Source organism: Leucoraja erinacea, chromosome 25 (genome assembly GCF_028641065.1).
Source record: "Leucoraja erinacea ecotype New England chromosome 25, Leri_hhj_1, whole genome shotgun sequence".
Classification (NCBI taxonomy): Eukaryota; Metazoa; Chordata; class Chondrichthyes; order Rajiformes; family Rajidae; genus Leucoraja; species Leucoraja erinaceus.
The window spans coordinates 22,791,371-22,935,549 of NC_073401.1; the positions used below are offsets into that span (position 1 = coordinate 22,791,371).

Here is a 144,179-nt window from a genome sequence, read left to right on the forward strand (position 1 = left end):
TATCCTGAGAAAGATGATCTTCCACCATGTTTACTTCTTTCCTGTGGGTTATTCTAGGACTTTGAAACTTTGGCAGTGTGGGAACAGTGATATTTGTACAAATTAATGTTACATAGATTGGAGTTGTGTACTCAGTAGTCACAACTTTATATTTCCTTTCTAAGGTACTCTGAAATTTTGAGAAATGAACAGGAAGAGTCCAGTATCTGGGATGTTACAATGTAGTGCAAATTACAGATTTGTACCTGGATATTCATTTGGTTAATTGTAATTTCCACCCCATTTTATTATTTTGAAATGGAATGTGCACTGCATTGAATGTGCTCTTCCATTCAAGTTAAATCCCATTTTGGTAACTTCAGATATTTATTCTGCATTTCTGAATTTTAGATTCCAGCATTAGCAGAATTTTGCATTTAAATCCATTTAGGTGGATACCCTGAGAAAGCATTGGTTTCCTTTATAGATTAAATTTGATGCACAAGAGCCCTATTGACTAAATTGATCCAAGATTGCACTGAATTTTCTGTTTTTTAACAAGTTTGCTGGGGCAGGTTTACATCGCGCACACAGTATCTGGGATGTTACAATGTACTGCAAATTACAGATTTGTACCTGGATATTCATTTGGTTAATTGTAATTTCCACCCCATTTTATTATTTTGAAATGGAATGTGCACTGCATTGAATGTGTTCTTCCATTCAAGTTAAATCCTATTTTGGTAACTTCAGATATTTATTCTGCATTTCTGAATTTTAGATTCCAGCATTAGCAGTATTTTGCGTTTAACGCAGCCCACACACATTGATCCAGGACGTTTTTTTAACAAATTTGCTGGGGCAGGTTTACATCACGCACACCACACACACTCGCGCGCGCGCGCACACACACACACACGCATGTGTGTGTGTATATATTTATTGGGCCAGCAGGTTTCAGAGTAATCTTTCTGCCAATTTTTTTAAAACTGTGTAGAGTGTTGTCTAATCTTCAGTAATCACCATGCCAATGTGAGCATTGATGTCTGCATTTGAGGTGTTGCACAATGGAGATAATCATTACATTTGGAATAAAATACAAAGGTAAAAAATCTCAACCAGTTAGAGTTTAGCCAAATGGGACTGGCGTATTCTGTTCATCCAAAACCAACCTAGTGTAGATTGGGGCATTTATCTGCGTTGGTCCTTGTGGCTGCCCAAACCAATGGCTACGGTGGTTGTGAAGGTACAAAAAAAATGATCATAACCCTTTTAATTTAAAAGAAAATAACACAAATTTGAGTGATGAGAATACATCAGCGAGACCGCGGTTCTTTCAAAACCAGTCTATCAATATAATTCAAATGGACAAAATCAGTAGCCTGAAAAAATTTTAGGCTGATGTCCAAGAAGTTTAAGTAACAAAAATTGAGTCACCAGGGTTTTTTTCTTACATACCAGACTATGGGTGTGCAGTGGCTGTAAATGAACATTAATTTGGAGGCTTGCAACTGACAAGGGGTTAAGTTACTAGACTAATGTCCAGAGGCCTAGACACTGATCCTTTATTTGAATCTTATCGTGGCAGCTGGGCAATTTAAATTGAAGTGATAAAGTAAATCTAGAATTAAAATCTGTCATCTGTATTAGTAACCATTACAATACCAGATGAATATTTAAAACACCATCTCATTCACCAGTATCTTCTCGATAAGGAAAACTGTCTGGTAGGTGCCCCCAGACCCACTAATGTGGTTAACTATTATCATTGTAGTTTAAGGGCTTTTAAGAGTGGACACTGCAAGCTAGTATTACCAGTAATATCCGCATTGTGTGAAGGAACAACTTGAAACAAAAACTTAATTTACCACGTATCATAATTGTAGGCTTCTAATAGTTCCTTGGATTTCACGGTTTCTCTGTCCAGTCAATCAAAAGGATCGTTTACAGCAGCAAAACATTGAACCTGAAGGAACAAGCGATGTTGAGGAAATGGAATATGCTTGCTTTAGGTTTGACTTTTATTTTCCAGTAACTTTACACCACAGCGCTTGCTCTTTTGGGGACTAGCTGAGTGCAGACGCTCATCTCGTGCTAAGGTGTAATTGTGTCAGTCATTCTGCCTACCTTTTTATTTCATCATTCTGTGCCTCTTCAATCTATCATCATATTTGTAGAAAATTAATCTAATCTCCTAGCGAGCCTGATAAACCCTTCCGCTTTGTTCTGGCCCATTGCAATGTGCAAAGCAAAGCTTTCTCTGAGCATTCACAATATTTCACTCCTCGCTTGTTACATAGACTTGCCTGCTGAGGATAGAATTAAATATTCTCAGCCAGTGGTCTGGAATTTGATTTCTTTGTGATTGTTCAGCAGCTCTGCAGAAATGGGCGGGTGTGGGGGAGGGAATGAGAGAAAGTGGCGCAAGTGATTAGTGGTGCTTGCCACTGTATGGCACAGTACTGTCAGGGTGTGAATGCTCAAGGAAACTGGAGAATGACCAGTACAGGGTACATCCTCCACCAAATCCAGTTACATATGCATCGTATGTGGAGAATAGTGATTCTGTCCATCTAAAAAACATTGAACAGTACTATGTGTGGGTCTGCCATTCACTCAAGGTTTGGTTTTATCAATGTAGAGTAATCTATGATCATATCGCCATGCATGTTAAGAGAATGTTAATAAGTAACCCCTGGTGCAAATCTGCTGGGGGTCCCAGCTTCACTGAATCCATTAGGGCTTTACAAATTTAATTGGCAATTGCTTGGGATTTGACATTTTTTTAATTGTGCCATAACTGTTTAGAATTGTCAATTTAGTTTCTTAATATATGAAATCTTTCACTTTGAGCTCCCGAAAAAATGATCATTCATTAAATGATCTCGCCATCAAAGAAATGCCATTAGGCACAAGAAATGTTTTATATGCAGTGCCACATGAACTGCTTGAGAGATGCCTGAATTCAGACTGAAAACAATGTTTATAGCCTATAAACCTCTGCAATATAAATGCTCTGGGTTTGCGACCAGAACTGGCATTGATCTTCAAACTTTTGATGGCGACTCAAGTTGCTTATCAAAATCCATTTGGTGCTGTAAATTTAATGTGCACAACAAGTTTATGCCTTTTAAATCAAAGTATGAAATAGGATCCAAAGTGCTGTTCTTTTGGTATAGAAAAGCTCTTTGAAACAGCACACTTCCATATCTTCCATCCCTCTCTTCCCCAGGTTCAAGCCTAGCATTGTCATTTAATGTGGCATTTTAAAGCTAATAGTTATAGTTATATTATAATGAGTATTCAACTCAAGTGGAATGTCAATTATAATCTGTAGAAGTCAGGAGATGCTTTTGTGTTCTCTCCAGGAGCCTTAAATTGAGGGTCTATTTTAAATAAATCAGGTGTTTATGATTTAGCTGTGTAAAGCACTTTTCTGCCTCCAATATTAATCCAATAAACAACTCCTTGGTTAATAATATATAGTATGTTTGTTTACAACACTTCCTCGGATCTTGTTGTTTCTTTAAATGAGTGCTGTGGGATAATGTTGTGCAGTTTGGTCATTACTCCCTTTGTGCAGGCGTTTGCAGTGTGCTGTGCAGTAAATTCATATCATAATTGAACAATTATTTTCTCCTCAGTTGCGTCGAATGCAAGAGATGATTGTTCAGATGCAAGCACAGATGAGAATGAAGCCTGCAGATAATGGAGATGGACATTGAGTAGTGAACCATTTCTGCTTTTATTTACCGGTAAGAGCCATTAATGATCTTAATTTGCTCCTAAATTTTGCTATTTGTGAGCTATTGGAAACTGGATGTCAAACAAATCCCATCGAAGCAGCTATCCCTCACCTGACCCTCAACCCTTGAACAGAGAATCAGAATTATTATCGTCTAAAAGGAAGCCATCCAGCTCATTGAGTCAATGTCGGCGCTCTGTCCCAAACATTATGGAGGGCACTGTATAAGCATTCTTGCAAAAGTCTGTTGCTGTTAGGATTTGGAGTTTCTTGACATAAATGCAGACCGTTTCAAATTCTGAAATGTTCGCTGTGGTCCCTCAAATTTGGACAGAAGGTAGCAGACTCCGAAAGCATTCCCATAAGAAAATGTGTAAATAGGCATATTTAAATATGGACAGGATTTCTCTAAGGAGGAAGCCAAGATTGAAAGCCAGAACTGTCGTGTGATGGTTCTTGCAGGGAAGAGCCGACTTAATTTCATGACTACATTGTGAAAGTGGCTTAACAACAAAGGGTTAAAATGTGGGAGCTTTCTTGACTCGTTCAGAAAGCCCAGCTAGGTATTTACTGTGGAACGTTCTGTCCTGTTGCAAAACAAAATCAAAGCAACAGCTGGAAGATGGCTGCAATTTATTTTTTCATAAATGTTTAGGATTGTACTGTTCTACCGCAGAGTTTCTAATTTGGGAGAGGAATGTATGTGAAAATATGAAGCTTAGGCGAAAATAGGGAATCTGTCGGCTATATTTTAAACAATGCCGCAAAGAATCCTCCCACTGCTTCTGTTTAATTGCTTCCATCTCGGCATGTTTCACAAGCTGTCCAATCAAGCCGTTGTGCAGTTCTGTGGAATTCGAACTGTAAGGCTGGCCAGAGGTCAAATGGACCCCAAGATACGCCTCTTTTTTTCAAATATTTCTTCATTTTTCTATGCAAGGTGGGGTGGGGTGGGGGTGTTTATGTTTCAGAAAGCTTCAAATTACAAGCTCTTGAGAGTTGTATCTCTGAACAACTTCCTGTTTGTGTGGGTGGTTTGCGTTATTTTGTCTGCAGAAGATAATTGTAAATTTGACTGACAGGGCTAGCTGGCAGTGGGAAAGCAGAATGTTCACAGTGCTAATTCTGCTGCTGTTTTCCTTCAGATTAAAGCTGCAACATCGTTTTCCATATTATCAGTCACTGAGTTGAAATTCCCGTAATGTTAGTCTTTCTTAGAAGTAGCAGGGGCACCACAATGTTGTTCGCTAATATGACACAAGGCCATTCAGTCATTTTAACAATGCTTGCTCATTGAAACCATGGTGCTAATTTGTTTCTCTTCTTTGCTCTTACCCCATAGCTCAACAAATAGTTAATTTTCAAAATCTGGTTAGGTGCATTTAAAATTATGATTCTATCTAGTTTCATCACTTTTTCGGACATTGCATTCTGCAATACTATAATTCCCCGCATAAAATAATTTCTTATCTCATCTCTAGTTGGAGCATATAGAAAATTTAAATCCATTCTATTTGCATTTTAAACCAACATTCCTGGAATATGAATCGCACCTAAAAATCTCCCTGACTGGTGGGATCTCCTATTAGCAGAAAGCAGTGTTTCATTCCTTAGTTTCCGCTTTGTCTTCTTTCGTATGGAATGTACAGCCTAAAGTTGTAGGTCAACTTGTTCAATTTGATCTATTTGTTTGAGCACGTCGGGTTGATTGCATTAGTCGAAATAGGGTGGACCACGTGAAGGTTGCAATCTCCCACCCCTTAGATTACGTTGAGTTAGCAGATCACACTTGCGGTTGGGGAGTGGTTTACACAAACAAAATAAGACATTTTACTCTCTTAGGCCTGTTTGCTGAGATCCTGTGAGTAACTCTAAGTAGGCCATGCTCCCATATTTTATAAAATCGTTAATTTTGTAATTAAAATTAACAATTGACCTAAAATCAATAGGTGTTCCAAACTTTAATCAGCTTTTTAATGTACAATCACAATGAATACATCACGATTGTTACCGACTTCACAAGGAGCTGTGTGGAGGTCTGTGTTGCCATCAAAATCATCCGAGTGTTCCCCAATCAGAAGCCTTGGATGAACCAGGAGCTCCACAATCTTCTGACGATCAAATTTCAGGCATTTACATGGGTTTTCAACGGGTGCTTCAGTTTCCTCGCACATTTCAAAGACGTGCAGCTTTGTAAGTTGATTAGCTTCTGTAAATTGTCCCTAGTGTGTAGGATAGAACTAATGCACGGGTGATCGTGGTCGGCCTGGACTCGGACGGCCCAAACGCCTGTTTTCAATCTGTATCGCTATTAAGAAAATCTCTAAAAATATGATTACGTATCTATATAATGGGTGACATTAAAATATGTTTTATCTGTGGTGTATCCTGAATCTACAGTGGTTTCTTATATCAGTCCCTAGCTGAGCAATAAAAACCTGTTTTTAGGATTATATGATGATAAAGCACAATTAGTTGTCAATTCATAACAACATTCTGTTTTTCTCCAGGAATGGAACGAGCTGGGTCCCGTGGTTGCAAACACCCTTGATCCCTCGGATGCAATACTTGACTGTGAGTTTAAGGCGAAACTGAAGAGGAAACGGTCTCTACACACCTTGCATGGAATTTTGGTATCACTTTACTGTAATCACAGATATATTTTCTATCTTACCTGTTTATACTGATATTACTTGATTACAACGGGAATCTTTATACGGTTTTTATATAGTTTGTAAACCTTCGTGTATTATTGCTGCACACTCTCAAGCTTTCACAGCATCTCATCTTTTCCTCCAAGTGGCAGATTTTGGTGCCTGTCACAGCACTTGTTATCGTCAAAGACATGATCATTAATGAGGTGAAGAGTCAACCAACGGAATCCCCAAAACAATCTCTTGCCATTTCATTGATAACAAAGTTGGTACACCAAACCCTTCTTTATTTTGCCATCTATACAAAAATATGCTGCTGACAGGTCCAAAATGCTAAGTGAATCAAACATTATGATTGTTATTCAATCCTGTGAATCAGCTCAACACTTTGTGTCACATGGCATTAGTGTTGACAAGTTCCCTGATAAGTGAGCTCGGTTTATGGTGATAATTACCTTCCCTGTCATATTTTAAATCTTGATGAAGGGCCAAAGTAAACTAATAGTTACCTGTTTACTTGCAAGTCTGTGGCGGATGCCGCCAAAATGCTGACTTGTTAATCTGCAGCAGACTCCGTTAATTCTTGAGGGTTTTCAACAAAAGCAAGTTGGGTTTCATGCCAGCAAGTGTACACAGTACAAAATTCTTTTGGTTGAAACTTAAAACTCTGAGACTAGCCCTTGTAAATCAGGGTTTTGAAAAAATGATTCTCAGACATGACGGAGATTCTCCAAAACACTGAGCAAAGTAACATCTTGCAGGATAACTGTGATGGCTGATAAGAAGGATTTCATGTGTTTATCATGTATGTATTATTAGTTGTTTATTTCTGCATTTTGGTGTTTTTACATTGTCTGTCCTGAAGTTGTGAAAGGCACTATATAAATACAAGTACTTCATCATTCAATTAAAGGCAATTTTGCACATTAAGCCAGGAGCTTGTGGTTTCAAGTTCAACTTCAGAACTGAGCACACAGTCTATTGCTGACCAATCAGTGCTTGACAGAGAGTACTATGTTCTTTGAGTTAATGTTATTTGGACTGGATTTTGATCTTTGTAGTGCAACTAGACGTTCTCAATCTCTCTTTTCTCTTTCTAAGGACCAAATGTTCCTCACTGTTCCAATCAGATAGATATAGAATGCCATTTATTGTCACTATACATGTACAGTGAAACTGAAAGCTGCTCGTACTCAGTGCATACATACAATTTCAATGGGGGGGGTGGGGGGGGGGGGGGGGGGGGGGGGGGGGGGGGGGGGGGGGGGGGGGGGGGGTGGGGGGGGGGGGGGGGGGGGGGGGGGGGGGGGGGGGGGGGGGGGGGGAGCCAATTCAAGTCAATTAACACTAACAACAAATGATCTCTAAATTGATCTTGCTTACAGTAGCCTATGCAATATTGCAAGGATTTACCTTTTTGTTTGCCTAGCTCCAATATAATAAATTGTATGAGAAATCCTGAGGTATTTGAGAGTCATGTATGTTGTCTTTTTGCTTGCATGCTAAACTGGACCACTGATATTCTTAATTAGAATTGGTACAGATCATTCCAAACAGTCTTCTTGTTTGCAAATCACATGCCTCATATTTGCATAACTCGTCAGCTTCAATACTGACTTTTTCAATCTATAAAACTGTATGAATTGTGAATGAAGGCAGTTTTAAATCATGTAGGAAGCAGTTTAAGTTTGATTTTTGGCCCATATAAAGATCCCTGATTTTCAAAACAATGCATAAATCTCAAATTATCTGCACTTTAAACTGAAATATTCCATTTGTATTTCCTGTCCTTCCACTTTAACCTTAATTATTATTTAACTGTTAAGCAATTGTATTAGTGCTGCACAAGTCTTCCACACTACATTATTATTAGTTCATAGGCATCAGCTATCAATTATGTTCAATGAGTTTGGAAATGGCAACAAAAACAGACGACAATGCAATTCCTAAATTTTATGAAAGCAAGTATTTTATTGCTACATTGCAGCAACAACATGCAGTTTATTTAAAACAACTGACTTTAATTATATGATCTGATCAGAGGCTTGGCTGGAGCCTGTGGATGAGACAGATGCTTTCCTCAAGGAGCGCACATACTAATCATCTGTCTACAGTGCCCTCCATAAAGTTTGGGACAAAGACCCATCATTTATTTATTTGCCTCTGTACTATACAATTTGAGATTTGTAATAGAGAAAAAATATCACATGTGGTTAAAGTGCACATTGTCAGATTTTATGAAAGGGTGTTTTTATACATTTTGGTTTCACCATCTAGAAATTACAGCTATGTTTATACATAGTCCCACCCTTTCTCTCCCCCCCCCCCCCATTTCAGGGCATCATAATGTTTGGGACACATGGCTTCACAGGTGTTTGTAGCTACTCAGGTGTGTTTAAATGCCTCGTTAATGCAGGTATAAGAGAGCTCTCAGCACCAAGTCTTTCCTCCAGTCTTTCCATCACCGTTGGAAGCTTTTATTGCTGTTTATCAACATGAGGACCAAAGTTGTGCCAATGAAAGTCAAAAGAGGCCATTATAAGACTGAGAAACAAGAATAAAACTGTTAGAGACATCATTATTAAGAAGAAGGAGAGCACTGGTGAGCTTACTAATCACAAAGGGACTGGCAGGCCAAGGAAGATTTCCACAGCTGATGACAGAAGAATTCTCCCTATAATAAAGAAAAATCCCCAAACACCTGTCCGACAGATCAGAAACACTGTTCAGGAGTCAGGTGTGGATTTATCAATGACCACTATCTGCAGAAGACTTCATGAACAGAAATACAGAGGCTACACTGCAAGATGCAAAGCACTGGATAACTGAAAAAATAGGATGGCCGGGTTACAGTTTGCCAAGAAGTACTTAAAAGAGCAACCACAGTTCTGGAAAAAGGTTTTGTGGACAGATGAGACGAAGATTAACATATCAGAGTGATGGCAAGAGCAAAGTATGGAGGAGAGAAGGAACTGCCCAAGATCCAAAGCATAACACCTCATCTGAGAAACACGGTGGCGGGGGTGTTATGGCCTTGGGACTAACCTCCAAAACAACTGAAGGGGACTAGCCTCCAAAACAAGCATAAGCTAAAGATAGCTGCAATACAGGCCTGGCAGAGCATCACCAGAGAAGACACCCAGCAACTGGTGATGTACCATGAATCGCAGATTTCAAGCAGTCATTGCATGCAAAGGATATGCAACAAAATACTAAACATGACTAGTTTCATTTACATGACATTAATGTGGCCCAAGCATCATGGTGCCCTGAAATAGGGGAAATATGTATAAACACTGCTGTAATTTCTACATGGTGAATCCAAAATGTATAAAAATGGCCTTTATTAAAATCCGACAATGTACACTTTAACCACATATGATTTTTTTTTTCTCTATTACAAATCTCAAATTGTGGTGTATAGAGGAAAATATATAAGTGATGGGTCTTTGTCCCAAACATTATGGAGGGCACAGTATATCACAATTTTGAGAATTAAGACATTTCAAAAGCACTAAATGATTGATTTGATGTTCAGGAACCAATTGACTAAGTAGGATCGCTGTCACATCTGCTTCCTAGTTTCAGAAAGCTCACCACCTGGGTATGATCAAAATACTTTACAGCACTGATGCTGGGAGTGTAATGTCACTGTTTTTATTATGCATAATATCGCTGTGTTCTTGTGTGTAACTTGTGCATGTTATTGATAAAGCTGAAGATTGCTAATACTTGGCTCAGTGTTTCTCATAAGCAAAGCCAGCCATTGTTATGTCAGCCAAATTGCCTTCAGATTGACTTTCTATTTTATGGGGAGGTGGAGTTGTTTTTTTGTTGTTAAATTCCAACAATCTGCCACTTGGAGCTTTTGTTAGTTATTCCAGACATTATCATAAAATGCTTTTATCTTTGTACACTGCATTTGTTTTTACATCAAGTAGTCAGCAATAAACTGTACAGAAATAAATCAACTGACTGCTCATTTTAATATATTTAATCTGATTTTCTCACAAGGCATTCGTTAACCAAACGAACATGGCATTACCAGTCACAACTATGCAGCAATTGCCAGTTTGGTAGCAGCAAAAATAAAATGAGAACAAATATTCAATAAATCTGATTTACTATACATGTATGTGAAAGTGCAAGTATTGTTAGTATAAATGTGGAAATATGATGTGATGGTGATAACAATTTTGGGTTGAAGAAGGAACAGAACTGGGCATTAAATATTCTTGGAAACATAATTATAAATATATTAAAGAAAATATTGGTACTGGAGAGAGGATTTCATTGAAGGGACAGATAAAATCTATTTAGTTACAGCTGTGAAACAGTAGAAGGAACATCACACTGCTGGGTGTATTTTATAAGTTCACAAGTTATAGCAGCAGAATTAGGCCATTTGGCCCATCAAATCTACTCTGCCATTTAATCATGACTGATCAATCTAACTTTCCCTCTCAACCCCATTCTCCTGCCTTTTCCCCATAACCCCTGACACTGTACTAATGAAGAACCTATCAATCTCTGCCTTAAAAATATCCATTCACTTGGTGTAAAGAAGTTAATTCTGACACACTTGTAACTTTACTTAATGTTTAATGATCACACAGGTTGGACACATTCCAGCACTGACTGCTTACAGTCTATAACCGTGCTGGAACCAAGAGAGGGATAGAGATTTAGAGAGAGTTATTATACTTGATAACTAAGGCGTGGATAGTGGTACTGAGGTAGCTATATTATTGGTTGCATGCTTGAACCATCTACACTTGGCTTCCACAGCCTTCTGTAGATCATCAACAATTAGATGAGATGCGCAAAAGCCACAGTGTTGTTACAAATGTGGGACTAGTTTTCTTTGAAGGGAGGCAGAGAGGAGATCTGAAGTGTGTAAAATATAAAGGGTGAGGACAGAGTGGATTGTGGGAGCCTGCTACATACCGCAAATGGATTGAGGACTAGAGGGCACAATTGTGTAATAAAGGGAAGAGAATTAAGAGTGACATGAGGAAAAACATTTACATCAAGTGTTACTGATATCGCAAATGCACCGTCTGCTGGTGTGGCGACCCTGGTGCCATTGTGGCTCTTAGGAGGGAACATAAGTACATGGTGGAGGACATTTTATAGGACTGGGATGAAAAGTCCAGTGGGTGGAACTAGAGAGTTGCTCTGGTGAAGACCTCGTGTAGATGCGATAAGCTAAGTGGTCTCCTGCTTATCAATCATTTTGTTTCTCCTCCATTTTTCTGTAGCAGGCCACAATGATAGCCACAATGTCTTAATGCATTGAATGTATCGTTGACTTGCTATGGGAAATCATGGCTCAAGGACTTTGGATTTCATAGATAATAAATGAGCAGCTGTGAAGAATGTTTTGTATCCAATTATTCATACATGAAGATTGGTTGCAGAAGTAGTCATTAAGAAGTGTTGATACAAACTTTGTGAGATGTCTGAGTTACAGTGTGACATGGTTTTATATAATGGTTGAAGTTTGGCCCTTTGTCTGTAGACTCTGCCCATGTAGTTACTCAATGATTTATTAAAGGAAGTTGTGTTGATATTTCCTCAATGGCCTTTGTGAGGTTAGCCAAAATGAAGCTGAGGAAATAGCTTTCACTACTAGTCCTGAGAAACAGTAAGTTGGCTGTGCAGTGCGTATATAAACAATCATCTAGTGACAAGAGAGTTTTAAACCATCAAAGAATTTCGCTGTTGGTACTGTGGCATAACAGTTTAAGGAAGATAAATTATTTGTCTGGTTGTTTGGGTGTAATAATTTTATTTCTCTGAGTTTATCTACACAGCTGCTTAGTTCCAGAGGACTTTGCCTCTGATGTTACTGTTCGGCAATAAAAGTCTCATCTCAGATGCTTCACTAAACGACCTAAAATGTTACAGGAAAACGGAAATGCATTTACTGGGTATATGCCCAGTGGGAGGGCAGGTTGCATCTGCTATGCACCCGATGAAGACATTAAAAGAATCCTGGGCGCAAGTGCATGTTTTTCAGGAAGCAACGAAAATGAGAGAGAACTAACATTTTAAATGGTAAGAGTGGAGTGCTATCAGGAAAACAAGAATAGAAATGTTAAGTACTTGTTCAAGTCTGTGTTTATTTTATGTCTAGTGTAAAAATATTCCCTTCAACCTCCAAACAAGTCTAAACAAGCAAAGGTAATCATTTACACAGACAAATAACTGCGCAGACAAAACTTTGCAGCAATCGTGCTTGGAGCCACGTCGACAGTTGTCTTAACTGATTTGTGTACAAACTCATGCTTGTTTAACTACCAATTGGGATTTGTGGTCGTAAAGTGGAATTAGTTAACACGTAGAAGTAAAAATGCATTCTATTTTACATAATATAATATTTTTCTGTATTATGATTTCTAGCATTCTTGTGATATGGTGGCTGGTCCCATTTGTCCTTGAAAAGGTATAGATGTCTTGCGTGGAACTGCTGCAATCCATCAGTACAAAATATTACCAGGGAATTCCATAATTTTAACTAATTACTCAAACAGGAATATCTGAGTAACCCAGTAAAATATCTCTGGATGTGGACACCTATTCTACCAGGTAGTGAAGATCATGGTAGATATTTGTAGATATTTTGTTTTGCTGTCACATACCCTGTTAATAGTACATAGAACGGGCGAAGAAATATTTTATTTCATATTTTCATATTTGGTTGGAGCAAATTTTAATTTGGAAGATGGATTTGCGCAAGATTCAAACAACTGGGACCATCATAGATGTCGAAAATCATTTATCCCACTACTGCTGTACCCTGTAATTGAAGGGGGAGGCTTTGAGGAGTCTGGATTAGTTACTCAATATAGAACACCACATTTATAAGCTGTTCTAATATTTATATCTTTGGTCAGATCAGTGGTGATGTTGAGGATGTGGGATTCAATGATCATACTGCTCTGACAAAATGGTTTGAGTTTGAGAACCACGGCAGGAGATTCTTGACATTCAGATTTGCAATGTGTCGCAGAGCTTCACACAAAGTCCTGTATAATTTATTTATTTTGTAAAAAGTTGTATAAAACTATAGGAATCATTGCAGTGCTTGCTTCACCACAGTAGACCCACAATATGTGCAGTATTTTGTGTTGAATCCTGGAATCATATGAATATTTACGAACAATAATTTAGGTGGGTGGTTGAAGAGAAGTGGGATTTGGAAACACAACGGATAGTGTAAGCAGGCAAATTAAATATCAACAAGTACCAGTGGGGTTGAAAGGCCATCATTACAATTTCCCTTTGGTTGTCATTCGCACAAACAACCTGCATTTTGGTCTCGATAACAGTTTGTTCTTAAATTAATTCTTCTCAAATTTACATTACAATTGTCTTTGAAGTCTCAAAGTTGTTAAACTTTACACTTTAGCTGTAGATTCTGTTTAAATTGTATATTTGTGTCCTTATTAACTACAATCATCACCTTATAAATCATCACAGATATTTCATAATATGTATAAATGAACTAAAGAATTTGGGTTGAATTGCAACACTGGAGATAGGGTACTTTAAAAATGCCAAGTTTTGTATTGAATCCCCAATGACCATATTGTCACATGTACCGAGACATAGTGAAAAACTTTGTTTGCAAGCAATGCACAAGTACAACAGGTAGTCAAAGAAGAAGAAAAAACAAGGAAAACACCAGAGTGCATCATTAAAACATTATTGTTTTATAGTTACAGAGAAAGTGCACTTTTTTTTTTAAGTACAAGGTCCGCAGTGAGGTGGGTTGGAAGATTAGAGTACACCCTAGCTTATGGGAGGACCATTCAGTAGAATTTTAACAGTGGGATAGAAACTCTTCCTGAAACTGGTGATGTGCTTTTAAGCTATTTTTAAATTCTGCCCGAGAGAGGGAGGAAATGACGAGGGTGAAAATGGTCGATCAACGATTTACAATCTGTAATATTTATTTTATTTTCATGTAATTTTTCTTACTTTGAGGAAAATAAACAACAGGACGGATTTAAATTACAAAAGGAAAACAAGCAAAGAAAGCAATTTGTTTTAATTTGCTGTGATAGTGTACTTTGGTTTAGTTGAAAACATCCCATTAAGGGATGTATTAAGTGGGTGGAGGCTCTGGGTGGATCAGATGTAATGGGACATCATGTGAGCTAATGCTTAACACTATCCAGACATGTTTTAATATTATTTCAATTTCTGTGAAACAAAATAAAGCACATTTGTATGCCATTGAACTACAAAAATCCTAATAAAAGAAACAATTTTTAAGGGTCTATTCTTGGTGGTAAGTAATTACTATTTTATACTGCTTTTTAATGAAATGCTTTTAATGCTTATATGAACTGCATCGTCTTAAGAATTAGGATATATCTTGCACAAGAAAGCATTATTAAAATGCATTTTCATGTACTGCCAACTCTTGTATGTTTAGAAGATAGGTAAGGAATTATTTTTTTTTTTAAAAACATTATTATGTCGCATCTGGCATTCCAGTAGCTTACTCACAAATAAAGGCCTCTGGCAAATGTCCTGATTATCTAGAGAAATCCAGTCTCTGACTTTGCATACTTTTGTTACCAAGGGAATTGCCATTGCCTCTCTGAAGTGCCTTTTTGTGAAGGATGGTGTAGTTGAAGCCAATTTTGCTCTAAATCCTTCAAGTGAAATCTGTGCCATAATCTTCTAATTATGTTCATCAGCCAAAGTTCTGTGGGAAGTTTTATTTTTACCTAACTGATGTAAAGAGCTGCTCACATCAATCATTTCATACTCAGAATGTAGTACATACCAGTGCAATAACCCTCCTGGTGGTAACCAAATGGCATTTTCTCCATGAAATGTCATGTAATTGAGACTGCTTAACTCTGACGTCTGTATGTGAAAAATCAACGTAGACAGTGGCGGACTGGGTCTAAAAATATTGGTTGCCAGGAGACAAAGGGGGCCCACTTCATCAGGGGCCCACTTGCCATCAGGCAAGCTGACACCCTGGCCAGTCCGCCAATGAACGTAAATGATTCAAGTTGTGAAATTCAAGAGAAACTGCAAACTTTTTTTGCTTTCCCAATGTTTTTCCTCTACGCCTGGAATGCTTAACTTATTATCTCATCCAACCGGCTGTTCCTCCTGAAATACTAGGTTATGTGAGTTGGCTGATTGTTTCATCATGCAACGCAATAATAATATCAGGGTTGGCCAATTTGATTACCCTCCTTTGTCCCAGATGCATCATGTATGGGTTTCATTTGAAATCAGCTTACTGGGCACAGACCTACACTGGCATTGCCTTTTGTTTGTAGGGCCCAGTTTCACCCTGGGAAGTGTATTTTCTGTCTGAAGGATGCACCGGAAAAAATGCACCAAACCTTTCTGGGATTAGCATGCCTAAAAACAGAATGGACTTACTAAGCATTCACAATGCAATTAAGCAGAGTCGCTTTAGTTAAGTTTAGAGATACAGCGTGGAAACAGGCCCTTTGGCCCACCGGGTCCGCCCCGACAAACGATCCCTGCATATTTACACTATCTTACACCCACTAGGGCCAATTTGTACATTTACCAAGCCAATTAACCTACAAATCTGCACGTCTTTGATATGTGTGCTTTGGTGACGTCAGAGAAATAGCAGACTTTTCCACCAGCCTCTGAGTAATTGACAAATATAACCCGCTCAGAGTGTATTAGCACACTTTCTGGAACAGTACACAATTGGTATCAGAGGGCATGTATGAAATCTCCTCAAAAGGAAGTGGTTGGTGGGGTGGGGTGGGGGGGGGCACAATTCCTTGCTGAAGTAAACAGAATGGAAAAATGTCCAAAAAATCCCACAAAATTCAGGCAGGGCTCCGGTGCTGTCTGAGTGGATTTGTGCATTCTCCCTGTAACCGCCTGGGTTTCCTCTGGGTGCTAAGGTTTACTCCCATTCTCCAAAGACATGTCGACTGGTAAGTTAAATTTACCACTGTAAATTGGTCCTACCATGTAGGCGAGTGGTAGGATCTGAGGGGAGTTGCAGAGAATGTGGAGAGAACTGAAAAAAGTTAATATGGATGATGGTCAGCGCAGATTTGGTGGGCTGAAGGGCCTCTTTCTGTACTATATCTCTCTTTGACCAATGACCAAATGACTGGAAGTAATTGCAATTGGAAATTCCGGCCACACGGCAGATTCGTGAAAGGAAATAGGTTGGAGATAAAATTTGCCTGGTTGGTGCAAACTAACAAGCAGCGATATGTTGTGGGCCTCGGAAATTTCTAACCATGTCCTGGATAAAGGAATAGTACGATAGATTCTAACTTGCAGTTCACAGTACGGATGTCAGTAATTTACAAAGACAGAAGCAGAAAGAGTGGGAAATAGAGGCAGACAAGAATTCAGTCTGCGGAACAGTGAGGTCACCCCCTTCAGATTTAAAAAAACATCCAGAATTTTTCTAATTGCTGAGAAACCTGCCATTGTGGAAGACCGAAGGGATTTGAGTTTCTGTGTAAATAAAATCACTGAAAATCACTGACCTCAAGTCCACCATTGCTTAAGTGATTAAAATTAAAGATCCACAAAACAGAGGTGAGAATTATAACATGTGGATGTTGCTTAGTTGATCATCCAATGTAGTTAATGCACTACTCACAGAATTGCACCCGGTATGAGCAGTGACATGCGGTGAGGTCAATGGCTGGGGAGGCACTGGCTAGTATCAGTGGCCCGGCCCTCCCTGTATTGATCACCGCTTCTCCCCGAAGAGAGAGAGGGGTGGAGCCGTGGCTGGGAGGGAGGGATAGAGAAGAGAAGGGAGGGAGAGAGAGAGAGAAGGGAGAGAGAGAGTGAGGAGAGAGAGAGAATGGGGAGAGAGAGAGAGAATGGGGAAAGAGGAGAGAGAGAGAATGGGGAGAGAGAGAAGGGGGTGAGAGAGAATGGGGAGAGAGGAACGATGACACGTTATAACCCGCAGCCATCCCATTCTGACCACCGCCGAACCCCCCACCACACCATTGCACCCTTCTTCATAGTGGCCATGTGATGTCTCGGCTCTGACAATTGAGCAGCCCTGGGTCGCCACGCTACACGACTCGAATCTGAGCTTGAAAAATCAGGTGGTGGGCCTGATGTGTCCCGCGGGCCATATTTTGTAGACTCGTGCCTTACATGAACTAAACAAAAATGTACAGAAGTACGCCGTATAATCCCCCTAATGTACCGACAAAGTCTACCTCCCCAAGTGGCGCGTCCATGATCTTTGGTCTGTGTCACCGCTGCTGAAGCTAGCTATGGTGGAGGGAGAGTGAGGAAGCGTCAATTACGTGAGCTGAGCCTACGTAATTGACGCTCGCTCTTCCTCCACTGGGCCCAAGACACGCCCCCTTGTGAGGCAGATGTGGCCGCTGCCTCCCCTGGAGCTTTTTCAATGCAGTTTTATGTGAGACCAGCGAGCACAAATTTAATATCTTTATATGTGAAATACGTTACCTGGACTATGGAAGGTAAGGACATGTAATGAAGGGGTTTACACACATTACTTTGGTGACATACATAGAGATAGTAACATGCTTATTGCCCGCACTACATGCAGTTTCTAAGGGGTTGCACAATCAGAGGGGAGGCTCAGCTCACTGCTGCCTCACCTCTCATTTCTTCATGTATTTAGAGAATAGAAAATAGGTGCAGGAGGAGGCCATTCGGCCCTTCGAGCTGCGCAAATTTTGCAACTTTTACTATAAATAATAATTAGATTCATGTAGAAATGACATTTATACCACAGATCTGTGGAGAAATCTATATTTATTTTATTTTATTATTATTTTTCTTTACTTTTCTTAACAGCTATTTCCATTAGGAGTATGACAGGTGGGACTCTGCCTCCCATGACCACACGTCCCTGGGTATGAGGTATCACACAGCAGCAGAACTTTAGATCATATTATACAGGGGGAGGGGAGATGACGGTTGGGGAGGGTTAGAATAAGAAGGTTGGTCAGAAGAGCGTAGGATCAATCAGCAATCGTTAACAAAAGAATGGAGGAGACCTGGCATAAAGAGCTGAGGCAATAATGGAATCAGTTGAAGCTAAACGTTGAACATTAAGATAATCTCAGTAACACCTAACCTTGTGTGCAGTTCTGGTCACCCCATTATAGGAAGGATATAGAGGCTTTCAAGAGGGTGAAGAAAATGGATAGCAGAATGTTCGAGGGTATTAAATGTAAGAAGGTTGGTCAAACTTGGATTTTCTTTTTCCCTGGAATGTTGGAGATTGAGGGGAACTGATAGAGTTTTATAAAATGATGAGAGGCATAGATAGGGAAAACGGACAACCTTTATTCCCCAGGGTGGAATGAGAGCATATTTTAAGGTGAAAGGGGCAAAGATGAAAGGAGATTTGCAGGGCAATTTTTTTACACAGGGAGTGTTTGTGAAGAAGATAAAATAGGAGCATTTAAGAAGTTCTTCGATGGGTACATGGATATGCAGTGAATGGAGGCGTATGGATCATGTGCCAGCAGACGTGTTTATCTTGGCATCATGTTCAGCATGGACATGTGAACTGAAGGGCTAGTTCCTGTGCTGTACTTATCTGTGTAGGAAGGAACTACAGATGCTGGTTTAAATCAAATATAGACAAAATACTGGAGGAAATCAGTGGGACTGGAGAGAAGGCATGCCATTCTTTCTCCAGAGAAGCTGCCTGTCCTGCTGAGTTACTCCAGCATTTTGTGTCGATGTACTTATCTGTGTTACGTGTCGGAACAGTTTTAAACCATGTACAATATCTTTACATCAAGGATATCTGCAAATTAATATCTTTCTATCAAATCAAAGGATATCAGTAGACAATCTTCAAAGGCTTTTCCTACTGCCTCCGGGTTGCCATGCTGTCACTTACTGAGTTTCCAGATTCTTCCAGTAACAGTAAAATTAATTGACTCTTTCTGAACCACAGCTCTTGGAATATAAGCCCATTCGTAACAGCTGATCTACATCGGTGAGACCAAGCGGAGGCTTGGCGATCGTTTCGCCGAACACCTCCGCTCGGTCCGCAATAACCAACCTGACCTCCTGGTGGCTCAGCACTTCAACTCCCCCTCCCATTCCGTATCCGACCTCTCTGTCCTGGGTCTCCTCCATGGCCAGAGCGAGCAACACCGGAAATTGGAGGAACTGCACCTCATATTCCGCTTAAGGAGTCTGCATCCTGGGGGCATGAACATTGAATTCTCCCAATTTTGTTAGCCTTTGCTGTCTCCTCCCCTTCCCATCTCTCCCTCAGCCCTCGGGCTCCTGCTCCTCCTTTTTCCTTTCTTCTCCCCACCCCCCATCAGTCTGAAGAAGGGTTTCAGCCCGAAACGTTGCCTATTTCCTTCGCTCCATAGATGCTGCTGCACCCGCAGAATTTCTCCAGCATTTTTGTGTACCTTCGATTTTCCAGCATCTGCAGTTCTTTCTTAAACACATATAATAGCTACTTGTTTAGTCTCAAACCAAGAGAATGCAATTTGCTACACAGGTATAAAATGGGTGTTCAATGGGTAGAGATTGTCAGAGTTGCATTTCTATTGAGAAAGAACTCGTGGCTGGCACATTGCAAAAGTCTTATAAATTTCATTTAAATTCCAGTACCCCAGCTTTACTGTAAAATGACTAACTTTTCTGAGGTGAAATCAAAAAAGCGAGAGACAATTTACAAAAGGAAAGAATAAAACATGGACACATGTTGTATAGCAGATGGTAGACCGGAACTGGAGTAATATACAGACTGCAGAAAAATGTTAATGTCTCTCCAGAGACAGGGTGGGAAGAAGCAGTTCTCATCCACTCCAGCCAGAATAACCATTTGTTGTCTTCTTGTCTCTTAGTCCCTTCCAAGTCATCTTCCTATATCAATATTGTATCTTAAAATAAAGCAATAAGTCATTGACTAGCCAAGAAAGGCAGAGATTAGCCAATGAAACTGTGAAAGGTAGAGGGTATCCGTTGAAACCTAGCAATTTGCATTTTACACAATTAATTTATATAATTATTATTTACAAGCACTCCACTTTACTTTGATATTCTCCAGACCTGTGCCCTAGAGCCAATGCCAAAAAACCCCCCATTATTTTAAAAGGACATAAGAAACAGAAGTTGGAACAAGCCATTCAGCACTTTCTGCTAAATACATGGACTCCATTACTAAAAAACATTCAAAAAAGGCTGATCTACCTCAGCCCTGTTTTCTTGCACCAGCTCCACATCTCTTGATCCCTGCAGCATGTTAAACATCTGTCAATGCTATCTTGAATATATTCAGTCAATGTGCTTTCTGTCGGGCAAAGAATTCCAAAGATTTACTACCAATTTGGTGAAGAGATTTATCCTCAGCTGATTGGCAAAGCCTTTCTTTTCATGACACCCATACCAGGATAAAAGGTCCCTGCATTTATCCATTCAAGCTCCATTTGTAATTTGAGATCATCTCTCGTTCTTCAACAGTCAGAGAAACAACCCAGTCTGTTAAAGACTCTCCTCTTTGGTCACATCTACCATCCCAGGAATCAATCTGGAGACATTTGCTCTTTGCAAGTATATCTTTCCTTTGGTAGGCAGGCCAAATCTGTATACAATATTCCATACACCATATAATTCTCCCACAATAGCTGCACCTGTACTTGTAGATTATCACACTGTGCTAGTAAAGCTCCAATATACCAGCATCCTTTGGATTTTGGCAATGGTGATCTAGCAGATTTTTCAGACTATTGGATTCTACTGCTATTATTGCCCAAACAATTTTTAAAAATAGATTATGCAGTAGAATTATAAAATTTCCAGTGAACCTCAAGTTTAAATGTAGTGGAAAATATGCAAGTAATCTAAACCCTGCTCCAATTACAAAGCAACACATGTCCCTGCTATACCAGACCCCACCTGAGTGCCAGCCACACTCAGGACCCCTGGAATGGACACTGTACACCTCACTTGCACTCCAGATCTATGGCTCACATGGCAGATCGATGAGTTAGATGCCAAACCATCAGGCATTATGAAGAATGAGATGTTTAAGAAGGAACTGCAGATGCTGGAAAATCTAAGGTACACAAAAATGCTGGAGATACTCGGCGGGTGCAGCAGCATCTATGGAGCGAAGGAAATAGGCAACGTTTCGGCTCGAAACGTTGCCTATTTCCTTCGCTCCATAGATGCTGCTGCACCTGCTGAGTTTCTCCAGCATTTGTGTGTACCTGTGAAGAATGAGATGCCGGGTTAACAGTTTAACTACAATTGGTTGGCAGAACATCTTGAGAGATTTGCTTTCTCTGCAGATTGATTTGGAAATACTTCACCAAGTTCATAGAATACTGTGAGGTTTTGAAAATAAAACAACAGTGTAGCCACACTTCTGAGGCATGTTTTCTGATTTGTAAATAAACTCATCTTGTAAACTGACTTGAGCATTGAAACTTTGTTTCCCATTCAGCTAATGATACTTGTCCCCAGTAAATCATTCTTGCAAATAAACAAGCATTCCACCAATTATGTTTCATTGACTGTATCCCATTACTCCTAATACACCCAACCCCCTGTTACTAACCATCACAAATTCTGTATGTAGAGCAAATAATCTTGTATTTAATATACCCTTGTTATCACCACCAAAAAGATTTTTCTCTGTACTCACAGATCTGAGAACAGCAACATGGATCATTGCAAGGTTCCCACTCCACATTCTATACTTTAAAAATAAGAAATCTTGATATCATCTTGGTTAAGCAGTATACATTTCGTCAGAGTTCCTTGTCATTAGAAGATGAATCAGAAGGGTCTGTCTTCCGTTCCTAGTTAATCACATTTGTGAATAGTTATTCCCTTGCATTGAAGCCAGGAAGCAGACCAGTTGCCAAAGAGCACAGCACTGGACCCAAAGGGTGCAGTAACCCATCACAGAGCAAAGCAGTGGCTCAAGAGGTGGATCAGTTGAATAGGAAGTTCAGCAGGGGGCCTGAGACATTTAAAAAAACCCCCAATATTTCAATAATCAGTGCCTCGTGATTCAACAGGTAGCAGGGATCCCTGAAGCTGAATTGCATTAATGCTGAATAGATTAGAATAGATAAGTGGATGAAATTTGAGAGATTGACATGGGGCACTCATGGGCATTTATTTTGGCTGGAATGGTTGCGTAACAAGTAAGAACGCAAATCCAAGGCAAGTACAATCTCTGCAGAACAAAAACTCATTTAGCGTTAAGTTGAGAGGGGTAAAGTTTAAAGAAAATTGCGGAACAAGTATTTTTGCACTGAGGGTGGTGGGTGCTTGGAACACATTGGCAGAAGTGGTGGTGGAGGCAGATGCAATGGTGGCATTTAAGAGGATTTTTTGATAGGGAGATGGATATGCAGGTAATGGGGGGATATGGATCATGTACAGGCAGATGAGATTAGTTTATCTTGGCGTCTGTTTGCACAGACATTGTGCGCTGAAGGGACTGTTCCTGTGCTGTATTTTTCTATGTTCTATTTAGCAAGACTCTTAGTTTGTGAATTGCACCAAAACCTTCCTAAAACAAGTGATCACAATTGGTTCATAAGGATTAGTCCAAGTTGGTGGCAATTATTTGGAGGTAATATATGAAGTCAACTAATACATGTAGATTCTTAAGAAATGGAGTGCAGGTTTCGCTTATCAACAAATTTGCATATATTGGAGTTTAAATAAAAAACAGAATCAGGCATAAATCTCTATTAAAGATAGACAGAAAGTGCTGGAGTAACTCAGTGTGTCAGACAGCAAGTCTGGTGAACATGGATAGGTGAAGTTTTGGATCAAGACCCTTCTTCTGACAGTTGTAGTATGGGGAGTGGGGTAAAAATAAGGTTTCATTTTCCCCTGCTCCCCCTGCTCTAATCAGTCTGAAGAAGAGTCCCGACCCGAAATGTCACCTGTCCATTTTCTCCCGAAATGCTGCCTGGCCCACTCAGTTACTCCATCACATTGTGTCTATCTTTGGTATAAACCAACAGGTCCTTTTTATTATATTACACATTTCTATTATACTGATTTGTATGTCAGTATAATGGTTGTTTCATCATATTCATGGCGTTGTGATAGGTGTTAAGAGGAATTTTGTAAGAAGTTCATTAACATGTAGATTCTGCCTAAGTATTGGACTATGGCTAAATCAATCGATTTTTGGATCGAAGAGGGTCTCGAGGAAAGGGAGTAATACAGGAAAGTGGAGTTTAGAAGGATGAGGGTGATCTTATAGAAACATATACAATTATAAAAGGACTGGACAAGCTAGATGCAGGAAAAATGGTCCCAATGTTGGGCGAGTCCAGAACCAGGGGCCACAGTCTTAGAATAAAGGGGAGGTCATTTAAGACTGAGGTGAGAAAACACTTTTTCACTCAGAGTTGTGAATTTATGGAATTCCCTGCCACAGAGGGCTGTGAAGGCCAAGTCACTGGATGGATTTTAGAGAGAGTTAGATAGAGCTCTAGGGGCTAGTGGAGTCAAGGGATATGGGGAGAAGGCAGGCATGGGTTATTGATAGGGACGATCAGCCACGATCCCAATGAATGGCGGTGCTGGCTCGAAGGGCCGAATGGCCTCCCCCTGCACCTATTTTCTATGTTTCTATGGAACTGAGGTAGAAGATTGGATGTGATCTTATTGCATAGTGGAGTAAATGTGAGGTTGCAAATGGCTGACTGATGTTTCTGTTTCTTATGAATCTTTTACACTGTGTATCAAGAGAAGTAAGTTTTGAATTTAGTGGGAAGCAGCTGTTCCAGCTCACTGGATGAAGATTGAATTTACTGCTTGCAGAAAGGAAGGTGGAGACTTGCACCATTTAATATGGAGTATGCTGCCCTTATCCCTCTAAATCTGGCAGCATTCTGTATAACAGAACCCATTGTCTACGTTAATCCGGGTTAAACATGTTGTCCACCTCCATCCAGTGTAATGTGGCCAACTTTGCACCATTCTGTGCAACACGGGCATATCTTGCCTTATTTAATGTAACATAGCCACCTAAAATTGCCAATGTCCAAAACAGGTTTGTATAATGTTGTGATAAGAATACTGACCATAAAAAGGACAAAATTACAGTTGATATTAAAATTACTTTTTAATGAGGGTGGGGAAATGATCAATAAGAAATGAACAATAAAATATTCAGGAGGTCATGAAACTCAGTTTCATTCCATGGAAAATGCAATGTGCTTCAGAGACACTGAGGCTGGATTGTGTGAAATGGGTGACTGTTGTGGAGGTAAAATGTCTTTACTAAATAAAAAGCACCACAGGCATGCATTTGATTCCTGTTTTGTGACGAGCTGAACTTAAAAGCTGCTTGAAAACATTAAGGAATGTGAGATTATTGTTTGACTTGGCATGTTGCCTTGGTACTAATATAGCTGGGTTTCAGAACCCAGTCCAGGAAATGTGCTTGCTCCAAATGCAGACATACAAGAAAAAAAATACTTGTTCTCACTTAGACAGAGTTTGAAATTCATTCTTATCCTCCTAGCAAAACGAGCTCAGCCTATCTAGCCACATGACTCTATGTGCAAGAGCTTCACTGCCTTACTACCATCTTTTAAACAGGACATTAAACTAAGCCCATGTTTTGCCCTTCAAATAAACTTGGCCTTACCTGAAGAAGACCAGCAGTATTTTCCTCAGTGTCTTGGCCAATATTTATCCCTTAACCGACACGTACAAATTTATTTGAGCTTCAGACCTTGTAATGTATGAGTTGGCTGCCATATTGCCTACATTTCCACAATGGCTCTATTCAGAAGTATCTCAATGCCCGAAAGTGCCTTGAGAAGTCATTAAATATGCTACAGAAATGCAAATCTGTCCTTTTTTTCCCAGAACCAATTATATTTAGAACATCCTAAGTGTCCTTATACCAATAAATGAAGAGAAGAACTCAGGAGTAATAAGAAAAAACATTAATTTTAAATTAAAGGGGAATTCAGGGTCAGATGGTGGTATTCCAGATTAAAGCATGCAGAATAGATTTCAGAGATTATCCAGTCATGAGGGAATGCATTGGTTTAAACTGGGGCCCCATCTGCTTCCTCATTTGGACAAGAAGATTCACATGGCCCTATTTTGAAGAGGAGTGAGGGTATTCACACCAGTGTCCTAGCCAATATTTGTTCCAAACATTATTAGCAAATTATCACCACATTATCTTATACTGTCTATGAGAACATTTAAATGAGCTGCCCTATATCCAAACTCACAACAATGGGAACATTTAAAAGTGTTTTCATTGTTGGGGGGGGGGGGGGGGTGGAAGGAGGAGGAGGAGGAGGAGGGGGGGAAGGAGGAGGAGGGGGGGGAGGAGGAGGGGGGGGAGAGGGGGGAGGAGGAGGGGGGGAGAGAGGAGGAGGAGGGGGGGGGGGAGGAGGAGGAGGGAGGGGAGGAGGAGGGAGGAGGAGGAGGAGGAGGAGGAGGGGGGGGGGGAGACAGGGACACTCATTCAATATTAAGCAGTAGGGAAATTTTCAACCTCATCTTCATTCCATGGCTGTACGTTTTGTAAAAGGATTTGTCACATGGCAAGTGTTTCTTTTGAATCTAATTTCCATCAAGAGTGACAAATAAGTAGTGTGTTAAGTTAAATGCTTTGAAACAAATAAACAGCATGAGTGAAGAAGGTTAGGTTAAGTTTCCTTCAACAAAAAAAGTATTTTACAAGCTAGCAAACACAAAGCAGAAGATGATTTGAATTAACATAAATGCATTTTGTAACAATGTCTGTGTTGGCCGTCACAGAAAACAAAATGTCATAAAAGATAGGCAGAAAAATATTTATTTTATGTTTGAACTGCTCCGTCATTTAAAATTATGTCTGATCTTCAGCTTGAACTAGTTGTATAATTTGATTCTCATAACATGCAACGTCTTGTATCTTCAGTCTGTCCCATATAATAAAGAATTCCAAAGATTCGCAACACTTTGAAACGAGAGGTGCCACAATACTGTTGATCAGGGGTTCCCAACCTTTTTCGTCCCGTTTAACCCTGGCAACCGACTGGAAGAAGAAAAAGACAGCAACATAACAAACTAAGAGTAATCTAAATCCTCTAAAATAGCAAACTCCCATGAAAACTAATGTGATGTGATGTAATGTGTTGACCAGATTATTTGTGTAGGTCTTGGAAAAGGGATGAATTGTGAAGTTAAGATATGACTTGATATAAACGGCAGTGGATCAGAAGCCTAATCCAAGTTACATTTCATCAACATATGATTACCACCAAGAAATCAAACATGCAATTTATCTAGGCAATTTAGGCTGAGGGAACTGCCTTAGGAAAATATTAATAGATGTAGGAGCTGGATAAACATGTCATGGAGGGGCAAGAAAAAGGTACACTGATAGATGGGAAAAGTCAGGAAGTGATTTTAATATTGCAAAATATCAGCATGCATCTCTGGACAAAGTGGTCCGTCTCTGTACTATATATACCTGTATCTAGCGTGTAATTCTACACAAATGAAAGCTAACAATGGCAGTGTTTTGAATTAAGATCGAAAAGCAAATTAAGACCTAAAGGCAGTGACAACTTCCAGGTTTGTGTTCAGAACATCTGTTGGCTATAATGCTGAAAGTGACCTTAGTGAAGCTAATGAGAAATAGATTTTCTAGCTGTATAGCGTACATGATATTGTGCAGAGGTTAGAATTAAAAAAGCACCAGATGTAGCTGCATATAAAGAAGGGCCCTGACCCAGAACGTCGCCTATCATGTCTTCCAGAGATGCTGCCTGACCCGTTGAGTTACTCAAGCACTTTGTGTTTTTTTAGGCAAAGTAGCAGCTGGGTGGTGAAAGATAAATGATACTGAGTAATGTATTCTGGAATGCAAAACAGCGATTAGTATCTGATCTTTCAACTGGGAAAAGATCCCAACATTTTGAAGAAGAGCAGGATTTTAGCCCGTTCTTGAGAGCACCAAAATCACTCATACTGCTATTTGTGGGAGCTTGCTTTGCACAAAATGCAAATTTACAACACTCACTGCCCTTCCAGAGGTTTTAATTTGCTGCAATGTGCTTAGGTATGTCCAAATGTCACCTTAAATGTACTCAAGTATATTTCTTTTCATACCACCAAGACTACATTTGGAGTTCTTTATTTATTTACAGTTACAATATTAAGAAATTAGAAATTACATTATTAAGAAATTAGATCGAGTGCCACCTACTGCATACTTCAGTTTGTTCATTCCCACTCTGCCTAGATTCCTCCCACATCACCTTGTGTCACACTATTAACCTCCCCTATATTTTCTCAGCTTCATGTGTTTATCCAGTTTCTCTCCAGTTGGATATATGCTTTTTGGAGCAAAATGTGTGGAGTGTATTCCCACCAAATCCATCTGAGTGTTCCCTGACCAGAAGCATAGGATAAACCAGGAGGTCTGCAATTGACTGAGCACCAGATCTCAGGTATTCAGGTCTGGCAATACAGGGTCATATAAAGAAGTGAAGGTGCTACATCGATAAGGCCATTGGGAAAGCGAAGAGACGATTTTAGTCTTAATTGGAGGATCAGTCGGACGTTTGGAAGTTGTGGCAGGTCGTAGCTCAAGAGACAGTGATGCATCCCTCCTGGGAGAGCTCAGAGCGTTCTGTGCTTGTTTCAAAAGAGAGGACACGGATGTGCGTTCCTGGGTCCCCACGATCCCTGACAACACCTGATCTTATTCACCGAGGCCAATGTCAGAAGATCCTTCGCAAAGGTGAAACCTTGGACAATATCTGGCCCTGATAGTACACCTGACCACACTCTTAAAACCTGTTCAGACAAACTGTCTGGAGATTTTGCAGTTATCTTCAACCTTTCACCATTAAGGTCCAGGGTTGTAAAAGTATATTGATAATACTGGTGCCCACGAAGAGCAAGGTGACATGCGTCCATGAATAAGAAATGATAGCACTGCCATCCGTGATGACAAAGTGCTTTGAGAAGTTGGTTGTGACGCATATCAATACCTGCCTTAACAAGAACTTGGACCCACTACAATTCGCCTACCAGCACAACAGATCAGCAGGGGATGCAATTTCACTGGCTCTCCACTTGACACTGGGCCACTTGGATAATAAGAATATATACTTCTCCAACAATAGCTCGGCATTAAACACCTTCATCTCCTCTGAACATCATCAGACTCTGAGAACAGGGTCTCTGTTTGACACCATGCAATCAGATCCTCGATTTCCTCATTGGAGGGCTAATATCAGTACAAATTGGCAACAGCACTTCCACCTCAATAGGTATCAACAGAGGAGCACCACAAGGTTGTGTGCTCAGTCCCCTGCTCCACTATCTCTATATGCATGATTGTGTAGCCAGGCATAGTTCCAACAACATCTTTATATTCTCAGACAGAATAATAGATAATGATGAGTCAGAGTACAGGAAAGAGAATGAAATGTTTTTGGAATGGTACCAGACAATCTTGCTCTCAAAATTAGCAAGACCAAGGTTATAATGTGTAAGGGAAAGCTAGGGAATCTGAGAACCTGTCTTCATCAACGGGAGAGCGGTGGAGAAAGTCAACATCTTCAAGATCCTGGGCCCAGCACATTGACGTTAACACATTGAAAGCGCATCAACGGCTCTACTTTCCTATGTCATTAGGCATGTCAAGTCAAGTCAAGTCAAGTCAAGTTTATTCGTCACATACACATACGAGATGTGCAGTTAAATGAAAAGTGGCAATGCTCGCGGACTTTGTGCAAAAAGACAAACAAACAAACAACCAAACAAACCAAACAGAATCACATATTCTTTTACATATTAAATATTGTGGGTGGAAGGAAAAAGGTTCAGTAAAGTTAGTCCCTGGTGAGATAGGAGTTTACAGTTCGAATGGCCTCTGGGAAGAAACTCCTTCTCAACCTCTCTGTTCTCACAGCATGGCAAGGAGGCGTTTGCCTGACCGTAGCAGCTGGAACAGTCCGCTGCAGGGGTGGAAGGGGTCTCCCATGATTTTATTGGCTCTAGAGTTGCACCTCCTGATGTATAGTTCCTGTAGGGGGGCGAGTGAAGTTCCCACAGTGCGTTCGGCCGAACGCACTACTCTCTGCAGAGCCTTCTTGTCCTGGGCAGAGCAATTCCCAAACCAGATGGTAATATTTCCAACAAGATGCTTTCCACAGCCGCTGAGTAGAAGCACTGGAGGATCCTCGGAGACACTCTGAATTTCCTCAATTGCCTGAGGTGGTAAAGGTGCTGCCTTGCCTTACTCACGAGTGCTGCGGCGTGTGATGTCCATGTCATATCCTCAAGGATGTGGACTCCCAGATATTTAAAACAGCTCACCCTATCCACAGAATCCCCATTTATCCTCAATTGTGTGTATGTCCTCGGATGATGTGCCCTCCTAAAGTCCACGATCAGCTCCTTAGTTTTTTTGATGTTCAAGAGGAGGCTGTTGTCCTGTCACCTGAATGCCAGATCAGCCACCTTCTCATCGTTGTCTGAGATCAGGCACACCACCACAGTGTCATCAGCAAACTTGATTATTGAGTTGGAGCTGAACCAAGCCACACAGTCATGTGCGTACAGGGAGTACAATAGGGGGCTGAGGACGCAACCCTGGGGCGATCCTGTGCTCAGGGTGAGGGACTTTGATGTATTCCCTCACATCTTGACTACTTGGGACCTGGCAGTAAGAAAGTCCAGGGCCCAGGCACATAGGGGGGTGTTGAGCCCTAATTCCAGTAGCTTCTCGGCCAGTCTGGTGGGGACTATCGTGTTGAAGGCTGAACTGAAGTCTATGAACAGCATCCTCACGTAGCCCCCCTTCTGGCTGTCAAGATGAGAGAGAGCGGTGTGCAAAACCTGGGAGACCGCATCGTCCGTGGATCTGTTCGGACGGTATGCGAACTGTAACAGGTCCATGTTGCGAGGTAGGAAAGCGCAGATGTGTTTCTTCACCAGCCTCTCAAAGCATTTCATGACTACCGAGGTAAGGGCCACCGGACCGTAGTCATTCAGACAGGCTGGGGAGGCATTTTTTGGTACCGGTACAATTATGGATTTTTTGAAGCAGGCAGGGACCACGGACTTGTCCAGGGAGAGGTTGAATATTGTAGTGAGCTAGCTGCGTAGCACAGGACTTGAGTACTCGCCCCGAGATGCCATCGGGGCCTGCAGCTTTCCTCGTATTCACCCGTGTCAGAGCCCTCCTCACATCGTGCTCGGACAGCGAGAATGTGTGCACATTCCTCCCTTCCGCTTCGTTAGCCAGCCCGCTGGTGGTATTGTCGATAGTCGGCAGACCTGGGGTGGTGTTGCCCATCTCGAAACTAGCATAAAAGGAACTTCTACAGTTGTACAGAAGAGAGCTTACTGACTGGTTGCATCTCTCTCTTTGCTTCCACCTTTCCACGTGGTTGCAGTTTCCACACACTCATTTCTTGTTATATGTTATGCACTTTCTTGTGCTTTGATTCAGCTAATTTCATATCGCTGACCTTCATGCGATGATGAAAGCGAGACGTGACATCACTGGATAAGGGAAGTGAATCATCTGGAGACTGTTATGGTTTGTTTTAACAAGTGGGGAGAAAACAAAAAGATTAAGAACATAAAATAAGGAAGCCATTAACTTATTTTAAGGGAAAGACCACTTCAGGATTGACAATTTACTCAAGAGATAGAATTCAATTCTATCTACGTTCACACAGGTCACATTTTAAAAAAGGAGAGAGTAAAAATCTAAGGTTATTTCAAATGGCCAATAGTCAAACATAAATTGGGACATAAAAGAAACCAGTTTGAAATAGGTCTGAGACATTGAGCAAACGCCTTCAGTTTTCACTGTGTGATCCTCAGCCGGGTGTATGCAGTACGTTGTGTGGTGTTTTCCTCACTGTGACCAACGACAGCTTCCCTTATTTTGAGTGTTCAAGAAGGAACTGCAGATGCTGGAAAATCGAAGGTACACAAAAATGCTGGAGAAACTCAGCGGGTGCAGCAGCATCTATGGAGCGAAGGAAATAGGCAACGTTTCGGGACGAAACGTTGCCTATTTCCTTCGCTCCATAGATGCTGCTGCACCCGCTGAGTTTCTCCAGCATTTTTGTGTACCTTCCCTTATTGTGAGTGTCTGATTAGACATTTCTGGGGCTCAGCCGGGAGCTTTCTCATTTTTGACGTAAAAGGGTGTAAGCTATTTGAATAGCCACTCAAGCTATTTGAACAGAAGGATAAACATGAAATGCATTGCCGTCCCCTTCCTCCCGCTGCCCAGAGCCGGTCGCGCCATTGCTGTTCGACACTGCGATCAGTGCAGAGGGATATCGGGCGATGTGTGGGACCGGCACCTGGCCCGACCGCCCGCCAGCCCGTCTCCCGCTTTAACTCCCGGCCCATCCGTCTTTCTTCACGGCCTAATTCCTGTCATAGATCCCAAAACGTTGAGTGTTGCGCTGATATTCTCGATATTCTCGCTATCTCTAGATCAGGTTTGTGTTTTTATTGTTGTTAATCCCCCCTTGTTGTGTATCCCTTTTTAATTCCCCAGACTGAACTCTCGCCTGATTGGCTGGCCGTGCCCACTCTCCGTCTCCCATTGGACCACCCATCCCTTGCACCTGATTGGTTCTGCTCCTAGCCATTTGCGGGCCCGCCGATTGGCTGGCAGTTGGGGGCCGGCACCAACGATTGGCTGGCAGTTGGGGGCCGGCACTAACGATTGGCTGAACGAGGGAACGTATCGTGAGCCAGGTATCATGTACCTGCATGCATCGGATTGGCTCCCCGTCTGATTCCCGGACGCAATTGGTCCGGAGCGTCCCCTTGCTTGCGTGCCATTGGCCCACTTGCTTGCGTTGGGTACCAGTTTCACGGTGTCAGTGCAACCCTGGCTCTCTCGGTGAATCAGGCTCCGCGTTCCCCGCTGTCGGAGGGATTTAAATCGGCCACAATGGTCAGCAACGTCAGATTTAAAAGCCGAATGCTGAAATCGGGTAAGTTGCATTGATCTCCGCGAAAAAAAAACCCCCCACATACAACCCGAACCCGATTAGCACTTGCCAGAGGTCTCTTGTGTTACTGAATGAACCTTTCCATTCACTGCCTCTCCTTTCTCTGCCCGCTGCCGATGGGCGTCGCTGGGATACTGAACCTGCCGTATTTCAACGACCGCCGCCGCTTCCCCCGATGCGCTCGCTGCTCCTGCGGCATCCAGAGGAGAAGGAGGTGAGTTCCAGACTGTATCCTGTTTTTCTTTCCTTAATATAATCGAGCCGGCTGAAATCTCCGGCCATTCTCCGTGTAAAGCGACATGCAAATAGGGTGGAACCTCACGGGCAATTTTCACATTGTATTTGCTTTCCCGTTATGGAATTTTAATTTTCACGGCGATCTCGGCATCCCTGTTTCGGGTCTGTTTCTCACTCTCACCCGGCATCGCTCTGTACCACATTCACATCCCATGTGTCTCTTCCCCCCCCTCAAGCCCATATAAACATCGTTGTGTAGAGATTTGCAAAGCAAATGAGGCCAAGCTACTTGCGGCCAGCAGCAGCTGATTGCGGTCAAGAATGAGGCCTGGGGAATGGACGGGATGAGTTCCGTATGCAGGAATCCAGTGGGAAACCATCACAGGGTAAAGCCACCTCTGTCATTCCGCGGGGTCGCTGTCTGGCTGTGAAATCCCCTAATTTGGCCGCAGTTTGAGGTAGTTCGCTCTGAATAACCTTGCATTCCCCAATGAGAGGGATGTTGATGTGCGAATGTGCCTACTATAACAGCATAGAGGGTTAGTGCATACAGGGATTTGGCTTGAAATCACTCATCCAAACACCAGGGAGTATTTGTTCTTCGGGGCCTATGTCGTGCACACTCGCTCTTACTCCGCCCCCAGTGTTCGCCTACAGGCACAATGTATCTCGTTATACCAGTTTCCAACACATTTGAGGTTACCATTTAAATATTTGTGATTGGTAATCCAGATTTGCAACAAGACATAGTAAGGTGTTTATGGTTTACCCACATTTCCCATGGGATTTGTGGTGGTGATGAGAAGGTTGGAGTGGTGATATTTGAACATTTTATATGTTGATTTAGCGTGGTGCCATTTCTGCCATGGAAAACCTGATAAGCAAACATAATCACTAAATGGGAAGGGATGCACTGCATGTTTTTTGGAGGCAGGCACACTCACACCCTTTAAGAAGTATCTAGAATAGCACTTGAGTTGCCACACATGGAAGGCTATGGACCAATTTCTGGTGAAATTGGGATTAGTATACTGGGTTGGGTTGGATATGGTGGGCCAAAGGACATGTTTCTGTGATAAATGACTCTGTGACTATTATTTGGGTATGAATATTAAAGAGAAAGAGGGAATTGTTTGAATAAGACTTCGGGTGACAAGATTAGAAATTATAAAGAGAAAGATGAGAAATTATATAACAAGTATAAATACACAGAAAGGCGTATTGAATGAACTCATACAAGGTACAAATCCTGATCCAGTAAAATTGATAATACATGTTTTAAAAGAATCTCAGAAGGAATCAGGATAGACAATGTAATACATAGTTTAAAAAAATTGTTAGGCAAGGACGTCAGAAGGCAGACATAATCTGGAGTAACTCAGCGGGTCAGGCAGCAGCTCTGGAGAAAAGGAATAGGTGATGTTTCGGGTCGAGAACCCTCTTTAGACTGGGGGACAGGGGAGGGGAACTAAAGGTGTGAAAAGGTAAAAAACAAACCAGAGCCGGCACCAATGGCCAACAAGTCCACAATGGTCTATTGTTGGCTGTGGAGCAGGTAAGAACAAATGGATACGGACAGTGGAATTAGCAGGCCAACTAGGAAGGGGAAGGGATGGAGTGAGAGTGAATGGTTACTTGGAAGGTGGACAGCAGTATGTCTATGTTGAAGAACAATCTGGTGAACCACTGAGCCGTCAGATTAATGTTTTATTTATTTAATCATGGGATATGGATTTTGCTGACCAGGCTAACATTTTATCGCCCATACCAAATTGCCCCTCTACCGAGTAACGTGCCTACTATTTTGGACACAGTTTGCTTGGAATCTGGAAGGGCAAATAGGCCAAACTGGAGAAGGATGGCAGATCTCCCCAACATGAAGGCCTTCTGAGAACCAAATGTGATTTAAGAATGGGAAAGAACTGCAGATGCTGGTTGAAGATAGACACAAAATGATGGAGTAACTCAGTGGGACCAGCAGCATCTCTGGAGAAAATAAATGGGTGACTTTTCGGGTCGAGACTCTTCTTCAGTCTGAAGAAGGGTCGCGGCCCGAAACGTCACCCATTTCTTCTCTCCAGAGATGCTGCCTGTCCTGCAGAGTTACTCCAGTATTTTGTGTCTATCTGTCATTTAGGGATAATCTGATTCATTTAATACTTGAATTTAAATTCCTCAGCAGGTATCATAGGAATTGATCAAGTCTCGAGATCAATGGCTCTGGTCTCTAGATGTTGATGCAAAATACCATGATAGCACACCTCTGTCTTGTGAAAAACAATGAAACATTACCAAAAAATATTTAAAAAATAACTTAAATAGATTTAATCTTTGAATGGAATCCAGAAATTAATGCAATAGATTTAATATACCTGAATTTCCAAACAGCCTATGGAAAAAAATCACATAATAGATCAATAAAAACATGAGGACATTGAAGACGCAGCAGCATGAATAGGTACTTATTCTCAAAACAGAAATTAGAAGATCTGCTTTTTAAATTGACGAAAGGTGAGCTCCTGGAACGAAAATGATTTAAAAAACCCTTCAAATATTCACAATTTTCATTAAAAAATTAAACTGGAATTAAAACTCAATTTGGGGATGATATCAAAACCGGGTGGTTCAGCCATCAACCAGGACAGAAACAAAGAATATGAAGACAACAATATTTAAGAATACAGCATTCCCATTTGTCCTAACTGAATGCACAATTTAACATCCCCCCCCCCCCCCCCCCCATCTGCCATCATCTTGACCCCATCATTAACTAGTCATTATCTGTGATGAGACTGTGCCCTTCTTGAAGCTAACTTTCCCATCCAGTTTCATATCATCAGCATACATTTACATTCTGGTATTTCATTTGAGTCATTTATGAAACTGTGAATAATCGAGGGTCAGTGCTGATTCCTTTGGCCAACCCCAAACTGCTATTGGAAGAAGACCCAGTAATTATTGCAATATGTTTTCTTGCTCTGACCAACCCATTGTCCATGCTGGAATGTCACTCATAAACCAATGGACTCTGGCTTTATATTGCAAATGCATTCTCAAATTACAGGTATACTACACTTTCCCATTATGTTCCCTATACAATCGTACTTCATTTGTCCAATATGACTTTCTTTCATGAATTCTTCCAGGCTTCTGCAATGGTGGCAAATTACAATCGCAACACATTTCAGGCAAGTGAGCTGGATCTCTTTCCTGTGATATTCAATGGCATTACCATTGGTAGGTTCTCAGGATCAGTTTCCTAGAGAGTCAGCATTGAACAGATCTTAAATGGAACAGCACATTGGTGACTGGAGAAGGTCAAAGGCGGGATCTTCTGCAATAAATAGCTTAACCATTGACCCACCGTAGCCTTTCCAGCACTGACATAATATATTGCATGTGCTTGTCTGGTAAATATAATAGATGTTCTTGAGGACACAGTTAGCAAGATGGACTAGTGGAACAGAGACAATAAATGCAGCGTTTATAGATTCAAGAAAAAGGAAACCCCAGTTACTGCGACAAGATTTGTTGGAAGTAGGGAGACAATGTAGGAGCTTTGTGAATTGTGGGTGGAAGTCAGTTGCATAGAAATGTATTTATTCCTTCACAGGATGCTTCAAGTACAGAGTCAGCTTTTAACACCGATCCTTAATTCCATTGTCCTTATAAAACTATTCATGTGCACTTCATAAGCCACTGCAGCCACTATGGCAAAGGCACTGTCACAGTTCAGTTGGATAGGAAATTTCACAATATTGACATTAACAGAATGGTAATACATTCCCAAGCCAGGAAGATGCATGAATTGGGGAGAACTCCAAGTATTTGTGTACCTTTGCATCTGCTGCTAAAGGCTGTAAAGGTTGCAGGTTGGTTTAGATGTCAGAGAAGGTTTGAACATTTATGCACCAGGTGATCCAAGAAGGAAATATTTAGGATGTTGGATCATTCGCATGTTCTGGATGATGACGAATGCATCCATGCAAGATTTTCAAAATAGGTGCAGTGCTCTCAGTAGCATTGGAGAATCAGAAGGCAAGTCACTCGCAAGATAATCCATGATCTTGCAGCCAGCATGCTGAATTGTGTAAGAAGGAACTGTAGATGCTGGTTTAATCTGAAGATAGACACAAAAAGCTGGAGTAACTCAGTGGGACTGGCATCATCTCTGGAGAGAGGGAATGGGTGACATTTCGGGTCGAGACCCTTCTTCAGGCTGGTTAGGGGTAAGGGAAACGAGAGATATGGATGTGAAAAGATAAAGAACAATGAATGAAAGATGCAAAACAGTTATGATGATAAAGGAAACTGGTCAATGCGAGCTGTTTGTAGGGTAAAAATGAGACTAGTGCGACTTGGGAGGGGGAGGGATAGAGAGAGAGAGAGGGAATGCCTTGGCTACCTGAATTGAGTGAAATCAATACTCATACCACTGGGCTGTAAGCTGCCCAAGCGAATTATGAGATGCTGTTCTTCCAATTTACGTTTAGCCTCACTCTGACAATGGAGGAGACCGAGGCCAGGAAGGTCTCCCGCAGGATTGGGAAGGAGAATTAAAGTGTCCATCAAAAGGGAGATCAGGTTGGTTCACCCAGGCTGAGCGAAGGTGTTCCGCGAAACGATCGCCAGTCTGCGTTTGGTATCGCGGTGTATAAGAGTCCACATCTTAAACAACGGATACAGTAGATGTAGTTGGAGGAGGTGCAAGTGAACCTCTGCATAATCGGAAAGGACTATCGGGGTCCCTGGACAGAGTCGAGGGAGGAGGTACAGCAACAGGTGTTGTATCTTCTGCGGTTGCAGGGGAAGGCACCTGGGGAGGGGGTAGTTTGCTTGGGAAGGGATGAGTTAACCATAGAGGTGTGGAGGGAATGGTTTCTGCAGAAGGTGGAAAGGGGTGGAGATGGGAAAATGTGGCTAGTGGTGGGATCCCAGTGGAGGTGGCAGAAATTTCAGAGTATTATGTGTTGTATGCGATGGCTGATGGGGTGGAAGGAAACGACTAGAGGGACTCCGGATTAGGGGGAGGGGGAGCAAGGGCAGAGCTGCAGGGTATCGAGGAGACACGAGTGAGGGCCTCACCTATGATGGGAGAGGGGTTGTAATTTTAATTTTCCCATGGCCTTACTTAGTGAAATGCTACTCTTTTTTGCACGAGTAGATTAAGGCTGTAATGAGGACCAGCACTGAGTGATGCAGGTGAAATAGATTGCAATGTTGGTGACATCTACTGTCACATTGCTCATGATTAGCATTGGATGGACGGGGCAGAATATTGTGGGGCTGAACATGCCTGGGCAATATTTCATATTTCCAGTGTTGTAACTTTGCTAGAGGTACATCTTGCCCTGGAACACAACTGCAACCATTGGGTTGCATAGGCTTGAATCTATCCAGTGTTCCCAGCTGTTCCTTAACATTACATTAAGGTAGTTTGAATCAAACCAATACAACTATTTTCAGTGGTGTGAACCTTAACTGCCTGGGACAGGTCATTAAGTTGATTGGGTGATTAAAACCCACTTGGTTGGCATGGATATGCATCAGAGATTAAGTGGTTAGCTATCTCAAAAATATCAGGTAATTCAGGAAGTGCAAAAAGGGTTTAAGAAGGAACTGCAGATGCTGGAAAATCGAAGGTACACAAAAATGCTGGAGAAACTCAGCGGGTGCAGCAGCATCTATGGAGCGAAGGAGATAGGCAACGTTTCGGCCCGAAACGTTGCCTATCTCCTTCGCTCCGTAGATGCTGCTGCACCCGCTGAGTTTCTCCAGCATTTTTGTGTCCCTTAGTGCAAAAAGGGCTCCCATGGTCATGTATAATGCCATTAAGGATTTGCTAAGGTTTGCTGGAAGAATGAAATCTGATTGGAGGTAGTTAAATGGATGACCCTGGACAGAGGGAATTCATTTTGGTGGATCTAGCATCATTTACATTTTTGAAAGGAACGATTTTTTTTGGTGGAAAGGATGAAGGAGATGCTGAACACTGCTTCAGACTCGATAACTATCAATGCAATTAGTTAACAATGGCATCAAAGTGAAGTTGGATGGACTGCTGTTAGGTAGGAATAAAGTTGAGGGAGCAAAGGATGCGTCTCGTGTGCTGACTGAACTTGGAGGGGTGTGACAAGTATTAAGCCAGCAACAGAGAGAACCAGGAAAATATATCTGATTATAAATCATTTGGAGATCTGGGAGAGGGCGATTGTAACAGAACATGTCAAGTGCATCCCCTGAAAGAAGCAATGCCATTAAACTTTCAAAACAGTTTGAAATAACAGAACAAGCCTTTAAAAAAAAACAACTTCAGGGGCAAAATCAGGGCATGTCAAGGCCATAGATTTTCTATGATCTATGAAATGACTGGAAGACGTCATATTCTAGGGTTCAAAAGTCACCAAATAATGGACATGAACAAGTGGTGGTGGTCAAGGGGGAATCTGCAATGCTAATACCAACAGGCCATATCAAATATATATATATATATATATTTTTTAATAATCTTTTTATTAGAGGCAGGTACATATCATATTAAAAGCATTTCATGTATATCATTCCTACATTACTAATATTATCAATTGATATTAACTCTGCTTCTAGTATTTTTTTTATATAGATAGAAAATAATAAAGAGAAATTAAAAAAAATAAAAAGGTATAATAAAGAAGAATGGAATAATTTACTAAAAATTTACAACAACTTTGGAGATAAGTTTGTAAATTATAAAATATAACTTTTCATCTATTTATCAAATATTTTCTATTAAAAAGTGGGAATGGAAAAAAAATAATTGTGGGTGACCACTGAATCTGAACTTTCCATAAATCAAATGGACAGAAGTACTATAAAAACACAAATATGTTCATTTGATTTATAAAACTGAAAATCAAAGCAAAAATATTTAGGGGAGCTCACCCCCTTACATCAACTTTTGGGTATTAAAGGATTGACCAGTCACAAACTGTGAGCAAAGTGTCATTAATAATGGTAGTCTCAGCAGAATGGACCAAATGAAGCTCCTTAAAGAAATATCACCGTTTCTGGGGAGGGTAGCTCACCAGTGCTGTTTAAAGAGAATGAAAAAAATGAAGCAAACTTAAAGATCTCACATCAAGTCAAAACAGTGACTTCAATCTCAATTCAACCTAAAGTCAGTATCCCATTTTAGCCACAGGCACTATCTCTTCAACTGACAGACAAAATATACTGGGATTGCACTCTGGATCAGGAGGTGGGTAGGAGGCCAAGTGTCTGGAAGGAAAGATGGGAAGCAGAAATCGGTGCTAAACCTTTGAGATGAACAGATGTCTGCATAAATTTTGACCAGCTGTCATTATTAATGTTAACCACACATGGTCATTCATCACTGAGGTATTACCACGCTGTTGGCACTGTGACACACCTGGTCAAGGTGCTACTTTAGACCACCCATGACCTAGATTGATTCCTGACCATTGCTATCATCAGTGTAGCGTTTGCACAATCCCCCTGTGACCATGTGGGTCTCTTGCGGGTGCTTTGGTTTTCTTCCACCTCCCAAAGACATGTGATTTGATCAGTTAGTTGGATGCTATCAATTGCCCCGGGTGAATGATAGAATTTGTGATGATTGGATGGGAATGTAGGGAAAAATTGAATGGGATTAGCAATGAATTGGTGGGCTGAAGGGTCTATTTCTATGCTGTATGACTCCATGATTAGTTCGGCTGCTGCCCATTTGTATACGTACATTGCAGCTCAATTGTCCTATTGTCAGTGGAGTAGCCCAAGCCACACTGGTGTGTTCATGTAGATTGGAGTAGTATGACTTCAACTGCTGAACGTATTTTACTGCCAATCATTATCTGAGCAATGCTTTTTTTGGTGTTATTGTTGTTCAGTCATGTGACAAATATTTGTAGCCACCCATTTCCTCCCAGGTTACCCATTTTGATTTGTGATATTTTTTCTCTCCGAGACGTTAATCAGATATGAGCTATGTTGCTAAAATGAAGGATGCTTAAATTATGTTTGGTTGAAAGGGATTGGGACTGAATTCAATTTACTGTTTAAATGAGATAGAGGATTACTTATCAGAAGAGGGAAATGGAAATTGAGTCATTGCAGGCCTTTCTAAGAAGATGTTGTTTAAAATTTGACAAGATCTGAGACAAAGAAAAACAGTAAATGCCAGCATGCCTTGATATTAGCCGGCTGCTCCAAAAATAGTATGTTGATGTCTATTTGAAATTTACTACTGAGAGTACAAGCTTTTCAATGGCAAATTACATCCTCAGCCAAAATGGATAGCCCACCCATTAATTTTCCATTAACTATCTCTTATGGAATAGTGGAAACTAACTCTTAGAACAATGGGAATAATTCCAAACTTAGAGCTCAGTTTTTACACTCGTGTAATTAAACTTCTGAAGAGCATTCCTTCCAGTTGATTTGCAGGTAAACGTTCAAGACCGGATTTATTGAGTCGGTTTCAGGTCGAGTTTAAAAACTGATAAAGAAAAAAATGGTACATCCGTTAGACATTTGTTTTAACCTTCTGGGTAGTAACTTGGGGGCAATTCAGCAGTGATGGTCTTTTTAGCCAACCAACCCTATCCTTAAGCAATATTATCATAAGTTGGCCGGTTATTTTCAGTGGGAGTCTTGCCATGTTTTTTATTCTTTAATTGAGGAATGTTGTGTTATCACGCTTCCTGCTGCCGCAGCTGAAACCAGCATATATCAGGACGAAAAATGCAATCCTTCAAATTGGTATGATTTGTTATTTGCTGGATAAACTGGGTGGATTTTGCTTACTTTCAAAAGTGATATACCCCCTGGACACGCCAAATTTTGAAACCTCCTGGATATTTTGATCCTGTGGACACCCCCCAGATTCTGCCATTCCAAAGGAAGAACAATTGGTTTATCACAATATATATGATCAAATGTGGTGTCAAAGGGGGGCTATCAGAATGAGAAGGTGGCATAGTGGTGCAGCGGGTAGAGTTGCTGCCTTACAGCACCAGAGACCGGGTTCGATCCCGACTATGGCTGCCATCTGTATGGAGTTTGTACGCTCTCCCCGTGATCGCGTGGGTTTTCTCCGAGATCTTCGATTTCCTCCTACACTACAAAGACGTACAGGTTTGCCGGTTAATTGGCTTGGTATAAAATGTAAATTGCCCCTAGTGTGTGTTGGATAGTGTTAATGTGCAGGAATCGCTGGTCGGTGCTGACTTGGTGGGCCGAAGGGCATGTTTCCATGCTGCATCTCTAAACTAAACTAAACTAAAATTGGAGTTACAAATTAACATTTGGAACAGAAGACCACTCGACCACTCAATTGATCAACCAAATCCAATGTTCTATATAATTTGATTCCCTGTTGTAACACAACTCTGTTGTAATCTGCCTTGAATGCTCTGTAATCCAGCAGAGTCATCCTTTTGGGAAAAGTCTACTATTTCTACTATTGTGTGAAAATATTAGATATGATTTTCCATGTTGTTCCTGACATTGAACATTGGGCAAGTGAGAGCAATAAAATTCTAATAATCCGCACCCTCAGATCATTAGTAGTGCAGCACCAGCAGATTTACCGGGATTTGGGATGCTATTCCTTTCATAGCCAAACAGTCTTTTATTTCACTTTTAAATTTATTACAGCATAGTATAATTTATTACCCAGTAAATCTGGTCAGTTTCAAGGGAGTGGGAAATGTGCAAGCATTTGAGACTGCAATTCCAGCCACAAATTGACCCACATTCCTCATCCCTGGTGTTCTGGTCCCCAGTTTCAACTCCAGATGAACGTCCGACACATAGTCCAGACTCTGGCTGCATTCTGGACACCCACCCACTTGCACTCTCAAGCCTCTGTTCACATTCCAGATTAAGGAGTGAGCCACATCAGGACTTCCGAATGATTGGAACTGGATTATCAAAGTCTCTCTGTAATTATTCTGCTTATTTTGCCTTGTCTCCTGCCAATTTCCTCTTCTGTTAGAAACTGTGGGTCCGGTGGAATTATCTGGCGAGGAGTCCAGTTATGATGAGCATTTTGTGCAGATTAGAAAAAGAAGTGGCAAGATTTTGTGAAAGAACAGAAGTTATTGTGAGGATGGTAGAGTAAAAGGCGATGATTGGAACATAAGAATGACACATGTAATTTGGCCCAGTCATTGAAGATGAACTGCTGATAATCTGCATATCTGATTATAATGGAGAACAGAAGAGCAGAGCGGCAGTCAGTCTGAACCTTTTTACCCAGATGGAAATATCAAATACTAGAGAGCATAGTTTAAAGGTGACGGGTGAAGTTTTAAAGTGTGGTGCAAGTTTTTATGCGGTGGGTGACTGATGCCTGGAATGCATTGCCAGGGAGGGCGGTGGAGCTAAATACAATAATGACATCTAGGAGGCCTTTGGGTGGGCACATGGATATGCAAGGATGGAGGATTGTGGATTCTGTGCAGACTGATAGGAGTTGGTCTTGGCATCATGCTTGGCAGAGACATTGTGGGCTGAATGGCCTGTCCCTGTGAGCTTATAGAGTCACAGAGCATGGAAACAGCCCTTTGGCCCAACGCCTAAACCGACCATCAAAAATAGTCCCACCTGCCTGTGTTTGGCCCATGTCTCTCTAAACCTGTCCTATCTGTGTACCTGTCCAAATGTTTCTTGAATATTGCTATAGTACCTGTTCTCCTCCGGCAGCTTGTTCCATACACCCACCACCGTTTGTTTGAAATTTGTTTTAAATCTTTCCCACCTCAACTTAAACTTATGTCCTCTGGTTCTCAATTCCCCTACTCCGGGCAAGAGACTCTGTACGTTTACCTTTTCTGTTCTGTGTCCCATATCAACAACTCTTGAGGTCAAGTTGCATGGTAGCATTAATGTGATATTGATGTACTGAGCATTGGGACGGCATTTGTTGGAGTTGCTGGGCATCCCTGAATGCAATCTCATTGCTGAGACCCGACTCTGTAGATCTGCCAGGTTGCTTAGCAACACCAACTTCATCAGTATGTTTTGTTATGCCAACATTTCACCTATTTATTGAGATTTGGCAAGCAGTCCAGAAAATAACACCACAGAGACTTCTCTAATAGTTTCAGCATTAAATTTATTTCCCTCCTAATATTCTGTAACCCCCTCATATGATTTATTGGTATTCAGGCCCTCAGATAGTAGCTAATTTTTGGTGTTTTTTTAAGTGCCTGTGTCACACTAAAACAGGAATGGTTCCAGAGGACTGGAAAGTCACTAATGTTTAAGAAGGGAGTGAGGCAAAAGAAAATAAATTATAGGCCTTAATTATAGTCCATTATTAAGGACGAGGTTTCAGCATACTTGGAAGTGCATGATAAAATAGGCCCGTCAGCACGGTTTTGTTAAGGGCAGATCTTGCCTGACAAATCTGTTGGAGTTTTATGACAAGCAGGATGGCCAAAAGAGAATCGGTGGATATTGTTGATTTGGATTTTCAGAAGGCCTTTGATGAAGTGCCACACATGAGGCTTCTAAACAAGATAGGAGAGCCGATGGTAGAGGGAAGGTTCTAGGATGGATAGAAGATTTGCTAATAGGCAGAAGGCAAAGTGTGGGAGTACAAGGGGCTTTTTCTGTTTGGCGGCTAGCGGTGTTCCACAGGAATTGGTGTTCGGTCGGCTTCTTTTCACAATATATGTTAACGATCTGCATGAGGGAATTGACGGCCTTGTGGCCAAGTTTATGGTTGATACGAAGATAGGTGAAGGGGCAGGTCGTGTTGAGAAAGCAGGGAGGCTGCAGAAGGACTTGGATGGGTTGGGAGAGTGGGCAAAGAAGTGGCAAATGGAATCCAGTACAGCAAAGTGTGCAGTCGTCCACTTTGGTAGAAGGAATAAAGGCGTAGACTACTTTTTAAATGGGTGGAGAATTCAGAAATCGGATGTGCAAAGGGACATGGGGGTGCTGACGCAGGATTCCCAAATGGTTAATTTACAGATTGAATCAGTAGTAAGAGAGAAAACTGCAATGTTAGCATTTATTTCAAGAGCACTGGAATTTAAAGCAAGGATGTAATGTTGAGGCTTTATCAAGAGCTGGTGGGGCCATGTTTGGAATATTGTGAGTAGCTTTGGGGCCCATATCTGAAGACAGATGTGCTGGCTTTGGAGAAGGTCCGGAGGAGAAGAGAGGTCTGGGGAGAAGGCGAGAGAATGGGGCTGACAGGGAAATATAGATTTATCACATTCTCAAAGAGTCAGTCATACAAAGGAACAGGCCCTTCGGCCCACCAAGCGCCCACTAATCCTACATAAATCAGATGTTGTTCTACCCTTTTTCTCATCAACACCTCATTCTTCCACTCACCTACACACCACATGCCAATTAACCTACTTGGATGTGAGTGATCCCATCCAGTCATGGAAAGAACATGCAAACTCCACACAGGCAGCACTAGACATCAGGACTGAATCCATGTCTGGAGCTATAAAACAGCAGCTTTATCAGCTGCATAATTGTGCCACCCATTTTAATTTAATGTTCACACATGGTAATGACCATTTAGTGATCAGATTCATATCGCGAGGCTTCTTCGGATGTAGGCATTGAACAGAACCACAGCCACAACTGAAGCCACCAGAGAGGCAGTTGGTATTTGCATCCTATCTCCTTAAATCATACTAAACATGAGTACAATCAAGTCATACATGTACAATTGCCACTGCAAAGAGAAAAATGCCTAAGTGAGGAATACAGCCTTACAGTTACAGAGAAAGTGAAGCTAAAAGAAATGCAAGAGCTGCAATGAAGTAGGTTGGCATATTGGGACTGAATCCTTATGAGAGGACCTTCAGTAGTCTAATAACAGTGGGGAAGTAGCTGTCTCTGAAAAAGCTCATCCTGCAGTTGGATTTGGGGTGGTCTAGATTATATTGTTCTACACTACAGATAATTATAATGTCCATGTTAATATGAATCGGGTTTAATCAAGGCTCATGAGTTATTACACTGCCTATATTTTACCTAGTTTAGGAAACCCTCTGGAACCTTTTGAATATTTCTAAGTTAACTGGGTATAGTAGGCAGCATTTTATTCACTGGCTGTGGTACAGGAGAAAGAATCTGAATCCTGCTCGGGATGAGAGATAATGCATGCATAATCTTAGGGGAAAGCAAAATATTATGGATGCTGGCAATCTGAAAACATCAATTGATTTGGATGAGAACATACAGGGCAAGATTAGCTGATGATACAAAATTTAGTGGCTTTGCAGATAGTGAAGATGGTTGTGAAAGATTGCAGCAGGATCTGGATCGATTGGTCAGGTGGGAGGAGGAATGGTTGATGGAATTTAATACAGAAAAGAGTGAGGTATTGCATTTTGGGACATCGAACAAGGGAAGGACCTACACAGTAAATGGTAGGCCTCTGGGTAGTGTTGTAGAGCAGTGAGATCCAGGAGTACAGGTGCATGGTTCCTTGAAGGTCGAGTCACAGGTAGATAAAGTAGAAAAGGCTTTTGGCATTTCGGCCATCATCAGTCAAAGTATTGAGTATAGAAGTTGGGAGGTGTTGTTGCATTTGTATAAGACGTTGGTGAGACCGCTTTCAGAATATTGTGTTCAGTTCTGGGCACCATGTTGTAGGAAAGATATTGTCAATCTAGAAAGGGTTCAGAAAGGATTTACGAGGGTGTTACCAGGCCGTGAGAACGTGAGCTATAGGGAGAGGTTGAGTAGGCTGGGTCTCTATTCCAGGGAGCGCAGGAGGATGAGGGGAGATCTTATACAAAATCATGAGAGGAATAGATCTGGCCTTTTCCCCAGAGTAGGGGAATCGAGGACCAGAGGACATAGGTTCACGGTGAAGGGGAAAAGATTTCATAGGAATCCGAGGGGTAACCTTTTCACATAAAGGGTGGTGGGTGTATGGAACAAGCTGCCGGAGAAGGTAGTTGAGGCTGGGACTATCCCGTCGTTTAAGAAACAGTTAGAGACAGGTACATGGATAGGACAGGTTTGGAGGGACCAAGCGCAGGCAAGTGGGACTAGTGTAGCTGGGACATTATTGGCTGGTGTGGACGAGTTGGGCTGAAAGGTCTGTTTCCACACTGCATCACTCTATGACTCTATGGAAAACAAGAATTTACTGTAATTGTTCAGCAGGGAAAAATAAAAATATTTTAGGTTGGTTACCTTTCAAGAAAAAAATAAACAGGTTTGAAGGAAGGTGGAAACGGGGAGAGCTGCAAATTCAGGGAGAAATCAAATGATAAAATGACAGTGGCAGAGGGGAAAAGGGCGTGAGGGAGTTGGGGGGGAAGGGCAGTGGGAGCTGCCTGCTTGGTTTTGCCACATCCTGGCTTTGTTTGTTCCTTGTCTTGCTGAATCCCCTCGTAAACATAACGCGGCGCTTTCCCCGTGTGTTCTCTCCGCCAATGTCACAGTTCGATGCCGAACAATTCCCACTGGATTCGGAGATCATTGTTAGACACAACGTGAGCGGTCTTTTTTGGAAGTCCCGCAGCTGCCGAGCTTCAGTCTGTGCAAACAAACATCAGTGGTTTAAATCAGTACATGTCGGGGTTGCATTTGCAGCGCCGTGCTGCCGGGCGGAGTCTGTCAGAACCCGCAGGGAAACCTCCCCGTGGATGCACAGCGGAGGTTTGTTTCACCCCTGACTGCGAAAGCCCAGCCTCTCGCAGATGGAACAAACCGAGTGGCCCGTGTGGTCTGATGTCTTCGACTGACACCACTCTGCAATGTAGGCAGATGAAATTGTGCCAGGAACAAGTGAAATGGTTGCAGCTGGATGCTGCAGGACACAGCGTCCCATTGACAGCTCCTGTAGCCCGGGTCACATTGGACAGGGCGGGGCGGCTTGCACTTACCGAGGCGTATTCTGCACCGCTCTTAGATGGTGCCGACGGGCGCCTCAGTTGCATCATCTCGACTGCAGCAAATTAATTTTATTCGCCATCAAATTTCAACCATCCCTCACCCCCATTTCCCCACTCAGCTGCACTATTGGAGGGGATTTGCAGTCGCCATTTAACATAACAACATAGAAACATAGAAAATAGGTGCAGGAGTAGGCCATTCGGCCCTTCGAGCCTGCACCACCATTCAATATGATCATGGCTGATTATCCAACTCAGTATCCCATCCCTGCCTTCTCTCCATACCCCCTGATCCCTTTAGCCACAAGGGCCACATCTAACTCCATCTTAAATATAACTAACGAACTGGCCTCAACTACATTCTGTGGCAGAGAATTCCAGAGATTCACCACTCTCTGTGTGAAATATGTTTTCCTCATGTCGGTCCTAAAAGATTTCCCCCCTTTCCTTAAACTGTGACCCCTTGTTCTGGACTTCCCCAACATCGGGAACAATCTTCCTGCATCTAGCCTGTCCAACCCCTTAAGAATTTTGTAAGTTTCTATAAGATCCCCCCTCAATCTTCTAAATTCTAGCGAGTACAAGCTGATGGTCCTGACGGGTGCCTCAGTTGCATCATCTCGACTGCAGCAATTTAATTTCAGATTTCAACCATCCCTCACCCCCATTTTCCCACCCAGCTGCACTATTGGAGGGGATTTGCAGTCGCCAATTAACATAACAACCTGAGATAAACACAAAATGCGGATCAGGCAGCATCTCTGGAGAAAAGGAATGGGTGACGTTTTGGGTCGAGGCCCCTCTTTGACCAGAAACGTCACATATTCCTTTTCTCCAGCGATGCTGCATGTCTATCTTTGGTGTAAACCAGCATCTGCAGTACCTTCCTACACATAAGCTTCCAACCAACCAGTGTAGGCTGGGATGTGGAAGGCTCGAAGGGCCGAATGGCCTCCTCCTGCACCTCTTTTCTATTTTCCATGAAACCCGCAGAGCCAAAATGAAAATGTGCATGTCATAAGGATGTATACAAATATAGAAACTTTTGCTGACTACACAATTGCACATCACCCGGAAGCAATACCTTGTTTTAAAGATACTACGTAAAGAAAATGACTCATGTTTTTCTTTCATTCAGCGTGATAAACAGGATTATCTGGAATTTCTACTTTGCATTTTGTGGGAGTTGTTTTCTTACTCTACTTGTTCACACTTCCAGACATACCTGGTTGGTTGCAAATGTGTTGTTTGATGCGTACCTCCCATGTGTAGAGTGGAGAATGTATACACTCCCAATGGATGCCATGTGTCCAGCAGAAGATATACATTCCCAGCCTATACTCTGTATAAAGAACGTACACTCCTAGTGTATGATGTGTGCAGTGGAACATGCATGTTTCTGAAGGATGCTATTCTCCGAGGTGCTGCTTTGACAGTGTCTGTTTGTGTCGTGAGAGCGTAAAGAGATAAGTGTGTTTGTCAAAAATGCTGGAGAAACTCAGCGGGTGCAGCAGCATCTATGGAGCGAAGGAGATGGGCAACGTTTCGGCTCCATAGATGCTGCTGCACCCGCTGAGTTTCTCCAGCATTATTGTGTACCTTCGATTTTCCAGCATCTGCAGTTCCTTCTTAAACAGTGTGTTTGTCCGATGTACGGAAATAGAACAATGAAATCATTGCTTGCAGTAGTATAAAGCTAACAGATCTGTAAACACAGTAATTAATAGATAACATCATAAAACAAACAAAAACAAAGTTCAATAAATAAAAATACACTCCAATAATAGTGCAAACCAAAAAAGCCTCAGGTCCTGAGAGCAACCAAGACAGTTTGCAGTTTGAGGTTTAGTGGGTGTCTGTAGTATTCAGTAGTCCATTGGTTGTTGGGAAGAAACATAGAAACATTGAAAATAGGTGCAGGAGTAAGCCATTCGGCCCTTCGAGCCTGCACCGCCATGCGATATGATCATGGCTGATCATCCAACTCGGTATCCCATCCCTGCCTTCTCTCCATACCCCCTGATCCCTTTAGCCACAAGGGCCACATCTAACTCCCTCTTAAATACAGCCAATGAACTGGCCTCAACTACCTTCTGTGGCAGAGAATTCCACAGATTCACCATTCTCTGTGTAAAAAATGATTTTCTCATCTCTTGTTCCTAAAAGATTTCCCCTTATCCTTAAACTGTGACCCCCTAGTTCTGGACTTCCCCAACATCGAGAATAATCTTCCTGCATCTAGCCTGTCCAACCCCTTAAGAATTTTGTAAGTTTCTATAAGATCACCCCTCAATCTTCTAAATTCAAGCGAGTACAAGCCGAGTCTATCCAGTCTTTCTTCATATGAAAGCCCTGACATCCCAGGAATCAGTCTGGTGAACCTTCCCTATACTCCCTCTATGGCAAGAATGTCTTTCCTAAGATTGCTCCAGAACCTGGATGTCACAGTTTTCAGTCTCCTATACCTTCTTCCCAACGACAGGAGGGAAATGAGAACATGGTCATGGTGGTTTGGGTCTTTAATGATGCTGGTTGACCTTTTGAGGCAGCGCCTTCTGTAGATCCCTTCAATGTTAGGGAGACCAGTAGCCGTGATGGACTGGGCAGCGTCCATCACTTTTTGTAATCTTCTTTGTTCATGGGCATTCAAGTTGCCGAACCAGGCCATGATGCTCCCAGTCAATGTGCTCTCCACTGCACACATGTAAACATTCAAGAGAGAATAGCTGCTAAAGGTGCAATGGAATATTTCACTCCATTAAAGGCAATACCTGAATAGAAATTGTTGGAAGTGTGCACACACTTGTACAAAATGGATACGTTCACCTCCCCTCTACTTTCAGCTTGGAGAAGGGTTCTGGTAAAAACAATGCTTTGGTAATTGTAAATCATCCCTTGTTTGTAGGGTAGTGCTAGTATATGGGGTGTTCACTAGTCGGCACAGACTCAGTAGGTCAAAGGGCCTGCTTCTGTGCTGTATCTCTAAAATCTAAAGTCTACACTCAAATTGTTGGTGATATTAACTCTACTCTTAGTCTGATGAAGGATATCTACCCGAAACATCACCTATTCCTTTTCTCCAGAGATGCTGCCTGACCTGCTGAGTTACTCCAGCATTTTGTGCCTAGAACCACCCAAACTCTCTCTGCTGAGTCATAGGGAGAGAGACGCAACACATATAAAGGCCCTCAAGTTGAACAAGTCCACACTGATCATCATTCACCAATTTACAATACTCCCACATTAATATTATTATTTTTTAAATTATCTACACAATCTTGTCAAATATCCCCAGATTCTATTATTCACATACACTTTAGGGGGTAATTTACTCTGACCTATTGACCAACCAACTCCAGCATCTTTGAAATGGGTGAGGACCCAGGGTACTTGGGGCAATCACATGAGGTCATTGAGAGAAACTTAATCAACTTCATTGATGTTTAGGAATGGCAACTGGCTAGACACAAAAAGCTGGAGTAACTCAGCGGGACGGGCAGCATCTCTGGAGAGAAGGAATGGGTGACGTTTCGGGTTGAGACCCTTCTTCAGACAGAGACCACAGCAGGGTTTCTGATACTGTGAGACAGTGCTTGTACCAGTGTGCCACAATGGTCCCCTCAAACACCACTCTGTTTGTTGTTACATGCACCAGAGTGGATGACACATACTTCTCTGCTGCTTCCTCAAACTTGCAAAAGCTGACTGCTTTGTTGGTTGGGACTTGGGACCGTCCTTTAAACTGTGTCATTGTGCAACATCTTTGAATGCCTTGAGTTTCTGTGAGGCAGCAGTAAATGAAACAGCAACCTATGGTTAGTAATTATGTAATTGGTGAATCAGATGCAAACCAAAGCAAACCAACGACATTTCCAACAGTGAAACAGAATTAAAACGCTTAAACTTTGGTTGGACCACGTTTGGATTGCAGTGTGCTATTCTGGTTGTGATGTTTCTAAACAATGATCTAGAGAGGCACTGGACAGGGTGCAAGAAAGATTTACAATAAATGTGAGTTGTTACTATCAAGAGTAGGTAGGTTTCTTTTCTCTTGAAAAGAAGGAAGAAAAGAGTGATACAATTGAGGTCTTTAAATTGTGAAGGACTTCGATAGAATAGACACAGATTTACAGTCGGAAATTAAATAGGGAAGAAACACAAAAAAATCAGGAAAGAGTGTTAGAGTGGGGATTCAAATGTAGAACTATGGCCTCTTATTTTGCAGATTAGCAGAGAAGAATTTAAAGGGGAATAGACTTCAAACTCAATGTAAGAGGATTGTGTGGTTTTGTGGGTGGAGAGTAGAATAGAGTGGTTGAGCTGGATTGCTGAATCCTTAGCTGTTAATTCTCTTCTTGTAATTTCAATAGATGTTACCAGGCCAAATTTGACTTAGATCTCCACTTTTGATGTTTATGTCAGTGCAAAGGTAAAGAGTTCTATTAATCATGGGGAGAGAATGGGGCTAGGAAAATTTGGGGGAAATGTTTACACAAGCCTCATGTTTACATGAGTTAACATGATATTGTATGTGGGTCAGAAGGTTTAAAGCTGGGTGCCCTTAGCCATTGAGGTGAACCAAAGGCTTGCCCTTATCCTGGTGTTAATCTTGGTGTTTAGGCTAAAAGTCCCTGTGATTGTATGCAGGACAAGACAACGAGGCAGCGCCGTTATATTAACAGAAGGCTAGGGGTAATGTACTATGAAGGGTCTTCTCAGCACTGTCCAAAATGCTTGTGACAACTTCATCTGGATTGCTGTCTGACTCAAGAATTATATACACACAGGTAAAGACAGGCAATTTCCCGGCTACCGAACGGAATGATACACCCAACAGCGAAACGAGGAGGAATCTGGCCTGCAGCAATGCAACATGGGTGAGGCTTGGGACACGTAAAGAGCAAAGTGTGATACAGGCTTTTGCAGAGAAGTCAATGTCTAAAGATAGAATATTTTACACAAACTGCATGGTGAAAACAGCAGGTGACTCGTCAAAGCTGCTGACAAACCTGTTTCAAATGCTAGGCGGGGTGTGGAGAAGGTTGTACGTCAGGGGTACTTGCTTTGGATTCTTTTTACTAACGTAGCTGAAACAATTAATTTAAGCTGCATATATTTTCCCTGTTACAATTTCTACATTTCTCTGGTTTGGTTCTTGGGAGTGGCTTTGGGGCATTTTCACTAACGTCAATGGAATCTATCTGATGTGTTGCTTGGAATAATTAGTTCAAGTTGCATAATGTCTGCTTCATGATTGTCATTTGTGTGTTTACAATGAAGGAATGTGTTGGGCTCAGAGATTTTTCCAGGGTTTGCACTCAGTGCCATCTCCACCCCTGTCCCATCATTTCTTAGTTGTAGCACTTTCACAATATAATCTGTGATCTGCTCTGGGAATCTTCCATTTAACTGTCGTGGGGAGAGAATGGGGCAAGGAATATTTGGGGGGGGAAATATTTACACGTGGCCCCTTTGAGTTAACATGATATTCCATGTGAGCAGGAAGGTTTGAAGCTGGGTGTTCTCAGCTGTGGAAGTGAATCATCGGCTCTGACCTTCCTTCCATCGAGGGGATTTATCGCAGTCGCCGCCTCAAAAAGGCTGGCAGTATCATCAGAGACCACACCATCCTGGCCACACACTCATCTCCCTGCTACCTTCAGGTAGAAGGTACAGGAGCCTGAAGACTGCAACAACCAGGTTGAGGAATATCTACTTCCCCACAGCCATCAGGCTATTAAACCTGGTTAGGACAAAACTCTGATTATTAATAACTCATTATCTGTTACTTGCACTTTATCATTTTATTTATTCATGTGTGTATATATTTATATTATAGTATATGGACACATTGATCTGTTTTGTAGTAAATGCCTACTATGTTCTGTGTGCTGAAGCAAAGCAAGAATTTCATTGTCAGGGACACATGACAATAAACTCACTTGAACTTGAACTTGCCCTTATCCAGGTGGTGGCAACGGATGGAATCACAGTTAATTTGGAGTGGAATAGGAGGTTGAAGTGAGAGGCCAGGTGGTGTGTGTTGGGTGGAGTGCGGGAAATTATTGGATTGAATTTTTAAATATGATAACAAATTGAGTTGATGGATGGGTGAAAATCCACACAGGCAGCAGCAAGGTGGAAATTGAACCCATTGCTCTGGAGCTAGGAGGCAGCAGCTATATTAGCTTTTGTTCCCTAAAATGAGTGGGAAGGTGATTTTGTTCAAACGCCGGCATATACTCAATGTAATAAGTAAATATGAAATATGTAATTTTTTACGGACAACACTATTGTGCAAGTTCTGGGAAACTGAAATAAAATCAGATAATGGGGGAAGTACCCAGTTAATAAGGTAGCATCTGCGGAGGGAGGAAATTAGTTAACATTTTAGGTCAATGACCCTCCATCAGAATGAGGAAAAGTTGGAAATCAAATATGTTTTGTATTGTAGAGAAGGGGGAGGGATGGAGAGAACAAGGGCACTGTCAGTAATAGGGTGGAATATGCAAATGTGAATGATGCAAATGATCGTGGTGGATGATCTTTGGTGGTGACTGAGACTAGTTGGTCACAACTGTAGGAGCTGAAAATAGCGAGAGATGAATGAGAAGAAAGGAAAGAGCTAAAAATGTTAGAAATGTGAGCTAACTATATCAATGCCAACACTGGAAATCTAAAATAGAAAGGTGATTTTTCAAAAATGTTCACCTCACACTGAGCTCTCCCACACCAGTGAATAATATGCCCAGTGAGGGTCAAGATCACCCACCACAGCATTGCCTCCCCCCATTTCAAGACAGCATCGCCTCCAACCCCACTTTCAAGACTGCAAGACCCATGAATACCTCCCCCTTTGCACCAGTGATGGAAAACAGCACTTCCCCACACAGTTTCCTATGCAAATTTCTGCAGGGAGAGATTTTTTTTTTTAAACACAGCATGAGGCTGCACCAGCATTTGGCACCACCCATATACAATGTCATCCTATACCAGTGATGGAAATGACGCCACGTTCCTTTGGGGGAATTTCTTAACTACGCAGGGTGGACGAGCACGGGTTCCCCTACTTTTTCAGTTTCCAGAATTTTTATGTCTATAAATTTCAATCTACTAGATTCTAGGGAGTCAAGAGTCTTATCATATGAAAGTCCTGACATCCCAGGGTCATATACTCAAGAAATGTAATAAGGGACACATGACAATAAACTCACTTGAACTTGAACAATCTGCGTCATTCAAGGTGCTTATTGCTCTGGGTTTGAAATATAATCCAGGAAATTGGACTGTGTTGTACTTTCTTGTTAGGCATAACATATATCCTAGTTGATTTTGGTAGAGTTACTCGTTATACTGAAATTGCATCCGTTGCAAAATTGAACTTGATTCTGTGCGCAGGATTGACGTTGGTGTGCTGGCCTTTCCCCAGTGTCTGACACATAATCAAAGATGCGATTATTCAAGCAACGTTCATTTATGCCGCTGCTAACATAAATTGAAGCACAAAGCTCAACAACATGACTGGCACAGAGCACTCGTTGAACAATAAGCACATTGTGCATTTGCGTTTTTTCTTGCTAGTTAAAGGGACCCTCTGCTTACATTGTGCGACTGACTGGTCTGCCTCTGAACGGACTGTAGGCCGTTCAAACACTCAAAACTGGCAGAATATAGTTCTACCTATCTACAGTGGGTGTTTCCTCTGGCATTCTACCTATCTACAGTGGGTGTTTCCTCTGGCATTTTCCTCTGGCATTTAGCTCCTGAGCTACTCATTCACTGCCGGCCTCAAAGGGGTTGACACATTGGTATGATAAGGAGAACTCCTATTATATTTCACAGCACCACTGGCCCGGGTTAGAACCTGACCACAGGTGATAACTGTGTGGATCTTGTATGCTCTCCCTGTGACCATGTAGGTTTCCCCTAGTTACCTCTTGTGTCCCAAAGATGCGCAGCTTGATTTTGTAAATTGGCCACTATAAATTGCCCCCTACATGGAATTGATATGTATGTGGGAAAAAATGGTTGCAGGGATAAAGAATGGGGGAATGGGATTGCTCTGTGAATCGGCATTGACTCGATGGGCTGAATGGCTTCCTGTATTTTAGCTAAATGGATAGATGGTGTCAATGTTCCCGACACTGGCAACACTCCCTTACTAGGAGCAGGTTATGGCTAAGGTTGGTTGGTGACTTCTACCTCTCACCTGGACACTAGAAATGTAGATAGGTTTAGAGGGACATGGGCTAAGTGTGGGCAGGTGGGACTAGTGTAGATGGGTGATGTTGGTTGGCTTGAGCAAGTTGGGCCAAAGGGCCTGACCAATTAATCTGCCAAGCCACACACCTTAGCGATGTAGTCGAAGATAGGAACATCCAGATGGTTACTGGCAGAACTTGCAAACATACACAAGTAACATCCAGGGTCAGGGCTGAACCTGTGGCTCTGATGTTATGGAGCAAGAGCTCTCTTACCTGCACCACTGGGTAGCCCAAACCTACACGGCCAGAAGCTTGAAGGTAGCTTCAAACTTACCGAATAGTGAAAGGCCTGGATAGTGTGGATGTGGAGTAGATGTTTCCACTAGTGGGAGAGTCTAGGACCAAAGGCCATAGCCTCAGAATAAAAGAACCTACCTTTAGAAAGGAGAGGAGGTGGAATTTCTTTAGTCAGACGATGGTGAATCTGTGGAATTCATTGCAACAGAAGGCTGTAGAGCTCAAATTAATGCATATTTTTAAGGTGGAGATTGATAAATTCTTAATTAGTGTGGGTGTCAGGGGTTATGGGGAGGCAGCAGGAGAAGAGTGTTGAGAGCAGAAGATAGATTCATCGTGATTGAATGACGGAGTCGACTTGATGGACCACATGGCCTAATTTTGCTCTAACTTCATTATTGACATGAAATACTCTCCATCTCCATTTTGGGGAACATGGGCCAGGAACTTCCAAACGACAGTTAGGATATTATACTTTTTTAAAAGAGGCTTTGAGCAAATTCTTCACCCTCGTCTCCTGTTTATCAGGTAACCTCATCCCATAACAGAGCTCGAATATGGTGTCTGTTTGAGGAGTCTGGTGTGGGGCATGTGAGCGACCTGCCTCACAGAGCTGACTGCATGTGATTAGCATCTCAATACTGGGGATGTTGGCCTAGTGATGATTGTCATAGAGTCACAGAGATATGCCCCTGTCCCACTTAGGAAACCTGAACGGAACCTCTGGAGACTTTGCGCCCCACCCAAGGTTTCCGTGCGGTTCCCGGAGGTTGCAGGTGGTTGCCGGAGGTTGCAGGTAGTTGAAGCAGGTAGGGAGACTGACAAAAACCTCCGGGAACCGCACGGAAACCGTGGGTGGGGCGCAAAGTCTCCAGAGGTTTCCGTTCAGGTTTCCTAAGTGGGACAGGGGCATTTACACCCCTGGAAACAGGCCCTTTGGCCCACCTTGCTCAAGCCAACCAACATGACCCATCTACACTAGTCCCTCCTGCCCACACTTAGCCCATGTCCCTCTAAACCTATACAAATGTACCTGTCCAACTGTCTCTTAAATGTTTTACGATAATACTTGCCTCAACTACCTCCTCCGGCAGCTTGTTCCATATACCACCCTTTGGGTAAAAATGTTACCCCTCATGTTCCCATTAAATCATTCCTCCCTCACATTGGCAGAAAGAGCAGAGAGAAGAAAATTTATAAAACATACAGCTCTTTTTTTTAAAAGCAGGAATGTGCCTCCTGAAATGGTGGAGAAAGCAGCTTCACCGATTTTCAAAAAGATATTGGATCCCAGTTAACAAAAAATTAGAAAAATATTGTGAACCTTGTGGATAGCACTTTCAAAGGGATGGCAGGATCACAATGGGCCGAAAGGCCTCCCTGCGCCTGTGGTGTATGATCCCGTACCAACATTCAGACACGTGATAACTGAAGGTTTGGCAGCCTTAAGAAAGAGCCAGTGTCTGCCCCACTCCGGCTGGCTGGAATTGACACACTTCTCTAAATATTATTGCAGCCTGTGGTTATCCCAGTCCAATCAGCGGTGGGGATCAGCTGATCAGCAGTGGGGGAATCTTGGCTGCTGGTAGCCCTGGCAGCTGCCAAGCTCTGATGGTGGTGTCCTCTGGCACCGGAGACCAGCGCCAGTAGTGGCCAGCAGCCTCAGTGGCAGTTGCAAGGGCTTTAGCCCGCACCCAGCACTTAGACTTGCCGCCTGAACAAAAGGGCTCACAGGAACTTTAAATCCAGCTTTCAAAGGGGAAGGGAGCAGAGAGCTCCGTTTGCAGCAGATGAAGTGTTTATTTGTCAGCAGGGGTCAACAAAGGAGAACGATGGGAACTGTGATCACAGATTGGCAGAAACACACTTAAAGACGATGGGTTGAAGTCTTTGAGCTTGGCTGCCTGAAAAGCATTTCCTGGTCCGACAACAGTAATGCAATCCTCAAGAAAGCTCATCAGCGCCTCTACTTCCTGAGAAGATTACGGATTGTCAAGGAGGACTATCTCTAACTTTTACAGGTGCACAGTAGAGAGCATGCTGACCGGTTGCATCGTGGCTTGGTCCGGCAATTTGAGCGCCCTGGAGAGGAAAAGACTACAAAAAATAGTAAACACTGCCCAGTCCATCATCGGCTCTGACCTTCCTTCCATCGAGGGGATTTATCGTAGTCGCTGCCTCAAAAAGGCTGGCAGTATCATCAAAGACCCACACCATCCTGGCCACACACTCATCTCCCTGCTACCTTCAGGTAGAAGGTACAGGAGCCTGAAGACTGCAACAACCAGGTTCAGGAATAACTACTTCCCCACAGCCATCAGGCTATTAAACCTGGCTCGGAACAAAACTCTGATTATTAATAACCCATTATCTGTTATTTGCACTTTATCATTTTATTTATTCATGTGTGTATTTATTTATATTATAGTATTATGGACACATTGATCTGTTTTGTAGTTAATGCCTACTATGTTCTGTGTGCTGAAGCAAAGCAAGAATTTAATTGTCCTATCAGGGACACATGACAATAAACTCACTTGAACTTGAACTTGAACTTGAACTCAAGTGTTAGTCTTGTCAGGTGAAAGCAATGAAGGGGATTCATCCTTTCTCCAACGCTCTGCTCTCACACTGAGATTCCTGGCACATCAGGTGATACGTATGTGTTCTGTCCAGTGTTTCTGCATCTCTTGAACGTGCTTGTGCAAGAGGAGTAAGGGTGAGGTAGTAGATTCAAGGTTGTCTAATGCAGTGTGAATGTGGATGAAGGACTGGGTGTAGTCAGAGATTGGGTGATATGGTATGTGTGATAGAATGACGGAGCACGTTGGCACATAAAGTATGCGATATGATGTCTGTAGGAGAGTAACACATGGCTTAGGTTGATATGGCTTGAGGGTGGTAGAATATAGTTGATACAGACCAGGAGTGGTGTGGATTGATGGAGGGAGATGTGGAGTGTGGTACAGTTTGTGAGAGGAAATGTGCATAGAGTGGGTTGCCAATGCAATGCAAGGTAGTTTGTGCAGGGTACATCAGGAAGGTGATATATCGTGTGCGGGAATTGGGGAGGGTGTTCAGTGTATGTGCGCTGTTTTAATATTGGTGAAGAGGATGGTGCAGTTTCTGTGATGTTGGGTACCATTGTGAGTCAGAGACTTGGTAGGGCAAGTGTGTGCGGCGAGCGCGACCTAACGTGGTCGCTTGAGCCGCACGGCCTCGCGGGGCCGGTCCCACTTCGATTGCCGGAGCCGTATGGAGTTGTGCTGGTCCCAACATTGAGCTGGTCCCGACATCGCGCGGGGCTCCGAAAAACTGGCCGTGTTCAAAAATTCCGCGCGGCAACGGCTTGCCGGCCCGCAGCCGCCTCGACGGGCGTGCGCAGCGTCTCGATGCCGTACGTCACGTGTGAACCTCCCGCGGACTTCGCTCGAGCTTCACGTCACTCACTCGACCTCCGCGCGGCCCCTGCTTCCGGTTTGGTTGCGCTTGCCGCATGCATTCGCATGCCCATGGGACAGGCCCTTAAGGTAGTGTTATATTGCAGGATTCAATGGATATGTAAGGGGTGACATGGTGTTTATGTTTGCTGGGGTTGGGGATTTCTTTATGGGGTGTGTGGGGATGCAAGTGGGGAGGGGGACCTTGTTTGATGCAATGTACAGTGAGAGAGTGAAATGTGTTGGGTTGATGGTCCAATGTATTCTCACCTCAGCTCTGACTTCCTGCTCACAACCATGCGGCAGTGATGAAACTATGAATGCTCAGGTAACTCAGCACAGATAGCCTTGCTCTGCACAGAAGGATCCCATAATCCACATGGAAATAAAAGGGTGTTTGTTGAAAGATGGCTGTCACCCAAGACAAAATAAATGAACTCTGCATTCTAAAGGGCAATAGAACGACTTCAGAAAGTAAATGAAAGAACCTTTTGTGTGTATGTTGTGAAGGATGCCACCGTTTCCATTAATAACAAGATTCAGGCGGGGTGGGTGGAAAGCAACCTTGGTCGGAGCAAGAACATGGAAGGGTATTCAGAGCAGAATTGCGGTGAGACAAGTGAGTTCATAAGTTTGCTCTCATGTTTTGAGAATTGATAGTAAACCCCCAGGAATGCAGCGTGCAAGACATTATTAGGCACCGTCTGAGGGAATATATGTGGTTCTGATTGTGATGAACCTAAAATGACCTTTGAATAAGTACAAAGGGAGTCAAGGAGATGATTCCAGATGTCGGGAAATTAAGTTGTGTGGAAAGATTGAACATGTTTTCCTTGGAAAAGAAATGACTTTGAAGTGACTGATTGCTTTTTCGAAAGGGATTCAGAAAATTTGTCCAGACAAATTGTTCATGTTGAAATGTTGATGTACCAAGGGTGACAGGTTTAAATATAAAAGGGCTGGTCGTCCAATAGTTGCTCTGGTAGGTGTATTTTTACACACATTTAAATTATTTCAAGGAAGACCCATTGAAGAAAAATATATAAAAAGGTTCAAGGACCCCATTTGATCGATGCAGGACAGCAAATGGATAGATGTTGCAGTCTTTACCAGCTTCATCATTATAAGCCCACAGAATGAGTGAGTGATTGCTTCTGCCCCTATTTAGTAATCCCCACTCCCCTCCTCCCCTCCCCCCACACCGCCCCACACTACTAACACCACACATATGTGCATTAGTGCATGTCCGTGTGTATTTTTGCTTTCTTGTTGACTTCAGCTGTGTGTGTTTGGTCTCGACTGGGCGGTTCCCGTCACTACATCTTCTGCTAGAATAATGTGTTGGCAATAAAGATATGAAGTGAGCACTGTTTTTAAGTGTTATGTGTTCTAAAATCTATTTTAACTGCAGTAATTTCTTCTGAATGAAATTGTACCGGTTGTAAAATTGGATTGAAGATTTCCGGTTGTAAGCCATGTTAGTAGGCCTGGCCTATTCACAAAATCAGGCATGTTTAATGATACCATTATTCACGTAATGTAGGTTTCTTCCCATTCCAACCTAATAGGAGGGTCAAAGCTTCACACAATGACCAATGTGGAAAAATCTCCATAAGAAAAAAACCCCACTAAATCACGATCTTGCTTTTCCTGTTTTTTTTTAAATAAATGCCATATGAGTTGATGGAGAAGCCTAGGAACTGGCAGATGGCTGCTCAAACACTTTCCAAATCCACAGGGTGTTGCATGTAATAGGAAGCATTCTTTTTTCTATAATGTAACTGCTAAAGCCTCTGATCAAAGCTTTCCCCTGTACTACAACTGATGGCACCCCATTACTTGAGGTGTCAATTGGGCCAAGTCTGGCTACTTAGGGAATGTCAGAGCTCGGGTCAGAAAGCAAAGATGTGTCCATCAGTGAAGAGCTCATTCCTAGTTATGAGATTGTGCCAAATATCCGAAGACCAGTGAAGGAGCATTTTTCTATGTTTATAATTGCTGACATGTGATATTCTGTGCAAGATCCATCTTGTGGCAATATTTTTTTTTCTCTCTCTCTCTCTCTCTCTCTCTCTCTCTCTCTCTCTCTCTCTTCTCTCTCTCTTCTCTCTCTCTCTCTCTCTCTCTCTCTCTCTCTCTCTCTCTCTCTCTCTCTCTCTCTCTCTCTCTCTCTCTCTCCTCTCTCTCTCTCTCTCTCTCTCTCTCTCTCTCTCTCTCTCTCTCTCTCTCTCTCTCTCTCTCTCTCTCTCTCTCTCTCTCTCTCTCTCTCTCTCCTCTCTCTCTCTCTCTCTCTCTCTCTCTCTCTCTCTCTCTCTCTCTCTCTCTCTCTCTCTCTCTCTCTCTCTCTCTCTCTCTCTCAGGCTCTCATTCTTTTGACCCCTGCCAATGGAACACATTGCTCAAAGCCCAGATGTTTTGCTCAGTGATCAGGAAGAGGACTTTTTCGTACAACTGACTAAATCTGTCTCATCCATTCCCATCACTTTCAGCCCTGCATCAAATAGGATAAGATGGAGCAGGTACTTGATCGCACCATGTGTCTTTGGTCATATTCTTAAGCCTCGTTGTATTTCTCCTTCTGAGGTTGTCAGTACAAGTATAATAAGAGCAGGCTGAGCATGGGAGAGGATTCTCAAGGGAAGAATTAACCTCACATTGGAGTTCAGACAAATCCTTGCTAGAATTGCATCGCAGTTACAGAATCAGTCAAAATATTTCATGCTCACCTGCTTCTTACTATGAAGTAATACATTTTATTTGAAAAGTATCCCTCTCAAGCTAATGACTTTGTATTATTTGACCTGAAATGCATGATACTAAAAATCATACTAGAAATGTCGGCAGCTGCCTTGTCAGTGTGAACTTTTCCTGCACTCTAAGGGATATGAATTTCCAACTTTTGGAAGTTTGTTCTCTGTGTGGATGTTTAAGGGGTTAAAATGGCAATTATGGGGCGTAGGTTAGTATACAAGAAGGTGGTGTGTGTGTGTGTGACAGAGAGAGATAGAGAGGGAGAGAGAGCAAGCGAGAGAGAAGCTCACCCTGATAGTTCCTTTGATGACAAGAAAATGACTTGTGTCTTCCTCGATTGAGCAGGGATCTTCACTCCCGCAGGAGACTATCGGAGTCATTTCCTGCCAGGCTTTCCCTTTGTCAGTCCTTGTGATGTTCTGGCTCTTTGGTATACAGGGCATAGCTCCAGACATGCATCACATTACCCAAGACTTCCATGTCCCTTGAATGAAATGTGGAACATGTTCTCTCTTCCCTGCAGGCCCGTTCTCCTGTCTAGCAGCCATGGTGTGTGCCAAGGTTGTTTGGGTGTCATGGACAACCCTGGTAAGCATCTGTGGTTGCTGCACTTTGTTGGCAGCAGTGTTGAGTTGTATTTGTAGCCACACAAACCCAATGTTAATGTGTTCAAGAAGGAACTGCAGATGCTGGAAAATCGAAGGTACACAAAAATGCTGGAGAAACTCAGCGGGTGCAGCAGCATTTTTGTGTAACCCAATATTAATGATCGTTTCTGGATGTATAACGTCAACATCGTTACAGACATGTTTTGTCCAATTTTGCAATTCCTTTTATGGAGAATTGATTTGCCATTGCCACTCAACACAATGATACTGTCATTTAACAAAAACAGGTGCAATCCCATTTTGAACTAACTTCTCTTGCACATGGTGCTGCAGTTTTAACAATGAACATTTACATAGAAAGCAAAATCCCTTTTGCGCTTGACCTTAGACATTGGTTGAAAATAAAAGGCACTTGGAGTCAAGTCCTGATCAAACTTGTTTAATGCCCACTTGGATGGAATCACTGCTGGAACCTCTAATATCTTCATATCTTGGAACCAATTAGACATAGACTTTCCAATAAATGGTTTCCACAGAAAATCCCTCATCTCTTCCACCAATTGAACAAATTTTAATGACATTTCCATTGCAAAGACAAATTATTTTGCTTGTGGTTTCTGGGAGTATCTGGTATGTTAGATATGTATCGGTCTAACCTGAGGCATCTAAATGTCTAGCTGTATAATTCATTTTCCAGCTTTGACTTGGATGGCACTGCAGTTTTCTCTGAGTTAGACATGTTTTGGGTTCAAGACATATTTTGAGACAAACACAAATTACTGCTCCTTTGCAGTGCTGTGTTGTCAGAGGACGTCTTTTGGATGACTCTTTAACTCAGGTCTTGTCGACCCCTCTTATCAAACCAAAATAATCCATAACACGAATGGAAGAAGAGCAATGGACCCTCCTGGCCTCCTAGCCTTAAGGCCAATATTTGTCCAATATTTGTCCCTAACCAAGGAGCAAAATGGTGGGGAAGAGAGTAGTACTGTTACCTCACAGCTCCTTTGCCAGGTAGGTGTCCTCCAATTTCCTCCCACATCTAAATGACATGTGGGTTGGTAGATGAATGGACCACTGAAAATTGTCCCCAGTGTGCAAGTGAGTGACAGAATCTGGCGCGACTTGCCGGGAAGGTGGGGAGAAGAAAATTGAATTTGTGTGCTTGGTGGTTGCTGTGGGTTTGTTGGTCGATGCCTGATTCCCTGCTGACTCAGCAACAGAAAAAAACAAATGATCTACCCATTACAGCTCGTTGGTTGAACAGATATATGCTTCAGAAGTCTCTCTGGTTGTAAAGTGCTATGGGGTAAGTCATGTAATATACCATCTTTCTTCATTGCTCTTTCCTGTTGCAAGATCAGAAGGGATCTAGTCCTGCGTCATTAATTGGCTGATGTAACCAGGTATATGCAGGCATCAGAAGCAGGTGTCTGAACATCGAACTTGGGGCTGAGATATCACCATTTACCTTCTATTAACCATTCAGTCAATATGATTTTAATCTCTCTCCCCCTACTTTTGTTCAATACCTTTTCCAGGCAAAAGCAGTAAAAAGCCAGACACTTGTGTTCTGTCTGCCTAGGCTGTTATTGTCCCACCATTGGCAGTCATGCTTTTTGATGCCAACTTCCAAGGCACTGGATCCATTTCAAAAGCTCACTAATCTCGGCCCTCCATTTAGACAATTGTTCAAACCTACATTTCTGACTAGGGTTTACACCTGTGTTCTGGCTCCTCTCGTGTCAAATTTATGAATGCTTTAATTTGTGAAACCCTTGGTCGCTTTTATGACATTAACTGGGTTGCACAGTTCGTTTCATCAGATGTTTCCTTGGAGATGAACACTCTGAAGTAATATATTGCAGTAGTTACTGCAGCAGATCGGGGAGATGGGGGTGGTATTTACAAATTAAGTCAGTAAAATTGAATTCAGTAAAACAGGTTACTTACCTGATCAGAAAATGACAGTCTTTTACAGGGTTTATTGGTGAACCTGAATGATAAATGTTGTCAGGCTGCTACTGAAGGTCACAGTGAATGACCTGCAGCAGAGACTAATGTTGATTCAACTCGACTTGTAGAGTAGATCCAGGGTCCCACTGGTCCGCGTTATTGTTTTCATATGTTGCTTCAATTACTCACATGGAGAGAGTCTGGATGAGCCTAGTTTTGGTGGATGAAGACTGAAGTCCCTTTGCTTACTTCCTTTCTGCAACCTCTAACCAGCTTTTCTTCAGCCCTCTGAATTCTCTCCTCATCTTGTTTCTGCGCATATGACTGCACATGGAAGAATGAACAGCATTCTTCCTCTATGTCCCGATCCATAAATATCCTGATGACATTGTCATAGACTTATAAAGTCTTGCAGCACGGAAATAGGCTCTTTGGCCCAATTTGTCCATGCTGACCAAGACCCCCATTTGCTTCCATTCGGCCGATATTTCTCCAAACCTTTCCTATCCATGTATCCGTCCAAATGTCTTTTAAATGCTATTATACTGTAGGTCCTGCCTCAGCTGGCCCCACTGGCAGCTCGTTCCATTTACCCACCAAACATGCCACCTTCTGTCTTCCAACTTGTTAATATATACGGCAGCCACAGGGGACCCAACGCCAATGCCTATGGCACACCACTGGTCATTGGCCAGATATCTGATGAACAGCCCTCCATTAAACCCTTCTGAAAACTTCCACCCTGTCAGTTCTGTACCCCACTGACTAGCTCACCCTGGATTCCATGCTGGCCCATGTCAAAGGCCTTGCTGTGTCCGTGTGGACAGCTTCCATCGTCCTGCCCTCGTCAGCCCACTTGGTCATCTCTTCAAAAATCTTAACCAATTTGACGAGATATGATATCCCTCACAAAAAGCCATGATGACGATCTCTAATCAATCTTACCTTTCCAAATGCAGACAGATCCTGTCTCACAATCCCTTACACTAACATTCCCACCACTGATGTTTGGTTCATTGGCTTGTAGTTCTGAGGTTTGTCCTTGCAGTCCTTCTTAAATATGCTAAGAGCACAATTATTCATTGACTTGTAGGTGGCAAGCAAAATCCATATGCACAAAATTGGGAGGCTATGACCATCTTATACATGATACGATCTGACTGTCTACCATTTCAAAGGCTACTACTGCCAAGAACCCACCATCATTATCCCAGGGGTCACCATTAACCAGGAATTGAACTGAATCAGTGACTAAAATACTGTGGCTATTAGACAAGTTGGGTATCCTGTGGCAAGTGATTCAATTCTTAACATACCTGCACCATTCTATTATCCAGAAGGCATGTCAGTAGTGTGATAGAACACCCTCCGCTTTCTCGATCAATGCATCTTCAACAACTGTGAAGCAACCTGACACCATTTGGTTAGCAGTTGCTCCCTCGATTGATATCCCATTCACCATCATGACCTCCATTGCCTTCATGGCAGTGTGAACCATGAAACAATCAGGAGCACACAAGCCCTTCATAAGCAGTGGAAGGCATGCACCACATCACAAACGACCAATTTTCCTGCCCCTTTAGGTACTTATGCCCCTGTCCCACTTAGGAAACCTGAACAGAAACCTCTGGAGACTTTGCGCCCCACCCAAGATTTCCGTGTGGTTCCCGGAGGTTTCCGGAGTTTTTTGTCAGTCTCCCTACCTGCTTCCACTACCTGCAACCTCTGGCAACCACCTGCAACCTCCGGGAACCGCACGGAAACCTTGGGTGGGGCGCAAAGTTTCCAGAGGTTTCCGTTCAGGTTTCCTAAGTGGGACAGGGGCATTACTGCCAAATCTGTGCAAGAATCAGTGGACATATTGGCCCCATTATCCAACACAGAACCCATATAATGGGAGTGGGAGCATGTTATCCTTGATCTCAAGCCCTGCTAAAGAAAAAAAGCTATTGTATGTCATGGCACAATTGAAGACATGCACTCAAAAGAATCGGTAGTGTTATGGTGCAAATTTGTGTACATTAATACTTAGAAATTGAGGTATTAGTCTGTTGGAGAAGGCAGTTGGAGGTTCTTCAAGAACAAGTGTATCTGGGAGTTGGGAACGTACATCAGAGAGATTCTGATCTACTTTGTCCAAATTGGATAACTCTGAAAGTGACAAGTAAATAACAACACAAGAATATAAAAACACAATCTATGAATAGGAATATGCCACCTGGCCCCTCAACTCTGATGGCTACTCAATACAATCTCAGCCGATCTACCTCAGGTCCTGTTTCCTCTTCCATGTCCGTTTCCCATGGCCCTCATTTGGACAATCTATCAAAAATGTATCTACTTCAATTTTAAAGGTTTCTAATGAGCTAGCCGCCACATAGAACCAGTCTGAACATATAACTAGTATGAACTGATGATCGATGATCACTCGGTCAGCTGAAGAGCTTGTTTCTCTAAACCAAACTAAATGATTGGTCCCTTACCTTGAACTATGTCCCCTTGATCAAAGTTCTCCCAATTGTGAAAATATCGACATCTATCCTGCCATGCTCCCTTTGGATCTTAAATGTTTCAATAAGATTTATCTCCCATTCTTCTAATTTCCGAAGAATACATTCGCAACTTGTCTAGTCTCTCTTGAGGTGAAGAAATGTCCTAGGTATCTGGGAACGAACGATTGTAGTGTATAGGATGCCTAGAGTCAAAGTGGATTGGGACTCTCTGATTGTTAATATGGATAAATGTGAGCTTTTGGTCCTAAGGCTAGAAATACATTATTATTTGAATGGCAATAGATTAAGAAAAGAGAAAGAGTACTGAAACCTGAGTGTCTTTGTGCACAAGTCACTGAAAGCAAATGTTCAGGTGCAGCAAGCAGTTAGGAATGAAAATGGTATATTGGCCTTCATTGTAAGAGGATTTGAAAGCAGGAACAAGGATTACAAGGCCTTGGTGCGAACTTTTATGTGCATTTTTTATCTTTTTTTCGAAGAAAATATGTTTTTGCCAAGGAGGAAGTTTAACAAAGGTTTGCTGCATGGTGTCCTGGGTTTGGCAGGACTGAGGTGTGCGGAGAGGTTGGGTTGGTCAGGCCTGTGTTCACTGGAGTTTAGACGAATGAGAGGGTGCATCATAGAAAGCTCAAAATTTCCAACAAGACCAGAAAGATAGAGACAGGGAGGATGTCCCTGAGGGCTCGGGACCCAGAACTAGGAACCACAGCCTGAGGAAATGCAGTAAGCCATTTCAAACTGAGGTCAGGAGAGATTTCACACAGGGTGGGACAACCCTGTACAATTCTCTACCACAGAATTCCAAGCTATAAAATATATTCGAGAAGGATCGAGATATGTTTCTTAATCCAAAAGCGATACAAGGAGTAGAAGAGAACAAAGCATTGAAGTGAATGCTGCCTAAACTGTGTTGAATGGAAGAGCAGACCCAATGGGGCAAATGGTGCATATAAATGTATTTGTTTCTACATTTGTCTTTTTTCAAGATTTATTTTGCCTCTGGTAGTTATAAAGAATGAATCTGATGAATATATTCTTCGACATCTGCAAATAGGATTTCAGGTATATTTGATGAAAATAGGAGCAGATGCCTTCCAGATGGTTTGACGGAGGACATATATTTAGATTATTATTTTCCAATCAAGATCTCTTCCCATCCAATCCTTTTTAATATGAATAGGAATGAGAAGCTGCATCTCCCTGTGAATCTGGCAGCACTCGACTCAAGCATATAATTACTATGAGTATGTTAAACCTTGTGTTATATCTCATTCCTGCATACAGAATCCAGAAATGTGCTTCCCAGTACCATTCTCAGAAGAACATCACTGGGATAATGGTAAGAAGGAACTGCAGATGCTGGTTTAAACTGAAGATAGACACAAAAAGTTGGAGTAACTTCAGATCTGAAGAAGGGTCTCGACCCGAAATGCCACCCTTTACTTCTCTCCAGAGATGCTGCCTGTCCTGCTGAGTTGCTCCAGCTTTTTGTGTCTATCCTGGGATAATGGTGACAGGCACCACCCTGTGGCCAAAGCCATCTACTGAAGCTGCTAAAATCATTCATGAAGCATCAAAGACAACATAATAATCATGTTGAAATAATGAATTGCTGGGGCAATTTAGTGGGTCCTGCAGCATCTGTGGAGGGAAATGAATAAGCAAAGTCTACTTCCCTCCGCGGATGCTGCCTGGCCCTCTGTGGTCCTCCACAGTCTAGCACCCGCAGTCTCTTGTGTCTCTGTGCTAATCGTGTTACTCTGTCTCAAAAATTCATCTGTTGTGGCACCCAGGAAATTGTTATACTGTGGTCTACAATATGATAAGATATAATTTCTTCTGAATGGATTGAATGATTTCCTTTTTCCTTGGAAAAGTAGTGACTTGCTGCTCCAGCTAAAAATAATTGGTTTATTCAGATACTCATGGCAAATGATCCATGTTGAAGAAGGGTTTCGGCCCGAAACGTTGCCTATTTCCTTCGCCCCATAGATGCTGCTGCACCCGCTGAGTTTCTGCTGAAACACAACCTCTTACTGGGTCCTAAATTTTATCACCCTCGTAAAAGATGCTGGGGTCCTGCAACAATGTTATTCTCTCTTTTTGTCATGAAAGTTGAACCATTATACATACCTTGACTTTGATACTCTTTTGTATTTGCTGTGCCTTATTTAAGTCTCTTTGGGGAGGATGCAGAAGAGGTTGATCAGAATGCTGCCTGCCAGCATTTTGTGAACATTTCCTATAACAGGGTAACAAAATCAATTTGGTGATCATCAGGCAGGCTGGTGCATGGAACATTTTAGTTGAAGAATGAGGAAGATGAATCTAACAAATGGGGTCTCCTTGTGGCAGCCACTAACATGGAAACCTGGTGCTACTCAGGAGATGCAGAACAGCAGGGAAGGAAGTGGATGTTGTGAAGGGGTGTATCAAAGGGTCTATTATCCTGTGGCCTCCTCTTGTGGAAACAACTGGAAAATGCACCCTGATTCAATCCTTGTTCTGGGATGAGTTGGAACATTGTCCCGTTAACCTGATAATGTGTTGTTGTAGACAGACGAGGTTTAAATTGGTTTTTGCTAACAGAAAATTAACTGTTGTTTTGAAGACCCGAAATGCTTATTATTGATAGGAACACTGGATTTGACAAGTTGTTCAGAGAGACTGGGGTCATATCTACCTTGTTATGTATTTAGGTGTTTAAGAAGGAACTACAGATGCTGGAAAATCGAAGGTACACAAAAATGCTGGAGAAACTCAGCGGGTGCAGCAGCATCTATGGAGCGAAGGAAATAGACAATGTTTCGGGCAGAATCCCTTCTTCAAACTTGTTATGTACTGATAAGGCCGAATTGGTTCTAAATCGGCACCAGTTCACGACAGATTGCAACACTGGCTGAATACATTTCCCTTGAAGTGAAAACACAACAGCAACAACTAACGTGCTTCTTCTGGGTCAGGAACACCTTGATTTAAAATTCTCATTATATCCCGCCTTGCTCTCGTGGCTTTGGTCTTACCTCCCTCCCCAAACCCCAAACACCCTTCATTGCTCCAAGAACCCTGTCCTCTTCCATTTTCATAAATCTTCTCAGCTCTATTTCTAGCTCAATGGCATCTTTCCTTTTGCAGGGTGATCAAAACTGAACACAGTGCTCCATGTGCAGCTTCACCACTATCTTCCTCATTTCTACACTCAATCCCCTCAATGTTGAGTCAGACTAGGCCTCCTACCTTGATAGTAATGGTCGGATGGGGAATTAACTGAGACTTGAGGTTGAGTTATGATCGTGTAGATTTTTGCTGCAGCTACTGGTGCACAACACTTCATGGATGTCCAATTTTGAGTTGCCAACTCTTTTCAGTCTCTGACCTGTTTAAAATGATTTTTATCGCCAAGCAACACTGCTTCCACAAGGTATCCTTCAACACAACAGCGGCCTAGCTATTGTATGAAGCCATATCTTTAATGTGGAAATAGTTAATGTGACAATAGTCATACAGTCAAAATACATCACAGAAAGGGGCTTGGAAACGCAAGAGACTGCAAATGTTGGAATCTTGATTAAAAACAAATTGCTGGATGAACTCAGCGAGTCAAGCAGCAACTATGGAGGCATTGGAATAATCAATGTTTCAGATTGGGACCTGAAAGGCCATCTATCCATGTCCCTCACCCAGTGCATAGAGTAGTTAGTTTTTTACTCATGATTACTGGGAGGACTCTCCCGACACCGGAGCAACATCACCCAGCGAGAACGGCCAGGAACATCGGGCCTCCATAGAGGCAACTGTGGAGGCCTCAATAGGCCTGACTATGGGAGAACTGGGGTTGGGGACTGGACTTTGTGCCTTCCCCCGTGGTGGGAGCCATTGTGGGGGGATGTTCTATGTGTTTAAGACTCTCATTGGTGTTATGTCTGTATTCTCTTTTTTTTTGTGTGCTGCAAAATGGCAAAAAGCATTTCACTTCACTACACCTGGGTGTATGTGAATGTGACTAATAAAATACCTTTGATACCTTTGATTCCAGCATCTGCAGTCTCTTGTGTCTCCACGCCTGTTTCTGGGCTGTATGACTCACTACATGATTAATGCTGTGTTTTCCAGTTGACCTTTTCTCTTACGCCTCTCATTGTCTTTATTGTCCTTCTGCTTCTCTACATACCTTTTGCCTTGCTCTTCTTTTGCCTCTTTCTCCTTCTCCTATTTCCCCGTGTGCCTCTTGCTTTCACAGCTCTTGCTCACTCTCATTTTCTTCTCCCCCTCTTCCCCGCTGAACTCACAGCTGGCAATGTTTTCTTTGGCTCCAGCCCCATGAGTTTGGCAGTGGCAAAGTCTCATTCAGAAGTAGTACACAGGGGCCCTACACAAAGAAGCTGAATAATCTGTATTTATAGTAACAGGATGCCCGACAAAGCTCCCAAGTTGCAGTCTGCCTAGGATCAGGGCCCAGCCTAGGAGGTGAACTCTCTCCTGTTCAGATAGGCTGATGGAAGAAAACGTCACCAGCAATGAGAGGCTTGGACTTTCACACCGCAGTGTGAATGAACAATTAATTCCTTTATCATAAAGTCTTCAATTCAATCTTATGTTGGCTGCTTGTCAGTTTGTGAATGCAGTTTTATGCAAAAAAATATTAGCACTAATAATTGAAGAGAACCAGGTGTGTACTGCAAATAAAGGAAATCGAACAACTGCGGATGCTGGAAATCTGAAAGAAAAACTCTGAAGAAATACAGAAGATATTCATTAGGCAAGGCAGCATCTGCAAAAAGGAACACAGTTAATGCTTCAGGCCCAGGACACTGTATTGGCGTGGGAGGCATATATAGGGTTAAGCAGCCAGAACCTTTATCCAAGAGTGAAAATGTCAAAGACTAGGGGACATAGCTTTTAGATAAATGGGGTAAAGTTTAAAGGAGATATGTAGGGCAATTTTATTACACAGAGAGTAGTGGGTGCCTGGAATGGCTGCCGGGGGTGGTGGTAGAAGTAGATGCAAGAGAGGCTTTTAGATAGGCACTTTGATATGCAGGGAATTGAAGAAAATGAATCATGTGCAGGCAGCTGAGATGAATGCATCTTGGCATCACATCCGCCAGTGTAATTGTGGGTCATTGGGCCTGTTCCTGTGCCGTATTGTTCTATTTCTATGTTATCTGTACTACAATTGTCGATTGGCAATACCATTGATTTTCAGAGTGATGCTAAAATTAAATGCTTGAGATAATTTCACTCCCGAATGCCCAATGGGCATGATATGATTTATCTTCAACGCCACTCGTTTGCTCTCCTTACACTGTTTTGGGGATTTAATTTTTCACAACTATTGATTTAAATACACTTTAATGTTTACAATTTGATTGCACTTTACTGTGTTGCCCGTAGCCACCAGCAAAATATGGATATAGCAAGGGCATTCGAAATGAACTGTCCCTTTTGGAAAACTACCACCTCTGCCAATGGGTGCCCCAATCCAAATGACAGACTTATACCAGATTAACAAATGGTAAATCGTTTGAATCGGGCATGGATGAGTAATGCCCCTGTCCCACTTAGGAAATCTGAACGGAAACCTCTGGAGACTTTGCGCCCCATCCAAGGTTTCAGTGCGGTTCCCGGAGGTTGCAGGTGGTTGTCGGAGGTTGCAGGTAGGGAGACTGACAAAAACCTTCGGGAACCTCCGGGAACTGCACGGAAACCTTGGATGGGGCGCAAAGTCTCCAGAGGTTTCCGTTCAGGTTTCCTAAGTGGGACAGGGGCATGAACGATTGCTGAGCCTCTCAAGCGTAGAGCAAAATTGAAAGCGAACTCTGCAGATTATCATGATCTTATGATTTTCATCAAATGGGAGAGAATGCTTGGTCCTTCCAAAAGACGCTATCACTGAAATTCTCTGGACAAGAAACATTTCACCTAACTGGTAAAAATAGATGTTCATAATGGAGTTTCCACTGGTTCTGTGAGTCTCCTGCATCTCTTTGTGTCTCTTAAACTAATGTGCATCCACCAATGAACTTATTGTCCCAGTGGCAGCACTCGTTCCTAATACTGTTGGCACACTGGAAGATCTGTTCGATGGTAATGAATGAGTTTTAAGGATTGTTGACTCTTTGGGGGGCATTAGCTGGTTGAGGTTATGGTACTTGACCTCTGGGAACTATCCCTGTGAAATAGCTTGTGCTGTGGATGAGATATCACAGCTGGTTTGGAAGTGAAGTGTAAACCAGCTTGAAGTCACTTAAATATTTGGAGCCTGTTCAAAGTGGAATAGCCAGTTCGTGTCTTTGTCAGGTGCAAAAGTTGGTTTGTTGTCTAGTTAAGGCGGAACGGCTATTTTCACAACTCATTAAGATGGAACAGCTAATTTGGCATCAAATTAAGGTGGAGCAGCCAGTTTGATGTTTGGTTAAGGTGGAAAGATGAATTTGGCACCTTTCTATGGAGGTGTGGCATACCTGAAGCCTCTAACATTGTGGCTCAGGGATTGGGGTGATTTTAGGTTGGGATTGGACCATGGGATCAGCAGATTCTGCTACACAGGTAAAGATTGTTTTTTAAGAAGGAACTGCAGATGCTGGTAAATCGAAGGTACACAAAAATGCTGGAGAAACTTAGCGGGTGCAGCAGCATCTATGGAGCGAAGGAGATAGGCAACGTTTCGGGCCGAAACCCTTCTTCAGACGAAGCAACGAAGACAAAGGCCGAATCAGCAAATTTAATATCATACTTATATAACATCATTCTAAATATCGAAATACCATCAACCGACGGAATTAGAAGAGACTGGGAACAAGAACTAGCTATAAACATTTCAAAAGAGAGGTGGGATAAACATTTACTATATGTGCATAAATGCTCGATTAATGTAAGACACACTCTAATTCAATTTAAAATCTTACATAGATTATATTACTCAAAAACCAAAATAAGCAAACATTTTCCTAACGTCTCCCCTATTTGTGATAAATGTCTATCTCAAGAAGCTACTATAGCGCACTCATTTGTTTTTTGTATAAAAATCCAAACATTTTGGACTGAACTTTTTGAAATCCTTACAAAATTATTTAAAATAAAATTGGTACACCTTTTCAAAGGAAAATCTGTATTTTAAGGGTTAATTTTATACTGCTCCGTTCAAAAGAAAGTTGAAAATGTGATATAAAAGGGACATTGACATGACCTTGGTATGGGATCACTTGGGAATGGATGAAAAGAGAAACAAAAATGTGTAGGAATCTCCTCCACGTGCAAAATAGGGCAGGATAGAGACTATTCAACAACAACAATGATGCATTGTTCCCTCAACTGTGAAGGCAATTAATTTGTTACCATTGGCTGTGCAGCCTAAAACCATGAGGTAGAGAAGCCGTCGATGTTATGTTTGTTGCTCTCTACCCAGTGACTCTCTGACAGAAAGTCACAAGCCAGGTCGGGTTAAGGTTAGGATGAATGGTGTTGCCCCCTTTAATAAATGTCTGCCACTATTTAACATTGACCTCCACTCTTCAATAGCAAACAGTAAACTCCCCGTGGACTGGTACCCACAGTCAGGGCAAGGTTCCAGGGTAGGAAAAGTTTAGAGAGAACAAACAGGAGCGTGGTGGAAAAAAGTCCATATTAGGGATGGGGATAAAATGCTAGACTTGTCTGGGCCGATCTGATCCTAAAAAATGAACACAAAATGAAGTCCTCAAGTCTAATTCATTGTTTCATGTTGGAGCTACAGCGGTGCTCAGGACAGCTCCAGTTACAGTGGCCTGTCCCCTTTGCCAAGTTCAACTTAGTTGATGGATTTTTGGATTGTGTTTTTATTTTTTCTATTCGCCTCAATTTCTTTCAGAGATATTTTGTTTGCCATGTATCCGGGCTACCTTTCCAACGCAAAGCTTGCCTGAAACAAGGCGGTGGTCTTACTCTGTGAGTGCAGCCTTTCATTAATTTTCAAACAAATGCATTTCGTTTCAGAGAAATATTTTGACACTTAGGGAGTGATTCCAGACACCTGGAGTCTCCTAGCTTCAAAAACAAGTCATCCATCTTTTGTATAATGCCATAAAACTGAATGTGTAGCTATCTGGTCAAACTAACACCAACTTAAACAGCACTGGAGACCACAAGCTCTGTCCCAAAGTGCATCATTAAGCCCCTTTCAGACTGAGGTCTCATTTAGGATTATGGAAATAGTGGTCATAATTTTTTGCATGAGAGCGGGACTGTGTAGAATGAGAATATTGTCTGACATCTCCAGACATACCTTAGCCTTTCTGTTATTCAAACCCCCATTATACCAAGGAATGTTGATTACTTCAGTGATCTCGTGGCCTGCTTCTCATTCTCCCCTTGTAATTTTGCTCACTCACAATTTCCGTGCCATATCCTAACACTTAAGGGCCTGTCCCACGAGCATGCGACTCCATGCGGCAAGCGCGACCTAACGTGGTCACTTGAGCCGTACGGCCTCGCGGGGCCAGTCCCACTTCCATCGCCGGAGCCGTATGGCGTTGTGCGGAGCTGGTCCCGACATCGCGCGGGGCTCCGAAAAACTGACCGTGTTCAAAAATTCCGCGCGGCAACGGCCTGCAGCCGCCTCGATGCCATACGTCACGCACGAACTTCCCGTGGACTTCGCTCGAACTTCATGTCACTCACTCGACCTCCTTGCGGCCCCCGCGTCAGGTTTTGTCTCGCTTGCCGCATGCAGTCGCATGCTCGTGGGACAAGACTTTTACCGATACCTCTTTGCTGTCACCCCTGAATTTGCTGATATGCATACGTTCCAAGATTCTGCAACATGTTGGAAGAGTGAAATAGGTCAGGGCAGGACTGGGGTGTAAGTCAATGATTGGTGGCTGACGCAACATGGCATGTGTCTTAGCTACTTCTCTCCACTAATCTGTGAACATTCAGTTTTCATTTTCTTGTCCAAGAATTTAAATGTCTCAAGACCTCTCCTCTCACAGTCTCCACTTCTCTGAGTGCCAATCCTCCGTGAGGATTTACATTCTGCCAATTCCAGCTTCTTCAACATCACCAAGTTTTCGCACTGCCTCTGGCAGCTATTGATTCGACTACCAACTCTGTTTTACCTCTCCAACCTTTTCAGCTTCTGTTTTCCCTCCTCTAAAACTCTGCTGAAACCCCATCCCCTTGTCCAACCTGTTGAGGATCAATTCCAATGCACAATGCCTTCCTCTCTTGCTGGCGATTATCCTCGATTTCAGTCACTTCTCGCTGACTCACTGTGCTGAGATTCTTGTATACTTGAGTTAAATGGAATACAGATGGTGAGATCTGGTCAGCATTTCCATGGAGCGCGCTACAGAAAATAACGGAGAGGCTTCTGCCTGAGGCAAGTCTATTTAGAGGACTGACCAAGCAGCAGGGACATTGTTCAGCTGATGCACGATTGGTGTGCCAGTTGTGAGATGATACACCAGGATGTGCAGAGGAAAGATGGACCTGACCGGAAATGCAAGCCTCAATAGGCGAATGCAGACTTGCATGAGGCTAAGATTAGTCCAGCACTGACCAATCCCCACCAATCAACTAGATGTCTTAACGTGTAAGGTAAAACCTTCTAATGGGATATAATGGGGTGATTGTTGTAGTATGTAAAACCATGGCTCTTCACACTCCCCAAATAAGGACTAAGGATATTCAAAAGCAAAGTGAGAACAAATGTCTTCACCCCGAACATGGCGAGTCTTTAGAAATCTCTGCCTGTGCGGTGTGGAGGCTCAGTCATTGAATATGTTGCAGACAGAGACTAAAAAATGGTTTGGTATTGGAGAAGTCAAGGGATATGGGACAAGTGAAGGAAAGTGACACTGGGGTAAAGCATCAGTCAGATGGTATTGACAAATGAAGTTGGTATGAGAGGTTGAATGGGCTACTCCTTCTGTGACATTTGTTCTTTGCTTTGATAGTGGGTTCACTCTCATGAAGGCCCATCTCACATCTGCGACAGTGACCATAAGTACACGTGCATCTGAGGTTGTTGGGGCGGCCATGTCATTCCACTGGCCTTCTGTTCAAAACGAGGATGGAATGCATTAAACATGTTGGGGAGTGATGTGTTGTTGTCAACTATACTGCCCAAAATGCCACCGCATATCTTTGAACCGCCACTCCCGATTTGGACAATCTACTTGAGTCCTACTCCTTGATGCAATCATTCCAGTTAAGAAAACACACTTTCAGTGTTCTGTCCTGGCAGTGAATTTTGCATTTATGCTTAATTGCGATTGTAATTAATTTATTAGCCAAGTATGTAAACATACAAGGAACTTGATTAGACAACAGTCATACAAAAAAGCACCAAGATACATAACCACAATAAAAATAAACATAGACTTAAACAGCCAACAGTTCAGTGTGAGAATCCCCAGGGCCACAGCATAAGCGGAGACCCACAGCCATCAGTTCAATGTCCGGGCCACACACATGCTCCTTCACCGTGATGTGACCAGAGTTGCACCGACCGTTGTCACTCTCTCTGCAGTCCCTGTCCACCTGAACAGTCAGAAAGCCGTCCACACTCGCACTAGACTCCGGGATGTCCTCATGGAGCCATGTCCCCGCAAAACACTGAGATCTCTGCACACACGGCACTCCCTCCGGGTCCTCACCAGTGCAGGCAGCAGTCCATCTTGTTTTTATCGCTGACCTCGCATTCCCCACTGTGATGGAAGGCAAATAACTTGTCCCTTCTTTTCTCCTTTCCCCCCGTGGTCGGAACAATCAAACCTTCTGCAGTCGGCGATCAAAGCTCCCGCGATCGGGGCGGTCGAAGCTCCAGCTTTTAGCACTCCCGCATTCGTTCCCTAACGAAGAGACCACCAGCTCCACGATGTTGGCGCCGCAGTGCTGCTGGCGATACGTTGAAAAAGTCGCATCTCCGTTGAGGAAAGAGATAAAAAAAGGCTTCCCCCACCCCACCTCCTGTTGTATAGTTCCTGCAGAGAGTAGTGCGTTCGGCCGAACGCACTATGTGAACTTCACTCGCCCCCCTGCAGGAACTATACAACAGGAGGCGCAACTCCAGAGCAAATAAAATCATGGGAGACCCCTTCCACCCCTACAACGGACTGTTCCAGCTGCTACGGTCAGGCAAACGCCTCCGTTGCCATGCGGTGAGAACGGAGAGGTTGAGAAGGAGTTTCTTCCCAGATGCAATTCGGACTGTAAACGCCTATCTCACCAGGGACTAACTCTACTGAACGTTTTTCCTTCCATTATTTATTATGTAAAAGAATATGTGTGTTATGATTGTGTTTATAATTTGTTTGGTTGGTTTGTTGTTTGTCTTTTGCACAAAAGTCCGCGAGCATTGCCACTTTCATTTCACTGCACATCTCGCATGTGTATGTGACAAATAAACTTGACTTGACTTGACTTGACATAATACAAAAACTAAAGGTACACTAAAAACATATAAGTCCAACACAGACCAAAACAGCAAATGAAGATGAAGATACGACAGGCTGTTGGCGAGGCTGCCATGAATGGCGCCAGCACTGGGGTAGTAAAACTTGATGCAATTACAAAACTGGGCTGAAGGTTCAGGAATCAGGAATCCTTGGCCTGAAAATTAGACAATTTCTCCCTCCTACCCCAAAGGAATGGGCCCTGGGTATTGAGCTTACGATTTCTAGCCACTGCTTCATTGTTAATTATTGCATTGTTGTCAGTGTGTGAGTTGGCTACCATGTTTTCCTAGATTACAACATTGCTGGCACCTCAAACGATGTCTTTCACCTATGCAAAGAATTTTGAGAATAATAGGGTTTTGAATAATAATTCATAAATTTAAATATTTATTCCATGGCCTTCAATGAAGACGTGTACTTTTATGGTCCATTGAAATCTTCCATTGAAAGCTGATGAGAGTTTTAATTTCGACCCTCCTCTCCCATTCTGTGGCAATGTCTAATTGTAAACAGACAGATTTGTGGTGAAAGGGTTAACATTAACACACGTTTCCGCCATGGCGGCTTGGAGATTTTGATAAGCTGCTGCTGATTGAGTTAATCTCACAGTGCAGGGCTGGGATGTTTTGAATGGGTTAATCACCCGGCTGGATCGGACCTTACCGGGATGTACTGCAGATGGGAAAGGTCAGGCTAAAGGGGAGGGGAGAGTTTGTGGAGATTCTCTTGCTCCACAATCAGTCGGATTTCTGTTGAAACATTTCCTGCCACTGAGACTCGATTGTGATTGTTGGTAGTGATTTTTCTCCTGAGTTTTTTTTTTTGATTAATGAGGGAGACTTAAAAATAAGTGCTGGGATACCACATTCCGTCACCGTGCCACATTTCAAAATCTTTGGAGCACAGATTTTGAGGAAGTCTGTTTGGATGAAGTCTGTGGTTGTTACCCCACCCCCGCTCTAGATGAACGCATAAAACAGGAAATTCCAGGTCATTTTTTCCCCTTAGTCCAGCCTTTCCCTAGTACCAGTTCATTTACAATTAGTGCAGGAGTGTTTCGGCGGAGTCTGCAGCTGGTGGGGGTGGGGAGGGGTGGAGTGGGGGGAGGTCACCCTGCGGGCCAGTTGAAATCTGATCTCCGACATGGACACCATCATCATCCAGAAGCGATTGGTGGAGCGACTCCTCTCTCCCCGGAGTGGATCGGAAAGATGTCAGCGAACACGGGTGAAGGTACAGTGACATGGAGGGGGCAGGGCACAGCGGCAGGACAGGAGGAAAGGGAAGGTGCTCACAATGTAGCTGAACTTGGCAGGAGAAAGGTGGGGTGGAGGGAGAGAAGGTGGGGGGGGGGGGGGGGGGGGGTTTGTTGGAAACGGCTTCACTGGTGCTCTCTGCCAAAACAATCCCAGTGACTCATCCAGTGGGAATGAAAACACTATTTATTCTATTTGATTGCAGCTACTCTGACAGTTCATGACATCCGTTTATGATTCAAACTCATGCAGTGACATTGGAAGCTGTTACTATGAATCTCAGGCACCCTTAAATCAGTGACACCCTCTGTTATTGAAAACCACAGGCACCTTTAAGTTGTGCAACTGGAGCATTGTTGGTGAGAATCCCAAGTCCCTTAGTGACACTCGGTGTTGTTACTGAGATTACAGGTCCACTTAAATCAGACACGCTGGGTGTTATTATTGCGATCCAGACTCCCTTAAATCAGTGATACTGGGTATTGTTACTGAGATCCAGACTCCCTTACATCAGTGATACTACGTATTGTTACTGAGATCCCTGCTGCCCACAAATCAGTGCCACTGGGTGTTGTTATTGAGAATCGCATGGTCCCTTAAGCCAGTGACACTGTTCTCACTGACATTTCCTGGATCCCTCCATTCAGCGGCACAATCTTACTGAGAGATTGCTGGGACACCAGCCTGTGACATTGATAATTTTGAGGGTTTGAAACAGATACTGTGAAACTAAAGATTCCTTCACATTAGGACCATCCGGGATACAGTACAATGTTTCAGACACTCTACATACTTCCCCCTCCCAATAATTGTTCTTCCCCTCCCATAAACTGGTCTCTTTGTGTTCAACACGCAGTTTCACTGGTGAGAAACTGCAGATCCCTGCGAAAGGTTTGACATTCCTTTGCAGTTTATCTTTTGCTCTGCTTCTGCAGTTGAACTTATGGGTGGGTGTAGAGTCAATAGTGTTCTGTGGTTAATAAGTGTTATCCTGTCTTCCTCTGGCCTTAGCTCAGAGCTCTGGGATTCTTTCATTACTCTGGCCACAGTTTCCTTAAGACACCCATTCTACAATTAGTTTAGGTGATGTCTCACAGCTCCAGCAACCCATTTCAAACCTGATCTCAGATGCTATCTATGTGGAGTTGTACATTGCCCCTGTAACCACCTGTGGTTCTCTGGATTCCTCCCACATTCACAAACATGCGGGTTGGTAGGTCATGGTTGCAGAGTAGGGGTTGAGGAAAAGGGTCAGCGTGGAGGGCTAATGAAAATGGGCAAAAGAACGAGGAGTAAGGTTGTCATGTTAGTTTAGAGATTCAGTGTAGAAACAGGCCCTTCGGCTACCGGCAATACATTAGTTCTATTCTACACACTCAGGAAAATTTGCAGAAGCCAATTAACTCTACAAACCTGCACGTCTATGGAATGTGGGATGAAGCCCCACGCTGTCACAGAGAGAACGTACAAACTCCGTACAGACAGTCAGGATTGAACCCAGGTCTCTGGCGCTACAAGGCAGCAACTGTACTGCTTACCACTGTGCCGCTCCAAATATGTGATGGGGTTTCCTCTAATTAATGAGGAATTGACTGCACCATTCACGCAAGGTGCCTTTTTTTGCCTTATGATTTATCCAGTCTTCAAACCTGCTCTACCCACCCAACCAACAAAGAACACGTATTAGACAGATTCCCAATGGAATAACGGACACAGGAGTTGCCCAACAGACACTATGGCCAGGATTTTGTAGTCACTCGTGTGCGCTGATGATTTGCTGATAATCTGCTCAATACAATGGCTCCATATCAATCCTCTCCATTGAAACCTCTGAGAGCAGCTGGTTGGGAATCCTTCCCCAAGGCACCCGGAAAAAATCCCGAAAACACTGCAATTTAATTTGCCATGAATTTTCCACTTTAGTATGTTCCTGTATAATGCATTGTTAAGATCTCTCTTGGGCATGACATTAAACTGCAGGGGGATGCTATTATTCCTGTGGGTCAGTGCAGAAAATAGCAGCAGGTCCAAGAGGTACCCACAAGGATCCTCCATCAAGTAGCATCAATACAATAAATGTTACTGTTTAAGGGAGTTGGTGCAGTGTAAAATGGCAGAATAACCAAACAGAGCAACAAAATGGCCTACTTGATCACTGTGAGAGTTCCTCAAAGTAACCCCTGATATATGAGGTGTACTGGGACACTGTACTGTACATTCTCCTGCTCCCTATCTGAATTTGCACATGTTGGTTCCACTGTGCTCAATGTTTATCACTTACAGAAAGATGACCAGGGGAAGGAAGTTCTGGTGTTTCCTGGTTTAATTGATAATTGTATGCAATTCACTTATCTAACATTCCTACTTATTGCGCTGCTGGTTGATGCCTTGTCATTTCAACCAGTGGTTGAGTTGTGTTGCCCATATCCAGGACAGTACACTGCTGCATTGCATCCCTTAAACAATTAGATTTAACGCAATTTTCTGCCTTGGGAAATATATCACTATTCCTTTCCTGTCTTTGGTTCTACATTTTGGAATTCCCTTCCCGCCAACATCAGCAGAGAGTCTATTGCATTTTGAGAAGGTGCTTTTATGTAGTGGTGCTTTAAGGCAATAGATGTTAGCAATAAACAAGCTGCTGGACGATGTCAACGGGTCAGGCAGCATCCCCTCAAAATTACAGCATCTGCAGTCTCTTGTGTCTCCAATAAATGTTGGCTTTTGCTAGTAATTTTCTAGTGGGGTGGCACATTGCACAGTGGTAGAGTTGCTGCCTACCAGCACCATAGACTCAGGTTTGATCCTGACTACGGGTGCTGCCAGTATGGAGTTTGCATGTTCTCCCTGTGCCCGTGTGGGTTTTCTCTGGTTGCTCCGGTTTCCCCCCGTATTCTAAAGACATGCAGGTTTGTAGGTTAATTGGCTTCTGTAAATTGCCCCCCGTGTGTTGGGTAGAACTAGTGGGTGATCGCTGGTCGGCGTAGTCTCAGTGGACCAAAGCGCCTGTTTCCATGTTGTATCTCTGAACTAATTATCATAAAATAAAATTAACATAGGTACACAATCTATCCTGGGCTTCCATCCACCTCCATGTAGGTTCAGAAACAGATCCCGAATCAGATAATTTTATTGTTATATACAACAGGGTGCAATTAAATTCCTAGTTCACCTAAGCTCACAGGGTAAACAGTGCACACAATATTGATAGATGTGATAATAATTTCAGTGATGAATGCAACACATGGTGCAGAGATGGTAATGCAATCTGAACTAACACAAAAAAAACTAGTGCAATAATGGAATAACCAAATTAGCTAAGAATGAGAGTACGTGGTAGCATTTCCGGGAAGAGATGGTAGCTGTTGATATCCATGCCAAGGCACATAAAACTGTCGACTATCTGTACTCTAACTCCATTAATGAGGCTGGGGTTGTGTTCACACTCTTGCCTCTATCGATCAACGACTAACACTTTCACCATGTTGCCATTCAGTATCAGCTTGTTCCTCTGATAACATCACATAACGTTCTCAATCTCTTTCCTGGGTTGAGTCTGATGATCCAACCGATGACAGCGGCAATGTAGGCAGACTTAAAGATTGAGGTCATGTTGTGCTTGTTCTCCAATAAGCAACCTTTTGAAAGACCAACGGCCTGATAAGTTATTTATTTTCCTCCACATAAATGCTAACTGACCTGCTGAGTCTTTCCAGCATTGTTTGTTTCCCTTCTCAGTTGCATAGTTCTTACCTGTGACCACTCCACCCCTGTCTTCCAATATGCCCACAATACACCCATGGTCTATCTTGCACTCTTTAATTCTTTCCCTCCTGTCGACTAATCCCTTTTCCAACACAAAATCTTTGCTAACCCAAACATTACTCCCATCCCTGTTCTCTCTACTTCATCAATCCATTCTACTGCTAAAGGTTCAGGTGTTCTCAAAACCTTCCTGTGCCAAGCTCCCTCCAGCTGTCAGTCCTCCCCATGGTCAGAATCCTCTGTTTGTTGATCTCTTGACAATCAACCTATCTTAAGCTCTCCAATGCTGATTGTTTTCTGTAACCCCACACTCTTACCAGTTCCCCATTTTCTCTGTTCTCTAGTCTCTCTCCTAATGTTCTCTGCAACATCAATAATCTGCATGGACAATACTTTCTCCTCTCCAGGTTCTCTCTACTTTCCCAATTCCCTCTCTGTGCCCCGATTAGCAGGAGTTTTATATTCATTGTGTTTATGTCAACTAAACTGAATGAAGGAATGAAGGAAGATGCAAGAACATCTACATTTCCCCTGAATAGGGGGATTAATAAAGTATTGATTATTATTATTATTATTATTATTTATTTTTATTGTTGCAGGGTTGCTGCCATTATACCCTTTGCACATTTATTTTTGAGACATTGAGTTTAAAGTCAATTGTTTTCATGTTTTGAATTTAGATGAATTGCAGAGAGAGAGAACCTGCTGGGCAGGTACTCAGATTGGGTGTGGATGGTGTTGTATCAGCATTTGTCCTCCAGCGCCACAGTTTTTAATCTGTTTTGTCGAAAGAAACCTGTAGCCAAATCTCAATAATTGAGACTTATGCCCCTGTCCCACTTAGGAAACCTGAATGGAAACCTCTGGAGACCTTGCGCCCCACCCAAGGTTTCCGTGCGGTTCCCGGAAGTTCCCGGAGGTTTTTGTCAGTCTCCCTACCTGCTTCCACTACCTGCAACCTCCGGCAACCACCTGCAACCTCCGGGAACCGCACGGAAACCTTGGGTGGGGCGCAAAGTCTCCAGAGGTTTCCGTTCAGGTTTCCTAAGTGGGACAGGGGCATTAGATACATGGATTGGAAGCGATGCATTTGAAAGCAGAGAGGTTGCTGGTATGGATGGATGGGACAAGGGAATATCTGTGATGTGTTGGGTTCCTAATTCTAACGCTAATAGTTGCAATAATTTATGCTCGTCTGCGGTTATGGCAGGGGTTTGCTAGGCAGAAAGGAGTGGTCTACAGTCTGTGGGCTGTCATTGTGGGCTACAGTCTCAAGTCAGCTACCTTGTGCTTAATGAGAATGTCATGATTAGAAAAAGATTCTCTAATCTATTGCATCCAGGTTGTCAAAAACGTGATGGTTTCAACTGGGATTTGCAGTGGCCGAATCCAAACTATGAGTACACCCGTCACAGATACTGCAGTTTTGTGAAACGGAGAGTGTTCTCCTGGTGTAGTAAAAGACAACCTTGTGAGATATTGGTCGGGATACACTTTTGGCATTCTGTACCTGACTGGGAATGTTGACAATTGACACCAAAAAACTGCTCCATTTACGGACTGTTGCTTGGAAGTGACCTATTACACCCAATACAAGGAAATATTTTGGGAGACACAAGAAGCTGTAAATACTAGAATCTTGAGCAAAACATCGAGTGCTGGTGGAACTTTGCAGCTCAGGCAGCATCTGGGGAGGGAATGGACAGGTGACATTTTGGGTTGCAACCCATCTTCAGAATATTTTGGAAGCTCCAGTTTACTGTCCATGAATTGCATGCATTTCGTATACGTTTTTCCTGGTCCATCTTGTGTAATCTCCAATTATCACCTCTTTGGGATTTTCTAAAATTAGCAATTTATTTGTTTCAGGATGTGGAAAAAGAATATGTGGGATTCGCCACATTGCCCAACCAGGTCCATCGCAAATCAGTGAAGAAGGGCTTTGACTTCACGCTAATGGTAGCAGGTAAGAATGCTTCCTGCTAATAATACTTGAAACCCATTGCTCAGAATCATAATGAGTAGTTGAAGCAGGTTAAGCAGCACCATGTAAAATGTGCTTAGTTGGATCTGCATATCTGTCTGTCGACCTGAGTGAGAGGAATAGAAACCCTGGAAGGTTGTTTGGACTTTTTCTTAGTTTTGGAGGTGTGATAAGTTAGGAAAAATATAAATTGTTGACACTTGAGCTTTTGGAGCACTTGAAAGCTTGGTCTCGAGACCAATGGTGCTGGTCTATCTATATTTGTAGTGGAAAGGTTTTCCCATTCCCATCAGTCTACCCAGGTTCTCTCTCCCATCGTTCACCTTGTCCATCTCATCCCCCTCCCCCACATTGGTCCATCTTGCCTTTGTCCACACACCATTACCCCCCCCCCCCTCCCAATCTGGTTCCACCTATTCCACCAGCTCCTGTTCCACCACCTCCCAACTATATCCAGGCCATATTTCCTCTTCATCCCCAGAATTGATGCAGACATTGATATCCTGAAACATTGACATATCCCCTTTGCTTCCGCAGATGCTGCTTGACTACGAATTAACCCATTAGTTTTACTTAAGGTTCGAGTTAAGCTGCTGTCGTTAGTTTCTCTGAACCGTTACCATTGCTGTCATTGGACTTTGTCTCTGGACTGTAATGCTCCAATGCTGAGAACTATATTCTGCACTCTGTATCTTTCACTTCGCTCTATCGAGTGTACTTGAGTGTGGCTTAATTGCATTTATGTGTTGTGTTTTCTGATTTGATTGGATAGCATGCAAAACGAAGCTATTCACTGTATCTCCGTACACGTGACAATACTAAACTTAAACTTAACCCTGCCAGTTTCTCGATACAACATGATGCTACTTGACTTTACATGTTTCTATGTTTAGACTTTACTTTAGACTTTAGAATATAGCATGGAAATAAGCCCTTCTGCGCCGATCAGATCGCTCTGTACACTAGTACTATCCTACACACTAGGAACAATTTACTATTCAGTGAAACTAATTAACCTACAAACCTGTACATTTTTATAATATTCCTCTACCCTGTTTAGAATATTACCTTCATGTCAGCAGTGCATCATTTAACTAAGGGACCTGACATTTATTAGTTTAGTTTAGAAATGCAGCTTGGGAGCAGGCCCTTCGGCCCACTGAGTCCGTGCTGACCAACAATCTTTGCACACGAATACTATCCTACACACCCTAGGGCCAATTTACAATTTTAGCAAACAAATTAGCCTAAAAACCTGTTTGTCTTTGGAGTGCGGCAGGAAACCAGAGATCCTGGAGAAAACCCATGTAGTAACAGGGAAAACATACCCACTCCGTACAGACAGCACCTGTAGCCAGGATTGAATGTGGGTCTCTGGCGCTGTAAAGCAGCAACTCCACTGTGCTGGACTAAACCGGAACTGCTATGTATTTCCAGCATTTTCTCTTTTTTACCAGACCTGCACTTTTTATAATGTTCTTCTACCCTGTAGAGAATATTACCTTCATGTAAATAGTACATTATTTAACTAAAGGACCTGACACTGCTCTGCAGAAATTCATTTGCTAATTGTGTGATCCTCCTGCAAGTTAAACAATGCCGTGATTTGCCCCATTGCTCCTTGCTGTTGAATTCCTGTGGCTCCGATATGCACATTCATTTTTTTCATTCCAGCCCCAGGCATTTTGATCATGCCCTTATTGTGTATACTAATTTCCTCACTCTACCTGTCAAAGGGAATCATTTCCTAAGTCACCTAGTGAATGTTATCATTTAATTAAGAAGGTGGATGATGGGGAATGATGAGTTTTGCCGAGGATGATTGGTGTGTGATTGGAATTAAACATTTGCTGTTGATAGGGCTCTTAAAGATAGCGGAGTCGGGGGATATGGGGAGAAGGCAGAAACGGGATACTGATTGTGGATGATCAGCCATGATCACATTGAATGGTGGTGCTGGCTCGAAGGGCCGAATAGCCTACTCCTGCACCTATTGTGTATTGTCTATTGATAACACTTATTTAACAACATTAATTCTCATTATTTAAAATAGTTGTTGCTTTCTCCCCAGGAGAGTCGGGGCTTGGGAAGTCTACTTTAGTCAAGAGCCTCTTCTTCCTTACAGATCTTTACAAAGACAGGAAGCTTCTCAATGCTGAAGGTAAGAATCCTTCTCTATTTTGACCAACCACTACACAACCACATACCTTGCACCACAAGCCACCTTCACACTCACCCACCATTGACGTTTTGCCTCCTCCATCACCCAACAGAAGTCAAGTGTCCAGCTGTTGGAAAATGTTGCCATTCAATTTGCAGGGAAAAGTCACAGTGGTCTAGCAGTTGCTGTTACTCCACAATGCTAAGGTTGCTAATATTATATACTTTTGGTCAACTGGTTTGTGGTCAGACTTAGTGGCATGCTGCCAATGGATGTTTTTCAAACAAAAGCGTTTAATCTTTGTAATGAAATGTATAATGACATCATTTGATTAGTGCCATTGTTTTTATCTAATACCTGAGTAAGAACTCCATAATGATGTTGAGTCCTATCCTGAGAAACCTTTCTCCACTCAACGTGTTCTTACACTACTTGTGCCTCAGATCCTCATGAACGAGGAACCAATCGAGAGGTTGAATAATAGGAACAAAGACATTGTGAGATCAGACATCTTGTCTTTCTGCATGCGATTGAAACATACTGGGATTTAGTTAAAAGTGATGAATTGAGCAAGAAAAAATAATGCAACTGAAATCACATCCACTTGTTTCTAATGCTGAGACATTGTTAGTTATTGCCTATAACGCACCATTAAATGTCCGACTGGTCCTCGGCTTAAACTGAACCTCGATTCCATAAGGATAATTCTGCACTGCTAGGAATGTGAAGTTCTTTGCTCTGAAATAGTAACCATTTCATGCATATCCCCATACACTGCCTGCCAATCTGATTGATACGAAAAACTGTAGTAACTTAGCGGGTCAGACAGAATCTCTGGAGAAAAGTAATGGGTGACATTTTGGGTCTCGACCCGAAACGTCACCTATTCCTTTTCTCCAGAGATGCTGCCTGTCCTGCTGAGTTATTCCAGTTTTTTTGTCTATCTTTGGTTGAAACCAGCATCTGCAGTTCCTTCCTACACAATCTGAATGATACACTGTGATGTGTATCATTCTCAGCTAAATTGGATGAAAACTCTTGAAAACTGGTTAGGGGAAAGATAATTTTTTCTTGATAATAAAAAACGTGCATTATTAATGGGAGTCCTTGTGGTCACATAAATGCAATCAATGGCTGTCGGCACTTATGGGAACCCAGCAATGCTAACCAATCACAATGACAAAGATAGATGAGACTATTAAAATCAATATTGATCAAATATTTTTTTCTGATGACTTCTCTGATGGTGAGAGTGCAGTAATAAAAATAGAAAATACTGAAATTGGTCAGCTGATCATGTAGCAACTATTGGAAGAGAAACATTTCAAGTGCAAGACCTTTCATGCAATTATTCCACAGATGCTGCAGGACTTGCTTAACATTTCTCTCATTTTCTGTTTTTCTTTCATATTTCTGGCCTCTGCAAATTTTTCCATTCATAATTATTATTCCATTCATAATAATAATTTTCAATGGTGTTAATGACGATCACAAACTAATCAGATATCTTTGATTCCTCAAAATTGGACAATGCATTAATCAGTCAGTGGATGAGCAGGATGATTGCAATATATTATTTACATTTGCCCTCACATTTTCCTCATCTTTACTTCACAGAGAGGATCAATCAAACAGTGGAGATTTTAAAACACACAGTGGACATTGAAGAGAAAGGTGTTAAATTAAAGTTGACGATAGTTGATACGCCTGGATTTGGCGATGCAGTCAACAACATACAAAGGTACGTTTTTGTGATGCCAATGGTGATTTCCTTACAAAAGCGACAGGCATGTGGAACTGTTTCCAAGGAACAGGATGATAGAAGGTTTCAAAACTCAGAATGGTGGATATTATTTTCCTCAAGCATGGATTTAAAGGGTAATATATCCAAGCTGGGTTAAGATAATTAATCTTCCATGAACCATCTGAATAATATAGAAACATAGATACATAGAAACATAGAAAATAGGTGCAGGAGTAGGCAATTCGGCCCTTCGAGCCTGCACTGCCATTTAATATGATCATGGCTGATCATCCAACTCGGTATCCTGTACCTGCCTTCTCTCCATACCCCCTGATCCCTTTAGCCACAAGGGCCACATCTAACTCCCTCTTAAATATAGCCAATGAACTGGCCTCAACTACCTTCTGTGGCAGAGAATTCCACAGATTCACCACTCTCCGTGTGAAATTTATTTTTCTCATCTCGGTCCTAAAAGACTTCCCCCTTATCCTTAAACTGTGGCCTCTTGTTCTGGACTTCCCCAACATCGGGAATAATCTTCCTGTATCTAGCCCGCCCAACCCCTTAAGAATTTTGTAAGTTTCTATAAGATCCCCCCTCAATCTTCTAAATTCTAGCGAGTACAAGCCGAGTCTATCCAGTCTTTCTTCATATGAAAGTCCTGACATCCCAGGAATCAGTCTGGTGAACCTTCTCTGTACTCCCTCGATGGCAAGAATATGCAAGGTGCAACCAGCTGAATAGCCCACATCTGAACATCTGTAAGTGAATATTACACAGTTGGATTCAGGTCATTTGTTCCAAAATGTTTGCATCAATGTTTAAGCTGTATCGCAGCATAAACCTTAATTCATCATCGTGCCTTATCTTTGTATCATATTGGCCTGGAGGTTTTTGGTCGTAACAATGGAAAATCACCAACAGTTGCCGACATTACTCTGAGGAACTGAGATCGCTGTTGAATGCACAATTTAGGATGACAGTACCAGCGTACTTCCCTCAGAGTGTTTGCAGTCATGAATACTGGAGTCAAGGGAAGTGACTGAAACTGGTGTGATGGTAAGCTGTCTACAAACAAGATCATCATGATTATGGGGAAAGGTTAGAACAATGGCATCAACCATGAATGGCAGAGCAGGTAGAAGAGGCTGAGCTGCCTACTCCTGTTTCCCCTTCTTATAGGTCTTTAGGTCTAAACATAACCTAAAATGTTATGCAGTTGTTCCTTGATACCTGTGAGTATTGAATGCTTTACTAACCAGCATGGTATGCAGATGTATTAATGGCCCCTGTGGGCGCTGATGAATTTCTCTATCGTATTTATTGTTCTTAACAATACTAAAGTCTATATTTACCAGGCCTCTATATTAAAGTCAGTATTTCTACGAATATTGCCATGCAGTTATACATCAATCAACCTATATTTAAATGTCCTTTCAGTATCAGAGCAGTGAAATGTGTTTGTTTTGTTTGCCCAGACCAAGTCAACACTTAAACCTGTGCCTTCCTAAACAAACCAAGAGGGAATCTCACTGACTCTATTCTGATTTGCTGACATTTGCGAGCCAACGTTCCTTTAAAAGAGATCTCTTTCATTTCTCTTCTCCTTTTTTTTGTGGCAGCTGGAAGCCTATAGCGGACTATATTGACCAACAGTTCGAGCAGTATTTCCGTGATGAGAGTGGCCTAAATCGCAAGAACATTCAGGATAACCGTATCCACTGCTGCTTGTATTTTATCTCTCCCTATGGACACGGGTAAGAGCGAATGCAATTGATAGAGATTGAAGTAATCAGGAAGGAAATGACTTTCTGCAGTGTACTTGGGTTAGTTTCCCGCACTAAATGCGATCAAGGGGCAAGGCAAGTAAAGTTTAATGATGTGTCATCAGCCACATTCACAGCCCAATGTGTTGATTGGGAGTGAAGGAGAGCCTCTCTTGAGAATAATGTCACCAGGATTTTATTGAACTTTCTGTATTTGATTTCTTAGTCTCGGGTGAGTTTATGGTCTGCATTTTGCCTTGCAGAAGAGCTTGTCATTTGTTTTAGAGATGCTCCAGCTATCTGAAGGTATTTTAGGTTGTCTTGTGAGTTATAGACAGGCCGGTGTTCTGTAATTAATTTATTATGCTTTACCTTTGAGAGAGAATTGAAAGGGTTTACATATTAGACTGTACTATGGTTGTTTTACAGTGGGTCCAGTCCTGGGCTAATTGTGTCTGATTGTTCTTTGAGACAATTGTGTAAGACATTGGCAGAGAAATCAGTGGTTCATGCAGTCTCTTGTGGAAGAGACTGCACGAGAAGCTAAATCTGCATTTCTTTACATCTTATTACGGGACTTCGAAAAACAGCACTGCTCCTTGTATCATTGGAACCACTATCCACTTGCAGACGGCCCATGGTTAGCCTTTGAGATTAGATTTGTCCTTCACTGTGATTGTACTTTCTCTGGAGATGCTTGGTCTATGGAGGTGGGGAGGGATAGTCCGCCCACTGTGAGTGTAATTTATTCCATCTGCTTGGATATAGACTGCGGCCACTGGACACGGAGTTTATGAAAGCGTTACATCAGAAAGTGAACATTGTACCAATAATTGCAAAAGCTGACTCGCTCACTCCCATCGAGGTGAAGAAACTCAAAGAGAGGGTGAGAAAAATCATTCATAATATAAGTGCCTCAGAGATTAAAAAAGCAGAACATAAAATTCAGCTGCCACAGGCAAAAAGCACATCCTCCATATTATTGGTGTTATTAATATCCCAGGAAGTATGTCACATTGTCACCAACAAACTGTGCTATCAACAGCCCATATTGCTAGTCATTCACAAATACCATCTGGTTTGGAATTCCATTACAGCTGCAACATTGACATTTAAAGACAATGTGGAAAATTGCCCAGATAACTAATTTTAACAAGCTAATTATTGCCCAATCAGTCTTCTCTCAGCGATGCATCATCTGCACAAGATATTCCCCAACATTGTCAAGCGGTAGAGACAATCCGGGCATTAAACCCAACGCCTGGTCAACCTGGTCAGCGTTTACCAGCATCCACACTTTTTCAGTCTTGCAGCCATTATTTTGCAATCTCAGGTCCTTTGATGATTCCCCAGCCATTGCCCCATCCTCACTGCTCAGTTCACCAGCTCTGCAACATTTTAAATCCATTTCATAGCTTGCGCTTATAGTTTCACTGACTGTGAAACATTGTGAAACACAGCACGCTGTGGTCTGTTGGTTCCTAAACCCAAACTCATCCCTACATTTGCTGCCAAGGCCTCCACCCATATAATCAGTAGGTCAGGCCACATCTGTGGGGAGCAAAATAGAGTTTGACATTAACTGTTTCTCTACCCGCAGATGTGGCCAAACCTGCTGTGTATTTCCAGCATTTAAAATTTTTTATTTCGGATTTCTAGCATTTCCAATTTTTTTTACATTCTCACACAACCACCCCACATATCATGCTGCAAAAGCCTGGAACTTTTATGTTTCTCCACCAATTTTCCTAGCTTCATCAATGTCTTCACGAGTTACTCCTTTGTTTGGATTTTTGTCATGTCTGAAGTTCATGGTCTTGTTTGACTATGTCATAATCATTGCTGTTCTTGTCAAATTGAATTTCTCAGCCTGGTTTATTAACTGGAACTCTACTCTGCTCTTCCTTGTTCCAATGTAGATAAGAGATGAAATTGAACAATACGGAATTAAAATATATCAATTTCCTGAATGTGACTCGGATGAAGATGACGAATTTAAAAAGCAAGATAAAGAACTAAAGGTAAATTGAAATTCAAGGAACGAGAGATTCAAGCAAAATGGTGGAAGTGGTGAATTTAGTTTTTAGAAAGAATCAGACTTTGATACAGCAGCAACAGATACTAGAGAAGGAAATGATATGATGAGGACAGCTTCAGTGAAGTAACTCCAACTCTGATGCACTTGTTTCACTATATAACACATCCATGTTGCTATTCACTGGAGTTTTACTGTGTTCCTACCTGATGCAAATTCTGAGTGGAAACAGCGGGATCGTCCCCCATTCTACCTTCCCAGAGCTGAACAGGACTTTAATCCTGACCATCATTGTATTTGCCTGGGCTCAGAACACAGACTAATATAATAGACCTGATATAATGCAATGCTCTATATCCATGAGGATCGCAACGTTACGAAGAAGATACAGATTTGTAAAAGGATTTGATCTTTATACTTATCTGTTGATAAACTTTGGAATCAATTCTGATTTGATTGTTATTGGGAGAGGTAATATTTTGTGATAGAGTCTATAATTATGGCCCAGTGTGCCATTAGAAGCAGGAACATATTCTTATATTAATTCATTGTTTTCTCATAGGAGACATTAGGACAAACCATTCAGTGGGATGAGGCATTTATTAAACCTGTGTTGGTCTTATTATTAAATATATTTTTCAATGAGATATTCCATTGTCTTTCCTTCACTTTTCATTTTTATTAATCCTCCTTAATATAATTTCCTACTTCTGAATGGTTACAGGAAAGCATTCCCTTTGCAGTCATCGGCAGCAACACGGTGGTGGAAGCTCGAGGTCAGAGGGTCCGTGGCCGACTGTATCCATGGGGCATTGTAGAAGGTGAGCAAGCTCAGGGAAGGAGGGGAAGGAGAGGCAGCCTAACTTGCCCTGCTCCAGAGAGGCCCTGACATGTGAGCGTTTTAAATCTTAAAGTAGAGGAGAAAACCCCCCCTTTCTCTTCTTGAATGGAATTTTTTGCAAGCATAACATATTAACAATAGGCTATTATCCAAGTGATAGATAGCAAAATAACTCAGTGGAAGAATGTAAAATATAGAGCACTTTCTAATTAATCTGACACTATTATACAAAAGGACATTGCCTGATATTAAACTAAGATTAATACTTTACAGAATGTCACATTAATCCCCACTCGTGTTACCTTAGCCAAGAGAGTTGTATGGATGGCATCATCAGTTTTGTGCAAAATCGCTAGGAAATGGATCAAATCAGCCACAGGAGAATGCAGATGCTGGAATTGTGATCAAAAAACCAAGTGCTGGAAGAACTCAGTGGGTCAGGCAGCATCTGTGAAGGAATGGACAGACAGTGTTTTGACACCCTTCTTCAGACTGTTTGCAGTCGGGGAGAGAAAGCTAGAAAAGAGAGGTGAGGGTGGGACAAAGGTGATATGTGGATACAGATGAGGGGGGCTAATTGACAGATGGGTGTAAATGACAAAGACTAGAGGTGAAAAGGATACAAAAAGGTGTCAGATATGGAAAGAAGACAGGAGTGAAATGTGAAGTCAGAGGGAAGAATTTTGGTGGAAGGGAGCAGGGGGAAGAGAAGGATAGGGAGATAAATAGGAAAATTGGTAGAGGGATGGGAGATAAGCACATGGAAGTGGGGATAGGAGCATGGTGACTGGGGTGGTGGGAAGTGGTGTAAATGTATGCAATGTTTTTAAAAAGGGGCATTATTTTTAATTGGTTAATTCTATATTCAAGCCACTTGTTTGTAAGCTGCCCAGGAGGAATATGATGTGCTTTTCTTCCGGTTTATGTGTGGTCTCACTTTGGCAATAGAGGACAGAAAGGTCAGCATGGGAATGGGAAGAGGACTTTAATAAATGATTAGCAACCGGGAGCTCCAGCCAGTCTTGGCAGGCAGCGTGCAAGTGTTCAGCAAAATGGTGACTTGGTCTCTCCTATGTAAAAAAGACCACATCGAGAGCACAAAATGCATTCTGAATGAGGCGAACTCCCACAAAAGTATTATGTTCGCATCTGTACCATTCAGAGGCAAAGACTAGATTGATTGGGCTGACTGCTTTGGAGACACTTCGAGAAATTACATGTAGGTGTGTCTGAGGTTGTGCTTGTTTGGATAAAAGTCAAAGATACAATTTTCAACCTGGGCGTGCTCAATTTAAATCATGCCCAAACTAGCATCCCTTTTGTGAAATGTTTAGTTTTAATTCTCCACTCCCACTAATTTGTTTATTGCGAAATGCAAAAACTGTCAAGAGCCAATATTCAAGTCAAGTCAAGTCACATTTATTTATATAGCCCATTTTAAAAAACAACTCTCGTTGGCCAGTGCTTTACATGTGTTATAAGATGCTGGGCAGTGTTTTAAGACCTAATTAGTTATTCTGATTTTTTTACAAAGTATTCCATGACATACTAAAACATGCCAATAGTATGATTAGATTACGAAAGCTGAAAATGGGCTTACCACACACAAAAGGTATGCTCATTTTTGCACGTGGTTTTAGTGCAACATTTATGATAAACTGATTCTAAATGTAATTTGCAATTTCAATGGGCACAGTGGTTAATTAATTAACATTTTAAACAAAAAAAATCATTCATAACGTTTAAATATTTTAGTGTCATTGACTCCATATGAACCATTGTTACATTGTTGGATCCCAAGAATGTAAATGTATAAAAAGTAACAGCAGGCCATTTGACTTCTCATGGTACACAAAAATGCTTGCTCTGCTATTCAATAAGATTGTGCCAGAAGCATAAATGCTGGTTCTTTAGGGTTTCCTCGAAATGTGCGGACAGTTAGGAGCAACATCTTTATGTCTGAAATGACAATAACACCATGTAACACTAGGACATCAATAAGATGAAAAGTGCAAAAAGGTCCACCTGAATTTTACTGTCCAAAGTAAAACTCAATTGATTGAGGAAAAATAAGTAATTGACAATAGATTTCCTGATTACACATTTTTCAGAGTCAATATTTACCAGCCACTCCTTTACACTGAATTATTTTCACAGAGCATTTGCCTCGGTGCAGCATTACTGCCTCTGAGACAAAAGTTTCAGCACCACTTGCCCAGTATGGCTGAACCTCCACTTTGCAATATGAGTGAAATATTCAAGTCCAGTTGGTAGGGCTGGGTGGGGTGGATCTGGTATTGAGTGAGATTTCCTAAAGCTCTCCCCTGAACAGCACAGATGCAAGGAACTGCAGTTTTTCGGTTTTACAAAAAAACACAAAGTACTGGAGTAACTCAGCAGGTCAGGCGGCATCTCTGGAAGACATGGTGACGTTAGGTGACGTTTTGGGTCAGGGAACCTTCCTCAGACGTCATCTGACACTTCGTCATTGCAGTCAATAAATAACTAGCCTGAAGAATTGTTTCTTGATTATATTTCATTACAGTGGAGAACCAGGCACACTGTGATTTTGTAAAACTGCGGAACATGCTGATCCGAACACACATGCAGGACCTGAAGGATGTTACCTGGGACATTCACTATGAGAACTTCAGAGCTCGGTGCATTCAGGAAATGACAAGGTTGGTTTTCTTTCTGCCCATCATTCACCCTCCCATCAGAGCAATGTTGAAACTGAATTTATCGTCAGCCAATTCCACCTATTGTTTATTGCATTCATGATTTATCATGGATGCTGAATTAGGTTGACCTTTAGGTTTATTATTGTCATGTGTACTGATACGTTGAAAAGCTTTCATTTTGCATACTATAAAATAAGATAATATTAGACATAAATACAAGCAAGCCAAACTCAAGTGCAATAGTTAGAGTGAAGGGAAAGATGAAAAATGCAGGATACAGTTCTCAGCATTATAGTGCAAGAACCACAGGATTGTCGGAATCATTTGGTTCATGCCTCATGCAAAGAAAAAAACATGCGGTCCTCTCTCAAAAATAGCTCTTTTAGGGTAGAATTTCCATGGAAGTTCTTATCAGTGAATTATACCATTTCCTTGAATTTTCACCACTCCTTTTCTGAGGACTCCTTGCAAGAATTGCTCTGCTAAAATTCATGGCTTTTCCAGACAAATTACAATGGTTCAATGAGTGGTCCTCAAATTCTCAAGGGTTTCCCACAAGTACTCTACGAGACACTGGTGAGGTTTTCGTGGAGGTATAGGGGATCGACACCAACCACCATGCTAAATTGTGGCCATTTTCTCGTTGGGGAGTTTCACTCAGTTCATGTTATCGTCATGTTTGGAAGTGTAGAATCGGAAGATCAGAAATTATTTTATTATTCCCAGTGTGACATTATAAAATTGCAAAGCCAGCTGAAAAAAAGCCACTGACTTTTCCATTCTTTAATTTACACAGTAAATTGACCCAGGACAACCGAGCAGAAAGTCCGCTCCCCATACTCCCAGTGCCAACTCCGGATGCAGAGACAGAGAAACTGATCAAAATGAAAGATGAAGAGGTGAGTGGCTGAAGTGTGAAGAGAGATGAGTGTCTGAGGTGTGAAATCCACATCATGTAACTGAATAGTCTGTGACAATCTTGAGTCTGTTACTGGTGGCCAAATTCACCGAAAATATTTAATCCACATTTGTGATTTTACTGTTTAATTTTGGTTTGCTGTTCATTTTTTAATTGTTTTGAGACTTGACAGGAAGTAATCATTTGCAAATTAATCAAGATGAGATTTTGCCATGATTAGCTTGAATATGGAATCGCCAACAGTGGGCAGAGCCAGTTAAATAAAATTGGTGTTGCAATGTTGTTCTTTCCCAGCAATTAATTCATTCCCTGTGCTCCTGAGTAGTGACTGCTTATCTGGCTATAAATAATCTACAATTTCGAATTTCAGCCAGATATTAAACTGGATTTGCAAATGTATTGCCCAACATAGGAACCACTCAAATTGGTTTCCCATTGAATCATCAGAAGGTAAAACTGGACAGATGAAAGTAAACAAGGCCTATCCACACAAGAATTTGGAAACTTGGATTGTAACTTGAATATTAGCCTTTGGTCTCTGATTTGACCAGGGAATCAAGTTGTTATTAAGTAATCTCCTTATCATAGATGTTGAGGTAATTTCTTATGTTATCTGCCAGTTCTCAGTGTATTTGAATATAATTTAATTTCACATAGTATTCAATTTATGCAAACTCAGCTGTTTGCATTTTTCATTATCTGAATAATATGAATGTTCCCAAGCGTTTTAGACACTCATAATCCTAGTATAAGGGATGCGTGGTTGTTGAACCAGTGTGTATTGTTCAATGATGGAAAAACCACTGCTGCTGCCTGTTGCTAGTGTGTATCAGTACGCAATAGAGCTCAGTAATTACACCTTCCTTTCTGCAGCTCCGGCGAATGCAGGAAATGTTGCAACGAATGCAACAGCAAATGCAAGATCAGTGAGTGATGGACTGAGACTGAGCAAAGAACAAAGACTCACCACTTCAACCAAATCCAACTGGCGTGAGGAAGGTGACACAAGGCGCAGGGCGAGCCCCTGGGGGAAATGCACTGTACAGAACGTGTCATGTGTTTCCTGTTATACTCTAGAGACAGCTCAAGGGTCACCTTGTGTCTGGCCTACCCTGTATAGTGCCACCATATAATTTACATATCCTGCTTGTTTGTCTGGGTTTGTATTTAATATCTTGTCAGTACAATTTAACAACATTCAGAGGGATATCTACATTGGAATGCGTATGTGGAAAATACTCTTTACTAATAAATGTTTTCAAATGGGTCTGACTTCAGGTATTGGGTTTTTTTTAAAGGTCAGGAGTGCACGTGCTGGCCAGTGAATAATTTTGTACACATTGACATCCCATTTTTTTTTCTGATAACCGCAGAGAAAAGCAGAAATGACAGTTTGCATTTTTCTTTAAACTCTCCGTACCTTCCTGCTAAGGTTTGAATAGAAACCCATGAATATTCTGGGCGAAATTGCAGAAAATTCTGCCGTGCCTCAAAGCCCGTCCATCAAAATCATCATAAGAACATAAGAAATAGAAATAAGTATAGTCCTTCCTTGCCCACTGGGTCACCATTCACTATGATCATGGCTGATCTTCTACCTCAGTGCCATTTATTAACACATGGCTATTTGCCAGCAAAACCCCCATATCCCCTGGTTCCCTTCATGTCAAGGTGGGTATAGGGAACACGCTGCCATAGGATGCAGCTGAGGCAGGTAGCATAACACCATTGAAAAGAAACTTGGAAAGGTACATGGATAGGAAAGGTTAGAGGGATATGGGCTAAACATGAACAAATGGAAGTAGCTTTGATGGGCTATCTTGGTCGGCATGGACAAGATGGACCTAAGGGAGAGTTTCCATGCCGTATGATTCTATGACATTGTATCTATCAATCTATGCTTTTAATGAATAATGATCAAACAATGGAACCTGAATAAGAGTTCAGATTGGCAATGAGGAAGTTCATTGTGTATTGAATACAAGATTTCTCCCAGAATGGTTTCATGTCTATGTCAATTGAATAATTCCTTTCTCTTTTCTGTGAACTCTGGCTGCGTAGAAACCATTATTAAGACAAACCTAGTTTATGTTTCAGAAGACACAAAATTGTCCTTGGTGGAAAAATATATCACAGCACTGTATAAATGCATTTATCCTGCTTGCAACGTTTAATTCAGTTGACTCCTTTGGGCAGAATTTTGGAAGCAGATTCCAATGAACATACAAATCACATTTAGCACATGCAATGGGAGACACATTTCCCTACTGAAGTGTGAGACACATTCCAATACTTCTACAAGCCTTTTCCAGGCTTACAAGCTTTCTCCTTGGAGAAAGTTCGGCCAGTTTCACTAGTATTTCACCATGCTTCTGATGATTGAGAGAAGAATTTGCATAAATTAGCTTTGCATTCCCTGTAAATTACAGAACGAAGGGTGATTTCAGAGAGTTTTGATCATTCTGAATGGAATTAATGGGATAGATAGAGGAACTGACTTGCTGAAGTGCTGTCAGACAAAGGTACTTTACATAAACCAAAGTAATTCAGAAAAATAATTAGGATTCACTTCTCCCCACAAGAGTAGTAGTAGTAGTACGGGATACTTTCCTACAGAAAACAGTAGATTCTAAAGCATTACAAATGTTTAAATCTCAGATTCATTGATTACTGCTGTCCAGGGTTATAAAGGGATATGTGCCAAAGGCTAGTGAAAAAGCTATAATACAGATCAGCTGCAATTTTATTGAAAGATGGAACAGGCCTCGGTATGAATGGCCTACTTTTTTTTTTAAATATTGGGCATTGTTAAAAAGATGTAGAAATATCATTCATATTGTATATTTCAGGAACACTTCTAATGAAACACTTTGAAGATGTAGTCGCTGTTGGAAATCACAACAGATAATTATGTGCCATATGGTTCCACACATACCGTAATGAAATTAATAGCATGTGGTATAATACAGTGATGATGCCTGAGATATAAATGTTGGCTGGAGAGTCAGAGAACACCTTGCTCTTCCTGGACCATCTATGTCTACTTGAGGAAAAATTCCATTCTAATATTTAAACTTTACTCAGTTTACAGCTTTTGCGTATTTTATGCTTCTGATAAAAACTAGGCAGTCATGTCAAAAGGATAAAGATTTTCTTTCCTGCTCCACCCCCCACCCGACTCAGCAGCTTTCAGCTTATTTTTCTCTGTAACTATTTGGTATCTGTGTATCATTAACAGGAGGCCCCATATGTTGTAGCACTCTACCTATTTTGCTGTCTGCCTCAAAATAAGGCACAGAGTAGGGAGTTCCCTTCAAGCTGTAAATGGAAACAGCTCGGCACGGTATCTTCTTGGCATTACAGACAAGACAAGCTTCTGTTGATAGATTCTGATGAGCAGTTCAATTTCTACAACATTACATTCATTACAGTCATTGTAATATAAAGGGTAATGTAATATTTATTAATGTTTGGATCAAAAATCTCACTCTTTGCTTGGTGTAGTGCATTACTCATTTCCTGTATGGTTCCCTGTGTTTTTATACTTCCTGTAAACAGGTGCATTTACTGAAGGCACGCTGCATTATATCCCCTTGTAGCGACAATGTATCTTTTGTCATTACTTAATGTAGAGCATTTTAATATATTTCTGAAAAGCCTACTGAACCATCTTAATAAATTGGCATCATGCTTGTGTTTAGCATATCAATTCCAAATGCTGACATGAATCAAACATTATTTTGTTTATCAATAGCTTTCATTGCAGGGCCTCGCAGAAGTACGGAGGCTTGTATTTGTTTTAAAATGGATTTCACAGCTTGTATCCCCAACTGTAATGCTTGCCCTCGTGTTATTAAAATACGGCCCTTATTCCAATAATTGGTGTGCTTTAAGGACAGCATGAAAGTGACAATTGCTGTCAGGCTCTGCAAAGATTAGAAACACTTGTTTTTCATGCCAAGCTCCAGCAGGGAGACAGAGATAAAATGGTTTAAAAACTGCCAACTCATCTACACTGCTACATTGACTTGTTGTTCATTTGCAGCCAGCAATATTGATAAGCTGCTTTTGAACTAAAAGCCAAGACTATGTGCCAAGTATATTATAGCCTTTGCCCTAAACTAGACAAGGAACAAAAAAACCAAATAACCTGTAGTTTCAAAAGGAAGAAAGCATTACTATGGAAGGAAAAAATATATATATATTTTTTATATATATCTATATATATATATATATAAATTAAAGAAAATGTTGCCTTAATTTTAAACAAAACTGCAATCTTTACTTTTGATAAAAACTTCTACAGTTTTGCAGATGGAAAAAAAATTAATTGGAATTCCTGACAATATGTAAATATATCAAGAATATTTTTGGATTTTGTATTTAGAAGGGAGGCATCATTAAAAAAGATCAGTGGTTTTTTAAAAATTTAACCCAAGGAATTCTATGACAAAGCAAATTATTGGAAACTAACAGCAAATTACAATAATTTTAATTAATCATTCTACCTATGAATGTATGAGATATGGTGTGGTAATTTGGAAATTGACTACTCTACTTGCATTCATATTATGAAGGGTTCCTTGAGGAGATCAACGTGTTTATGTTTCAAAAACTGTACATAAAAATAAGGCATATATGATGTAGGGTGGCTGACTTTAAAAATAGACCCTTAGTCATTGTGTTTTGTTCAGCAGGGATTAAATGAAACACTAACACATTCTTCTCTATCTCCAGAAAATTGCTATGTCTTTGGAAACACTGGGTAAAACAAATTAGTTTTATGGTTATATCTTCATAAAGCGTGTTTTCACAGAGCGATCTTTCAAAACACATATAGGAATAGAATCACCCATAATATGTGGAATTTTGTCATTGTCTATTTTTAGCTAATGAGAAGTTTTGTTTTATCCATAGCAGTGCAGTATGGAATCCTTATGGGTCACTGTTTCTAGTCTAATCTGTTGAAAGTTTTCCTCATAAAATAGCCTTTCATTCCAGGTTTCAGTGTCTGTAAATCTTCCCTAATCTGTTTCCAGTGTTACCATCCTTACATGAGGAGGTCAATACTATGCAGTGTACTCCAGTCCAGATGTCACAAATGTTACAGATACCTGACAAGCAATCTCCCATCATATGAGAGGAAGAGTGAGAGTGGAGTGAAGGCAGGGCCATTGATGAGGTTATCCGTGTCTCAGTTGGTAACATTCCAACCTTAGAACGTAAAATATAGAAAAGTACAGTATAGAAACAGACTCTACAGCCCACAATGTTCATGCTGAACATGATGTCAAGTTAAACGAATTACCTCTGCCTGCATGTGATCAATATCCCTTCATTCCCTGCATTTCCATGTGAATTCAATTTTCACCCAGAGACTTGAGCACATAAGGACACAGAAGCTGCATAAATGCAGTCATACCTAGATTATATACAATACAATAAGACCTCCTTACTCTTACGTTTACATGAATTTGTAACTAAGGTTTACAAAGCATTTGTATTCATAATCACTTGATGCACCATTATGTCGGCATTCAGTAAGTAAGTAAGTAAATTTTATTTATATAGCACGTTTAAATCAACTCGCATTGAAACCAAAGTGCTTTACATAAAATAAATAATTAAGTTTCAGTACATCCATAGAAAAATTATAAAAAACCAAAAAAAAACAGTGTTGGGTTAATTGCCTTTCACTTGTGTACAAGCACATTTTGATACAGTTCAACGTCAGCACTTCCTAAATTTTTATAATTTAAAGTCATTCTGGATTTCTCTTTGTGCACCAGAGTGTGCAAACTTAAATTTCTTCACATGATACTCCATCTGCCATGTTCTTGCCCATTCACTCAACATGGCTTGATTCCCCTCTAAATCTTTTTACATTCACCTCCACGCTTGCTTAGTTTAGTTTAGAGGTACCGCGTGGAAACAGGCCCTTCGGCCCACCGGGTCCATGTCAACCAGCGAGCCCCGCACATAAACACTATCCTACTCCCACTAGTGACAATTTTTGACATCCATCAAGCCAATTGGCCTACAAACCTGTACGCCTTTGGAGTGGGGGAGGAAACCAAAGATCTCGGGGAAAACCCACACTGTTCACGGGGAGAACGTACAAACTCCCTATAGACAGCACTCCTGGTCGGGATCGAACCCGGGTCTCCGGCGCTGCATTCGCTGTAAGGCAGCAACTCTACCATTGCGCCACCGTGACACTGCTTAGTTTTGTGTGAACATCAAACTTTAAAATATGTCATTTGGTCCACTCGGCCAAATTGTTGACATAGATCGTGAGAAGATGAGACTTCAAGCTGCAGCCTCAGTGGATCCCAACAGTCGTAACACACCAACATGAGAAGGATTCTCTCCCGAGATGCTGCCTCACCCACTGAGTTACTCCAGCATTTTGTGTCTAACATGAGAAGGATTTATGTGTACTCACTCTCAGCTTTCTGTTGATAACCAATTCTCAATCTCTGTCAGTATTTGCTCACAATTTCATGTACTCTAATTTTCTAATGGATCAATTTTCACTGTGGGATTTATCAAAAACCCAATTACCACATATCCGTTGGTTCCTCTTCACCAGTTCTTCCATTGCATCGCAAATAACTCCAGACTAAAGTGATCTTCTTTTCATAGGTCACCCTGACTTTGACAATCTGATTCATTTTTTTCAATGATATTTGTTAATACATAATTTATTATAAATTCTAGTATTATCCCTTACCACTTAAGCCAGCGGACTAGTCAATCATTGTTTTTGGACAGTGTTGTCACATTTTCACTTTTTGAACTATAAGAAATAGGTTCACAACACAGAAATTTTGAAGATATATAATCACTACAGCTTGTCCTTCAGAACTTTGTGATATAGATCTTTGGGTCCTTCAGATTTTTCAGCTTTTAAGCTCACCAATATTAATTTCCTCAACTCCTTGTTCTTGCTAAACACATTTTTTTCTCATGTTTCTAGTAGGGTTTCTGTGTCTTCCGCATTGAAGATGGACACTGGTCAGCGCGGACTCAGTGGGCCAAAGGGTCCGTTTCTGCACTGTACTTCTAAAACTAAACTAAAAACTAAAACAAGGACTGATTAGGGATAGTCAGCACAGTTTTGTACGTGGGAGTTTGGGTCTCATGAATCTCATTGAGTTTTTTGAAGCTTTAACCAAAAAGGTTGCTGAGGGCAGAGCAGTGGAAGTTGCCATTATGGATGTCAGCAAGTCATTTGATGCGGCTCCACATGGCAGGCTGGAATGATGGATCGCATGGGATTAGGGAGAGCTAGCTGACTGGATAGAAAATTGGCTTCATGGAAGGAAGCGGAGAATGATTGTGGAAGTTTGTTTTTCAGACTGACGACCTGTGACTAGTGGTGTGCCTCATGGATCGGCACTGGGCCCACGGCTCTGTAGTCAAGAGTCAAGAGTGTCATGTGTCCCAGATTGAACAATGAAATTCTTATGTGCTGCAGCACAACTGAATATGCAAACACAGTATGATATGACAAACGAGACAGAAAAAAGAAAAGCTTAATGTGTATATATACGTACACATACTCACAACATACTCATATATATGTATATACACATACACACATACTCAAAAAACAAACAAAACAGTGCAACAATAATAATAATAGACACATAGAGTAGAGCAGGGGGCTGAGCACGCAGCCTTGAGGTGCTCCCGTACTGATTGTTAATGAGGGTGAAGTTTATATCAATCATTTGGATGGATCAGTTTATATCAATCATTTGGATGGATTTGCAGATGAGACTATAGTGGATGATATTGTAGAATAGCAAAGATGGTAACAAAGGTAACAGCAGGATCTTGATCAGTTGGGCAACTTCAATGCAGATAAATGTGAGGTGATGCACTTTTGGAAATTTAACCAGGCAGTACATTCACAATAAATGGTTGAGCTCTGTGGAGAGGAAGAACAGAGGGATCAAGGGAATGTAGGTACATAGTACCTGGAAAATTGAGTCACAGGTAGATCAAGAAGTCAGGAAGTCTCCCGGTGTATTGGCCTTCAACAGTCGGGTATTGAGTACAGAAGTTGAAATATTATGTACAAGGTGCTGGCACAGCCACATTTGGAGTATTGTGTTCAGTTTCAGTCACCCTGCTAGAGGAAAGATAATGTTAACCTGAAAGGAGTGCAGACAAGATTTTCAAAGAAGATGCCAGGACTTGAGGGTCTGAGTTACAGAGAGATGTTGGGCAGGGTAGGACTATTCCTTGGAGCGTAGGGAGATGAGAAGAGATCTTAGAGGTGTACAAAATCATGAGGGGAAATGATAGGGTAGATGCACTGAGTCTTTTAACCAGATGAGGGGAATCAAGATGCAGAGGCCATAGGTTTTAGATGAGAGGGGAAAGATTTAATTGGAATCAGAGGGGCAACTTTTTCACACAGAGGGTGGTGCATATGTGGAATAAGCTGCAGGTGGAGGGGGGGGGGGGGGGGGGGGGGGGGTGTAGTTAAGGCAGTAACTATAACAACAGTTTAAAGACTTTTGGACAGGTATATGGAGAGAGAAGGCTTAGAGGATATAGACCAAATGCAGACAGGTGGGACTAGTGTAGATGGGACACCTTTGTCGGCATGAGCAAGCTGGGCCGGATACTCTGCTGTGTGTGTTTGAGGAGGGGGGGGGGGGGGGGGGGGGGGGGGGCGGCGGTGCACAAAAGGACGGAGAGATAAACTTGGACAGAAATTATGGAGTCATATAGCTACACATCACGGAACCAGGCCCTTCAGCCCACCCTGGCCATACTGACAAAGATGGGCTAGGTGCATTTGCCGTATTTGTCCATGGCCCTCATTACCTCCCGAATTCAGAGTTGAGCACCAGTTTTCGGTAAGGATTTACTGGTGTTTTACACAGAATGATACACATCGTGTAGGTAGCAAACAACTATTCAAAACCGATGATAATGACACACGGTTAGCGGCAAGAAGCCACACAGAGGGCTGTGGGACATCGGAGGTCACAGGTTTTACACTTTCATTCATGTCCCAACTTGTACTGGCCGGCTTTTCCCAGCTTGCTGTGTACGGATTGGCCTGGGATGGTGTCAGGCCATAAGATATTTTCGTGTTTCTAGGAATTATTACTGAACCAAACAATGAATTTGCAGCCAGCCAGCCGATAAACTGGAAATTGCACAGAAGAGAGAACTCGATGGGCTTTGCTGATTTCGTGCCGTTTAACACGATACTGGGTGGGGCTGCAAACCAACCAGCTGTTTACGGCCACCCCTGTCCCTTTATCAACTGGGGCAGCATCTATCATCTGTCGCCGTGACGTCCTAACGAGGTCCTTTTATTTAAAACTGAAAAAAGAACTTAAAAAAATTATTTTGGGATGGCGGGAGGGGGGGGAATGTGGTGGGTGAGGTGGGTGGGTTTTAAGATGTTTTCGGAGGGGGGTGATGGGATTAATTACAGCACTGTTGCACTCGATGGGCTTTGCTGATTTCGTGCCGTTTAACACGATACTGGGTGGGGCTGCAAACCAACCAGCTGTTTACGGCCACCCCTGTCCCTTTATCAACTGGGGCAGCATCTATCATCTGTCGCCGTGACGTCCTAACGAGGTCACTCAAAACTGAAAAGAACTGGAGTTTAAAAAATTATTTTGGTGTGAAATGCTTGCACACGCCTGTGCATTTATTTAGTCTCGTCTTTTACAGTAGAAAAGACATGCTGAACATTAGGATATAAGTCAAAACACTGAAAGGTGGGGGGGGGGGGGGGGAGGGGGGGGGGATGGGGGGGGGGGGGGGGAGAGGGATGGGGGGGGGGGTGGGGGGGGGGGGGGGGGGGGGGGGGGGGGGGGGGGGGGGGGGGGGGGAGAGTTAATGAAGCAAGTTCCAGTATAAACAATTTATGAACAATTAAATTGAATTAGCATTTTTGTTTTTTTTAGTGTTTAACGGACAAGCTTGATTACCAATGGTATAAAATGTGCCTTCATAACAAGAGGATTTCAGTATAGGACTAAATAGGTTCTTCTGCAGTTGTATAGGGCTCTGGTGAGACCACATCTGGAGTATTGTGTACAGTTTTGGTCTCCTAGTTTGAGGAAGGACATTCTTGTGATTGAGGCAGTGCAGCGTAGGTTCACGAGATTGATCCCTGGGATGGCGGGACTGTCATATGAGGAAAGATTGAAAAGACTAGGCTTGTATTCACTGGAATTTAGAAGGATGATCTTATAGAAACATATAAAATTATAAAAGGACTGGACAAGCTAGATGCAGGAAAAATGTTCCCAATGTTGGGCGAGTCCAGAACCAGGGGCCACAGTCTTAGAATAAAGGGGAGGTCATTTAAGACTGAGGTGAGAACATTTTTTTTTCACCCAGAGAGTTGTGAATTTATGGAATTCCCTGCCACAGAGGGCAGTGGAGGCCAAATCACTGGATGGATTTAAGAGAGAGTTAGATAGAGCTCTAGGGACTAGTGGAGTCAAGGGATATGGGGAGAAGGCAGGCACGGGTTATTGATAGGGGACGATCAGCCATGATCACAATGAATGGCGGTGCTGGCTCGAAGGGCCGAATGGCCTCCTCCTGCACCTATTTTCAATGTTTCTATGTGATGCTTCAAAAAACCTTTTATTCGTGTAGTGTAGCAATGAAATGTCAGTTAAATTTATTATTGTAATCGAAACATTAGGATCTTGGACAAATTATGGGGGATTTCTCACACATGTGCTTGGAAACGGTTAAAGTCGCCTGGTAGCTTCAGCAGGGGTCCGCTAGAACCCCGCAAGACACAACTCCCTAAAATCGTTTCCCCAGTGGATGCGCCAAGATGCAGCCCCAGTCGGTCGCCAATCCGCCTCTGCAGCGCCGCAAAATCCTCATGCTTATGAAAACAACATTTCGGAGTGGAATATCCTAAAGTAGTCGCAAAAGTTCCAACTAAATTTACACATGCAACCAGCTGCAGAATACAAGTCAGAAAAGACGTTTCATGCAGAATAAAATGGGGGGTTCGCACCATATCTACTTTAAAAAAAAAAGAACCGGTGGTATAAATCTTTTATTTATCTTGTAGAAAGTATAAACGTGACTGGCTCGTTGTATTGCTGCCTTATCCTGGCATTCCAGTTCATTGATTTTTTTGGTGTGGCGTCAATGGTTATGTGATGGAAAAACGAGGTTCCAAAGGATCTCCAAATCACGTTTCACCTTGTGTTGCTTTAAAAAAAAAAATCTTGTGTCTCTTCTCCAGTTGGCGACTAACAAAGAAGTATTTTGGTTCTGATCAGCGGGACAAACCTGCCTGGCGTATCAGTAGAGGAGAAGCAACGGTATATTTGCAAGGGAAGTGGGAAATACACCCAAGACGGAAAACATCTGTGATTCTGTGAGGACCCTGCCGGATCGAAAGGTTAGTTGGTCAACGTTTAACAAACCCCAGGACAAGGGGTCACAGCTTAAGGAAATCCTTTAAAACCGAGATGAGAAGAACTTTTTTTCACACAGAGAGTGGTGAATCTCTGGAATTCTCTGCCACAGAGGGTAGTTGAGGCCAGTTCATTGGCTATATTTAAGAGGGAGTTAGATGTGGCCCTTGTGGCTAAGGGGGTCAGGGGGTATGGAGAGAAGGCAGGTACGGGATACTGAGTTGGATGATCAGCCATGATCATATTGAATGGCGGTGCAGGCTCGAAGGGCCGAATGGCCTACTCCTGCACCTAATTTCTATGTTTCTATTACACCGCTATGCAGGGGTGACTAGTGTCAGATATGAAGAACGGTCTCGACCCGAAATGGCACATATCCATGTCCTCCCTGACCTGCTGAATTACTCCACCCCTATGTTTCCTTTCATCCACCAATGCCGTCTGACCCGCTGTCTTCCTCCAGCCTTTTATTTTTTGCTCAAGATGCCAGCCTCGGAAATGTATTGTGTCGCAAAATATTGTGCAATTTGTTCTCTATTGAATTGTGTTCAATGGGCTAGCTGCCTGGAAACCAGAGGGTTATCTACTGAGCTACAGCCGCGAGTGATATGTCTGTTCCCGCCAGGTGCACAGTCCTCGGTGATCCAAAGATATTGCAGACCGAGCAATAAATCCTCCCAACCTAAATGAAACTTTGAAACACAAGGACCAAATGTTGAATATAATGTTATGATTGCTTCCTCCACGCCCCTCTCTCCTCCCCCACCCACCCATCCGGTTCGACTATTACTTAATTACCATTTTAAGATAAGCGCTCAACTTTTGACTTGTGAGCCAGATCCTGATCGTCGTCTTCCTTACATCAACGTCCCTTTCACCATCTATTTTACAGCCTAACTTGTTATTTTCTCCCACGTTCCCCACCCCTTCCATCCGCAGGTTATTAAAATGATGAGACGGCGAGAAACGCTCCTTGTATTTCTTTCCCTGCTTCGGGTGGCGGTGTTCGAGTGTCCAGAAGCGTGCAGCTGCACAGGGACCTCTGTGGACTGCAGCGGCCAGGAGCTGAATGTCAGCACCATTCCCAGGCGCTTTGGGAACACCATCACCGAAATCAGGCTGAGCAACAACAAACTCTCTGCCATCCCCAACGGGCTCTTCGACACCATGTATCACCTGAGGTCTGTGGCTTTGGACAATAACCCGTGGACATGCGATTGCAACATTTTATACCTGAGATCTTGGCTTCTTAAACAAGAAGACCGATCCCCGTATAAGCACCTGTCGTGCTCCTCGCCCGCGGAGCTCCAGAGCAGGCGGATACTGTATCTAACCGAGGATGAAGTGGTCGCTACGTGTGACGACTGGTACTGTCCCGTTGTCCTGATCTGTCAGATTGGACTGGTCGTCTTCATCGCCATCCAGGCTATTCTTCTGATATTCGTTATAAGGTTTTTGAGGAGATTTGAGGCTCTTTCCGAAGAGGCCATTCGGTCATCAAAGTAAATCCGTCTTCACTCGGACTACCATCCACTAAATAGCCAATTGAAAATCATTTATCCGATCAGCACTCTTGACCGAACACCCGCGGTTTCCCTCAATGAGTTCTTGTTAGTGCCGGAAAAAAAAAGCCCCTTGTTTTAAATGCGCCGACGCTGGAATTCTGCGTTGCTGTTCTTTATACTTTAGACTTTAGAGATTCAGCGCGGAAACAGGCCCTACCGCTCACGAGTCCGCACCGACTAACGACCACCCCCCGCACACTAGTTATATCCTACACACTAGAGGAACAATTTACAATTTTGCCCAAGCCAATTAACCTGCAAACCTGCACGTCTTTGGCGTGTGGGAGAAAACCGTAGCACCCGGACAAACCCCACGCGGTCACAGGGGGAACGTACAGACAGCATCGATCTCTGGCGCAGCAACTATCACGGTGCCATTGTGCCGCCTTTCACCTCCTCCGATCGCTTCAAATTTTGTCAACTCCCTAATCTCCTTCACTCCACAATTGCATCATCCGTTTACTCCCCTGCAACATATTCTATACATTCTATACCCATAATATAAATATTTTAAACCCATTACCAATCTATTGACTCTCCTGCGATGAACACATCCCCTAAAATCTCCCGTGAATTAAAATGTATTACTACAGTGCCACACCATTGCCCATTAGTCATGTCTATAGACGTTCTTATATACGTTTCCTCTTTCGTTGTGATGTATTGGGTTTCCTACTTTAATACCAGCAGCAAACATTGTCTTCTCTCATCCAAACAATTCGCTTCTGTGACGAATAGTTATTTAATGCCCCTGTCCCACTTAGGAAACCTGAACAGAAACCTCTGGATACCTTGCGCCCCACCCAAGGTTTCCGTGCGGTTCCCGGAGGTTTTTGTCAGTCTCCCTACCTGCTTCCACTAGCTGCAACCTCCGGCAACCACCTGCAACCTCCGTTAACTGCACGGAAACCATGGGTGGGGCGCAAAGTCTCCAGAGGTTTCCGTTCAGGTTTCCTAAGTGTGACAGGGGCATAACACGGTTCAAATACAGACTATTAAGAAATAGCATGAGTCTCATCCTGCTTCTATTGCCCACTATCTTGAACCTTGACTCTCTTCTCGGTTGTTCGTATGTTAAGGCTCGCTGAGAATTATGTGTGTCATCCACGAGTAAATAATAGGGAACGACCATAACTTCATCCTCTAACTTGTTGGATCAGGTACCCAAAGATACCTGAACAACTTTATGCAGTCCCACTGACATGGCCCTGAGACATCGCTGTAACCGATTGCTTTTTTTTTTACACCACAACAAAAGTGAAACCTGGGAGGGAAAATAATTCCTAATCTATTCCCATTGAAGGTTGGAAGTTAAAGTCAAAAGCACCCCAATCTTCGACACCCAATACAACAAGCAGACACAAGAAGCATTCCGCTCAAGCATTTACTTTCCTCATTATACATTGTATTTTATTGTATTGTATTCAAATTTATTGACATATCTTCACCCGAGAGTAAAACTATCAGTTGGCCAGTTCTTGCAGGCTGACATTGCAGGGTTTGATTTGCTGTAAGCAATCCTGACATCGCGATATGCTATTTGAGTTACAGACATCCAATGTAGAAAAATTGTACACGATTTTGTTCAAGCAGACATGTTAAAGTAATATTAAATAAAATATTAAATATTTAAATATTAATTAAATATTAATATTAAATTAAACACTCTTCAATCTGTGGAAACTACAAATCAACAGATCTGTACATGTTACAACAAACCGATGGCGTTTTTGTATGATTTGGATTTGGATTAAATGTTATGGATTTAAAATGATAAATCTATGTCTTTATCGCGTCGGTGCAATTGGCTTATTTGTTGAATACTGTCAACATTATCCGATTGTGTTTCATGTTTCCACTTGCACAGGTTTTGTATTATACAAAGGAACAAATAGATACCATAGCAGAATCAAATGTAATATGGAAGGAGGAGTTTCCTGGGAATCATAAATACGGTTCTTGAACTGATAGGTGGAATGGGCAAAACACGAAGTTCTGGAGTAACTCGGTAACTCAGAGTATTCATCTCTTTTATTATTTTTTATTTTATTTATCATCGTTGAAAACATTAGCAACACAGTGGGTGCTGGTTTCCGACTGGAACGGTGACGGACGCACCGCACATCTCTGTCCTCCAGCTCCTGCAGACTTCCGCCGCCGGAAGTAGAGGATTTTGGTGTGTGTGTGCTTTATCATCATTCCTTACACTGCTATGTCCGACAGTGATCGCAACTTCTACTGAAGTGTGGATGGCCGTTGGCTCACTAGAAACTCATCCCCCCTTTGACCGGTCTTGTTTTTGGTCCAGCTGGGGGTCCACCCCCCCCCCCCCACCCCCCTCCCCTCCCCGCCTCACAAACCAGGTGGGGGAGACGATTTAGTCGCCGACTCTCCGACCAAGGAGCAGATAGCACGGGATTACATGGTACCCGTGGCGGGGGAACTCCGCCCGACCTGACCTAATCTCTGAAGGACATGAATAGGCAAGGTTTCGGGTCTGGAAGACTGACAATGGCGAGAGGCCTTTGATGTGACAGATGGATGCAGATGGAACAGCTTTGACTGGTAGATGGCCCGTGATATCACTGGCACTGGACAGTGGTTTAAAAACAGTGACAATGGGTGTAAGGTAAGTGGAGAAGAATAGTGAAATGTGAAGCCAGAGGTAGAGATGTCGTTGAAAGGAGACGGAGGAAGGGGAGCAGAATGTAGAAAAAATAAAACGTAGAATGGGCTGAAAATGCAATGTAATTGCATGGAACGTTTATATCTGGTATGATATATACATGCCTAATATGAGAAAGAAAATCTGTAAATAGCCATTTGAATTGAATGTTGTAATATGTCCACTATTTATGATCAACCCAAAATATTGGTTTTCTTAATTTCATGAGAAATATCGAATAGTTTGCATTCTGGTAAATACCGCACATCTCTGTCCTCCAGTTCCTGCAGACTTCCGCCGCCGGAAGTATAGGGTTTTGGTGTGTGTGTGCTTTATCATCATTCCTTACACTGCTATGTCCGACAGTAATCGCAACTTCTACTGAAGTGTGGATGGCCGTTGGCTCACTAGAATCTCATCCCCCCTTTGACCGGTCTTGTTTTTGGTCCAGCTGGGTCCACCCCCCCCCCCCCCCCCCCCCCCCCCCCCCACCTCACAAACCAGGTGGGGGAGACGATTTAGTCGCCGACTCTCCGACCAAGGAGTAGATAGCACAGGATTACATGGTACCCGTGGCGGGGGAACTCCGCCCGACCTAACCTAATCTCTGAAGGACATGAATAGGCAAGGTTTCGGGTCTGGACCTTTCTTCAGACTGACTGGTGGGGGGCGGAGATAATGGAAAATGTGGTGTGTGGGGGTGGGGGTGGGCCGGCGAGCGGCCTTTGATGTGACAGATGGATGCAGATGGAACAGCTTTGACTGGTAGATGGCCCGTGATATCACTGGCACTGGACAGTGGTTTAAAAAAAGTGACAATGGGTGTAAGGTAAGTGGAGAAGAATAGTGAAATGGGAAGCCAGAGGTAGAGATGTAGTTGAAAGGAGACGGAGGAAGGGGAGCAGAATGTAGAGAAAATAAAACGTAGAATGGGCTGAAAATGCCATGTAATTGCATGGAACGTTTATATCTGGTATGATATATACATGCCTAATATGAGAAAGAAAGTCTGTAAATAGCCATTTGAATTGAATTTTGTAATATGTCCACTATTTATGATCAACCCAAAATATTGGTTTTCTTCATTTCATGAGAAATATCGAATAGTTTACATTCTGGTAAATACCTAAGGATCGCGTAATGTCGAAGGTAACAACAGCTGAATAAAAATCCACAATCTGAATATCTACACATTCCTGTTCAGATGACGCCAATTTTGTCAAAGGACACAATGTGCTGGAGTAACTCACCGGGTCAGGCAACATCTCTAGAGAACATGAATAGGTGACGTAGTGGGGATGGGGGAGCGGGGTGGGGGGGTTGTAGAGAAAGCTGGGAGACAGGAGAGGCAGGACAACGCGTGGCAAGTGACTGGTGGACACACGAGGGAGTCTTTGGTCGGCAGATGTTTGGAATAAAGGTCAGAGATTATTGTGAAGCCAGAGGAAGGAATGTAGAGGAGGAGGGGAGAAAGATGTGGAGGAAGAGGAGAGAAATGGGCGTTCGTCCAGCTGAGGCACAGGGATAGCGCGGTGTGGGGGAGTGGGAGTGTTAATTAATTCTCCAATTTTAGATAACCTCTAACACCCCTCCCCTCATACGTTCTGCCCCTCCCCCGTTTCGCCCTCTCCCCTCCCCTGTACGTCACCTGGACTCGCGCCTATTAACCTCCATCATCTGCCTGTCAAAATCCACCCTAGTTTGTGTGCATCCGGCACATCCCACGCTCTGTCTATCTCCCCTCTCTCCCAGCCCCCGCACCCCAACTACAAGAAGTCTGAAGAAGGCTCCCGACCCGAAGCGTCGCCTATCTATGTTCTCCAGAAATGCTGTCTGACCTACTGATTTACTCCAGTACTGTGTGTACTTTTGTGTAAACCGGCATCTGTAGTTTCTTCATTTATTGATTAATTGGGGTTAAAAGGATTAATGAGATGTCCGAATGCAAAAGTGTTCTGGGCTCATGAGAGAAAAAATACATAGTTCAGGATGAGGATTCCTTGTCCAATAAATATGCACAGAAGCTGAAACGTAGGGCGAGGAGCTTGACAAACTGGAGGGACCGAGGTGCAGGCGCAGCGGTAGAAAGTGATGTTTCGCTGAATACAGACCACGCAGTGTCAACGAGGAGGATATCGGGGAAAGGAAGAGTGAGGTTGGAGCTGGTGTGAGGTGCTGGATCACAATGCGCTAATGGGGGGGGGGGGGGGGGGGGGGGGGGGGGGGGGGGGGGGGGGGGGGGGGGGGGGGGGGGGGGGGGGTTCAGTATGGTCCTGAAAAAAAACTTTTCCACCCAGAGAGTTGTGAATTGATGGAATTCCCTGCCACAGAGGGAAGTGGAGGCCAAGTCACTGGATGGATTTAAGAGAGAGTTAGATAGAGCTCTAGGGGCTAGTGGAGTCAAGGGATCTGGGGAGAAGGCAGGCACGGCTTATTGATTGGGGACGATCAGCCATGATCACAATGAATGGCGGTACTGGCTCGAAGGGCCGAATGGCCTCATCCTGCACTTATTTTCTGTTTCTATGGAGTTGGGAGTGCAGACGTCAGATGATAGCGGACAGAGGGAGAGAGAGACGGGCATGTGTTGGGCCTGGGAATTGGTTATAGGTTCACAGGAGGATGGCAATCAGCAGGGGTAGGAGACCTGAGCGTGTGGGGGGGGGGGGGGGGGGGGGGGGGGGGGGGGGGGTGGCGGTGGCGGTGGGTGGGACGTCCAATGTCAGGAGCCTGTAGTCACCTTTAGTGGAAGCCAGGAAAATGAAGAGTCATTAGTGAATAAGGCAGAAAACGAAATCTGTGTATGGAAGGGGAAATTAACGCAAGCCAACAAACAGCATTACGCAGATAATAACACTGTGAATACGCAGGGAACCTCCGTAAGGAAAGGCGCTTCATGGACTGTACGTGTCTGATTTCTTCCTAGGAGCCTCGAAACTCGCTCCCCCCCCCCCCCCCCCCCCCCCCCCCCCACCCCCGGCTCCTGATACATGCTCACAGAGCCTCCTCTCCCCCCCCCCCCCCCCCCGGTTCAATCTGCCCATCTTCCCTCCATTATCTGGCTACATCTTAATTTGCCTTTATTCTCTGCATGAATTTCTCAGCCACGTGTCCTGGTTCTAGTGACAATTATCATATTTCCACGATATGAAATGAACCGGGCTCAATTTTAAACACACTTTGCCCGACTTATCACTCACCAGCATCGTAAACATTTATATGAATTCAATTTTGTCAGAGATATTAAAAAATACAGGAGAAATATGGACCCGGTGATAATAGAAGTTTTATTACGTTGCGACAAAGATACATTGATGGTTTTAACTTCTGAATGAATCCACTGTGAGAATCGTACAACTGTTTTAATTGAAACTGTATTAGACAAAACTTTGTGTAATTGTCTAAGTACGATGATACACATTTCTAAGGAAGCAAAACAGAATACACAAACTGCTTGGATTACATGCAGCTGGATCGCGCGATGTTTGTCTGCAGCGGGCCTGTCCGAGCCTCGTGTTTAACCACACAGGAGTAAAGCTCGTGTGATTTCCAGACTGTGACTGGCAGAGTCAGGTAACTGCTCGCACTGAACGTGTTGTCCTTCTCCTGCTGGATCCGGCTGGTCTCAACGCCGTCACTTCTCGCCCTGCCGTCCACCTTCCACTCAATGTCCACAACGCCCGGATTAAACCCGCTCACCAAACACACCAGGGTGGCGCTGCTCCTTCCCAAGATTTCGGCCTCCGAAGGTGGGAGGACGGACACCGCTGGGGATCGCGGAGCTGAAAATAGAAACAAGTGCAGGAAAGTGAATTGGGGAATAACATCAACGTCTGAATCAAATTGCCCCTTTCTTCTGTTATTCTACAAATGGGAACATGTGCAAAGAGTTGTCAATGTTCGACCAACAGAATGGGTGACATTTCGGGTCGGGATCCTTCTTTAAAACCGGCCCCGACCCGAAACGCCACCCATCCTTTTTCTCGAGAGATGCGGCCTGACCCGCTGAGTTACTCCAGCACTCCGCGCCCATCTTTGGCGGGATAAAAACCGGCATCTGCAGTTCCTTTCTACACCGAATTTCATCAATGCATTTTGCACTTTTACAGCCTGCAACCCTGGAAATAATACTGGACCACAATTTGGGAAATAGCCTCTTCGTAATATGTATGAATTATAGATGTTTTACATAAGAAAACAATTCAAACTAATCAAATTTTTATATTTGGAACTATCGACTCCCTTCAAAGACACGTTTATGTCTGTTTCGAATGCAATTGGGAACATTTCGGTGTTTGGGCCAGAAAAGGCGGCTCTGAATAGGTGTCAAGTCAAGTCAAGTCAAGTCTATTCGTCACATACACATACGAGATGTGCAGTGAAATGAAAAGTGGCAATGCTCGCGGACTTTGTGCAAAAAGACAAACAAACAAACAACCAAACAAACTACAAACAGAATCACATATTCTTTTACATATTAAATATTGTGGGCGGAAGGAAAAAGGTTCAGTAAAGTCAAGTAAAGATGGAAACAGTAAAAGAAAGAATCAAAATGGAAACTGCCACGGTGTCATGTATTGGATGGTTTTAAGACTGACATTCAATCTGACGTCCGGCGATATGTGCACTTACATGGAACAGATCCAAAATTGAAATATATTTTCAACTGTTCTGCCTGCAACTGAGCTGCAATATTTAGTATCCATTTCACCAAGTTTGCTTCTTTCTGTCTGGATTTCTACACTAATATTGATGGAAGTGGCAAAATAGAGTTTGATTCTCGAGGTTTCTGGACAAATCACAGCCACAGTTTCTCAACCTCGCTGATCATTACAGCCAAGCTCTGGTAGAGCTCTAATATACAGAGTACATATTTCACCACGAAGATACAGATACGTTTATGCACCATTTTATTTTTCAGGCCCTCATTCTGTCTTTCCGAAACCGTTCCCGGGTCAGAGAGTCACGAAATCAAATATATGCATTTTCTAACGAAACAATAATCGCCCATTTTCTAACGATACGATGAACAATGTATTTGTGCTCTGAATCAACTCTAAATTCACTGCAATTCTTAACATGAAACCAAAAATGGCCAAGCTGATATTTATTTATTATCCAAAAATAAAGTTTCCGGCATAATTGAGTGACTGAACTTCACAACTACTAATTTAGCTGCAAAGCGCATTATCGTGCAATTGAATCATCCTACCACAACCAGAGAGCAGTGCAGAACTACTATCTACCTCATTGGTGACCCTCGGACTATCCTTGATCGGACTTTGCTGGCTTTACCTTGCACTAAACGTTATTCCCTTACCATGTCCGCTGTAAATGGCTCGATTGAAAGCATGCAGTCTTTCCGCTGACTGGATAGCACGCAACAAAAAGCTTTTCATTGTACACCGGGACACGTGACAATAAACTAAACTGAACGGTTTGTACCAAAAATAGACACAAAATGCTGAAGTAACTTAGCGGGTCAACCATCATCTCTGGAAAAAAAGGGATGGGTGGCGGTGACGACCCGAAACGTCACCCAACCTTTTTTTTCTCCGAAGATGCAGCCCGACCCGCAGCATTTTGTGTTTATGAAGGAACTGCAGATGCTGGAAAATCTAAGGTACACAAAAATGCTGGAGAAACTCAACGGGTGCAACCGCAGCATTTTGTGTCTATCTGTGAAAAGATGAAATCGGGCAATGGTACATAGGGGAAAATAGACATTTATTATTCCCAGTTTCATGACATAGAAACATAGAAAATAGGTGCAGGAGTAGGCCATTCGGCCCTTCGAGCCTGAACCGCCATTTAATATGATCATGGCTGATCACCCAACTCAGTATTCTGTACCTGCCATCTCACCATACCCCCTGATCCCTTTATCCACAAGGGCCACATCTAACTCCCTCTTAAATATAGCCAATGAACTGGCCTCAACTACCTTCTGTGGCAGAGAATTCCAGAGATTCGCCACTCACTGTGTGAAAAATGACGTCCTTACTCTACTCCTGTCTCAACTTGTCTGCTGCCGAATCTCCCACCAGGCCTTTGCCAGCCGTAGCCTTGGATTCCTCTGTCTGCCTTGAAAGATTCCTCTGTCTGCCTGGAACTCCTTCCAAACTTCACCAACTTTTATTATCTTGTGCACTATGAGTGTAGAGATTTTAAAATGGCGCTGCACGAACCACTAGTTTAGTTTAGTTTAATTTACAGCTGCAGCGTGGAATCTGGCCCTTCAGCCCACCGATTGCATGGCGGTTATCGATCACCAGTTCTATGTTCTCCCATTTTCTCATGCATTCTCTACACACTGGGGACAAATGAGATAAAACCCGTTAACTTGCAAACCTGCACGTCTTTGGAACGTGGGGGGGAAACCGGCGCACCCGGGGAAATCCTACGAGGTCGCAGGGAGAGCTTACAAACTCTGTAGAGGCAGCGCCCGTAGATAAGATCGGGTCTCTGGCTGTGTAAAGCAGCAACTCTAACACTGCGACTCAACTCAGCCCCCTGTTCTGTCTGAATATAGTTTATTCTTTTGTTTTTTTCACTTGAACTAAATATTTTACCAAGTTGGGTGATATTTGCCTTTCCTCCCTGAAAAGTGAAAAGATTCAGCGACAAATTGATCAGCGCTTTGTACACCGGATGAATCAAAAGATGGGCGTGGATGCAAAGGAGATGGAAAGATTAAAAAAACAAGAAATAAAAGCTGGTGATTGACATAGGACGGGTTGCATTCTGTTAATACTTACTGCCCAGATTCAGTTTGGTTCCCGTCCCGAAGATATATCGACTACCGGTCCACATAAAGCAGTGATAATCAGCGGCGTCCGTTGATTGAAGGTTGGTGATGGTTAAATGCATTTGGTTACTCGACGAGTCACTGGTACCGGTAAATCGATCAGGTATTCCGGAAGCTCTGGTGCTGCCATACCACACCAAGACTGGAGTGTTGTCGTGTTTCTGCCAGTACCAGCTCGGATAGGATAAAGTGCCTTCTGACAGGGTGCAGATGATTCTGACGGTGTGCCCCGGGGATGCTGAGATAGACGGGAACTGGGTAACTATCACCTCCGCGCTTGTGGCTGTCGGAAATACCAAATGAATTAAATGCTCAGAGCTCTTCGAAACATTTATGCAATGTAAGAATATACAACAAAATTAAGAATTGCGTGTTTTACTCACTGCGAAGAAATAACACCAGTACGGTCAGTCCCCGAATCCATTCAGCCATGGCGAGTGACAGTGCGGGATCCCAAGCGAACGGTGCAACTGGTGATCGACAGAAATCTGATTCTTGGCTCTTGGGAGTCCGCACCTTATGAACTCAGAAACATCGCAACGTCACTGAGTTTTAATTATTTATGCAAATTGCTGAACACGTGACGTAGCATTACGGAATTAGAGGTTCATTCTAGACTGATATTTGCAGAGCTCGCTCACTGCAAAGGGCTGAGAGAAACAAACGTATAGGGGAAGGTAGACACAAAATGCCGGAGTAACTGAGCGGAACAGGCAGCATCCCTGGATGGAAGGAATGGGTGACGTTTCCGGTCGAAACCCTTCTTCAGAGGAAGGCAGAGGAATAGAAGATACAGCAGAGATTTGAGATGTACAAGGCCGGGGTTGGCGTAGACTGCAACAGTTGAGGAATAGAAGGGCTTCAGTAGCCCAAAATAGACAGTAGACAGACAGATACATATATCGCACAGTGCGTAAGGAAAATACTGCCCAGTGTTCAACATAAGAATTTAAACAAGTCAATGAAAACCAATGGCACACTATACTTTACAGAACAGTCGCTCAAGGGAGATCTCCGAAGACCTTATCGGTAATTTCTCAATTTTCAAACATAGTGTTTCCATGCACAACAAGGGAGCAATGCAGAATAGGTGGAACTATAGGCCGGTTAAACTGGCTTTGGTTGGTAAGGGTTTAGAGTCCATTATGAAGGATGAGGTTACAGAGTATTTAGAAGTTCACGATAAAATAGGCTAAAGTCAGCATGGCTTTGTGAAGAGGAGATCTTGCTTGACAAATTTGCTGGAATTATTTGAAGAAGTAAATAACAGGACAGACAAAGGAGAGCCAGTAGATGTTACTTATATAGATTTTCAGAAAGCCTTTGATAAGGTGCCACATGTTAGGCTGCTTAGGAAGATGAGAGCCCAGGGTATCAATAGGCAGATACTAGCACGGATAGCAGGTTGCCTGGATGGCTGAAGACGAAGAGTGGGATTAAATGCAGCTTTTTCTCGTTGGCTGCCAGTGACTCATGGAGTTCCGCAAGGGTTGGTGTTGGAGCCGCTACTCTTCACATTGTATATTAATGATTTGGACATGGGGATGGAAGGCTTTGTGGGAAAGTGTGCAGATGATAGATAATAGGTGGAGGGGTAGATGGTGTATAGAAAGCAACCCTCGGTACCCATTGGAAAATATCCTGTGATAGGTAAATCGATCGTTGGTGTGGACTCGATGGGGTTAAGGGCCTGTTTCCACGCTGTATCTCTACACTAAACTAAACTAATCTCCGACACAGCATTGATCCCATGTCTTCTCTGGCTTTAAGTTAAAGGACTTTTTGAAGAACTTTCGTGAAAATCCAACCATAAAAAATGTTTGATACCTCCATCAGCCATTTTGTCCGGGGCCTCGACCACTATTGATCTCGAGATTCCACAGCATTTACACACACACACACGCTGAAATCTTGTCGGCGATCAGGCGGTATAGGATTAGCCAACTCATTCTCTGGCGTATAAAGCGAGCGGAAGTTAGGTTAAAATATGGTAGTTTGTTTTATTTGATGCTGCCAAACCTTCTGAGATCCTCCAGCAATTTGTTTTTTTGTCCCGGTTTGCAACATCTGAAATTGCTTTTATTATTTTTTTTAATGTTTTAAATTATTACCATTGTTTTACGTCGGTAATAATAATTTATTGCCTTTCACTTTTTTTCCTTATTTAATTGAATGGCCCTGATTTACCAGTTGATAAATATTTCTGATAGTCAAAGGCCTTCGGAAATATAGACAATCTCTCGTGAGTTCGGACAGAGGGCGAAGATTTTAACGTGATGCTCTCTTTGACTCATGCACAACCCGTGTTGTTGGCGCTCCTGCTGCTGTTGTTCCAATCTGAGCCAGTCGGATCTGGGAACTTTAGTCGACTGGCAAACACCCGCGCCGAGTACAAAGGGGTAGAAACATTTTGAAAAATCGAAGCGCATGAATTCGACAAAGCCTATAGAAGATTGCAGTGCGCAGACTATTCGACCTTGTGTATTCAGGGAAGATAGACATAAAAAGCTGGAGTACCTCAGCGGGGTTGGCAGCATCTCTGGAGAAAGGGAATAGGTGATGTTTTGAGTCCAGATCTTTCCTCGGACTTATTACGGGCGCGGCTTCCGAAGACATTTATCAATTTCAATTTTAATTTCAATTAAAAAACTTTATTGGCATGATAAAAAAATACATTGTTATATTGCCAAAGTATAAAACATGACATGCATATTTAAGATGCATAAGTATAAATACAAGTATACAGTGCATGGATAGATATGTCCCTGTACATAAACTCGCAATCGGCCTATAGCCCTTTATTGATTGCTACACGTTCTTGCGGCTGTAAGCAGTACAACACAATAGCAAGTTTAGCAATTCAATATTAATTTCTTGGTTATCTTTCTATCGATAATCTTCTAGACGGAGGTTTAAGGTCTACAACATCACCACCTACCGGTGTAAGCACATCTGGCACACGCGAAGTAATAGCATAAGAAAATGTGTGTTACTTCAGACATTATGTTCCACTGTTTGCGGGTTTGAATTGGTAATGACTTGCAAGAAATCTGGAATTAAAAGCTAATTGGGAAAAAGATCATCTTTGCTTGGGGCGACGGTAACCATGAGCTATCAGATGATCACAAACCCCTCGAATCGCTGATATGCTTCAGAAAATACAATTTGTAACTAATTTGGGATGCTTAGCACCTGAAAATTCTCCGTCATTCAAAAGCACCGGCTGATTCAATAGCATCCTCTACTAGGAGTTCGAGTTTAGTATATTGTCACGTGTACCGAGGTACAGTGAAAAAAGCTTTTGTTGCGTTCTAACTAGTCAGCGGGATGGGGGGGGGGGGGGGGGGGGGGGGGGGGGGGAGGGATTGACAAATAGTATAAAGATAGAGTTAATGCGGAAGTGAGTACAGGAAAAGTTACATAAGACTCCCGAATTAATGTGAAGGAATGTTCGAGAAGGGAAAGAGAGTAAGGTCAGGGCGAATAGTGACCGGAGTGAGAGGGGAGGTGGATACCGAAGTCAAGGTGTTGTATTGCGCGAAGTTTAAGAAATAAAGTGGATGAGCTTGAGCCAGAAATGGACAAGTATGATGTTGTGGGAATTACAGAGACATGGATGCAAGAGGACCAGGGCTGGGAACTGAATATTCAATTATATACGTCCTAACGAAAAACAGACAGGTGGGCAGAGGGAGTGGGGTAGCTCTGTTGGTGGGGAATTAAATTCAGTCCCTTGCGGGGGGTGACATAGAATCAGTAAATGTAGAGTCAGTATGGATGGAACTGAGAAATAGTAAGGGTAAAAAGACCTTAATGAGTGTCATCTACAGGCCCCCAAACAATAGCCTGGATATAGGGTGCAGGTTTGAATCAAGAGTTAAAATTGGCATGTTGTAAAGGTTGTTATGGGAGATTTCAGCATGCAGGTGGACTGGGGAAATCAGGTTGGTTCTGAACCCCAAGAAAGGGAGTTAGTGGAGTGCCTCCCTGATGGATTTTTAGAGCAGCTTGTACTGGAGCCTATCAGGGAGAAGGCAATTGTGGATTTAATGTTGTGTAATGAACCGGATTTGATAAAGGAACACGAGGCAAAGGAGACATTAGGAGGTAGTGACCATAATATGATACGTTTTAATCTACAATTTGAGAGGGAGAAGGGTAAATCGGAGGTGTCAGTGTTACAGTTGAACAAAGGGGAATATGGAGACATGAAGGAGGAGTTGGCCAAGTTGACTGGAAAGATACCCTAGCAGGGATGACAGTGGAACAACAATGGTAGGTATTTCTGGATATAATACAGAAGGTGCAGGATCAGTTCATTCCAAGGAGGAAGAAAGATTCCAAGGGGAGTAAGAGGCGACCGTGGTGGACAAGGGAAGTTAGGGAATGTATAAAAGAAAAGAAAAGTACAACATAGCAAAGATAAGTGGGAAGCCAGAGGATTGGGTAACTTTTAAAGAGCAACAGAAGATAACTAAAAAGGCAATACATAGAGAAAATATGAGGTACGAAGGTAAGCTAGCCAGGAATATAAAGGAGGATAGTAAAAGCTTATTTAGGTATGTGAAGAGGGAAAAATTAGTTAAGACCAACGTTGGACCCTTGAAGACTGAACAGGGCGAATTTATTATAGGGAACAAGGAGATGGCAGACGAGTTGAACAGGTACTTTGGATCCTTCACTAATGTAGATTAACCCTTATTAATCCATGTAGTGGATCATTCACAAACAACTATGGAGGGCACAAACAATCTTCCTGATATCGTAGTGGCCAGAGGAACCAGGCTGATGGAGGAACTGAAGGAAATTCACGTTAGGCAGGAAATGGTGTTGTTGGGACTGAAGGCTGATAAATCCCCAGGGCCAGATGGTCTGCATCCCAGGGTACTTAAGTGGCTCTAGGGATCGTGGATGCATTGGTGATCATTTTCCAATGTTCTATAGAAAGGATCAGTTCATGTGGATTGGAGGGTAGCTAATGTTATCCCACTTTTTAAGAGAGAAAACAGGGAATTATAGTCCAGTTAGCCTGACATCGGTGGTGGGGAAGATGCTGGATTCAATTATAAAAGATGAAATAGCAGCACATTTGGATCGCAGTAGCAGGATCGGTCCGAGTCAGCATAGATTTACGAAGGGGAAATCATGCCTGACTAATCTTCTGGATTTTTTTGCGGATGTAACTGGGAAAATGGTCAAGGGAGATTCAGTGGATGTAGTGTACCTGGACTTTCAGAAAACATTTGATAAGGTCCCACATAGGAGATTAGTGGACAAAATTAGAGCACATGGTATTGGGGGAAGGGTGCTGACATGGATAGAAAATTGGTTGGCAGGCAGGAAACAAAGAGTAGGGATTAACGGGTCCCTTTCAGAATGGTAGGCAGTGACTTGTGGGGTACCGCAAGGCTAGGTGCTGGGACCGCAGCTATTTACAATATATATTAATGATTTAGATGAAGGGATTGAAAGTATCATTAGCAAATTTGCAGATGACACAAAGCTGGTTGGCAGTGTGAACTGTGAGGAGGATGCTATGAGGATGCAGAGTGACTGGGACAAGTTGGGTGAGTGGGCAGATGCATGGCAGATGCAGTTTAATGTGGATAGATGTGAGGTGGCATGACAGGAAGGCAGATTATTGTCTAAATGGTGTCAAGTTGGGAAAAGGGGATGTACAATGGGATCTGGGGTCCTTGTTCATAAATCAGTGAAAGCAAGCATGCAGGTACAGCAGGCAGCGAGAAAAGCGAATGACATGTTGGCCTTCATCACAAGAGGAGTTGAGTATAGCAACAAAGAGGTTCTTCTGCAGTTGTTCAGGGCCCTGTGCAGTTTTGGTGTCCAAATTTGAGGAAGGACATTCTTGCTATTGAGGGAGTTCATTGTGGTAGTTGACGACTGTGTTTCCTCTCTGGTGGCTACCCACAATTTAGAATTAGGTGGAATGTGATCCACGTTGGCGCATGTTGATTAATTTGATAACCATGCATTGATATATGTTTTGATACCAACTATATGCACAAATTCATAGGTGTCAGAGGTTATGGGGAGAAGGTAGTAGAATGGGGTAAGGGGAGAGTGATAGATTAGCCACGATTGAATGGTCGAGTAGACTTGATGGGCCGAATGGCCCAATTGGACTCCTATTCCTTATTAAATGACCAAATTCGAAATATCTTGATGGGATTCATTTTCACATTCTAACACCTCTACGCATGACATTGCTGAACAATTAATTTCTAGGTTTTTCACTACCTAACCTACAGAATTCCTTTCTCTTAAATAATTAAAGTAGATTAATTTCGTAAGGTTTGGATTCATTACATTCAATCAACGTGCGTGTACTGTCATTCGTGGTCAATGTATCACTTTGTAGTTATTTTACATGAAGCTGACGAAGGGTCTGATGGAGGGTCTTAACCCAAAACGTCACCCATTCCTTCTCTCCAGAAACGTTGCCTGTCCCGCTGAGTTAATCGAGCATTTATGTCTACCGATAATAATGAGTTCCTCTTTCTTTGGTGTCACCCACAATAGACAATAGACAATAGGTGCAGGAGTAGGCCAGGAGTAAGTAAATTTTCCACTTGAATAACTTAAATAACAAAAGCTCTCAGCAGAATGATTGAAAATAAATGTCAATAATTCCACATTAATGGGAGGTCCCATATATGGACATCCGGGTGACAGCTTGATGTTTTCATGCTTCGATTCCAGATTTGACAACGACATGGATGGGAGTGTTCGCAGGTCAGAGAACAACCCAATCCATCCCGCTCTCCTTCTTATTTCCTCGTGATCTATTCGCCCACAATGTCAATTAATGCTCCTCCATTAACTGAAAGTTACAGTGGCCAATTAGCACGACCCTGGGGTTTGTTGAGAAATTGGAGCTCACGGGGGGATGGGGGGGGGGGGGGGGGGGGGGGGGGGGGGGGGGGGGGGGGGGGTGGGGGGGGGGGGGGGGGGGGGGACCCACACATCACATCGCACGCATCATAATCTTCAAGGATCAGCTTCTATCAAGCTCGTTTCGGGGACAGTTTTGGCCGTTCAAAATGCCCTTCCAAGTCCATTAAGCACACAGGGACCCCACTCAAAAATCCTGGGACCGCAGACGATTTATTAATTCTCCACGGTCAAATCCACATGCTATTATTTTGCTGACTGACTTAATCCGTTTGTTTCTTGTTTTCACCCAGTTTATTCCCCATCGTAACGTTTTACGATCTGCGCCTCTCCTGACTGGAATGGAACTCCGCTTAACCAGCCAATGAGCAAACCCTGGATTATTGCATCCCGCCCCCTGCTTCCGATCTAACTGCTAGCCCATAGTTCATTCAATTTGATTTGACGGGCACCATCTCACCCATTGGGGAATCGTTTTTTTTTAATCGTCATAGTGACTATTATCGTCATAGTGACATATAGAAACATAGAAACATAGAAATTAGGTGCAGGAGTAGGCCATTCGGCCCTTCGAGCCTGCACCGCCATTCAATATGATCATGGCTGACATCTTATCATCATGGTGACATCTCAATGCTGAATCCTGTTATCAATCTCTTTTCCAGTGAAAACCATCTCATTTATCCCTTCCTTTCGAATGTAAACTATCCCAGTGAGATAATATGTGTGGGGAAGAACTGCAGATGCTTGTTTAAACCGAAGATAGACACAAAAAGCTGGAGTAACTCAGCGGGACAGGCAGCATCTCTGGAGAGAATGAATGATTGACGTTTCGGGTCGAGACCCTTCTTGGTCACCCATTCCTTCTCTCCAGAGATGCTGCCGGTCCCGCTGAGTTACTACAGCTCTTTGTGTCTATCCCAGTTTGATACACGGCTGTGTATTTCCATAATTGATTAAATTATGAACTTTTAAACACAACTTTCTTTCTCCTACACCTTGTTCAACTGGTTCCATGTGCCCACCAACCCTCACTTTCTCCACTATCAGTTTCCGTAAATGCAGCCTCCCGTGTCTCTGCTCATTATCTTCCACCTTCTGTGTCTAAATCCACCCCCCTACCCCCCCCCCCCCCCCGGCCTATTTTCTCATTTTTGCTTCTCTCCCCACATCAGTCTCTATCACCCACCCACCAGCTGCTTTCTCCCGACTCTATCACTCCCCCTCTTTAACATGGCACCTTCTGCCCTTCTTAACTAATTCCACTTTTCACCAGCTAGCCCCGGTCTCACCCACGCTCTTAGCTCGTTATAGGCAACGACGCATGCTGTATGTAAAGGCGAATATCCTCTTGCGTAAATTTGGTGCGTGTGCAGATGTGGTGAAGATGTCGCTATTTAGAGCATACTGCACACCACTCTACACTGCGCACCTGTGGTCGAACTATTTAAAGACAAGTATGCAGAGACTAAAGGTGTCATATAACGGTGCCATGAGAACACTGCTAAGGCAACCTAGATGGTGTAGTGTCAGTAATATGTTTGTGGCTGCAGGAGTCAGTGCTTTAGAAGCTATCCTAAGACACCACATGTATAAATTCATTTGCAGGATAAATGACTCTAAAAATGTGCTTATTGTGGCCTTGACAAACATAAGGGTTAGCACTACACGCTACGAATCCCAGCTGTGGAGACACTGGTATCGTTGTCTCGTTGTAGGACATTGATCATCTTTTAATCTGGATTTTTAACTTAAGTATTGTGTTTAAAAAATAAATAAATTATGATGTTTTTATATTTATAAGATTTTATATGCATTTATAATATTTGATATGCAATGCATTTTTAATGTAATGTTGCCCCTTGTCTAACCAGCTTTTAAATGTGAGACCAGGTCTTTGACAAAAAAAATAACCACGGTTCACGGAAGTACGTAGCAAGGAACTACAAATACTGGTTTACACTGAAGATACACACAAAGCTACACAGAAATGCTGGAGAAACTCAGCGGGCGCAGCAGCATCTATGGAGCGAAGGAGATAGGCAACGTTTCGGGCCGAAACACTTCTTCAGACTTCAGATTTTGGCCCGAAACGTTCCCTATCTCCTTCGATCCATAGATGCTGCTGCACCCGCTGAGTTTCTCCAGCATTTTTGTGTACCTTCAATTTTCCAGCATCTGCAGTTCTTTCTTAAACAGATAGACACAAATATTGGTGTAAATCGGGACAGGCATAATCTCTGGATAGAAGGAATGGGTGACCCTTCTTCACACTGAAGGGCAGTCCATATATCCAGCGATGCTGCCTGTCCCGCTGAGTTACTCCAGCATTTCGTCTTTATCTTCAGTGTACACCAGTATATGTAGTTCCTTTCATAGCCATTCATTGTTCTTCCCGCCGTAACCCACCTAGAATTACTTTAAAAAGACAAACTTGGATTAGTTTAATTAGGCGCCATGGCCTGAAAACAAAACCATGGCGAATAAAATCTTCGTGTACTGCATCGTTTCCGTCCTAACTGTTGTAAAGTTAATTTGCTGAAGTTAAAACTTTTGCTCAGCATATTTACTAATGTATTAATGCATATTTATGATATCATTGTTTTGGTACAAAATAGTCGAGCAATGCAGGGCGATAAATGAGACATTATTGCTCTCCTCTCCTTATTAAATTACATTGTGCATTTTCTGTGACTGAAAAAAATCTATAAAAGAAAACAGACATGTAATCTCTGTGCGTGAATTTTATTTCAAAATGTATCAATTCAAGACATCATATTTTTGAATCAAGCACAACCAGATCTGGCGATGTTTGTCTCCAGTGGGTTTGTCTGAGTCTCGTGTTTAACCACACAGGAGTAAAGCTCGTGTGAGTTCCAGTAGGCGGCTGGCAGAGTCAGGTAACTGCTGGTACTGAACGTGTTGTCCTGATCCTGCTGGGTTCGGCCTGTGTCGACGCCATCACTTCTCGCACTGCCGTCCACCGTCCACTCAATGTCCACAACGCCCGGGTTGAACCCGTTCACCAAACAAACCAGAGTGGCGGTGCCCTTTCCCGCGATTTCTTCCTCTGAAGGCCGAAGGACTGACACCGCGGGGGGCTGGGGATCTGGAAAATGGAAAGAAGTACAGCATAATGGATTATTAAAGCTGACCTTCCGAATCAAGTGTTTTTTGTTTTTTTTTTGCTTCCCCGGGTTCCAGATATAGATTGTTTGCCGTGTGAGGGAGAATTGAGTAGACGGGGATGCAATCTCTGGATTTCAGAGCACCGAAACAGGCAAACTCTTTTGATGTCTTGAAAGATTGCATGCAGCGAGAACATTTCCCCCAGCACCCGAGAGAACAGATTCAGAATATCTTTCAAAGGTAGACAAAAATGCTGGAGAAACCCAGCGGCTGAGGCAGTATCTCTGGAGCGAAGGAAATATGCGACGTTTCGGGTCGAGACCCTTCTTTAGACTGAAGAATGTCTGAAGAAGGGTCTCGAACCGAAACGTCACCTATTCCTTCGCTCCATAGATGCTGCATCACCCGCTGCGTTTCTCCAGCATTTGTGTCTACCTTCGATGTTTCCAGCATCTGCAGTTCTTTCTTAAACAGAATATCTTTCAGGCCGTTTAGGGTTAATATGAACCGAGTATCTTCGGAGCCAACTGGAAGTATTGTGTAGTCTACTCCTGACACCGTGTATTATGTTTTTATTTCTATTACTACTTTACAATTAATCTAAACACGTGAAAATGTCTGTGCAACAGAAGATCATTACTACAGTTTGTCCAAAGTCTGGAAACAATTCACAAATGTAAGAATAAATCAACGATTTTCGGTAGATATTTTGGAAAGAGACACTCCCGTAAATACGCTGTGTTCCATTCAATGTTCATCCTATTTACATCCTTAGGGTTGAAAAAATAATTCGGACAATCTTGATGTTTTCGATGTAAAATGAGTGATTCAGGAGGGGTGGGAGAAGGTGGGGTCGGTCAGAGGAATCAACATTGATTAAAGCGGGACTCTGACAATGAAATGCGTTGGGCTCGTTTCATTCCATCCTTGAAATTATAAGCAGCGAGATTTGCAGTTTCGCCACCAAACTCAAAATATTTCAGTGTTACCAATTCAGATAATTTCCGCTACAACTTAACCCCCCACCTCCTTCGCCACTTCAATTGTTTACAGTTTTGCACTATTTCTGATGGACGTGTCAAAGTTATATCAGGCTACCGCTGGGGCGTCGGGATGTTCACTCCCTCAACCAACCTACTCGCATTGACCAAGATCCCAGCCGGTTCACAGGAAGACAAATTCAAAAGTCCGCTAAACAACTTCATCCTCCTCGTGATACATACACATGGGCAAGGTCATGGGTGCTAAAGTCACACAATGTGCAAGTTCATTAAATGCATTTTCCAACAAATAACGACTGTTATTATGAATCAATGTTTACCGTTACACCAAGCCGAAGAAGACATTTCAGTTCGAAAGAAATGTCACTAGATGTATCCAGGCCAAAACCTTAATGCCTTTGGATACTGTGGTTGTGAAACGTAATATATCAATGCAAATTCCCTCCTAAATAAAATCCATTGGCTTCTCAAGGAATGAAGTGAGACTGCTGAAGCCAGTTCGCCAAACTCTATTGAGTAAAACACAAAATGCTGGAGGAAATCGGAGGATCAGGCAACATCTTGGAAGGGAATGAACAGGTTCATTCGCTTCACAGCTGCTGACTGACCCACTGTGCCCCCAGCACTTTGTGTTTTATTCAGGATTTAAGCATCTGCAGTTATTGTACGGCCCTTCCCTTGCTATCTTAAAACACAGTTCACGCGGTCCTCGTTTCAATAGCACTAAATGCTGCTAATACCGGCGCACCAAAAGGGATTGCTTTTGACAAGCTCCTGAAAAAGCACCCATTTTTAAATTTAAAATCTTTAAATTGTTTTCTGTAATTGCCGAGTTGGATATCAGATGCATCCGCTGCAAATTGTACGGGTGCTGATACAATGGAGGGACTGCAACCTTCATTCACAAATTAATTCCTGAGTTACGGAGGTTGCACTACAAAGAGAAGTTACACTGGCCGGGACTGCACTCTGAAAACAGGGACAATATCATAAATATTTCCTATTGTCTTTGACAGTTTTAGATACCGGGATGCCGGTTCTAGGCTTGGAATTCTAGAAGGGACGGGACGGTGTCAAGACTCAGGTTACAATAAATTTAGTTATTAGATGGCGCTGAATCATTTGGAATCTCAACCCAAGAGCGCTGTTGGAGCCCATGCGCCGGCTATGTGTAGCGTAGAGGTAACGTTATGGGCTTCAACGCATGTTCTATTTGAATGTTCTATTTGTTGAGACTTGCAACAATTTCATACACCAACCCCTGCAACGTCAATCGGAAAATGCTCACCATAGTATTTGCTGTGAAATAAAATGCGACGTGTACAGGTTTTATAATTACGTTTTTGGTATTTGCTGACAATGAGTTTTAGCACGGGAGTCAATTCAAAATGTATTTCCTCGTCGAACTTCACGGCGAAGATCCTCACAGGACATTGCTAAACAAACAATCAAACAATTGTCTACATTCATCGGTGCGTCAGTTTTGGCTTCGATATTGACACAGCTAATTTGTTTTTGAATCTATCACACATACCTATGCTACATCCAGACTTAACCATTCCCGTCTCCTCTCAAAGTTGAAACGCTCGGTAAGAGGATCATCTAATAAGTGACTCCGAGATCTGCTCCAACATTTTAACACGCAAACATGGAGACTGCAGATGCTGCAATCTAAAGCAAACAAAAGCAAACTGGTGGACGAGCTGAGTGGACCAGGTACCATCTGTGTACGTAACACGTTGGAGTTAGGACATTGTCACGATACTGGGTCTCAACCTGAAATGCCTCCACAGGTGCTGCCTAACTCGCTGAGCTAGTTTGTTTATTTGCCCCAGGTTTTTTGTCACGCTACGCAAATGGAAGTGCAGTCCGTTTTCTTTAAATCTCACCGGAGGCTATTCACGTACCCTGTATTAATACATTATAATGGCATCAGTTTCCGTTTATATTCACAAAGCAAATTGCGGGTTTGTTTTATTCGCTTCCGTATTATTGCAAGAATTGGAGGTTGAACGTTTTGAAAATCGGTTAAAATTGAAAGCTGGTGATTAGTCAAAAGCCGTTTTTCAGATAGCCATTATTTTACTTACTGCTCAGATTCAGCTTGGTTCCTTTCCCGAATGTAATTACAGATGTTGCTACTGCACAGTAATAATCAGCGACATCCTCAGCTCGCACGTTGGTGATGGTCAGGTGCATTATATTGTTCGGATCATCCACGGTACCGGTGAATCGATCTGGAATTCCAGAAGCTCTGGTGCTCTCATACCACACAAGGACCGGTGCGCTGCCGGTCTTTTGCCAATACCAGCTAGTGACGTAGCTGCGCATCTGGGCTCCTGAGAGGGTACAAGTCATCTTGACCGTTTTCCCCAGAGAAGTCGAGATGGACGTAGGGTCCTGAGTCAACAAAATCTCTGCGATTGAAGCTGGTGAAATAACAAATTAATATTTGTAAACATACAATCTATCAGCAGAATGCAAAGAGCAGCTGCCTGGTGATTAGGTTTTCTACTTACTATGGAAGCAGAACACGAACGCGGCCAAAACTCGAATCCATTCAGACATGGTGAAGGAGGTGGCGAGGGTCAGAATCTAAACGTTTTCCGACAGAGGTCCGTTTCTGGTTCTTGAGAAATCTCCCCTTAAGAACTCCTCGACATCACAACGTCACCGAGTTTTAATTATTCATGCAAATCACTATCCACGTGACATCGAATTACTGGATCATTGTGGAGCGATATTGACAAATCATCGGGCTTTTTTCTGTGCTTGAGCGTAGGGTAGAGAGGGGGGGGGGGGGGGGGGGGGGGGGGGTATAGTTAGAATCATAGAGGAGAACAGAAGAATAGCAAACTGCATGGCCAGATGTAGGAACTGCTTTGTAGTCAGTGGTTAGGCAGGCAGATATATTTTGTGCAGAAACAGAAAATACTAGGGATGCTCAACACCTCAGAGAATACACGTGAAGGGAAAAAGGACGTGACCTTTTGTTAAGTCAATAAAGCTTCACCAAAACCAAAGAAACCAGCTCTTCACAGATGCTACCGAGTGTCACCTCCAAATACTGTTTTTGTTTCAGATTTCCAATTTTCAACTTCGTATTTTTGATTCCGAGCTGGAAGGAATGAAAAAAAAACGTTGAAGATTTTACGAAGATTTTTGAAATTAATTTTAGCCTTAATTTGTGGAAACTTTATAAACCATTATTTTCTTTGCTGTGTTACCCATACAGATAACATGCTATGAATCGTGCAGGTTTTCGATGGCGCCGCATAAGCTTTGCGGCAAACCATCATATACTTTGTGCTTGGAGAGTTTAAGCTCCAAAACAGTTCTCAATGTGTATGTGTATATTTGTAGGTTATAATACTGTGTGACGAGCTAACAATTCAGAGGACGCTCTCGCCATTTCCGTATTCATCGACATAGGACAGAAAGCATTAATACTTCAATTGTCAACTCGAAATGTTCGGGACAGATTGATGGAGAAGGGAAAAGAAATCGCGGAGTATCATTGCAATGAAGATATGTGAAAGACAATTGCGTTTTGCACAATTACATGAAAACACGATAAATCCTTGAAACGCATTTGACAAAACAAAAGGCCCATTGAAGGATTTATCATTGTGGGCAATAATATAGTGAAACATATTTCTGAATGGGCAAAACAACAAATCAGAAAATAAGGACACTTGGAAACTTTGGAGTTAAATTGGCGCAATTGGGTAGGCTGAGATCATTGTCGAGAAATTACAGAGTTTAGAAAAATGAGTCATATAGTCATAGAAGGCTACAGTGTGGAAACAGGCCCTTCGGCCCAACTTGCACACACCAGCTAACAATGCCCCAGCTACACTAGTCCTACTTGCCTGCGCTTGGTCCATATCCCTCCAAACCTGTCCGATCAATGTACATGTCTAACAATTTCTTAAACCAGTCTGGCCCGTGAGGTCATTCTGAGGAGTGGATAGGCACATAGAAAACATAGAAAATAGGTGCAGGAGTAGGCCATTCGGCCTTCGAGCCTGCACCGCTATTCAATATGATCATGGCTGATCATCCAACTCAGTATCCTGTACCTGCCTTCTCTCCGTACCCCCTGATCCCTTTAGCCACAAGGGCCACATCTTAAATATAGCCAATGAACTGGCCTCAACTACCTTATGTGGCAGAGAATTCCACAGATTCACCACTCTCTGTGTAAAAAACGATGTTCTCATTTCGGTCCTAAAAGACTCCCCCCTTATCCTTAAACTGTGACCCCCTTGTTCTGGACTTCCCCAACATCGGGAATAATCTTCCTGCATCTAGCATGTCTAACCCCTTAAGAATTTTGTAAGTTTCTATAAGATCCCCCCTCAATCTTCTAAATTCTAGCTAGTACAAGCCGAGTCTATCCAGTCTTTCTTCATATGAAAGTCCTGCCATCCCAGGAATCAGTCTGGTGAACCTTCTCTGTACTCCCTCTATGGCAAGAATGTATTTCCTCAGATTACGAGACCAAAACTGTACGCAATACTCCAGGTGTGGTCTCACCAAGACCCTGTACAACTGCAGTAGAACCTCCCTCCTCCTATACTCAAATCCTTTTGCCATGAATGCTAACATTCCATTCGCTTTCTTGACCAAACAATACTGCACCATCTTGTCTCCTTAGACTCTATTCAATATATAACTATTGTTTGTAAACGGTTAGAGGATTTCCATGATACACCAAAGAATATAATGCGGGTACCAAGTAATTAAAAACGTTAACACAATGCTATTTTTCTTTGCTGGGCGATTGAATGAAAACAGAAGACTTGGAATGGTACTCTTTCAGTTCAACGCATCTTGTCCTTGAATTGGTACTGGCTAAATGATTGATATCGATGCTGATCAGTTCCGTGACGTTTTCGGACGTTAGATTGTATGCGGAAGTCACAAACTACACCACCAAGTTCCACCAACCATGTTAGCTGGACATTTGGCTGCATTTACATTCAGAGAGTAATCCGCTCTGAGAAAACGCGGCACAGGAACGCCAACTGATCCATTTGAGTAAAATGTTTCATTGCGTGTTTCCTTTAATATCATATGATTATTAAAAAATATTGGAGACTTTCAGATGTAGTGAGTTTTTTTTACAGTTGTAATAGATGACACATCTGGAGGCGGGTTTTGCAATTTATTTCAGTGAAGTTTATGAATGGAAATTAGTATGATTCCTTCATCTAATCCAGTTAAATTCTGCAAGAAACACGTAATTATGAATGAAAAAGCTGTATATCGGAAATAAACAGTAAAGGCTGGAAACAGTTAGTAGGTCAGATGGCACCTATGACCACAGAAGTAGATGTGACTTTTCAGATCCATGGCGTTTGGTTTATTCGGGAAATCATTCTTTCACCGTCTCAATTATGTGGGCGTTTTATTTTAGCTGGCTTTCGATCAATTTCCTTCTTTGACTCCGTTTTTTACCTCCCATTTATTCTTCTTCCTCTTCTGATGCTATCCATAACATCCATTTGAACAGGGGTCCTGATCCGAACTGTTATCTGTCAATTTCATTCCTCAGAAGTAGCCTGCCCCACTGAGTTCCTCCAGCACTTTGAGTTCCCCTTAAATTCCACCAAAAGCACTCTCTTCAGTCTCTATAAAGTGAACACTTTCATGTTTCGATGTGCGCTGTTCAATCTCTTTTGCACCACCGGCCCACACCGGGATCACCAAACAATACTGCACCATCTTGTCTCCTCTCTATTCAATATATAATTATGCTGTGTAAACCATTAGGGATGTCCATGATACACCAAAGCATATAATGCGGGTAACAAGTAATTAAAAAAATTAACACAATGCTATTTTTCTTTGCTGGGCGATTGAATGAAAATAGAAGGATGTGCTTTTCAGTAGTTGACAATTGCCGCAACCATACCTTTAGTATACTACTTAGTATTAGTATCATTTTTGAAGTAATGTTATTAATGCCTTGAGTGCAATCTGGGGATAATCTGAAACAAGCAGGATTATTACGGAGACTGGACGGGCTAGGTTTACACCTGCTGGAATTTAGAAGATCGCGAGGGGATTTGAATGAAACGTAAAATCTTGAGGAGTCTTGATAGAACATATTATTAAGAACACTATGGCACAGGAAGAGGCCCCTCAGCCCAGCAACTAGTAGGTATGTTATAAAACCTACCCGAATCGTGGCTGAGCATCTGCCCCACCCCTTGTGTGTGATTTTGGCGCTGTTTAGAGGGGGCGGGTTTAAAACGCGATTTTTACTAGGCTGTTGCAATCGAAAATGTTCAGCCTAGTAAATCATTAACGGAAAATCGCTGAAAGACCCCTTCGCAAAAGGTATTATTAGTTTTTATGGCCTTGTAAAATAGTTAGAGTAGTTTAAAAATCACTCTCTCACTCCGCAACCTCTCGCAGCCCTAGGGTTTTATAAAGCAAACAATTAAAGGTATGTACCTTATTTTTACATTAAATGGGGCATGTTTATAACCCTGTTATTAAAGTTTTCTATAGCGAGTAGCTCATTTTGGGCTCTTTATATCCCGCAGTATTTTTCTGGGAATTTGAGGGCACAAATCCAGCGCAATGTGAACGTTCTAAACCAGCGCGTTCACAGGAACCCACTAGAAAGCCGATTTAAATTGACTTTAAGTTACAGCAATTGAACACTAAATTCCTTCCATTTGGCCTATAAATTGATGTAAATGAGATTTAAAAATCATGTTTTATTGTGAATTATTTGTGAATATTATTTGGACACTTGGGCTATTTAAAAATGTTAATCATTTATTAAGAAATGGATAGATGTTTAGATCTAGTAAATTGAAGTTTGAAATTAGCTACAATTGGGTAACTAACTAATTATATGCTTTAATTTCAGGCCATCCAAGTTAGATTATTCAAGTCAGAATGGTTCAATCTATGATAACTGAAAATTTCATTCAGTTCTCTTAATTTTTAAGAAGGTTATGCGCTTTTGACTGTCCACGATCACAGCTTTTTTGTTATGTCCATAGAAAATCAATAGGGAACAAGATGCTAATTTCCGAGTATGAAAATGGCCATAACTTTTTTATTATGAAAGTGAATTAGGTGTCAAATTAAACTTATTGTTATGCTTTATCTGATGGGATAAATTGCAGACTTGATTTTTTAAATCTCAAAATTTTGTAACATTGCTACAACTAGATGCCATGGCCAACCATTATCTGCCTGCATATAATCGATATCCCTCCATTCCCTGCATGTCAATACGCCTACACAAAAGTCATTTTAAACGCCACTAATGTATCTACTTCACGACTTCACTACCCACGACTGCGCGTTCCAAGCACTTACCACCCTCTGCGTATAAACATTGCTCCGCACATCTCCTTTAAATTCAGAAATACTGTATCTAGAGGTCAGGATACTGCTTAATTTTAACGGAGGGTGGGGTGGGGGATGGGGGGATGGGGGATGGGGGGGGGGGGGGGAGGTGGCATCCATTCATGTCAGGGATGAGGCGTTGGTTTCCCTCTCAATTTCTTCCATATATTTTGGAAGGCGGAAGTAGATAGATTCCGGCCTCTGTATAATCATGATTTTACACAATTTTGAAGTTCATTCTCCTCCTATGTACTCATATGTACAGTTGAGAATGTGGAGCGAACAGAAATCGGATTCATGTACATTAGTCTAAATAGGTGGATGTGGACTAAGGCAGATTCGGTGGTGCTTCTGCCTTGTAACTTTCTATGACTATTTAAACTTCCTCCAGTAGGTCTGTCGCCCCTCGCAAGGCTTCTTCACTTTATTTTCATCGACACGTATCAGCCTCATCCATATCTCCTGGTCCCCTCCCCGTTCCACATATTTTACTGACCCACTTTGCAGCAATTCAAAATATGTATGTTTTCTTTTTTTTAAGTTTTGGCGAAAGATCATCAGCGTAAACCATTAACCCTGTCGCTTTCTCCATAGATTCTGCCTTAGTCGATATGTGCCATTACTATTTCAGATGTATTACATCAGCAGACTTTCTTTGCAATCAGGCACCGCACTCGTCTTCTTTTCAGAAGGTGCACTCACTCTATCGATGGAGATGACAAGCATTAAAGATCAGAGTCAAACCGCATTCAGGAAAATCCAGGGCAATTATTTGAACGAAACAGTTTTTTTGGCAGAGCCACACAATGACTTTATCATGCAACAGGGTTTCAAGTACTAATGCAAATTTCCCTCTGGTCGCTCACGATACAACAACATGTGTAAATGGTATAACATTTCCATCCAATGGCACAAAGGCATATTACATCAGATACATTTCAGAACATTTGCGCGAAACCGCCAGACACGAGAGCAAAGTTATAGAAGCATAGAAACACTGAAACATGGAAAATAGGTGCAGGATGAGGCCATTCGGCCCTTCGAGCCAGCACCATCATTCATTGTGATCATGGCTGATCGTCCCCTATCAATAACCCGTGCCTGCCTTCTCCCCATATTCCTTGACTACCGCTAGAGCTCTATCCAACTGTCTCTTAAATCCATCCACTGCCTTGTCCTTCACTGTCCTCTGTGGGAGGGAATTCCACAAATTCACAACTCTCTGGGTGAAAAAAGTAAGGGATAACTCAAAATTGGACAATTCATACCCCCAACCCAGTTGTTGTACTAGTTTCACTGTCTTCCTGGTGAGTTTCACTGTCTGTAATGCCCCTGTCCCACTTAGGAAACCTGAACGGAAACCTCTGGAGACTTTGCAGGTTGTTGCCGGAGGTTGCAGGTCGTGGAAGCAGGCAGGGAGACTGACAAAAACATCCACTATCATCGTCTATCTTTCTAGTTTCCCTTTCCCCTGACTCTCAGTCTGAAGAAAGGTCTTGGCCCGACACCCCTTTTCCTCAGAGATGATGTCTGACCTGCTGAGTTACTCTAGCTTTTTGTGTCTATCTTCCGTTAGGTTGCAAGCAACCCCAGTGGAATATGAGGCGCAGTTCTATTTTGCCTGTTCACTCTGGAAATACAGGAGGCCTAGGACAGAAACATCAGTAAAGGACCTGGAGATGGAGCATAATGTTTTAGCAACTGGGAGACCCAGGAGGCTTAGGTGGACGGGGTCCAAATTTAGCAAAGGCTAGAGATGAAAAGGAGAGGAAGATTGGTTTAATGGGATGAAGGAAAGCAGCAGAGTCCACCAGTATTGTCCGATCAGAATGGCAAGCGTCCTGGCACTTATTACAGATGAGGATGAAGGATCCAGAGATAAATGAGTAAAGGATTGTTTTAAATTGGAAAAGGAAACATGTAAGTTTTTCCATTCTTAGTGGGCATATAGTGGGTATTATTGTAGGCTCATTTAGCTCATCGCGTTATTGACCAGATACGACTAAATGTGACCACGTGAACAGTGATTGTAAATATTAAATTTCGTGCCACAGACCTTTCAAATGTCAAATGTCAACCCGCAGACATGAATTTCTTCTTTTCCTGCTAAAATCAAATCTGTGAACTTGTCCAGTTAGTTAATTCTCCCAATTGTATTATAATGTAATAAGTTATAATGGTGTGCAGTCAATTAGTTTACATAGGTGATTCGGATAAGGCACCTACATTATGTTTTTAACCTTGCTGTCTAATCAGCCAAAGCTCTGAAGATGACAAAGGGAGGCTACATGCGAATGCAGATAGGTGGAGAATAGGCACGTATCTGGCAAGTAAGGGCATAAGGTGATACAAAAATAGATTAGGACTATTCAGAAGCTCTGCTAACAAGCAACTTCCATGGAGAGAAAAATAAAGTTCATGTACAGGATCTGATGAAGCTTCTCGCTCCAAAGATTATCACATTAGAATAATAAGCTAATATTTTCCAGGGCATGTTTTCTGTCTTCCTTGATTCGTCTCATCTCATCGATGTAAATATCTTGGTGATAAATCCCTGAAATGCATTTCAAAATCCTAGCTATTCTAAACCCCCAAGTGTTTGTGAAAGTGGACACATTATTGTTCAGAACTTGATTACCGAAAGATTAGAATAGTGAAGAACATATATAGGCCTTGCAGATTGTGCGAAAGGCAGCAAACGCTATATAGAAGTTCATGCATGAATGAAAGCTGATTCAAACCTTGAGTACAATTTTGAGCTTTGCGACGAGGATGACGTAACAATGAAGAACTAATTATCCTAGGTACACAGTGTCTGATGCTGCAAATGGATAACTGCTGTCAGGTTTGGACACTGGGGCTCAAGAAAGATAAACAGCATTAGCCTTGCAAGGCACATGACGTATATTTGTTGAATGACAGCGAAAAGTACAAGGAATTAATCTAACCAATGTTTTTATTATGAATCCATTGGAAAGATGGAAAGAAGCCAAGTACATGTAAGAAATCTGGATATATGCAGAATGTTCAAATTACAGCAAGACTATTTCTGATTCAAATCAGACGACACCCTTCCACACTTACAGCAATAAGTCGCTGAAACTAATTCCTGTCAAAGTATGTCAATAACAGTTTACATGGCACGGCAATGTCAGGAACAATTAAATTGTGGACATTTGTAAATACCATTGAGCATAATTCAGCAGAATGTCTAGATCAGGGGTGGGGAACCTTTTCATGGTGGAAGGCCGCATTGTTAGCTGTAATCTAATAAGGCCGCAGCCAAGAAACTTCAACTAGATGTACTTCAAAATGTACATTATTTTGTTAAAATAGCCCTCATGACTTACTAATGCTTTAATTGTGGCCGTCAGTCGGGGAGGATTATTTCGTTGAAACTTCTTTTACTCTGGTATTTAAAACACATTTTTTTAAGATCAAAATTAAAATAATAAAAGACGAACAAAAACATATAAAAGGATTTGTTCTACAAAATTTGGATTCATTCTAAAGGCCGCGCTTAATGGCTTAGGTCGCATGCGGCCTTAAGGCCGCAGATTCCCCACCCCTGGTCTAGATGATTGCTGAAAACCACCGAAGCATCTGGTGAATGCAAGCAAACAATGAAATACATTATGAAGGATGGGGGAGATAAAGAAAGGAAAGCAACAAGCAAAACATTGGATTAAACACAATACTGGGGATCAAATCAAATGAAAAATATGATGAAGATAGCAATAAAAAATTGAACAACTAAGCCAACTGTACAAAAATCGTTTTATAAGGATAGTAGATGATATCTGATGAATATATGGCTTGGTAAAAACTGATATCCACCATGTTCGATTACATAGGTAGGTGCTACATGGGGCTAAAAGGTGTTTCTATATTTTCTGTGAGATTTTGCAACAATAGAACAGATTCTCAAGTTTATTCTCAAATGATTGCAAGACTTCCAAAAACTACCCATACTGCTGATCATGATTTGATTGATACGATGTTTCACAGTGCCACATTAATCAACCAAAATTCTGGAAGGATAAGGATTAACATGCTTTACCAACATTCCAATATTGCTGTGCTTCCCTTCTTGAAAATACAATTGGTTTCAAATTAACCTCCGCAAATGGCACTGTACTTGGACATATCGAAAATATTAGCGCTCCTGTAATACACAATGTGTGCTCCTAAAGATGCTGGGTTAGTAGGTCTGTTACACAGTCTGAAGCTTTCCTGCAATGTATCAAAAAGAACAGGATTGTCAATGTCTCTGTCTCAATGCCCCCCTTGGATGCTTCAAATCATTTGTCTATGTTCAGCTTTCCCAGGAACTTCAGACACATAATTCTAATCAATACTAAATAGAATCTTAGCACACTAATTGTTGGGCTGTGAGCCCAAGTTATTAAACTCTGCACACTGTGGAGAATCATGATTTCGTGAAGTCTAACATTCAGTACGAAAACACAAAATGAAGGAGGAATGCCAATGCAGAAATCACATATGAAGAGCGAAAGCGTGTAACAAATAAACTGCTATAGCTCAATAGACAAATGTAACCATGATCGTTAGCATTACATTGCTCCAAATGCGGATATCTAATTCAAAATAGGGTTGAAACATTTTCCGCACTGTTTCTGCTTCATCTATCTATCTATCTATCTATCTATCTATCTATCTATCTATCTATCTATCTATCTATCTATCTATCTATCTATCTATCTATCTATCTATCTATCTATCTATCTCTATCTATCTATCTATCTATCTATCTATATATCTATAAAACTCTGGGGCCATCCGACCGACTGCCGTCCGGCGCCCTTCCTGCCTTTCAATTCGTGCCCGATACTCGCAGATGTCCAATCGGAATGGCCGATGCTCGCAGATGTCCAATCAGAATGGATCCATTTGCATGTACGGCTGCCGGCTGCATTTCTTCCTTTGATTCATTGCCACGCCCAATCCAGACGCTCAATCTCCGAGATCTTTTCCATTTCGGTAGAGATTTCGCTTTTCTTTCTAAGTATCTGCTCCTCATTACATTTCGTCGTGTTTAATGCACGTTTTTAATCAAATCCTTCCCCCCCCCCCCCCTCCACACCCAAATATTTCAAAATTAACTGGCTTCTCCATTTACATGTCAGCTTCCAACACACTTCGAAACAAAGTTGCAAGACAGGAACACTCTGAACTTTTCACTGCTGCAGCAGGCAGGGGAGGTGCCATTGGATTTTTTTTTAAATCCACTACTGAGGGAGGCAGGGCAGTGCTGGAATCTTACTTTTGGGAACGGCTTCAGTTCCATTGGAGGAGACGGGTGCATGGTGGAATATTGGGTTGGGGGATCACACCATTGGGGGATCAGACCCAACGGGTCTGCACTTGGTCTAGTAACAGTTAAATCTCCTCTGGG

The 144,179-nt window shown here is 42.4% G+C and overlaps 5 protein-coding genes across 9 annotated transcripts in view; 3 read left to right on the forward strand and 2 right to left on the reverse strand.

Moving 5' to 3' along the window:
• Positions 1–7,308, forward strand: part of zgc:63587 (uncharacterized protein LOC393431 homolog) — an 87,504-nt gene extending 80,196 nt beyond the window's left edge. Inside the window, exons 12-13 of the mRNA XM_055655186.1 lie at positions 3,624–3,734; positions 6,235–7,308. Of these exons, the coding sequence (XP_055511161.1) occupies positions 3,624–3,704 (81 nt within the window). The 3' untranslated portion in view covers positions 3,705–3,734; positions 6,235–7,308. The remainder of the gene's footprint in view (positions 1–3,623; positions 3,735–6,234) is intronic.
• A 24,938-nt stretch (positions 7,309–32,246) lies between these two features.
• septin5a (septin 5a) lies at positions 32,247–101,607 on the forward strand. Of its 4 annotated transcripts, XM_055655187.1 has the most exons (13): positions 32,247–32,375; positions 32,597–32,607; positions 52,300–52,389; positions 85,610–85,706; positions 87,796–87,885; positions 89,503–89,626; positions 91,252–91,386; positions 92,164–92,281; positions 93,315–93,416; positions 94,155–94,251; positions 96,817–96,952; positions 97,749–97,851; positions 98,745–101,607. In XM_055655187.1, exons 1-13 carry the CDS (start codon positions 32,333–32,335, stop codon positions 98,799–98,801), a joined length of 1,203 nt encoding a protein of 400 aa, XP_055511162.1. In that variant the 5' UTR covers positions 32,247–32,332; the 3' UTR covers positions 98,802–101,607. The 4 variants fall into 4 exon arrangements, with proteins under 4 accessions (XP_055511162.1, XP_055511164.1, XP_055511165.1 ...); XM_055655189.1 differs by lacking the exons at positions 32,247–32,375; positions 52,300–52,389 and having other exon boundaries at positions 32,434–32,607; XM_055655190.1 differs by lacking the exons at positions 32,247–32,375; positions 32,597–32,607; positions 52,300–52,389 and adding an exon at positions 79,383–79,406.
• Positions 101,608–107,453: 5,846 nt separating this feature from the next.
• gp1bb (glycoprotein Ib platelet subunit beta) lies at positions 107,454–112,628 on the forward strand. 2 transcript variants are annotated; one of them, XM_055655192.1, is made up of 3 exons: positions 107,454–107,629; positions 109,132–109,290; positions 110,246–112,628. In XM_055655192.1, exon 3 carries the CDS (start codon positions 110,255–110,257, stop codon positions 110,810–110,812), a length of 558 nt encoding a protein of 185 aa, XP_055511167.1. In that variant the 5' UTR covers positions 107,454–107,629; positions 109,132–109,290; positions 110,246–110,254; the 3' UTR covers positions 110,813–112,628. The 2 variants fall into 2 exon arrangements, with proteins under 2 accessions (XP_055511167.1, XP_055511168.1); XM_055655193.1 differs by having other exon boundaries at positions 109,169–109,290.
• Positions 112,629–116,811: 4,183 nt separating this feature from the next.
• LOC129709089 (immunoglobulin lambda-1 light chain-like) lies at positions 116,812–120,924 on the reverse strand. Its single transcript, XM_055655194.1, has 3 exons — positions 120,728–120,924; positions 120,295–120,627; positions 116,812–117,318 (listed from the first exon to the last, which is right to left on the reverse strand). Exons 1-3 carry the CDS (start codon positions 120,774–120,776, stop codon positions 116,996–116,998), a joined length of 705 nt encoding a protein of 234 aa, XP_055511169.1. The 5' UTR covers positions 120,777–120,924; the 3' UTR covers positions 116,812–116,995.
• Positions 120,925–129,864: 8,940 nt separating this feature from the next.
• Positions 129,865–134,024, reverse strand: LOC129709282 (immunoglobulin lambda-1 light chain-like). Its single transcript, XM_055655550.1, has 3 exons — positions 133,906–134,024; positions 133,477–133,815; positions 129,865–130,365 (listed from the first exon to the last, which is right to left on the reverse strand). Exons 1-3 carry the CDS (start codon positions 133,952–133,954, stop codon positions 130,043–130,045), a joined length of 711 nt encoding a protein of 236 aa, XP_055511525.1. The 5' UTR covers positions 133,955–134,024; the 3' UTR covers positions 129,865–130,042.
• Between the last annotated feature and the right edge of the window lie 10,155 nt (positions 134,025–144,179).

Bases quoted from the DNA above. Each gene is read 5' to 3' on its own strand.
- septin5a (XM_055655187.1), top strand. From the start codon at position 32,333: ATGGTCAGCAACGTCAGATTTAAAAGCCGAATGCTGAAATCGG. The intron at 93,417-94,154 runs GTAAATTGAAAT...GAATGGTTACAG, and splicing joins AGCAAGATAAAGAACTAAAG to GAAAGCATTCCCTTTGCAGT. The intron at 96,953-97,748 runs GTTGGTTTTCTT...TAATTTACACAG, and splicing joins TGCATTCAGGAAATGACAAG to TAAATTGACCCAGGACAACC.
- gp1bb (XM_055655192.1), top strand. From the start codon at position 110,255: ATGATGAGACGGCGAGAAACGCTCCTTGTATTTCTTTCCCTGCTTCGG.
- LOC129709089 (XM_055655194.1), bottom strand. From the start codon at position 120,776: ATGGCTGAATGGATTCGGGGACTGACCGTACTGGTGTTATTTCTTCGC. The intron at 120,628-120,727 runs GTGAGTAAAACA...TATTTCCGACAG, and splicing joins ACTGGTGTTATTTCTTCGCA to CCACAAGCGCGGAGGTGATA. The intron at 117,319-120,294 runs GTAAGTATTAAC...TTCTATTTTCAG, and splicing joins AACCAAACTGAATCTGGGCA to CTCCGCGATCCCCAGCGGTG.
- LOC129709282 (XM_055655550.1), bottom strand. From the start codon at position 133,954: ATGTCTGAATGGATTCGAGTTTTGGCCGCGTTCGTGTTCTGCTTCCAT. The intron at 133,816-133,905 runs GTAAGTAGAAAA...TTATTTCACCAG, and splicing joins GTTCGTGTTCTGCTTCCATA to CTTCAATCGCAGAGATTTTG. The intron at 130,366-133,476 runs GTAAGTAAAATA...TCCATTTTCCAG, and splicing joins AACCAAGCTGAATCTGAGCA to ATCCCCAGCCCCCCGCGGTG.